This window comes from Neoarius graeffei, chromosome 12, assembly GCF_027579695.1.
Source record: "Neoarius graeffei isolate fNeoGra1 chromosome 12, fNeoGra1.pri, whole genome shotgun sequence".
Lineage (NCBI taxonomy): Eukaryota > Metazoa > Chordata > Actinopteri > Siluriformes > Ariidae > Neoarius > Neoarius graeffei.
Window position 1 is genome coordinate 81,574,736 of NC_083580.1, and position 117,189 is coordinate 81,691,924.

The 117,189-nt window shown below is 41.8% G+C and overlaps 3 protein-coding genes across 8 annotated transcripts; all 3 read left to right on the forward strand.

Annotated features, from left to right (window-relative positions):
- The first annotated feature begins 2,960 nt into the window (after positions 1–2,960).
- Positions 2,961–60,881, forward strand: lars1b (leucyl-tRNA synthetase 1b). The gene is made up of 32 exons (XM_060936534.1): positions 2,961–3,051; positions 3,947–4,062; positions 4,189–4,276; positions 4,391–4,471; positions 7,383–7,523; positions 18,279–18,440; positions 18,895–19,007; positions 19,095–19,158; positions 19,261–19,328; positions 19,947–20,172; positions 20,750–20,837; positions 30,986–31,062; positions 32,450–32,503; positions 34,352–34,492; positions 34,577–34,654; positions 36,283–36,368; positions 36,568–36,633; positions 44,972–45,054; positions 46,114–46,252; positions 46,450–46,662; positions 46,998–47,055; positions 47,947–48,010; positions 48,757–48,940; positions 49,059–49,149; positions 50,137–50,277; positions 52,102–52,242; positions 55,055–55,165; positions 55,368–55,478; positions 56,908–57,012; positions 57,238–57,333; positions 58,292–58,424; positions 59,680–60,881. The coding sequence occupies exons 1-32, from the start codon at positions 3,046–3,048 to the stop codon at positions 59,883–59,885; spliced, it is 3,531 nt and encodes a 1,176-aa protein (XP_060792517.1). The 5' UTR covers positions 2,961–3,045; the 3' UTR covers positions 59,886–60,881.
- A 1,407-nt stretch (positions 60,882–62,288) lies between these two features.
- plac8l1 (PLAC8 like 1) lies at positions 62,289–80,292 on the forward strand. Of its 6 annotated transcripts, none has more exons than XR_009655815.1 (4): positions 62,289–62,780; positions 63,927–64,063; positions 65,754–65,870; positions 66,004–67,118. XR_009655815.1 is itself a non-coding variant. In XM_060936537.1 (4 exons), the coding sequence occupies exons 1-3, from the start codon at positions 62,540–62,542 to the stop codon at positions 67,258–67,260; spliced, it is 510 nt and encodes a 169-aa protein (XP_060792520.1). In that variant the 5' UTR covers positions 62,289–62,539; the 3' UTR covers positions 67,261–67,270; positions 80,243–80,292. The 6 variants fall into 6 exon arrangements, 5 of the variants coding, with proteins under 5 accessions (XP_060792520.1, XP_060792519.1, XP_060792522.1 ...); XM_060936537.1 differs by lacking the exons at positions 65,754–65,870; positions 66,004–67,118 and adding exons at positions 67,129–67,270; positions 80,243–80,292; XM_060936536.1 differs by lacking the exons at positions 65,754–65,870; positions 66,004–67,118 and adding exons at positions 67,129–67,270; positions 73,597–73,661.
- LOC132895723 (glutaredoxin domain-containing cysteine-rich protein 2) lies at positions 76,531–86,202 on the forward strand. The gene is made up of 3 exons (XM_060936541.1): positions 76,531–78,275; positions 80,504–80,716; positions 85,538–86,202. Exons 1-3 carry the CDS (start codon positions 77,841–77,843, stop codon positions 85,706–85,708), a joined length of 819 nt encoding a protein of 272 aa, XP_060792524.1. The 5' UTR covers positions 76,531–77,840; the 3' UTR covers positions 85,709–86,202.
- Positions 86,203–117,189: the final 30,987 nt, after the last annotated feature.

Here is a 117,189-nt window from a genome sequence, read left to right on the forward strand (position 1 = left end):
GATAGTGTGTCAGCTATCAGTAGTCTTGGTAAGGGGTTGTCAAAGAGCCGGCAAGATTTGATCTATGAAGTCTCATCTCATCTCATTATCTGTAGCTGCTTTATCCTTCTACAGGGTCGCAGGCAAGCTGGATCCTATCCCAGCTGACTACAGGTGAAAGGCGGGGTTCACCCTGGACAAGTCGCCAGGTCATCACAGGGCTGACACATAGACACAGACAACCATTCACACTCACATTCACACCTACGCTCAATTTAGAGTCACCAGTTAACCTAACCTGCATGTCTTTGGACTGTGGGGGAAACCGGAGCACCCGGAGGAAACCCACGCGGACACGGGGAGAACATGCAAACTCCACACAGAAAGGCCCTCACCGGCCCCGGGGCTCGAACCCAGGACCTTCTTGCTGTGAGGCGACAGCGCTAACCACTACACCACCGTGCCGCCCCGATCTATGAAGTCCTGATGGAAATTAGGGATGCCAAGAGGAGGGGCGTGGAGGTGTCATTTTTATGGGTCCCGGCACATGTGGGCATTTCATTAAATGAAAAGGCTGATAAGTTGGCCAAGAAGGCAGCCAAAAAAGACACAATTGATGTCCACATACACCTATCTAAGTCAGAGGGTAAAAGCATTGTATGGCAAGAGATAATTTTGAGTTGGCAGTCACGTTGGGAGCAAGAACAGAAGGGCAGACACCTTTTTTTCACTTGCTAGTAGAGTAACAGACTCAGTTCAGGTTTACAAAAGAGAAGGAGGCAAACGGAAGGAGAATGTTATTATTTCTAGATTGAGAATTGGACACACATTTCTGAACAGTACCTTATTTATTTTGGGAAAACATCAGACTGGATTATGCACCAATTGTTCCTGCCAGGAAATGGAGACTGTACGTCATGTGTTACTCTCTTGTGGGAAATACGATTGCCAAAGGCAAGAACTGGTCAGACAGCTGATGGAGATTGGTCTGGAAGAGGTTTCTCTGAAAAGTGTGTTGGACATGGGGTCAAGTGGGAAGGGAAAAAGACCTTTTTTCCAGTTTTTAATGGACACTGGCCTATATGGTAGAATTTAGTGCGCTGCGTTTTTAGTTCAGTAGGTGGCAGCAATGCAACTTTTTAGGATGCCGGCTGCCTTAAAACGCCAAAGAAGAAGAAGAAGGCGCTCTATTACTACTGATGAGCGCACAGGGGCATACATTCTGGTTCAGATCTCATGAACAGTCAATCCTGCAAACACAATTATTCCCACCACTGAGCCCTTATGTCCCTCCCAAGTAAAAGCCTAAAATAAAACGAATTAGCTTCACCGTTTTGTGTTTGCTGATTTACTTAACATGCAACACCCACTTTTGGGAACTAATCCTCGGATCTTTGGTTGCTGTTCACAAATCTGCTATCAGGTGCATGTGAGAGCAAAGTGTGAACCTCAATACCCATCAAACACGTTGAGAATTAATTGAAAAACAATCAGGCTGCCACTTGTCGAGTCGAGTTTATTTGTATCGCGCTTTTAACAATAAACATTGTCGCAAAGCAGCTTTACAGAATTTGAACAACTTAAAACATTGAGCTAATTTTATCCCTAATCTATCCCCGATGAGCAAGCCTGTGGCGACGGTGGCAAGGAAAAACTCCCTCAGACGACATGAGGAAGAAACCTCAAGAGGAACCAGACTCAAAAGGGAACCCATCCTCATCTGGGCAACAACTGACAGCATGACATTAACAGTCCTAACATAAAGTCAGCTTCGTTGATGCTATAAACCCCCGAGCGCAAAACCGTTCACGACAACTGCAGTCCCAAAGTCAGCAAGTCAACTGCAGTCCCCAGCCACAAAAGCACCACTGCAAGAGTCCAGAGCGTCCTCCAGGCGCGACCCCCAACTGTCCACGTGGGGCCGTCCTCCACAAGAGCGATGTGATGAGACTCCAGCCAGACACAGGGCACCAGGATGGATCAGGCAGGTCCGAGGAGCAGAAGACGTTCAGCATCTCGATCTCAGGATTGACCTGTAACTCAGAGGGACAGATTGGGGGTTGTCACCCTGGACACAAACTTTTTGAATCACCTCTAGTAGGAGGTTACGGCCCATTAGAATTAAAACCTCACACCATTAGGCCAGCTTTTTCCCCACTGCAGCTTCTTCATCAATAAGGTCAGAGACCCCACTGACTCGAACCTCACACTGTGACATTAGTCTCTGAACTGCGATTTTGCATATTTCAAGGTTATGCCATACATCTCCATTCTGTGAACTTTTATTGCACATTCCAGCACACACTGTTTAGCTTGGTTATTGACTTCGCCCATTACAAATATTCTTTTCCTCTCACACACATTCATATCATATCTCTTCTCCATCTTCATCATGCGACCTGTTTTTACACATTCCGGGTCATACTGTACAGCTTGGACTTCAACAACTCATGCACGTTCCCCTTAAAAATGTTCACTTTTCAAATGTGTATATTTCAGATTCTTCTATGTCTTATTCTATGTATATAGCTACTTCTTGTCTTTGCCAAATTCTTCTGTTGTAACTGTTCAAGCACCAACCACCAAAGCAAATGTGTAGTATGTGAGAATGGACTCAGCAATAAACCTGAATCTGATTCTGAGGAGTAGTAAAATGATAACGCACAAAATAAATGGCAGTGCTAATTTAATAAATAATTGTTTGGAAACAGTCACATAAATTCAGTGTTTTATACACACTTTTATCATCAGCCTACACTATCGCCTCAGATAACTGAGCAATGAAAGGTTTTCAGTTCCACTGCTGCAGAAATCTCAGCTCAGATCCAGGCTCAGGGCGACCAGGGAGATCTCATTAATATTCATGAGAACGTACAACCTGATTGGCCGGTGAGAGCCATGGTAGGGCGTTCCTTGTTCACTGGCCAATCAGATCGCACTTACCTCATGAAAATTAATAAACCACCCAACAAAACGGAAATTTCGTCAGAAAAGTGCTGAGGACCCGGCGGCGTGTTTCTTCTTCTCTTTCCGGTTGTCTTTAAAGTTATTCTTAACTAACGGATAATGACGGTATGTTTCCTGTTTGGTGTGTTTGTGTGGTGTTTTGGAATAATACTTATTATTGACACGATGCTTGTTGGACTTGTGTGTAGCTAAAAGTAGAAGCTGTTAGTTAGCATACGAAACCGTGCTGTGCTATGCTAATGGTAGCGTTTCAAACAACAAATCACTCCCTATATAGTGCACTAGGTAGTGTCCGACACTGCCAATTCTTACACCCTAGGTAGTTCACTATAAACACTACAAGGCAGGCGTTTGGGATTCAGCCCAGGTTACAGTCAGCCATGAGAGTCTTTTTACCATAATTATGCTGTTGGAGATGTATTTCTAGTGTGCTAAGACTTATTTGCATATTTATTTCATAAATTAAGAAGGGTTTTAATAGAATGTGACTGTGTTTAATGTGAGTTAAATACCCGGATATGATTTTTAATAAGCCCAGGAGAAGATAAACAGCTGTAGAGTTTGCAAGTGGAGCGATATGACTATAAGTAATCACATCACGATACACGATATGTATCACGGTATATTGGTTTTGGAACACATTTCACAATGAAAGTATTATTAAAATATTATGTTATCTCAAAGTGTGTTGTGACCCAATTTATTATATTATATTATATTGGTCTATCACTCCCAGATGCTTAATCTGGTGTAGTTAATTATCAAACCTTCCTATTGCTGTGCACTTTGTTAAACAGTACCATAAAAATTGTGCTGTTTTGTTGACTTTGTTACTGTGACTTTTTATCATCAGAAGACGCTTCCAGCTTGTGTGTGGATGGATGGATGGATGGATGGGTCGTGTATTTTAGTTACTTTTTAATCAGAAAATACCTCAAGTAGCAAAATGTATAAAGAAGCATAGTGGGATTTATAGAAATTTTTCATTTGTTCTCCTTAGGAACGAAAAGGAACAGCAAAGCTCGACTTCTTGAGGAAGATCGAGACAGAAATCCAGAAGAAATGGGAAGATGAGAAAACGTTCGAGAGCGACGCGCCAGCAGTGGCGGAAGAGATGTGAGTTTGTGTTGAGACATCGTGTTACAAGTGGTGTAAAAATGACACTTGCGTGTGCACAAACTTTTGTTTGCATAGTGTGTGATGGTCTAATGTTCTAAAGTCCACTGGCTTTTTTCTTTACAGTAAGAACAAGTACTTTGTTACCTTTCCTTATCCGTACATGAACGGGAAACTGCATCTCGGTCACACGTTCTGTCTGTCAAAGTGTGAGGTATGTATCTCATCATATATCACATCTGATGTTTAAAGATGATTTGTGATGTACATCAGTGTACAGGAAGGAGTTTGTCTGACCTGTTAATTGTTAATTAAAGCGTCTCTTTAGTTTGCAGTGGGGTATCAGCGTTTAAAAGGACGGCACTGCCTTTTCCCCTTTGGATTACACTGTACTGGGATGCCTATTAAAGTAAGTAAAGATGGATAAATATTACATGCATATTTGTACATATATCCACTCACTGGCCACTTTAATAGGAACTTGTTGTTGATTCTAAGATCCCTGTTCTCGGCTGCAGGAGTGGAACCCAATGTGTTGTTCTGCTGTTGCATGCTGAGATGCTTTTCTGCTCACCACGGTTGTAAAGAGTGATTATATGAGTTACTATATCCTTCCTGGCAAAAAAAGCTTGAACCAATCTGTCCATTTCCCTCTGACCCTCTCTTATCAACAAGGCGTTTGTTTCCACCCACAGAACTGTTGCTCACTCACTCAGTGTTTTTTGTTTTCTGCACCATTCTGTGTAAACTCTAGAGCAGGGGTCACCGAACTTTTTTTCTCTGGGGGCCACATTGTCGTTCCTGACTGTGATGGGGGCCGAGGTCGGGTCAGCTATATCGCATAGAATTGTATGACCCAGACAAATATGACCACCAGCAGGCCTCATTGTGTAGTAGAGATTACTAGCCTGGCACGGCCATCCCCACTACTGTATCCCCACTACTGTATCCCCACTACTGTATCCCCACTACTGTATCCCCACTACTGTATCCCCACTACTGTATCCCCACTACTGTATCCCCACTACTGTATCCCCACTACTGTATCCCCACTACTGTATCCCCAACTACTGTATCCCCCACTACTATATCCCCCACTACTATATCCCCCACTACTGTATCCCCCACTACTGTATCCCCCACTACTATATCCCCACTACTATATCCCCACTACTATATCCACACTACTATATCCACACTACTATATCCACACTTGATTCCTGGCACATATTTGTTTATCTTTACTAGTGGTTTGCAAAAGTAGTAATCAAGTCTTCACACTTTGTTTTAATTTGAAATACCACTGATATGCCATTTATTTTCTAATAAAAATAATATCAAAGCTGTCAAGGTAAGAAACATCTGCCTATTTGAGGTGATTGACACTGGCAAAGGTGAGTGGAAAATTATAAATTGTAGGTAGGCCTGTTGATATTATTAATAATATAAATAATAATTGTATGCAGCACTTAATAAAGGTCAAATAAATAGGCCTATAAAATAAATACATTTTAAAAAACAGTGAAATTATAATATGAGCAATAGATCACAGCAGTTGTGCTGTGTCCTGCACGTCATTGCTCTCCTCCATGGCCAAAGCAAAAAACTCGAATTCTGACGCTTTCTCATTCAGCTGGTCATACACGTTGTCCCCCAAATCTTCGGTTCGCCTGGTCATAGCAGGTGCGGAGAGACTCACCGCGTTGAGCGCATCCTTCTTGTCGGGACACACCTCCTCGGCCACAGCAAGCACGCATACTTTAACAAAGTCCCCATCAGTAAACGGCTTTCCATGGGTAGCTAGTAGGTGAGCTACCTTATAGCTAGCTCGGACAGCAGCCTGGTTGATCTGGGTTTGGTGAAGGAATACATTCTGTTGTGCAGCCGGTCCGCATTTCATCCTCCGAATCCTGTCTTCTCTTGTTTGCCCTCGCAAACTAGCATACTCTTTGTGGCAGGTTTCATAGTGACGACGCAGATTATGTTCTTTGAAAACCGGCACACTTTCTTTACATACAAGACAAACTGCACGGTCGTTACACTGAACGAAAAAATAATCGGTGGTCCACTGTTCTTTAAAAACTCTGCACTCTGTCAGCTTTTCGCTGACCGCTAGCCATTTTGCTGTCCTGAACACTGACAGTTCTCTGCGCGTGCGCTGCCTGTCACTGCTTGATTGCGAGCATATGATGAAAATGTGGAAAATATGAATAGTTCATTTTATAACTAAATATCAATTTTAATTGATAAAATCAACAAAATACAAGATGCAGACATGTTATTATTTGCCAAAAAGCAATTTAAAAAAAAATAGGCCATGACCACTTTTGGGGATTGCCTCATAGGGCCGGTTCAAGTGATGGGGTGGCAGAGGGGCTGGGGGGCCGGTCAAAGGGGGGTGGCGGGCCGGATCTGGCCCGCGGGCCATAGTTTGGTGACCCCTGCTCTAGAGACTGTTGTGTGTGAAAACCCCAGGAGATCAGCAGCTTCTGAAATACTCAACCCAGCCCATCTGGCTCAAACCAACACTCATACCACAGTGAAAGGAAGAAAGTCACACTTTGATATCACAATTTTTCCCATTCTGATGTTTGAACATTGTGAACATTAACTGAAGCTCCTGATTTGTTTCTGCATGGTTTGATGCATCGTGCTGCTGTCGAGGGATCGGCTGATCACAGAAAACAGTGGGTGTTCCTAATAAAGTGGCTGGTGATTGTAGATCATGTTGATTTAATAAATCTCATCTCATTATCTGTAGCCGCTTTATCCTGTTCTACAGGGTCGCAGGCGAGCTGGATCCTATCCCAGCTGACTACGGGCGAAAGGCGGGGTTCACCCTGGACAAGTCGCCAGGTCATCACAGGGCTGACACATAGACACAGACAACCATTCACACTCACATTCACACCTACGCTCAATTTAGAGTCACCAGTTAACCTAACCTGCATGTCTTTGGACTGTGGGGGAAACCGGAGCACCCGGAGGAAACCCACGCGGACACGGGGAGAACATGCAAACTCCGCACAGAAAGGCCCTCGCCGGCCACGGGGCTCGAACCCGGACCTTCTTGCTGTAAGGCGATAGTGCTAACCACTACACCACCGTGCTGCCCTGATTTAATAAATGAACATTTGTAATCCGTTGTAGTGTAAGAGGAATAAAACACCTTAAGGATGTGCTGTTATAGGAGTAAAACCCACTTTGGGGTGGAAACAGTGACTCGGGCTGTATCACACCACCCTGGTGATGATTGATTTGATTGATTGATTATTTTCCTCCACCCTGCATTTTGTGTACACTGTGTTGTCTCTCTCTAGGCCTGTGCAGATAAGTTGAAGCGAGAGATGGAGCTCTACGGAAGTCCACCCCAGTTTCCTGATGAAGACGACGAGGAAGCAGAAGAGAAGCCAAAGACCGCTGATGAGATTATCATCAAAGACAAAGCCAAGGGGAAGAAGGTAAAAATTACACCGGAGGTTTTCATGAGTCACTATTTTAATTTTAAAACAATTTTTAAAAAAAATTTTTTTTACCTTTTTGCTCAATTCTATAGAAGAAAAGCAGTGAGTTGGAGTGTTTTCATGGATTATTTACAGTCTTTTCTCGATTTAGGAAAACTTTGACAAGCTGAAAAAAATAACAGAAAAAAACCACAAGCAGCATAAAGGAAGGGAAATTTTATGGTCAATAAAAGCAATACTAACTAATTAGATATTGGATTACAATTAGGGCTGGGTGACATGATAAATTTTACACTTTTTTTTTGTATATACACAGTCCCAGTCAAAAGTTTGGAAACGCCTTCAAATTCAATGTTTTTATTTTTAAATTTTTTTTTTCTACATTGTAAATTAATACTGAAGTCATCCAGACTATGCAGCAACACGTAAGGAATCATTTAGTAAACTTTAAAATGTTCATCAAACCAAAATATGTTTTAGATTTTAGATTCTTCAAAGTCCCACTGGTATCGCCACTGTCCCACTGGGATCGCCACCTTATCGTGGTGGGGCAGTTTGTGTGTCCCTGTGACCTCTAGAGCTATGCTGGCTGGAGTCTAGAACTCCTGGTAGGGTCACCCAAGCTGGACAGGTCGAAAGGTAGGGTCCAGACGAAGTGTGATCCCCTGGTCCTCCAGGTTGGGGGTTGGTGTTAGGAAGGGCATCCAGCTGTAAAAATCCTCGCTCCATTGAAAGCCATGGAAGTTCGAAGAAGTAGTGAAGAGAGTGGGACTCCTAGTGATAGGAGTGTCACTAACGGTAGGGTGGGTGTCGGACGTGGGCACCCCCAGATCGACATCAAGCAACCACGTCAAAAATTTCGTGTAGCATCTTTAAATGTTGGTACTATGAGAGGAAGGAGCAGTGAAGTGGTTGAGACCATCTCCAGAAGAAAGGTCGATCTCTGCTGTCTTCAAGAGACTAGATGGAGAGGAGGGTCAGCCCGTATGGTTAGTGGTAAGGACTCCAGACACAAGTTCTTCTGGGTCGGGAATGAAAAGGGGACAGGCGGCGTAGGAATACTTCTCGCGGAGAAGTGGGTAGAGAGCGTGCTGGATGTCAAGTGTATATCCGGTAGGTTATGTCTACTTAAGAACAACATTGGTGTGACCATTCTTACCATCTTCTCTATATATGCCCCGCAAGCAGGTCTAGACGACAGCACTAAAGATGCTTTCTATGATCTACTGCAGTTCTTTGTGTCAAAAGCAGGGGGTTCAGAGACCTTGCTCTTGTGTGGTGATTTCAATGGTCATATTGGAGAAACTGCTGCAGGCTATGAAGGTATTCATGGAGGGCTTGGCTTTGGTGATCGCGACCCTGAAGGTGAGAGGCTGCTAGAATTCTCCGTGGCCAATGATCTTGCTATTTGCAACTCTTTCTTCACAAAGAAAATGAACCATCTGGTCACCTATCAGTCTGGAGGCTAGGTTGCAGTCTAGTGTGGGGTCACCCTCTTTTTTTTTTTCCTCCTCTTTGGAGGTGTTCATCCCTCAGTTTGCTTTCCAAGCCTTCTCTCAGCCCGATTCCCTGGTCAGCACCGAGGTGCACATCATCGTTTAGTTGGTTCTGCACTTGGGTTCACTCCCCCAGTCTCAGTTCCTGGAGCAGTGGGTCGCACTCCTTTCTTTAGGAGCCATGACTGGGCTTCAAGTCTGCATCTGGACCAGTCCCCCATGACTTCATCCATTATTCCTCCTACTACAGTAGTTTAATGAGGTCATATCCTGTGGGTGTGGTCTTCAGCAGTCTGGAGGCTCGGGTTCTGACATGGTGGATTTACGAGTCGGATGTGAGACAGTTGATGCAGCGTGCGCACTTTAAAATCTCACGTGTGTTCTCCCCCCTGAGCCTGCTGTTAAACACGACCTGTATTTATATAAACCTCACTCGTTCATCACTAACCGATGTTAATAATTGAGGTTTTGTTGGTGTTCACTGTTTAATGTTGGGTTAAAATTCAATTTTATTGAGGTAGAATTTTTTTAGCTGATTATTTGAGCAGATTTACAGCGCAGCACCTTTACTGCGGTTTGTGTGAGTCGTTTACACCAACATTTATTCACTATGAGAGACACACAGACCATTTATGCAGCATTTTTCAATTTAATTAATTAATTTATTTATTTATTCCAAAAGTTTATTTCCAGTCGTGATGTGTTGATGTGACTGAGGGACGACCTGAAAGAGAAAAGCAGAGGAGACTTCTTTTTATATTAAAAAACAGTAATCATCAAACCTTTTATCCTGGTGTGTATAATATTCCCCTTACACTATTCTAGATCATATTATTGCATTCGAAAGTATTCGCTCCACATGTGCTTTCGTAGTGAGCTCCTGCGGTAATGAACAGGACCCATTCTGTAAGACGTTACAAATATGACTGTGACTCACGTTGAGGCTAGAACCTCCGTTTGTGTTCTGACTCAGCCAGGGCTTGAATGGAAGGCCGCTCCTGGTCTTCTGCTCTGTCTGACCGTAGCGAGACTGGCGCTTCTCTTTACTCTTCGACAGAGTCACGAACAACAACTTCCACCCCGACATCTTGCCGTTCATCTCCCTGATCGCTATCGTGGCTTCTGTCATGGTCTGGTACGTGACGTACCCAAACCCTCTGGAGCACCCATTCTCCATCACCACCTATAGGGGACAGCGAAGATACAGAAAGCAAAGAATAAGCATTACACGCACACTTGTGTTCATGTCAGGGTCCTGGTATTGCACCTCCCCATCGTCCATATGTATGTCTTTTGTGTTAAATGTAATTTCAGGCAGCAGCTCTACAAAATGCAGGATATAAAATAAACCGTGCACTACACACTTGTGTCCTTGTGCTGGAAGTGCACGTGGGTTTTGACGTCAGGGGAGGTGAACACAGGTTATTGGGAAAAGATGATATTGGGATTAGTCGCTGACCTTTGCATTGATGACGTTTCCAAACGGGAGGAATTCATTAAACAGTTGCCTGGAGTCCACGCTGGAATCAATGCCCTGTATGTACAGTTCGACTCCCTACAGAACAGAGGGCAAAGTCAGTATCCAGTGTGTTCATTAAACCAATCAAAAAGTGAAAAATGTGGACTCGGACACACCCCCATGCCCATATATGGACACAGAGGCATGTCCTCTCAGGGCTCTGATTTGCAGAAAGACCTGACTGCTGTACCTTGGTGTTCTTGCCGTTGGCGCTTGGGAGCTTGTTGGGGTTCTGGTCATCTTGTTTCTTTGGCTCCTTGAACTGTTCAGTCTTCTTTTTCTGCTCCCTGACAGCGATACCCTGCACCTTTTCCTTAACCTGCTCCTTTTCCTCCGGGATGATGTCCACCTGCCTGTCATCCTTCTTGAATTCCTCCAGCTGAGCATCAGCTTCATCTCATAGGTCTCCCCAAGGGAGTAATGTGGGAGTTGAGGGTCTGGATGGGAGTGGGTCAACATTGTCCATTATTTCTCCCCAACTGAGTGATGCAAGATTTGGGGGTAAGGACAGCTCAGAATCCTCAGCATCCAGCTTTTCTCCCCAAGGCAGTAATGTTGGAGTTGGGGATTTGGACTGTAGTGGGTCAACAACATCCATTGTTTCTCCCCAACTGAATGATGTAAGATTTGAGGACAGGGACAGCTCTGAGCCCTCAACGTCCATGTTTTCTCCCCAAGGGCGTAATGTGGGAGTTTGGGGGTCTGGATGGGAGTGGGTCAACAATGTCCATTATTTCTCCCCAACTGAGTGGTGATGTAAGGCTTGGAGATGTGGACCACTCAGAACCCTCAGTGTCCAGGTTTTCTCCACAAGGCAGTAATGTTGGAGTTGGGGGTCTGGACAGTAGTGGGTTGACAACATCCTTTATTTCTCCCAACTTCAGTGCAGTTGGACTTGGGGGGGGTCTGGCGGATGAAGGCTCCTCAATGCCCAGAATTTCTGGTGGTAGATTGGAGGTGGGTTGAGGCTCAGGCTCTGTCTCAGCTGGTGTTGATGGTTCTGGTGTCACATGTTGATCTGGACAAAATCCAGGACAAGGAGATAAAATGTAAGTTTAAGACTGAGAATATTACAGCATTAAAGAATGTGCAGAAGAATCGACAGTGGAAACTGAGATTTATTTTAATCTTGTTTACTGAATGTGAGCAAGTCAGTGGCATGAGCCTGAGGAGTGTTCATACAACTGTCGAACATGTCCACCTTCAGGTGGTGTCGCAGGAGACGTGGCGTTTCCTTCCAGAATCTCCTCCTGGACAGTTGGGACGTGGTGTTTGTTCATCCCCATCACTGAGGGTGGAGGGTAGTAGTAGTCGGTTGTCGGAACGGGGTGGGACAGGGGGTGGAAATGGGCTGGCATGATGGGGTAGGTCAGGGGGTAGAATTGCAGTGGTAGGATGGGGTAAAACGGGGGGTTGAGCTGAGGTGCCTGAGACTGGAACTGAAGAAAGAAAGAGTTGGATTTTAGAGAAACAAATTATTTCTTCAACAGCGAAGTACAAAAAGAAATGAACAGGTCCATACTGAGGCCTACTGATGGAAATGATTACATTTTTCTGAATAAACCGGTCTGGATATATTACTGATTGTACTGTATCTTCTGCTTCTGTGTTAAATCATAGTGTCCGAGGCTTTTAATTCCTTTGTATTAAGGTGGTCACCAACTGCAAGAATAGACTGCTTGTCTTGCTGAATATTACAACTCCAAAATCCCAGTGGTTCTGTCGTATGAACCCTGACAATTAAATTTACTCATCAACTTGGTCCTGTTCAGAAGCAGTGGCGTCGTTAGACCCTATCGCTCAGGGCTATAGCCCCGGGTATTTTCGCCCTCAAAAAAAGTGAGTGCTTATGAGAAAACAACTGACTGAAACCGATCAGAACTTGACTTGCAGCGTCCAAATACGGAGGGGCGACATAACTGAGCGCTGCACAGTGCACGTTCAAAATGCTGGTACCTGCCAACAGAAGAACATTTCAGAACTGGTCGAAAGACGACTTGATACCAATCCATTATTGTTGGATTTCTTTTTTTTTTTAAGATGAAAACAGATGGTAAGTCATCGAGCGTGGGTGTGTATAGACTGTTTCAACAGTGTAACCGATCGAGTTGTTGATGCACAAAACCGTGTAGCTGGTTCTGTTGAATTTACAGCGTCGGGTCTGTATGATTCAGTGAGCCAGGTGAGCTCAAAAGTTCGAGTGGGTTAACAATTATTTACAGCGGGGGTCTGTCTGCTCCGACTGAGTTTATTGAACAGGTTGATAACAATTTGTCTTCGTATAGACACCAATAGTTGCCCTGACATCATTTAATCCTATGTTTTAATGCTCCATTTTGCCTACGCAGAACCAGCCAGCCAACCGGCCTACAGCCAACCGGCCTACAGCCAGCCATATCAAATCAAATATACTTTATTGGTCCATAAATGTGGAAATTTTATCTTTGGCTCCACATGTAGTTGTTTAAAAAAAAAAAGTCACAGATAGGGATAAAATAGCTTTTTTGGTTTGATTTGTTTGTTGCTTGCCACACAATATTAAGGTCTGCATAAATGTGTTGTCCAGATACTACACATGAGCTGCTGCAGTCCACTGAGCCTGGATGTGTTGGAGAAAATGGTCTGTCTGTGTCTGTCCAAGACATACTTGGAAGACATGATTGTAGTCTTGTGAGATGGGATATCCTGTGGGATTTGGGATGTTGTAATACAGGGTTAGTCAAAATTAAGTTAACACTTAAATGGTAGAAACCAATCGGATCTGTAGTGGAAGCTCGCCAATGGCGTACTGCTGCACCATCTGTAAGTAGACGTCTGACATCACTGTTGGTTCAGAAAAGTAGGGCCCAATTCCGCCAGCAGCAGTCACGGCGCACCATGCATTCAGGAGAAAAATAATCCATTAGTGTTAATTTTGACTAACCCTGTATAATAACAGAGCTTAGAATTTGTATTTATGGTCCTAAAGGAGAGAGATGTGAGTAGAAATATAATTTCTTATTAAACTAATGATAAATTTTACTAATGTTTAATAGCCAATTGGCACATGCTTCAGTCTCCTGATGATGATAAGGAGACAGAAACTGAATTGAACTCCATAAAATGTAAAAAGAGCAGCCGTGCAGAAATCAGTAATAAAGATGTAATAACCTTTGAATGTGTGGGTAATGAGATTTCTTGTCAAGTTCGAGAACCTCGCCAGTCTCCCTTAAAAATACAAGCCCCAGGAAAGCCTGACTCAGCCCCTGGTCTTTTCAGTAGTGAGAAACAGCCTTGTTCAGAAGGGGATCTGGTTACAACTTACCATTTTCGGTAGAGGATGGTGTAAAGCGAGAGAAGTGAAGTTTGAAGAGAGAGATGTGAAGGTTGAAATGTGGAGTGGAGGGTGTGTCCTGTATGTCTCTCTCTTCAGGATTCTGTTCTGAAATTAGAATTTGAATTCCATATTTTCCCTCCTCCCACTTTACCTTCTCTGAGTGTGTTCCTTTAACACCCCGGTTGAAAACGGTGGCTCTGGCTTTGTCTCAATGCTTCGTTATTTAATCGGACAGAATCTACCTTGGTGGCTGTTCATGTAATTTAACAGGCAGTCCAAATGGAACCTTGTGTTTTTCTAGATGTGGGCGACCTGCTGAGATCAACTTCACTGCTTGACCTGTCGTCTAAAATTTAATAAAGATTTTGGAAAGACAAATCAATTATACTTGATTAAAAGAATGATTTCAGGTTATAAATATTTTTTTTTTTATTCTCAATGTAATTTAATATGTGACTAGAGGCTGCTGCTGATGTGACGTTGTCCTGAAGCAGGTCTCATTACATTGCAGGGGCTTCAAAAGAGTTGTCAAGTAAAATTAAACATCCTAATTACTACTGTTATTGTGGGCAACTGGGCTCACGCTAGCCGCTCGCACGTCCGCAAATTGCGAAGTTTCATTCCAATTTGCGAGAAGAAAATCATCTGTATTCGCATTTTATGCGAAAGTCATTTAAAGTTTAAGCAAAAGCCATCAAACAATTGCGATTTCTCAAGATGAACAGTACCTTTCGTGTCCATCTTTGATGTTTTGATTTATAACCAACGCCCCCGAGTTTCGAAGCTTCTTATTGGTTGACCGCAAATTACGTCTTCCAATAGCAGCGCATAGACACATAAACATAGACGCTGCCTTCTCTGTAGAATCATACGTCATCCTCGCCGCCATATTGGATGTGGTAAAGTGGAGATTCTTCAACCGTCTCTGGTATAGCGTCTAGACAGTAGCCGAGAATAAAGATGCCTCATTCATGTGCTGCGTTTAACTGTACCAACAGGTTTACCGTCCAAACGAGATCACATGGGATTACCTTTCACAGGCGAGACTGGAAAAAGACTTTTCAATACTGTTCCTTCAGTCTTCAGTTTCCCAGCTCATCTCCACCGGGGGGGTGTAGAGTTATAAGCAGTGAGAATTAGAGAATACAGTGCCACACTATGATGAACGTTTTTGAACGTATGATGAACGTTTTTAACCTTTCTGAATGTGAAGGAATCAGTGATGTATTTTGTTTTGGTATGACGTTAGAACCTGGCTGAACTCAGTTTGGCGGTCATTCAGAATATTGACTGGTATTTCGCACACTATTTATAACCATCACGTTAAAAGTTATGTGTTGTTTTGATGCCTGTTTGTTTCCCAAATATATACGTGTGTGTCTTAATGGGTGAATAAAAGGCACCGAGTTAAACATTATTGTAGAAAGGGGCTTTATGAAGTTCAGTACATTTACTTGCATTGGTTTACGGGGAAGATTTGCCACATCAAATACGGCGGACACTCTGACGTATCCCAGCAACGGCCACCAGCTCAATGCGGTGTCTGTTTATATGTCTATGTAGCATCGGACCTTACATATAAAATGATCAATTTCCGAGTTACGCTGATAATGTCGGCAATTCTCGCTCATTAGTGAACAAGATTATAGCGAGGTTTGTTTAAAATAAATTACCCGACTTTACGTATGACAAACTTATCTAAAAAGTGAGATAACATATTAGAATATTCTGTTAGCTTTCTCAGTTAGGGATAAAAACACGATATAACCATTCTAAAGACGTATTTTCTACATAATCTCAACCCTGACAGAACTTTGGAAGAACTCGCAGATGAACCAGGATATATCGACCAAGTGTACCTTGTTTTCAGAGTGTTTTGACGCACATGGTTCAAAGTTTTGACTGCAAGTGTTTCATTTGAGAAATTAATGGTGAATATCATTTATATTTGGGTTATGAGATTAATTTATAAGAAACAACCATTGATTTTAACTCCTTGAGCTCCCTTCATCCTACCCATAAAGACACCCCCCCTCCCCCTAAACACACACACACACACACACACACACACGGATCCCAATTATACACACACACACACACGGATCCCAATTATACACACACACACACACGGATCCCAATTATACACACACACACACACACACGGATCCCAATTATACACACACACACACACACGGATCCCAATTATACACACACACACACACACGGATCCCAATTATACATACACACATCTCAATAATGAAAACACACACACGCGAGGCAATACCAGTGGTTGAGATGTTAAAATAGAATTTTGAAAATAATAAAATAAAAAATTAATTTAGCAAGGACAGCCACTGATATTGGTCAAGTCAGACACTGATGTTGGCCAGGCCAACTTGGCCAGTTCAAATTTATACATGACCCATAGGTGTGATAAAAGCCACTCACCATGCAGTTATGTTACACAGCCAGCCAGCATACTACAGAGGGTGACTAAGGGCTAAAAGGTGCATAGATGGCAAACAATGCAAAGCACATCACACCAGATGTTAGATATAATTATAATGAAAAATATGGACTCCGTAAACCAGATTAAGCGGGTTAAATTAAACACACAATTTCATTACATATATACAGTTGATGAAATGATCAAAATAAGAGGATTCAAGAATAAATAAGCATGCTATGAACATAAATCAAGAACATGGAAAGACAAAGGCAGGAAACAAGCTTGCAAACACTACTGAAACACCAACAAACTACAATAACAATTCATTTTTCAATATTATGTCAGTGCAAGAAATATTTAGAAATATAACATATCTTGCTAAAAAAAATTACTTTGCTAAAAAGAAAATTGTTCTTTTAGCATTTCTTGCTAAGCAAAATTGCTAAAGAAAAATTTGAGTCTTTAGCACTTTTCGCTAAACAATTTGGGTCCTAGAGTGAGCACAGGGCAACTAAAACTCTCAGGACCCCTTTACCATGCCCTTGTTCTTCCTCATGCCATGAGACTGCGAGTAATGAGACCTCAGGGTTACTTTGGAGAACTGTTAAGCTTTTTTAATTTTTTAAATATGTGGAAGGGGGCAGCACGGTGGTGTAGTGGTTAGCACTGTCGCCTCACAGCAAGAAGGTCCGGGTTCGAGCCCCGGGGCCGGTGAGGGCCTTTCTGTGTGGAGTTTGCATGTTCTCCCCGTGTCCGCGTGGGTTTCCTCCGGGTGCTCCGGTTTCCCCCACAGTCCAAAGACATGCAGGTTAGGTTAACTGGTGACTCTAAATTGAGCGTAGGTGTGAATGTGAGTGTGAATGGTTGTCTGTGTCTATGTGTCAGCCCTGTGATGACCTGGCGACTTGTCCAGGGTGTATCCCGCCTTTCGCCCGTAGTCAGCTGGGATAGGCTCCAGCTCGCCTGCGACCCTGTAGAACAGGATAAAGCGGCTACAGATAATGAGATGAGAAATATGTGGAAGGTTTGTTGCCTCACTTTGCCTATTCTCTAGCGGAATTTGGGACTCGATCTTGTGACTTGGACTCGAGTCGCACTTCAGTCACACATGCAGTGACTTGAAACTGGACTTCAGAGTCGTCCTCAAAAGACTCGAGACTTGAGACGGACTCTATTTGGGACTCGTGAACAATCTCTTTTTATTTTTTGGTACGTAAACAGTAAGGAACTGTCTGGTGAGCTGAATGTCTTTCCTTCTCTTGCTATCATGCGTAACGTCACACATGCGCACGACCACAGATAACCAACAACATGTAAATTTATAATCTAATTATTTTTTCATGAGGAGTATGAGTACTGACTTTATGAGCACATTTTATGATGCATTTATTAGATAAGCACTTTTTATTTTGGTCAGAACTGAGATTCTGATGCATTTGAATGTAATACAGTATAGATGGAATAAATCATATGAAGTGATTCACGACTTGAGTCGTCATTTTATTTATTTATTTATTTATTTATTTATTTTACTCTTTATTATCCTCCTAACATTTTTAGGACGACACTATTTCTCCCTCACTTTTCAACCAATCATCACCAAATTTCACATGAAGACTGAATTAAGTTGCTATGACTTAGTGTTGATCCGGATCACCGAACCAGAACGATCCATGAAAAACAGCTTTTTTTTTTTTTTTTCCCCCCAATCACTCATAACTCTCAGTTTTCATTTTTTTTTCCAATCAGGTTTTTTTTTTTTTTTTATATTTTGTTCAGGGTGGCAGGGTGCAGTGTTTCCTCACTAAGCATCATTCTCTATCTCTTACAATTTCGGATCTAGGGTACGGTGACCAGACATCCCAGTTTGTAACAGCGCAAATTACTGTGACTTTCGTGACGGTCTCTATCATGATGATGATGTTTAGTAGTAGTCGTATTAATAGTGTTTTCATGTGCATTCTCTCATCAGAGCAAAGCAGCTGCTAAAGCCGGATCCTCCAAGTTCCAGTGGGACATCATGAAGTCTTTGGGCCTGAAGGATGAGGAGATCATCAAGTTTTCTAACGCTGAGCACTGGCTGGATTATTTTCCTCCACTGGCTGTGAAAGATCTGAAAAGGATGGGTGTGAAGGTAGACATGGAGCGAATGTTTGCACCACATATACAATTACAGTTTACTAAAAAAAAAATTACATAATAACGGGAAGCAGTAGATGCGATGTTAAAGTAAAAATACATTTAATATGCATTTGTATTCATGAACATTTATTATTTTGGATTTTTTTTTCCAGCAGCTCTAATGTCATGCTCTCAGTCTCAGGTCACGTTTCACTGAAATAACTTTTATGAATCATATATGATATTTTTCTCTCATCCCTCCGCCCTGTATACAGCGTGAAGGAAAGGAGTTTATAAAGACTCTTTTATTATAAACCGACCTGAGTTATGAGTGTATGTTACACGCAGGACGGGGCTTCAGAGATCTTGTGTTTTAAAAATGTTGGGGGGGGAAGCTGAATTTCAGGTGAAATACTTTAATTTTCAACAACAATAAAAAGCCAGCGCCTGATGCTGGTGTGTTTTAGGTGGACTGGCGTCGTTCCTTCATCACCACCGATGCCAACCCTTTCTACGATTCCTTTGTGCGATGGCAGTTTGTCACTCTGAGAGACAGGAAGAAGATCAAGTTTGGGAAGAGGTATGTATTTTTTTTTTTTTTTTAATCCTGTTTAAAGCTTGAGATGAAATACAAATAAAATAAAGTATCCTCCTTCTGTTTTTACAGGTATACAATTTACTCCCCGAAGGATGGACAGCCGTGTATGGACCACGACAGACAGACTGGAGAAGTGAGTCACGTTCACGCAACTAAAATCATTAACGATTAGTTTCAGGGATTGATGGTTGTCTGATTCTACTTATTTATTTAATTAACTTATTTTAAATTCCAGGGAGTTGGCCCTCAGGAGTACACTCTTATTAAAATGAAGATGGTTGAACCTTATCCACCAAAACTGAGGTACAGAGGGAACCATGTAGAAGAACAAGACTTTCAACTGATCCTTTTTTTTTTTTAAATAAATACTTTTGATTTTTATATCTGAATCATTATTATTTAAATTTACTGAAAATTCTTCACCCTGCTGTGCCTTCCCAACTTCTCATGACTTAATATATTTTTTTGCTCTTGGAGGCAGGCAGAAGCTGTTGGAAGATACAAAAACTGTGTTAAGTGATGATTTTAGGTATCTTTAAAAAAAAGATTGTGAAGTTCTTTAAGTGCAGTATGGAGGTAAAAAGCAGCTGGGATTATTCAGTGGACTCTGTACAGAAAATCGTCCCTCATCATGGTGATGGACAGGGTTGTGAAATGTTTATTTATTTATCTGTAGAGTTTTCCATTTGCCAGTTGATTGGCTGATGGATTAGTTTTGGACTACACGCCTTATTTTGTATCCATCAGAACGACTGATGGCTTTCAGAATTTTACGTTAGTGCTTTTAAAATTTGGTTAAAGACAGGGAATTCTCAGGTTAACACAACACTGGGAGGGGGGGGACTCTTATTCATGTCCTGCGATGTAACCTATGAAAGGTTTTTATCCTTAATGTTTTTTTTTTTTTTTTTCTCACTCCAGCACTCTGGAAGGGAAGAAGGTGTTCCTGGTGGCAGCCACGCTGAGGCCAGAGACAATGTTTGGTCAGACGAACTGCTGGATCAGACCTGATATGAAGTACGTGGCATTTGAGACGGTCAGCGGAGACGTTTTCATCAGCACGCAGAGAGCAGCCAGGAACATGTCCTACCAGGGCTTCACTAAGGAGAACGGAGTGGTTCCTGTTGTCACACAACTTCTTGGCCAGGTTTTTACACACACACACACACACACACACACACACACACACACACACACACACACACACAGTCAAATCACTCATAAATGTTGTGGATTTTTTATTTTTTTTAAATAAATATAAATATTTGTACTGCATAAAATTTTTCCCCCTGACGAAGACTCTGGATAGAGTTGAAAGCTTGGGTAAGCAAGCTTTTTATGCAGTACAAAGTTAAAAAAAAATAATTTATGATTTACTAAATTAGCTGCATAGATGAAACTTTTCAAAGTCATATCACTGATTGTGTGCCTGTCTGTCTCTAATGATCTCTCTTAGAAGATAAAAACATTTCAGGAAATAAACGAAGTGACAAACTGCACTACAGCTCAGGGGCATTAAACTTCTGCCTGGTATTTTAAGTAAATATTTCTGTGAATCACTGAATCTGTGGAGTCAATTCCACACACTGGATATGATTCATCGCACAGCAAGAAAAATGAACCAACTTTGTGTTTCATTTGGTCGATGTAAGAATTGTTGATTTTAAATAGTTTGTATTGACGCGTGCACTTCATAAATCCGTTCTACTGTGTTTTCTCCTCAGGACATTCTCGGCTGTGCCCTGAACGCTCCTCTCACCGCATACAAGACCATCTATGCTCTGCCGATGCTCACCATCAAGGAGGATAAAGGTACACATACTGAGGTCCACTAGCAAGACCTGTTTTAATTTTTTGCAGTGATGAGTTATATCAATTCTCTTCCAATAAGATTACATCATTAGTCTTAAAAAAAAAAATTCAAATAGATCAGCAAAATACAAATGCTTCCAGGTCTGCAAGATATCTACCGCTGTAGAACGTGTCCGGGCCTGATTCAGCATGCGACATGAGCACTACAGACGGTGTACGTTATTCTGAAATGATGTCGTAGAATCACACTGATGGTTTCGGACATTGCTGTAGAAAAATCAGTCATGATGCAGTAAAAGACTAATGCAAAAAAAATCTGCATAAATCACAGCACCTGCTGTCGGTAAAGACAGGAATGTGTTGTAGTGTGTAATGGATGTTAAGTCTGGCCAGATTGTGGGTGGTAAAAGAGAGCAACTGGACTTGCTTGAAGATTCTTGAAGACGTTTCACCTCTCATCCGAAAGGCTTCTTCAGTTCTGTCTGACTGGTAGGGAGCATCAGGTATTTATCCTCTCATGGATGAAAAGCTCATCTAAGGTGTCACTCAGTGCGTTTACATGCACGTCCAAATCGAGCTGCTGTCGGTAATCGAGCAAAGGGTCCCAGCAGGGGTGCCAGAGAAATCGAGGGTTATGTATATAACCGCGGTTCTATGAGTTTCGGATGACCGCCAGAGGCGGTGCTTTCAGCACATGGATATCCATCACACGAACGTGCAGGTCGAGTAATAGTAACAACAAAGTCACGTGTGACCTGGGTGACGTCACCCCGTGACCCCGGCATAAAAGACCGGTAAACCCAGGAAGTGACCTCTTGGCAAATCATCTCGTGTACACTCCGAGTGACTGCCAAGCTCTGGCGGTCATCCGAAACTCATAGAACCGCGGTTATATACATAACCCTCGTTCTATTTCGTTTCTACTGACCGCCAGAGGCGGTGCTTTCAGCACATGGATGACTAATACCAACCAGGTCATGAGGAGTGCCTACCCGTACCCAGTGCTGCTGCGACGGGCCTGGAATGACAGCCGTCACCACAGAATTATGTGGGACGACATTAAGACGGTAAAACCTGGTGAAGGTGCAGCTGGAAGCCCAGGAGGCTGCGCTGCATATGTCTGAAAGGGGCACGCCCTTCAGTGATGCCCATGAGGCTACCACGCCCCGTGCAGAGTGCGCCCTGGCAGCCGGAGGAATCGGGAAGCCACTGTGCCTGTAGGCATGTAATATGGCCTCGACTATCCACTTGGATAGCCTCTGCTTAGAGAGCGCCAGACCCCTCGACGGTCCTGTGTGGCACAGAAACAGGGCGTCACTCCTACGGAAGCCCTCTGTACGCGACACGTACACCCTGAGGGCGCGAACTGGGCACAAAAGTTCCGACCTCTCACCATGGCCCGCCTCGAACGCCGCAAGGCTAAGGGGCTGGTTGACGAAGGTAGCAGAGAGGGTCTTTGGGAGGAAGAGTGGTTAGGCCACAGGGTGACCCCACTGTCGCCGGAGTGCCACTGCAGGCACTCCCCACTGACTGACAGCGCGTGTAGTTCCCCGACGCGCCTCATCGATGTAATGGCCAGAAGAAAAGCAGTTTTCAGGAAGAGCCATGAAATGTCTGCCGTGAGCAGGGGCTCAGAACGGTGCGTCGCAGAGAGCCTGCAGCACCAATGAAGGTCCCATGTGGGTACCCGGCTCCGTCGGGGGGGTCTCAACCGGAGAGCACCCTTCAAGAAACGTGCCACCAAGGCGTGGGACCCCACGGTCCTTCCCCCAACTCTGGCATGCTGAGCAGAGATGGCAGCTGCATAGACCTTGATGGTGGCAGGGGTAAGACCCTTATCAAAGCAGAGACTGGCGGAACAGTCAAATGGTCGGCAGGGGGCAGCATGTAGGCTCCTCCTCCCGAGTTAAGCACCAGTTGGAGAAAAGCCTCCATCTGTTGGCATAGAGGGCATTGGTGGGGGGTGCCCGAGAGCTTGCAATGGTATTGACCACTGCCGGCTCACAAGGACCTCGCAGGGGGTCCGGCCCTTCAGCGGCCATACCCAGAGCTGCAGACGGGCTGGATCCGGGTGCCAGATCTGCCCTCCCAGCTGTGATAGCAGGTCAGTCCTCACTGGCAGGCACCAGGGGTCGCCGTTCAGAAGTTGCAGCAACTTGGGAACCACACTCTGCCCGGCCACCGGGGGGGGCGACAAGCAGCAGCCCGTGGTGGTCCATCGCAACCCTGTGTAGGGTTGGCACGATCAGCAGCAGAGGGGGGGAGGCATACAGCAGTTGCCTCGGCCAAGCATGCGCCAGCGCATCCTGGCCCAGGGGACTGGGGCCGTGGAGGCTGAACCACAGAGGGCAGTGTGTCGACTCCTGGCAGGCAAAGAGGTCCACCTCTGCCCTGCCAAAACGTTCCCAGATGGCGAGAACCACCGCTGGGTTGAGTCTCTATTCCCCGGGATCGGGGTCCTGGCGGGACAGCAGATCTGCTGCCCTGTTGGCAGTGCCTGGCAAGTACATGGCACACAGGCTCAAGAGATGTCGATGGCCCACCGCAGAAGTTGGCCAGCCACTTCCAAGCACTGGAGGGACTTTGTGCCTCCCTGGTGGTTGATGTGGTACACTACCGTAGCGTTGTCCGTCCGCACCAGAACGTGTCTGCCGGTCAGGCCTAGGAGGAAGTGCTGTAGGCCGAGGAACACAGCCCGTAGCTCCAGCACGTTGATGTGCTGCGCCCGTGCAGCACCGGGTGGAGGTGGAGACCGTTGAACCACCTCTGAAGCGGCATAAGTCCAGAAGTCCCAGCGGGACCAGAGAGGAGGCTGCCGTAAGCATGCCCAGCAGGCGCTGAAAGGTCTTCAGGGCGAGTGACCTACCCCGTCCGAAGCGGCCAAGCAGTAGGCGGATGTTGTGGATCCTGGTCTGGGAGGGAGTTACCATCAACGACCTCGAATCCAGGTGCATGCCCAAGAAAGTCGTCTCCCGGCTGGGCACCAGCGAGCTCTTCTTGTAATTCACCCTGAGCCCCAGCTCTACGACATGCGAGAGCACAGTCGCGATGTTGGTGCGGGCCTGAGCTGCTGACCGTGAACAGACAAGCCAGTCGTCCAGGTAGGGCAGGACACGCAAACCCCTTGCCTGAAGTAGTGCCGATGCCGCTGCCGCACATCCGGTGAACACACGGGGTGCCAGCGGTATCCCAAAGGGCAGAACATTGAACTCGAAAGCCTGGCCCTCGAAGGCAAACCGCAGGAACTGCCTGTGGTGTGGCACAATGGGAGCATGGAAGTAGGCGTCTTTCAGGTCGAAGGTGACAAACCAGTCGCCCGCCTGGATGTGGTGTAAGACATCCACTGTACGCAGCATGCGGAACCTCATGGTCCTCAAGTGGGAATTGAGGGACCTCAGGTCGAGGATCGGGCGGATACCGCCATCCTTCGGAACCAGAAAATACCTGGAGTAGAACCCACCTTGCTGTCTCTGCCTGTCGACGGGAGAGACTGCTCCTTTCTCCAGGAGGGTGGCGATTTCCTGCCGGGGGACGAGGGACTTCCCCGGATGGCTCACGGTGGTGTTTGACCCCATGAAACGTGGTGGACGGCGGCAGAACTGGATGCGGTAACCCTCGGTGAGGGTCACCAGCACCCAGGGGTCAACGCTCTCCAGCTTTGGAGCTGTTCGCTGGAAAAGCGGCCGACCGCCGGCGCGCTGATGTCAGCGCCGTCCAGAGCGCCCCCGTCGGTCACCATGGGGGCGACGAGGAGTGGACTGGGTGTAGGGGGCGGCACCGCGGGTCCGGGAGGTGGTGGGGTGGCGAAAGTCATCAACCCGTCTGGTCTCCTGGCGGGTGCGTGGCCGAGACAGAGTCGGTGTGGGCCCCCTGAAGGACTGGGCAGCATTGCCATGGTGGTGGGCCTGGCGGGGGCCAGCGAACTGCTGTTACGCCTAGATGACCTGGGCACTCCGATCCAGGGCTTGCTGAGTGGCTTCGCCAAACAGCTCCCCGGGGACAACAGGGAGAGAGTGCAGCACACGCCGGTCGGGCTCGGCCAGAGGGGACTGTGCCCGCCATATCTGCTGGCGGCCGAGGGTGAGATACGACATCAGCCGGCCCAGTTCCCGCGACGAGTAGGCAAAGGCCTGGAGCCGCGTCACACAGCTCCCGTGATGCCGCGCTCGTCCCCTCCAGCGTCTGGGGGTCCATGACACCTGGCTGGCAGAAGGGAACTTAAATAGGGCGAGAACGCTCCAAGTAAGTAGCCCAAAATAAACTATCAGGCGGAAATAAAAAATAAACGACCGGGCGAACACACCCGTGGTCGGGAATATTAACAAGGATGGCGCCGTGCGCTACAGAACTGATAAACAGCGGCGAGAAACACCGCTTTAATTTAAATGAATGAAGACCGCTTACCTGAGCGACAACAAACCGGCCTCCAGCAGCGAGGACACGCCTCGGAGGGCTAGTCAGCTAACTCCACCGAGCGAGAGCGCTCAGCTTAACGGAGTAACAAACAATACGAATATAACACACAAGACAGCCGGCCCGTGAGCAGGCCGGAGACAAGGCTACACAAAACAAGCGGTTGATAATATTAACAAGGATAGGCACTGTGCGCCACAGAACTGATAAACAGCGGTGAGAAACACCGCTTTAATTTAAATGAATGAAAGCCGCTTCTCAATGTTGGGCATCTGCAGGAGGCCATAGGTAGGGGTGTCCTGCATTGCCGCCAGGGCCCTGCAGCGGGAACACTGCCCCCTGTGGCGGAGGCTGAAGATTCGCCAGCAGGGCCTTCATCTCCTCCAGCTCGGTGGACATCACCTCCACCTTCTGAGCCAAATCGCCCGAGCGCTTCTTTTTCGCCTTAAAAGCGAAGACGTGTGGGGGAACCCACGGCGCTTGCTGGGCCCCGCTGCTGCAGCCGACACCGTGTCCTGTCCCCCCGAGGCCCGGGGGATGTCAGACGGAGAATCCAGCCGAGCCAGCCTGGCGGTCCGCGCAGCCACGCTCAGGCACATGCAGTCTGCGCAGGCCATGTCCGTCAGCCCCTGCCGCAGGTGATCAATACCCAGGCATGAGGGGCACTCGCGGTGGCCGTCCTCCGGTTCGAGGGGGACCGGCAGTTGGCGCAGCGAGAGAAGAGGTCCATGACGCCTGGCTGGCAGAAGGGAACTTAAAAAATAGGGCGAGAACACCCCAAGTAAGCAGCCCAAAATAAACAATCAGGCGGTAATGAAAAACGACCGGGCGAACACACCCGTGGTCGGGAATATTAACAAGGATAGGCGCCGTGCGTCACAGCACTGATAAGCAGCGGCGAGAAACACCGTTTTAATTTAGATGAATGAAAACCGCTTACCTGGGCGACAACAAGCCAGCCTCCAGCGGCGAGGACACCGCCCCGGAGGGCTAGTCAGCTAACTCCACCGAGCGAGAGCGCTCAGCTTAACGGAGTAACAATACGAATACAACACACAAGACCGCCGGCCTGTGAGCAGGCCGGAGACAAGGCTACACAAAATAAGGCGGTTAATAATATTAACAAAGATAGGCGCAGTGCGCCACAGAACTGATAAACAGCGGCGAGGAACACCGCTTTAAATTAAATAAATGAAAACCGCTTACCTGAATGAGGACAAGCCGGCCTCCAGCGGTGAGGACACCGCCCCGGAGGACTAATCAGCTAACTCCACCGAGCGAGAGCGCTCAGCTTAACGGAGTAACAAACAATACAACACAAGACCGCCGGCCTGTGAGCAGGCCGGAGACAAGGCTACACAAAATAAGGCGGTTAATAATATTAACAAAGATAGGCGCAGTGCGCCACAGAACTGATAAACAGCGGCGAGAACCACCGCTTTAAATTAAATGAATGAAAACCGCTTACCTGAATGAAGACAAGCCGGCCTCCAGCGGTGAGGACACCGCCCCGGAGGACTAATCAGCTAACTCCACCGAGCGAGAGCGCTCAGCTTAACGGAGTAACAAATCAATACGAATACAACACACAAGACAGCCGGCCTGTGAACAGGCCGGTGGCGAGGCTACACAAAACAAGGTGGTTAATAATATTAACAAGGATAGGCGCCGAGCGCCGCAGAACTGATAAACAGCGGCGAGAGGAACGCCGCTTTAATTTAAATAAATGAAACCCGCTTACCTGAAGCGAAAACAAGCCGGCCTCCAGCGGTGAGGACACCGCCCCGGAGGGCTAATCAGCTAACTCCACCGAGCGAGAGCGCTCAGCTTACGGAGTAATAAATCAATACGAATATAACGACAAGAAGAAAAGAGTTGGTGGACTTAGCGCAGTTTCTTGGAGGGTGCATAAGCACAGCCCCAACCCTACGGGTAACGAAACTACCACAGCGCTTTGTCCAAATTTCAACCCAACTCGCAACCTGCAAACGCGAGAAGATGTAAGAGGTCACTTCCTGGGTTTACCGGTCTTTTATGCCGGGGTCACGGGGTGACGTCACCCAGGTCACACGTGACTTTGTTGTTACTATTACTCGACCTGCACGTTCGTGTGATGGATATCCATGTGCTGAAAGCACCGCCTCTGGCGGTCAGTAGAAACGAAATAGAACCAACCCTACATGCACAAGTGAAATCAGGCTATTGTGCAAGGTGCATTGTGCACCCGAGCCACATGTGGCGCTACACGCCCCATCGTGTTGGTACACTTCCGGTTGTCGTCATGAAGAAGAGCTATAGTGTTGCCAGATACTGCTGACGTATTCCAGCCCAAAACATGTTCAAATCCGCTAAAATGCATTTAAAACCCCCAATCTGGCAACACTAGCAGTTCTGTGTTCAAGCTGTTCGGCTTGCTCTAACAGACTATGGCTACAAACTGTCCGGCACAGATCACTGTTTTGTAAGACAAATTATTTTGCACAATAATATTTTTCTAAAGTCCATTTTTTGCTTACAAAAAAATCAAAAAAATATTTTTTTTTTTGCTTACAATTTAACTTATGTCTTAATAAACACACAAAAAGTTCAATTGTTTTGCTTTTATTGACATTCTTCAGATGTTGGACGTGTGTGTGTGTATATATATATATATATACACACACAAATACAGTGACTTGTTTATGTACACAATTCACAGCTATGCAACAGATGTATTTGGTGATACAGTAAGTGAGCTAAATTTTAACAGTGCAAACAATGCCACAAAAAGAAAAGATTCATGCCGTTGTCATGATTCGTTGTCATGCCGACCGAGGCTGTTGTGTTTCGCTTGTGGTCTCGTCACTTCCGGAAGGGGCAGTGCTGAAGTAAGTAGATCGAATACGTAGCTCGATAGGGTTTACATGCACTAAGTAGCTCGGCTACAATCACATAATCTAGGTCGTGTAGCTCGATTCCGAGAAATCAAGTTCGGTTCAATTTCAGCCGAATTAAGGTGTATACATGGCATTTTGAACTTCGATTTCAGTCGAGCAGCGGCAGAAATTCGATTCTCTCTATGTGCATGTAAATGCACTGACTGAGTCATCCTGTTGGTGTGGGTCACTGGGGGCTGGATGTGAACGGCCTCGAAAGTCGTTAGGATGATCAATGGATTGCCCGTTAAGGTGATCAGTGGAATGCTGATTCTCTCTGTCCTCCTGTGAGCCACACACTACGTTTACATGCACATAGAGAGAATTTCTGCCGTTGCTCGACTGAAATCGAAGTTCAAAATGCCATGTATACACCTTAATTCGGCTGAAATTGAACCGAACTTGATTTCTCGGAATCGAGCTACACGACCTAGTTTATGCGATTTCTGCCGAGCTACATTGTGCATGTATACCCTATTGAGCTAGTTGTCGAGCTACTTCCGGAAGTGACGAGTGACGAGACCACAAGCGGGAAACACAACAGCCTCGGTCGGCATGACAACGGCATGAATCTTTTCTTTTTGTGGCATTGTTTGCACTGTTAAAATTTAGCTCACTTACTGTATCACCAAATACATCTGTACAGCTGTTGCATAGCTGTGAATTGTGTACATAAACAAGTCATTGTATGTGTGTGTGTGTGTGTGTGTGTGTGTGTATATAGATGTCCAACATCTGAAGAATGTCAATAAAAACAAAACAATTGATCTTTTTGTGTGTTTATTAAGACATAAGTTAAATTGTAAGCAAAAAAAAAAATTTTTGTAAGCAAAAAATGGACTTTAGAAAAATATTATTGTGCAAAATAAGTTGTCTTACAAAACAGTGGTCTGCGCCGGACAGTTTGTAGCCATAGTCTGTTAGAGCAAGCCTAACAGCTTGAACACAGAACTGCAGTGTTGCCAGATTGGGGGTTTTAAGTGCATTTTAGCGGATTTGAACATGTTTTGGGCTGGAAAACGTCAGCAGTATCTGGCAACACTATAGCTCTTCATGACGACAACCGGAAGTGTACCAACACGATGGGGCGTGTAGCGCCACGTGTGGCTCGGGTGCACAATGCACCTTGCACAATAGCCCGATTTCACTTGTGCATGTAGGATTGGATTTCTCTGGCACCCCTGCTGGGACCCTTTGCTCGATTACCAACAGCAGCTCGATTTGGACGTGCATGTAAACGTAGTGACTGAAAACAGCTGGGTTTTGGTGTGCATTTCAGTTGTCTGGGAAGTGTGCCAAGGACTGCATTGTAGGTGGCTGATAAATGATGTCTTAGACCCCCACCTCTGTTCAGTGATGGCTGTTCCAGGTTGACAAAAATGGCTTCTTTAACTCCTCGCTCATACATATGAGTTTTCAGTCAGTGCGTTTACATGCACATAGAGAAAATTGAATTTCTGCCGTTGCTCGACTGAAATCGAAGCTCTAAATGGCATGGAAACACCTTAGCTCGGCTGAAATTGAACCGAACTTGATTTCTCGCAATCAAGCTACACGACCTAGATTATGTGATTGTAGCCGAGCTACTTAGTGCATGTAAACCCTATCGAGCTACGTATTCGATCTACTTACTTCAGCACTGCCCCTCCCGGAAGTGACGAGACCACAAGCGGGAAACACAACAGCCTCGGTCGGCATGACACTTCACCTTAGCCGCCCACTTTATTAGGAACACTTCTGTTCGTACATACAAACTACAAACACTCTTTAGAGTTTATTTTATTTTTAAAAGGGACAGTGTACAAATTAAACATTATCCTTGTGGTAAGGACAGATGTCTGTACCAGGTTATAGCAGTACATGCTAATTTCCGCCTGTAGTCCCTTTGTTTATACTCTTGAATAGCTCTTCTTCGGGCGGCACGGTGGTGTAGTGGTTAGCGCTGTCGCCTCACAGCAAGAAGGTCCTGGGTTCGAGCCCCGTGGCCGGCGAGGGTCTTTCTGTGTGGAGTTTGCATGTTCTCCCCGTGTCCGCATGGGTTTCCTCCGGGTGCTCCGGTTTCCCCCACAGTCCAAAGACATGCAGGTTAGGTTAACTGGTGACTCTAAATTGAGCGTAGGTGTGAATGTGAGTGTGAATGGTTGTCTGTGTCTATGTGTCAGCCCTGTGATGACCTGGCGACTTGTCCAGGGTGTACCCCGCCTTTCGCCCGTAGTCAGCTGGGATAGGCTCCAGCTTGCCTGCGACCCTGTAGAAGGATAAAGCGGCTAGAGATAATGAGATGAGATGAATAGCTCTTCTTCATGACGACAACCGGAAGTGTACCAACACGATGGGGCGTGTAGCGCCACTTGTGGCTCGGGTGCACAATGTACCTCACACAATAGCTTGATTTCCTTGTGTGCATGTAGGATTGGATTTCTCTGGCACCCCTGCTGGGACCCTTAGCTCGATTACCGACAGCAGCTCGATTTGGATGTGCATGTAAACGCACTGTATGACACCTTAGATGAGCTTTTCATCCATGAGAGGATAAATACCTGATGCTCCCTACCAGTCAGACAGAACTGAAGAAGCCTTTCGGATGAGAGGTGAAACGTCTTCAAGAATCTTCAAGCAAGTCCAGTTGCTCTCTTTTACCACCCACAGTTTACCATGACCTGGATGACTGAGAATCTTCACAGACATGTCTGGCCAGATTCTCGTCCCTTCTGTTCTCACAAAATCAATGAGACTGAAATGTCAGTAAGTCTGATGAGAAGTCGTTCAGGATCGGTAGAATGAGTGTGCAGTGACTGATGTCTTGTTTTTTGAGTGTAGGTACAGGAGTAGTGACCAGTGTGCCGTCGGATGCTCCTGATGACATCGCTGCGCTGAGAGACATCAAAAAGAAAGCGGTGATTTTTTTTTATTTATTTATTTCCTTCCTTCCTTTCTGATTATCTTGTGAGAAATGAACTGTTTGTTAGAGGATGCTGATATTCAACCCAGGGCTTTGAACCGGTTCAAGGAACGAAAACGAAAACCGGGAACTTTTTCTATTTCACATGGAACAGAAACGAAACCAGAAACTTTATTATTTTTTATGTTCCGGAACAGAAACGCTTATTAAAATAATGGTAACCGGTTAATACCGGTTTTTATTTCGTTCCTCAAAGTTTCTGTAGCCTACAAATAGTCATTCTTCTCCTGCGCAAGTTTCTATGACCCGCTGGGGTTCACTTCCTGTGTGACGTTCGCTGACTGAATGGAGAGAGCGGGAAGGTGGACTACTAGTGAGTAAGTGCATTACTGAGTGTCTGAGCAAAGAAGAGCCTGAACGATGCAACCTCCCTATTGGCTGTTTGTAAAAATGTATCAATTGTTGCCCTTCCCACGGGAATCATCGCGGGCTCGAGAGACGAGACCTGACGAGTTAGTTCGTTGGTAGCAGAACAAAATGTCTGGACACAAATCGGATTTTCAGAAAAGGAAAGAAAATAAACGGAGGGTCGAAAATACAAAAAAGGAGGCAGAAAATGCAAAACGAGTTTTAAGGTAGGACAAATGGTTACTTTTCTGAGGCAGCCCGCCGTGGCTGCCTGCAGGCTTATTTATTATAGCCCATTTAGTTAAAATAGTTGATATAAAATGTTTATAGTTATAGTTATGTGATGGTTGTCCTGATTTAGACTGTTTTTTTTGGGGGGGGGTTGCGCGATGTTGCACCCGGGTCCAGATTAGGGCAGAACCGGCCCTGGCTACATTTCAGGTGTAGTTTGTTTTATGTATGTATGTACTTGCATAGATGTGTACTTGGTCTTCCAATATGGCGCCTAACAAAATCTCGCGGCGCGGTGACGTCATGCGGTAGCCCTCTATAGGGCCTGACTAGCCTTTGGTAACACACTAAACGAATTATCTTTCATTTTTGGCACTTTTTCTGTTTGTGTAGATGGGAAGACATACTGAGAATCCAAATCACCAACATTTGAAATAATAATTGTTTTGAATTATTTCTTGTCTTATTTAATGAAGGTTGTAATAGAATTAGCCTACATTTGGCTTAAGCTGGATGAGACAGAGACATAATTTTATAGCTATTTGTTAAACCGCTGACAGGGAACGTAATTAACCGTTCCGGGAACGAAATTTTTTTGTTCTAACCGGTTCGGGAACGTCTATTTAATGGTGGAACCCAAAACCGGAAACATTAAAATTCCGTTTCTGTTCGGAACGAACCAATAGGAAAAAAATTCCGGTTCAAAGCCCTGATTCAACCAAATGTCTGTGTTTACTCTCCAGGCTCTGAGAGAGAAGTATGGGATTGAAGATCACATGGTCCTTCCTTTTGAACCGGTAAGCAGCGTCGGGCAGCTCGAGTGTGAACCTGTGTGTGTGTTGGTTATTCCTGGTGTATATTCCTCTTTGGTGTGGTTCTTTATGCAGGTGAGAACCCACATGCAGAATAACTGGTCTGAGACCTTTTAATGGAACGCTAGTGTATGCAGAAGTGATTTGACTCTGATTTGACTCACTGAATCGAACATGCTGTGTGTTCTGGGTTGCTGCTGTTTTTCTGTAAATGTGAGCAGCTAAACTGAGCCAGAGCAGGAATGTGAAGTGTTCTGGAGATTTGGATCAACAAACGAAGATGGAGTATAAACGCTAGATGTGACACACGCAGTGGTGTGTTTTTTTTTTGTTTGTTTTTTTAACTAGTTATTTCTAATGTGATTAGTGTTTATTGCTCAGGCACACAGCAGCCGAAGGCAAGCACACTATTGTTCTTCTTAAGTTTACTTATTCCGACACATTTTTTGGATCCACTCCTCCTCCTAGGGCGTTCGAGATAGACACCGTTCCAACTCTGAGACGTCTGGCCCAAAGTGGTGTAGTGTGCTTGTGTACAGCTTTTGGATCAATGCGCCCGTTCTCTTGTTCTTGTTGTTTTTCTTTTGTTTTTTTTCCCCATAGAGAATGAATAGGGCTCATGAATTGAATCATCCTACTTGGACACGCTCCATCGCAGATGCACCAAACCTCATGTGATCCTTCAGGCCAACTCCCCCGACACATACATGCAATCGGTTCTGACCCGCACACGTATATATTTTTTCCTTTCTTTTTGCTCATCCCTTTTTCCTCCATAGGCTTGCATTGATTTTTGGCCCCATTCTAATGAATTGAGTTTTGCTCAGTAACACTTCACCACACATCCACCAAACTTCATACGGCACCTCAGGCCAAATCACCATCACACACATGATATCGGTTCTGACCCGCACTCGCCTTTCTCTCGCCTTTCATCCGTCCAGTTTTTCTCCGTTTTGCCGCTAATCAGTGGAAGCTCGACTGAGTCGTTCCTCCCTTCCCCCATAGGTGATGATGCGTTTGGCAAGGATCTGCTCATCTGAGACTTTGACAGCAAATCAACTTCAACTCAATGGCCACTTTATTAGGAATACTTACACGCGCACACGATAGCAATTAGCATATAAGCATTCACGTGGTACCATGCTAGCTGTTAGCATGTTACCCATTATGATATCAGGCCTGCTGTTAGCTTGCGAGTTGTTTGCATGTTCACTATTAGCATGTTATCATGAGAACTGTTAATATGTTAGGATTAGCATGGTAGCGTGCAGAGTTTGCATGCATGTTGTTAGCGAGTTCGCCTTAGCATGTTAGCTGTTAGCATGTCACTCTCAGTGTGTTAGCATGCTAAAAGTTAAAATACTAGCCATTAGCATGTTAGCCTGTTAGCATGATAGTTGTCAGCATATTAGCCTTAAAGTGTTAGAATTTTAACAAATATCATGTTAATCATTAGCATGTTAGAATGCTAGCTGTTAGCATGCTTGCTGTTAGCATGCTAGCTGTTCTGCTACAGCTCAGCAAGCACACTGCATTTTCTCTGCGGAAATGCAGTCTATTTATTTTATTTATTTAAATCTTTTAAAAACGCTCACTTCGTAGACATTTGTTCACTTTTTTCCATCATTGTTTTACTGACCATCAGCTCTACATGTCCTTCACACCTTTTTGGTTAGTTTATTAACCTGCAGTGAGGGAAAAACAACTAAACAGCAAACAAAAAAAACCCTGTTGTTTTATCTCTAATTTGGATTTGAGGACCAGACTGATCATTCTGAAGAGCATGTTTCGGTCCTGAGTAGTGCTGGAGAATGATGTTTGGTGTTCCAGGTTCCCATCATCGAGATCCCGGGCTACGGAAACCTTTCGGCTCCTGTGGTGTGTGACGAGCTGAAGATCCAAAGCCAGAACGATCGAGAGAAGCTGGCTGAGGCCAAAGAGAGAGTCTACCTCAAAGGCTTCTATGAAGGGGTGAGCGAGACCAGAACGTTGTGGGATTTGGGGGAAATTAAGTTGTTTTGTGTTGACTGTAATGTATTTTTATTGTTGTTGCAGGTGATGTTGGTTGACTGTTTTAAGGGGCAGAAAGTTCAGGATGTGAAGAAACCGATTCAGAAGATGATGGTGGACAAGGTGCTTTTTTTTCTCTCTCTCTCTCTCTCTCTCTCTCCCTCTCCCTCTCTCTCTCTCTCTCTCTCCCTGAGTACATCCACTGCTGTTTTTGTGGCTCACACCCCACTATGGTCCTTATGTTTAGCATCATGCAGTTTAAAGTAACATTTGATTTTATTTTCATTGTGAACTGATTGCATTAGTTTGGTCTTTTAGAGGTTTTCCTTCCCACTTTGTAGACCTCCAGAACTGTGCATTGCTCATACCGTAAAGTAACTTTCTCCAAATCAGCATGTTGATGGCAGTAAAATTCTCCTTATTCATACACTAGTGCTGTACGGGAGAAAGGCAGTGGGCTTTGTTCATCAGTCACTCGGTCTTTTAGGAACGTTGTGTAAATGTTTGTGTAAGCAGAACTAAAGTAAAAATGTTCTGCCGGATTTACAAAAGTTTCAGAAAAGCTGTTTGTACTCGTGTGTGTGTGTGTGTGTGTGTGTGTGTGACCACCATAAATTACAAAGCATGTTTCTGATGGCTGATTTGCATGTAGCGACGCCCACAAAACTCCATAAAAGGGAAAGTGCACAGAGGGTACAAAATGAGCGATCGGGGTAAAGGCTAAAAAACAAAAGTGGATGTTATTTTTACTCGTGTCTAAACCATTAAAAATATTTAATTATATAATAATAATAATAATAATAATAATAATAATGATGATGATAATAATGGATGACTTCGTGTTTGTACAGCTCCTGCTTCTCGTCACTTAAAAATGGCGATCTTTCGCGGTCTTGTTATTGTTGTTGGTTTTAACAACTCCACCCCTGCTGACGTAAGTGGTTCTTTCCTCTGGCCCAGCAGAGAGTTGGTGTTAGCCTGGAACCGGTTTTTCTGGCCCAGAGCCAGTTCTTTGTCAGTGGAAACAGAAAACCCGGTTCCAAACTAAGCACTGGCCCCGAACCAGCCCTGGAACTGCTTTGGTGGAAAAGGGGCATCAGTCCCAGATCTAGTGAACTAGCATGAGGTTGTTTTTGATTGAGACTCTAAAGATGTTCTAGAAGTCTCTCTGGATCAGGAGAGGATCCAGGATTTAAACTCTGTAAATGTAATAAACAGTTTAATCTCTACAGTATAATCCAGATATAGAAGTGCAGTAATCCATGCAGATTATATAATTTGATGTTGATCAGGTCTTTTAGTCAAGTTGGTCGTCTTGTGTGTAAATTTACACTCAGGAACATGAGTAGGATCAGAATGTTTGTTTTTCTGATCAGATTTTCACAAGAACCAAATTTCTAGTGTAAACGCTCATACATAGGATTCTCACACAATTCTGTTTGCATCCAGTGAAATAAACGAGACCCAGTGTCTGCGTGTCTCTGTACGGCGTCTCTGTGACAAAGTGCTGTGAAAACTCTCACCTGTAACTGGAGCACGTGTCTTGTTTTCTTCTTGGAACACATTTACCAAAACGTATGCGCAATTTGATTAAATGAATATCACAGGGAAGTCCGTGGTGTGAGTGATGTGTTTTCTTGGTCACATGTATCTTCTCTGAGGAACCATTTTACAGTAAAGAATTTGATTTGAGACTTTTATTTGTAGTTATTTGCAATAAAAACTTTTTATTTTATTGGAACTGTCCTCAGGGTGAAGCTTTAATTTACATGGAGCCTGAAAAGCAGGTGATCTCTCGCTCGGCTGATGAGTGTGTGGTGGCACTTTGTGATCAGTGGTGAGTGGATTTTAAATACAGATTTATGTTTTTATCAAAAAAGTACTCTCATTTAGCTCACAGACGCTCATTTACTTTTCTGAAAGTGTCACAATGTGGAAAGTTCACATTAAGTAAAGATTTAAAAATAGCCTTGATAAATATAACCGACATAACTCTCTTCTTCTCTCCTCACATGCTGATGTTTTACCTGCAACAGGTATCTGGATTACGGAGATGAGGAGTGGAAGCAGCAGACTGTATCTGCTCTGGAATCTCTGGAGACGTGAGTTCGTTTCAGACGACAAAAATCCACAACAAGACTGGCCTTTAAAAAATCATAATCTTTATCGATTTATTTATAATCGCACTTTGAGTGAAAACGTCAGCATGCTTTTATAAAAAGAATAAAAACAAGGCAATAAAACAATATGTATAAGGCTAGAAGAAACAAAAAAAAATAGCCTCAGTGAGGCTGTAGCTCATACCGGCCAGGACGCCCATAAAATCGTAAATGTGACAGGTGGCGCCACCGTCTTGACAAGTTTTATACACCCCCACCTGGGGAACGTTGTATGGGAGTTCGATCAAAATCCGATCAATCCTGCAGAAGGAGGAGTGGGTTTGTTTGTTTTGTTTGTTTATTTAACTTTTTTTTTGATAAATTTTGGACAGATGAGGACGACGGACGACCCGTGATCGCATAAACTCATCCAGTCTCCAAATGAGCTAAAAAAATGAATACAATAAAAGTGTAAAAATAAAACTAGAAAATGTATGGAGAATCACACTGGAGATAAATTGTTAGGTATTGTACATTTCACAATTCATAGAAACACTGCTTATTCAAAACCCTGGATCAGTAACGGTCAGTACCAGAGGGGGGGAAAGGGTGGATCAGATATACATAGAAAAAAAAGAATGCATTTGATCTGATGCTGTAACACGTGGAAAAGATTGGAATTGGAAATGATTTTTGTTCGCTCATCTGGCTACAGGCCAGGTCAGATGAATTTATGCAATCACAGGTCGTCCGTCTGTCCACAATTTGCAAAAATTGCTACTCCTCCTATAGAATTGATCAGATTTCGACTTCCGGTCAGAACACCGTCAAAATGGCCGCATAGCGAGGGAGCTCCCGGTTGAACCAGAACAATTAGAGAAATACCCCCATACAAACCAAACAAATCATTCCGCAAAAAGCGTAGAGAAGGGGGATAAAAAGCGATATCACCACCTTGAGCAGTAAACGTCGTCTGAAGACAGGTGGGAGAGGAAGCCGGAATGCAGCAACAAGTAGCAGCTAACAGGTTTGGCTAGCAAACAACGCGGTGCATTGTGGAGAAATGGCCGACTTGGATCTGATTCTGCAAGAACTAAGAGGGTTTCGCCAAGAAAACAAAGAACAATTAGAGACAATAAGAGAAGAAATTGTAAAGGCGAATACCAGGCTAGACGAGGCGGAAGGGTGAATTGAGAAAGCAGAAGAGAGGATTCAAAACACAGAAGACGTCATCACGGCTATGCTAAAGCTACACACTAAGCTGGAGGACAAGTTGCTGGATCCGGAAAGCCGCTCCAGGCATGAGAACATAAGGATCTATGGGGTGCCAGAGGGATCCGAGAAGGAATCAACCACGATGGTCTCATTCTCATTATCTCTAGCCGCTTTATCCTTCTACAGGGTCGCAGGCGAGCTGGAGCCTATCCCAGCTGACTACGGGCGAAAGGCGGGGTTCACCCTGGACAAGTCGCCAGGTCATCACAGGGCTGACACATAGACACAGACAACCATTCACACTCACATTCACACCTACGCTCAATTTAGAGTCACCAGTTAACCTAACCTGCATGTCTTTGGACTGTGGGGGAAACCGGAGCACCCGGAGGAAACCCACGCGGACACGGGGAGAACATGCAAACTCCGCACAGAAAGGCCTTCGCCGGCCCCGGGGCTCGAACCCAGGACCTTCTTGCTGTGAGGCGACAGCGCTAACCACTACACCACCGTGCCGCCCACGATGGTCTCATTTGTGGAAAATTTACTCCGTGAAGGTCTCGAGCTAACGCACGACATGCCCGACCTGCAGATTGAAAGGGCTCACCAGTCGCTGGGACCGCAGCCGCCGGGGGACGCGCTGCCATGCTCCATTGTAATCGAGTGTCTAAGCTTTAAAACAAAAGAGACATTACTCTGCAAGGCATGGCAGAAGAAGGGATTTACCTGGCAAGAAAACCGCATAAACCTGGATCCATGACTATCCACCTCTAATACTCAAGAAAAGAAGAGAATACACGGAGATCCGCAAAATGCTGAAGGAAAATAAAGTTCAGTTCCAGACCCTCTTCCCTGCCAGGCTACCAAAATCTACGAGACGGTAGAGGAGGCATCAGAGGACCTGCTGAGAAGAGGCTACTCCGTGACAACCACCACACCTCCGGAGACGCTCATGGAGCAGGTGCAGCGGCTGACCTGGAAGAGAGTGGACAGACGAGCAAAGAAGGGCACAGCCGAACGGGAGCAAAGCTACAAGGAGAAGCTCCGAACCTTCAGGAGACCATCATCGACCCCCTCCGGGACTTGAAGGTCTTAACCCACGCTCGAAGACGGCGGCGTGAATTGTGAAATCTCGTATAATGTACTGACTGTAATTAGTGGTGAAGATCCACTATATTGGTTTGCTCGGGGCAAATTTTTCCACTTTGGAGTTTTTTCGTCTTCTCTTTTTTTTTCCGACATGCGCCTGTGGCAGGTAAGGGCCTTTTCCTCCTGTCTGAGGAGGGAGACTGTTCCCTTCGAGCCGCCTCAGGAGGCTCAACAGGGTCGGATTATCAGACCCCTACATGGGGAGTCACATGGACAAATTGTGTTCAGTTTGATGTTGTTTAGAGCGTTAGTTGTTTTTTCCCTGCCGGTTCTCGCAGGGAGGGGGAAGCACACCGGGTTTTTGAGAGGGATGGAGGGGGAAATCACACAGATGCAAAACAGGGCTTTAAAAATAGCATCATTTAATATAAATGGAGTACTCAACCCAGTTAAAAGGGGGAAGATCTTGTCAAAATTAAAGATAAAATCCAAATAGCCCTCTTACAGGAGACGCACCTCAACGACTCCGAACATACTAAATTGAATAAATCAGGATTTAAACATGTTTACTTTTCTTCACATGGATCAGGGAGACGGAGAGGAGTGGCGATTCTGATATCCAGTGCGGTAAATTATGAACACATATCAGAACATAAGGATAAGGAAGGCAGATTTATTATGGTTACAGGGAAAATAGACGGTACTGTGATGAGTCTCCTTAACGTGTATGTGCCACCGGGCAGTGACTGGTCCTTTTATAAATATATGGTTGATTTAATGACAACAAAAAGTCAAGGGATTTTATTATGTGGCGGAGATTTTAACATCCGATTAAATCCCAGAATTGACTCATCAAATGGGAAATCTGATGCAAAAAACATTAGCAGACGATTAAATACTTGGATGCGTGAAGTGGGGATTGTGGACGCATGGAGAGAGAGAAACCCGACAAGCCGAGACTATTCACATTACTCGTGCGCTCACAATGTTTACTCACGCATCGACTACTTTATGCTTAAAGCCTCGGTCACAACCGGCCGTACGTGCTCCTACAGCCAGTCTACGTGCAAGAAACGCACGGAGGGCGTGTGTGTGACGTGCTGATTTTCGAGCCGTAGACTGGCCGCAGAGGTTCTTTGTCATGTCAAACAAACTCTACGGGCGATTACGTTTTTTTCAGGTTGCAAGACAAACTTGCAGCCAACGTGCGTCTTTCTCCACGAACAAAAAAAACGCAGCAATTTGGGAAACGCCAAAAATCGCACAGCCAAAAAAAATCGTACGTCCGGTTGTGACCTAGGCTTAAAAGAGATCTTTTCAGGGTGAGTAACTGTGAAATAGGACCTAGTACTATCTCAGATCACGGTCCCATCTATGTCAATCCATTTGAATAATAACAAGAAACCCACTCTCTGGAGACTGAACTCAAACATTCTGAATAACCCAGTTATTAAAGATAAATTGAAAAGCGAAATTGAATTGTATTTGGAAAGTAACGATAATGAAGAAGTGACCCCACCCATTCTCTGGGATGCATTAAAAGCAGTGTTGAGGGGTAAAATAATAGCCGCCATCTCATATGAGAAGAAAATTAGGGAGCAAAAACTAAAAAAATTAGAAGAGGACTTGAAGAGACTACAGAAAGAACACGCAAAGTCTCTCAAAGATGACGACAAATGTAAGATTAAAGAATTAAAAAAAAGAAATGGATGAAATACTCAAGAAATTCAGAAAAAGCTCCTTTTTACAAAGCAACAGTACTATGAGACCGGTGGGAAATCACTGAAACTTCTATCGTATAGGTTTAGAAAACAACAAGCAGATAGAACTATATATAAAATAAGAAACTCCGAAACGAATGTAGTAGAAACAAGTCCGGAGAAAATACAACAATGCTTCGAAAAGTACTATAAAATATTATATACACAACCACAGATATGTAACGACAACCAGATCGATGCCTTTCTGGTCCAGGTAAATTTTCCAAAGATCACTGAGGAACAAAATGGAAAATTAATGTCTAAAATAACAAAGGAAGAAATTCAAACAGCAATTAGGAGAATGAAGGGGGGGGGGTCTCCAGGGACAGATGGTTTTCCCACAGAATGGTACAAAACAATGCAAGATCAGCTAATTCCAACATTATTAAAAACATTCAACTGGATTATGGAGAACAAAAATATTCCCCCTCATGGAAGGAGACAATGATTTCGATCATACCTAAGGAAGGGAAAGACAAGTTGGAGTGTGGGAATTACCGTCCTGCAAGTCTTCTAAATAATGACTATAAACTATTCACCTCCATATTATCCAAACGAATAGAACTGATATTACCGGTATTAATACACAAGGACCAGACTGGCTTTATCAGACAAAGACAGACCCAAGATAACATCAGGAAAACACTGCACGTTATGAGAAGTCACACAGCGAAAACTGGACACACTGATCTTAAGTTTGGATGCTGAGAAAGCATTTGACTCAGTGAGGTGGTCATTCTTATATAAAGTACTTTCAGAATTTGGCTTCCATACAACTATAATTGACACGTTTGCAGCACTCTATAACAAACCAACAGCTAGAATCAAAATCAATGGAAACTTAACCAACTCATTCACTCTGGAAAGAGGAACGAGGCAGGGGTGTTGTGCGTCGCTGCTCCTCTTCGCCTTGTTTATAGAACCCATGAGTCAACTAATTAGGCAGAGGACTGATATAAAGTTTAGTTTCAATGGCATCTGGGGAGCAAAAACTGACCCTGTTCGCCGATGATTTATTGATCAGTACAACACAACCTACTCAGACACTCCCAAAACTGATGAAATTGCTAGAGGAATTTGGTTTAGTTTCTGGTTATAAAATTAATATTAATAAAACCCAAGCATTAACATTTATGCTGCATTCATGTGCTATGGGAAGATGATATTTTCCAGTTGGGAAGTGGTATTTACCAGTGTGTTGTGTTCACATGCTTTTGTTGTTGTTGACAAATTAAAGATGGTGGACCAGATTCAAGTTAGCAATAGTTAGTTAGCTATCGTTAGCAATAGTGTCTGCTCTGGATAGGTAAAAACAAACCGTAACAACACATTTTTAAAGGAAACGGATTTCTAACGTATTATATTACACTTGTTAATGACGCAACATTGCATAGACACCAAAAACTACCCACTAGTACTAGTAAAAAAAACTTTAGTAGCGTACAATGCTTAGCATTCAAGTGTCTTGTACCGCTCGCCGCCATGTTGAAAAGGTTAAAGTTCATCTCATCTCGGCAACTCGTGTAGCAAAATTTTCTACGAGTTGCCCAGTGGAAAATACCACAAGAGGGGGCGTTCATGTGTGCTTTCCATGTCGGCGTTTGGTATTTACCATAATTCCCATAGCACATGAACGCAGCATTAATTATGACCCTCCACCTTTAATTAAGACCATGTACAATTGGAAGTGGGATGCTGAGTCCATTAAATATTTGGGTGTCTCGTTACCTAGGGACTTCAAGAGACTGTATAGCATCAATTATGGCCCACTAAATTCAAAGATAAAAACTGATGTACAAAGATGGAACGTTATTCCCTTTTTAAGTTTAAACTCCCGGATAGATTTAATCAGGATGAATGTTCTTCCACGGATGTTGTACCTTTTTCAATGTTTACCAGTTAAAATACCATCTAAACAGTTCTTAGAGTGGGACAGATTAATAGTGAGATATCTGTGGTAAGGGAAAAAGGCCAGAATCAAATTTAAAACATTGCAATTAGGAAAAGAAAAGGGGGGGATAGGCCTTCCCTGCTTACAGGATTACTACCATGCAGCTCAGTTGAGGCCTTTAATCTGCCTGTGCTCGTCTACATCCACTGCAGCATGGAAGGAAATGGAAGGAACAACGATAAAGTGAATTCCAATAACAGCTTTATTAAGTGACAATAAACTACAAGAGGAACAGGAGATCCCAGAGGACTCCATAACAAGCAACTTCCTGAAGTCCTGGCAGGAAGTAGTCAAAATTTGCAGACTAAAAGACGCATCTAAGATTATGAGGTGGTGTGCCTATGATTCAGACTTTACGCCAAATAAAACTGACGGCAGGTTTAAGACATGGATCACAAAAGGTTTAACTACCCATTTATTCATTTGTCCACAAGGGGGCATTTCAGAGTTTGAGGCCCTACAGAAGGATCATGGTCTCGGGAGAGATGATTTTTTTTTTTTTTTTTTAAGGTACCTGCAAGTGAGACATTATTATAACAAAAATATTAGAGAGGCGTTAGAAAAAGAGGAGTCAGGGTTCATGGAGGTATTCTTATCAACTAAGTCCAGATCTTGCAACAAAATTATCTCCAAATTACATAATGCTATACAAATTATCCAAACAAGAGAATACAGAATACATAAAGAGGAAGTGGGAAACGGAAATAAGGATAATTACACAGGAGAGCTGGGAGAAAATATGTCAACTACAGTGGATCTCAACCGAGTCAAACACATGGCAGGAGTTCTGTTGGAAAAGTATAACAAGATTTTTCACCACACCCATTCAAAAACATCATCAAGGTAGCAGGGACGCTTGTTGGAGACTCTGTGGGTTTAATGGAGCCAACCACTTCCATATCTTTTGGGACTGCCAAGCAATAAAATCCTACTGGGAAGAGATCCGCAAACGTATATTAAAAATATATTTAATGTGAACATTCCATTAAAATGTGAAACGATGTTCTTGGGTGATGTATAATGTTTGAAACATGGAACATAAAAGACAAAAAACTGCTGACTATACTGTTGGCAGCTAGTAAGAAATGTGTCGCTAGGAAATGGTTAAAAGTCGAACCTCCCACCATCGATGAATGGGTTGAAATTGTTTGAGATTTATGTTATGGAAAGATTTATTTTTCCCTCAAAGTTGAGAGAATTTTTATAAGATCTGGACCAAGTGGACTGAATATGTAAAACCAATCAGATCTGATTTTATTTGACTATACTCATGCTTTGTGTGAACCTACTGTGTGTGTGTGTGTGTGTGTGTGTGTGTTGATTGTGTGAGTGGTGTATTGATTGCATGTAGAGGTGCGCTACCTGGTTCTGTTTGTGTTATTGCTTTCACCTGGAATGGTTTGGGTCCGTGGAAGAACGCTCCGGAGGGGCAGTATTTACATCACTGTGTCCTTGACAAACTGAGTTAATGCATGTGATGGAGATGTGCCTTTCTGAATAAAAAGAGAATTTAAAAAAAAAAAAAAAAGAATTGATCAGATTTCGATCAAGCCTGCATACAATGTTCCCCAGGTGGGTGTGTATAAAAGTTGTGAAGACAGTGGCGCGACCCATCACTTAGAATTTTATGGGTGTCTGAAAATGTTGTGACTCGTCATATTAAACGCTACTGATTGTAAACTGCTGGGATATTTTCACTGAAACTCACCCAGAAGACTCTTAAGACATATTCCAACAAGACTTGTTCACCAGGTGGCGCCACCTGCCATGGATGTGGCTACACAGGGGTCCTATGCAATTTCACAACGATAATCACTACTCCTCCAACAGGATTGATCGGATTTCAAACTCGCACACAACCGTGGCGGTCTGAGCTCCAGCTTCGCTGAGGCGATTTTATTGATTTTTAAAGTTTTTATTCATTTATTTTTGAACTGCAACTGATGACAGCTTAAACATTTCAAATATATATATTTTTTTATTATTCATAGTTTTATTATATTTGCAGTGGAAGAGAATTTTGTGTGAGTTTAACTGCCTTTTAAAAAAGGCAGCAGTTTTGTGGTGTTTTTATCTATTTAATCTTTTCCTTGTATTTAAGTGATTTTTAGTTAATAAATAAACATTAAAGCTTAGTCGTTTGTAAAGGAAAAAATATTGTCTGGGCTTCAGAATTTATTAAAACGTAGGTCACTTTTGTTTTTTAAAAATTCTGCAGCACTGTGTCACATCTTTACCAAAACCTGTCAGATTTCCTTTCACAGTACACCGACACACACTCATCATTATAATCACGTCACACCTCTGTTATTCTGCACTGCTTCAGATTTTGTGATGAAACCAGGAAGAACTTTGAGGCGACTCTGTCTTGGCTTCAAGAACACGCCTGCTCCAGAACTTACGGTTTAGGTAAACCTGGATCCTCTGCACATCTGTGTGTGAATCAGTGATCAAATTGATGTTATTAATCTGCCAAGCCATGCTCAGTGTCCAAAGGTTGTGTGTGTGTGTGTGTGTGTGTGTGTGTGTACGTACGTACTGGAACTACAAGGCTAAGCAGTGCTCAGGAACACTTTTTTTTATAGCTCCTAGTTTCGTCTCCTCGCGCACATCGAGCTGTTCTGTAATCTCTTGTATGCTTACTTGCATCATTTTTAATTCTGCACAACACCTTTTTTTTCTCTTTAAAGAATGACTGACTAAAAGCTGTAGCAACACTAAACACATTTTGAATTCAGAATTACCTTCTTCCAAAACAAAAATCATCAGACTTGTGTGAGACAGGAGTGTGATTTAGATATGTAGTTTACACACAACTGTAAAATTTGCTGAGGGGTGTCGTGATGTGACGATTCGGATCAGTGCGTCATTTTAAAAGGAAATTAATCCAGGAAACGTTCAAGTTGCCACGCTGCTTTTAAACTGTTGTGTAAATAATTTTAACAGGTTTGCGAAGCGATTTGCTTGTACTTTTAAACCTGTCCTTCTCTACGTCGTCATCAATCACAAATGAACAAAGTCAGGTTCGTATCCCTGAACTGGAGGATTCTGAATCGAATCGTATTGTAGATGATTCTGTGTCAAATCTCGAATTGTTGCTGTATGGATCACGATCTCTCGTATCCTGCGGAAGTCTGAGGTTTACACTCCTCCTGTTTGAGGACTGTTTTTCGCTTTGTTATTCTGGTACTAAACTAAAATATTCTCACACACCAAGTCTTGACTGAAGTACATTTGGAGGATGTTTTTACGCAAGACTTTTTAAAAAAAAAAAACCCAAAACTGCTTTCATCAGTCTGTGTTGTTGTTAACGCCTAGCATCCTCCTCATGTTCAGTTCTTTTCATAAACAATATTATTTCCTATTAATCCTGAACACTCTGCTCCTCTTCTCTTTGTGGTTCACCTGCAGATTTCCTCAAATGCGCAGGTGTTGATTTCTTTTTGTTTTGTTTCTTTCCCCCTGTAGGTACACGTCTGCCGTGGGACGAACAGTGGCTCATCGAGTCTCTGTCCGACTCCACCATCTACATGGCTTACTACGCTGTAGCCCACTTACTGCAGGGCGGAGTCCTCAATGGTCAGGGGCCCTCACCTCTGGGAATCCGGTACTGTGATTTCTGGAGAGTCTGTATTTATTTCTCTGAGCGTCCTGTGTCCTTCCTAGTGACCTCAGTGACTGTAAAATGACTTATTTAATTTTCGTTTCTTCCAATGTGTGTGATTTTAGGTGTATTTGGAAGACTAAGTGACACTAGATTGGATTAAGATTCCCCCAAAATTAAAGCAGTGTCTCATTTTCCAGACCAGATCAGATGACCAGAGAGGTGTGGGATTTCATCTTCTTCAAAACGGCTGCCTTTCCCAAGACGGACATCCCTCGGGAGCATCTGCAGAGGCTGAGGAGGGAGTTTGAGTACTGGTACCCTGTGGATGCCCGTGTCTCTGGAAAAGACCTGGTGCCGAACCATCTCTCCTACTACCTGTACAACCACGTGGCCATGTGGCCTGACGACAGGTGCGCACTGATTTACGAAGAAAGTATCGGAGTCCTACAGATTGAGCTTCTTCTCTTGGATCCTGTACATGAGATTTATCACAGGACTATTTTAGGGTTTAATTCCAGCTGTGAATTGTATACAGTATTACTGTAAATCTGTAAATGTGAGCTGGTTCATAATGATATCTCAGATTCTTGAGAAGGTTTGCACTAAATCTTGCAGTTTCACGTTGTTGTAATGCTTTTTAAAGCATCTTTAGGTTCATTCAACAGAGAAAATTCTTATTTTATATCTCCTAAGTTCTTCTAAGCTGTTAAACATTTTTCAAAGGCAGTGTTTTTTATTCCTGCAGTGGAAAGTGGCCCAGAGCGGTCCGTGCCAACGGACACCTGTTGTTAAATTCCGAGAAGGTGAGTGGACTGAAGTGTTGAGTCAAATTTAATTAGAATATATAGCTATAAGATCATGCTGTAGGTAGCAGATTGTACATCTCTACTGTACCATGATTAACATATTAATGTTTAATTTGTGTACAGAAATCTGATGCTCTGTATAAAGGAAATTACGATCCATATTAACACAATATGTAAGAAATATGACACTGCAGGCTGTGTGGTGATCTGAAAATAATCCCCTCATCACATCTGTAGTGTTTTATGCTGCTTATATTTCCACAGCAGCTCATACTAGTTCATTTATTAATGAACGACACATGATATTTTAATGGTTTTATAATTAGATTTAATGCTGTGGAACATCTGAGAGACGAGTCAGTTCCTGGTCTCACTTGTTACACTCAAAAAAAAAAAAAGGCAGCTTGTCATTTAAACCATAAATTACATGAAGCACTGACGCTGGAGACTCCTTCCACAAATGTGAAATAAATTTCTCCGAACAAAAAAAAAAAACCATCACCACATTTAAAGATTTCAAGTTTTTCTTTATTAAATACCGCCTTTTTCCCTCCCAATCAGTTGACTATTAGTCTTGGATTATATGGAATGTCTGGCCAGTGAGCTGTTGCTATAGAAACAATAACGAATTAGAATGAGTGCATTAACATGCTGTTATACGGCGTAACAATAACGCACACCTTCTGACCAATCAGATTTGAGAATTAAGCTCTGTTGTGGTTTAATCAACTGAATATAAGCTATAAATAAATGTTCATCTGAGGAACATTGTGTTAATCAGGATATTAGTATGTAGTGAAAAGTTTAGCAATTTTTTGTTTTTATAAAAGTGTAATTGCTGTTTAAATATATAATCAGCTGATTTTTTTTTTTCTTCTTCTTCGTTAGATGTCTAAATCCACAGGCAACTTTCTCACCCTGACTCAAGCGGTTGATAAGTTCTCTGCAGACGGTAAGTACTCTGAAACATCAGCCCTGATTCCATTCTTCCTGATGATGGCCTCGTTTTGTCTTCACTCCTCCAGAAAGACGGGGAGGTGCATCAGCACTTTACTTTTCCGATCTAAAATCTGTTCCTTTTCATGCGACCCATAAGACAAAGACAGAAGGGAAGTCCCCCCCCCCCCCCCCCCCAGTGTTGTTTTGTTTGTGATGTTTAGAGGCTGATGAACAGAATACGATTTCCCAAAGGAAGGAGAGCTGAAGATGGTCCATCTGGAGAGAACTACAGACGTCTGCGGAGTCCTCATTAGTGTGTGTGTGTGTGCGCACGTGTGCAGTGCTCTCATCTCTGTTCTGTTTTATATGATTCTAGTAATGTGAGCCTGCTTTTCTTGCTTGCTTTCCACAGTCTATAAAATATCAGGATGGTATTTTCCATCATTGGTGCTTTACAGTGAGCCGTAACACACACTTTCCTTACAAATTTACACCAGAAGTCCTGAAGAGCTCAGAAAACTAATCCTTATAGAAAACTTCACCGTATTGACAGTGTTTTATTTTGGTATCTGCTGTAGGAGTCCCTATAACACAGAAACGCTAGAACATTAATCTTGAACACCTTCTGATTTAAATTCAACCTCCTGTAGTGCAAAACATTTAATATGATAAATATTTAAAGGAAATTAAAATGGCAGTGATTCGATAAAGTAGATTAATCTCCAGGTGGTGTTATTCTTTCATTGCTTCCCTCGTCAGGTATGCGTTTGTCTCTCGCTGACGCCGGAGACACGGTGGAAGACGCTAACTTTGTCGAGACCATGGCCGACGCTGGCATTCTGCGTCTCTACACCTGGGTGGAATGGGTCAAAGAGATGATCTCCAACCAGAACGATCTGAGAACCGGGCCTGCCGACACGTTCAACGACCGAGTGTTTGCCAGGTAATGATCACTACACCTGTGGAACACTGCGCTTTGTTTTCTGGCTGTTATGAGGTCTGCTGTATCTGTTTCAGTGGTGAAAAATGACTCTTTTTCCGGATTGTTTCTGTGTTCACAGTGAAATGAACTCTGGGATTATTCGGACTGAGCAGCATTATGAGAGGATGATGTACAAGGAGGCACTGAAGACTGGCTTCTTTGAGTTCCAGGTTGTTATTGTTATTATTACTCTATTAGCTGAGTTCGTTTCAGTGTGTGAATGTTACTGGAGTGGTTTTGCTGCGTTTTCCACAGAATCTGAACATTTAGAAAAAATTAGTATTACAAGTAATTGTTATTTGAACAGGATGGAACTGAATTTATTTATTTTATGTAATCAGCCTTTTAAGGTATCATTTTTATTAATAATTAATACTTGGTTCCTGTATAATTTTCTACTTTTATTATGTTCACTACTTTCCATGTATTGGTTCACTAGCCGAGCACGTAGCATTCGGGCGTGGCTGTAGCATAGTTTCATATGGGGCGGGGTTGTTTTTTTGTCCCCCCCCCCCCCAAGCCTTGCCACCTCATTTGGGTGTGGCTGGGGCTTAATTTTTATTTATTTTCCCCCCTCAACATTTGTTATAGACCATGTTTTATTATGTATTTCGTATTTCACACATTTATATATTGACAACTTATTTCCTTTATTTTATTATCTTTCCTTACTTTATATTGTTATTGATTCATCCATTTTCTCTTTTGGTAGCCTTTATCTGAGGGAAGGGTTTGTTTGTTTTTTGTTTGTTTGTTTTATTTAATTCCCCCCCAGGCTCCCATCAGCACCTGTCATCTTTGCTTGCTTTGTTTGTTTTTGTTTGTTTATTTCTATTACTTCTTGTATAATTGTAATTTGTTATTCTGTGCTGTAGAATCATTACAGTATTTCTCATGATGAACTGGGGTCCAATCACGTTAAAATGCGTAACACTGGATTACCAGGGAATGTGTTGAGTCAGGGACATTTTTAATTTGATGTCATTTTGAATTTCTTATTTCAAGATACAAATAGAATACTTTTATGCCATTTTTCTGTTGCACAGGTACCACCATGAGCAATATTTTTATTCAAAGTAGAAAAATTATCTATCTGTCTATTATTTATTTATGAATAGCGTTTTTAGTTTAACTTTGACTCTGATTTCTCCTCCTAGGCAGTGAAGGATAAGTACCGGGAGCTGGCCATCGAGGGGATGCACAGAGATCTGGTGTTCCAGTTTATTGAGAAGCAGACCCTGCTGCTGGCTCCGATCTGCCCTCACCTGTGTGAGTACACCTGGGCCCTGCTCGGAAAGGTGAGCAGCAGTACACTTCACTTACAAATGTGATTTCACTTACAGATCTGATTTTAATTGTAGATTCATCAACATTTAACAGAATGATAAATTGAAATAATTATATTGTTTGTATAGGGAATAGTCCTGCCCTCACTGCTTTTCAGATCTATTCACTCATTCAGACTCGTTTTAACAGAACAGAGCAGGTTTGGGACCCAAACTTGGATCCTTTTAACTCCGCTGGAGACAGAATTCTAGTCACTTTTATGTATGAATCCCCCCCCGCCCCGATTTGATTGATTTATTCCGAACAGTAAAGAAGATATAAAAAAAAAAAATGCAATAATTAAAACATCGTCTCAAACAGAATAGCAAATCAAATTTAAATCAGAACATTTCCCCAGCAGTCTCTCATATGAGGCACGATCTAGTTTGAATTGAAAAGGAAGATTGTTAAAGTACTGATGTTAAATTGATGCCCCTGATGATCCACTGACACTGAGTGAGGGTCTTAAATCAAAACCTCAGATTTAGCAAAAGCTCAGCAGGAAACCTAAAAAAAAAACTAGAAAAGCACTCGGAGAGCGCAGACCTCCGCCAAGAATCCTTTAAAAAAAAATCCGGGATCCAGAAGGTGATCTGAATCACCGCCAAAATGTAATGGATTGTTACTTGTGCCAGGTCACACCTCTGGAAAAAATTTCAGAGGAATCCGTTCATAACTTTTTCTGTAATGTTGCTAAAGCTGGGCATACACTGTGTGTGATTTTTTTTTTTTTTTTTTTTCAATCGCGGTATTCAGCTGCTGCTCACACTGTACGAGTGAATCGCAGGGATAAACAGCATGCAGCTTACGATTCCTGTTCTCACACTATACGATCCGATGCTCGGATGCGATGCTTGGATGCGATGCTCAGGATTTCAAACAGGTTTGATTTTCATCCGATCGATCGGGAGGAGGTTGTGAGGTGTTAATCGCTTGTCGTTACCCCATGTATACTACACAATCCGAGACGCACGATTGAGCCAAAACTCGGCCCGATCTCCAAAATAGTCGCACGAGTGAAAATCGTGTCAAAATTGGGCCAAAAATCGCACAGTGTATGCCCAGCTCAACAGACAAACCAACAAACAAACAAACCAACGCTACCGAAAACACAACCTCCTTGGCGGAGGTAAAAATCACACTGCTACATGCAACGCTGCAGTTAAACACACTGATGGCACCATGAACCTGCCACACACCTACAGAGGAGACATGGCGTGATGATGGTGGTGGTGTTAACCAAAGTCGATGTCTGTCAGTGTGCAGCTAATAATAAAGTGATTCTGAACAATGAAGACATTTTATTTACGGTATTTACCCTCTCCTCTCGGAGCTCTCAGATCAACATGTCTAGACAGTTGAATATTTGCAAAGGCGTGTGCACATCTAGTGTTACAATAAATGTTTGATTCAGATGCGTAGCTGTGCTGTAATACAGATGCACTGTTGTGGGACTGGGACTGTTTTAGCAAAACGTGCGATCAACAAACACGCTGTGTTAAATCAGTGATTTGTGCGGAGGATTAATGCAGTACTAATTCACAAACACAATAAAGGCAGTTAAGAAATGTCTGAAATTATTGTTCCTTAAAGAGTCAAAACTAAGACGCATCAGCGCACGATAGAAATGAATCATTTTGGATCGGTGCTGAATCGATTCAGATCAGTAGTGAATCAAAGTGTATTGAATCGATATCATCTGGTATCGTATCGTCAACGCCGTATCGCAGTGTATATCGTATTGTCAGGAAGATTGATGTACTCCATTTATTTCCTCATCTGTTCTCTTTTCGCAGAGTGAATCGCTGATGAAGGCCAGCTGGCCAGCAGCCGGTCCAGTGGACGAGGTTCTGATCCGGTCCTCACAGTACCTGATGGAGACGGCCCATGACCTGCGGCTCCGCCTCAAAGCTTACATGCAGCCTGCCAAGAACAAGGTGTGTGAGAGATCTTTGCTAAGTGCTATCATTTTGCTTAAAATGGAACAGAATCTAAACCAACACAATTTCCATTTTTCGTGTGTGTGTGTGTGTGTGTGTAAAACTTGCTGAGCTCATTGTCTGTGTCTGAATTCACTAATTATTTTCCCCTGCATTAACTCTAATGTGCAGCCAAAATATTTTAAAATACTTTTAATATATTTGAGCTGGAGAGTGTGTGGATATTTTCATATCAAAAAATTAATGACCCTTGTCATGTACAAAACATTTCCAGACATAAATTTTCATTTTTATAATACAAGATCAACATGTATCATAAAATACAGATTGTCTGATTCTACAAACACACACTGACCTGAAAATACAGAATTACAGCATTGGGTCTGAATAACGAGTTCATGGTGATTTTACTTCGTGTACGAGTGTAAAAGTAATCATCATACTGTACAAATTAACTATGTTCTTACATTTTCACTGAAGAAAAGTACCAGGCAAGTTCTAACCTCATATCATAATGGTGCATAAAACCAAACTGACTCAGTAATTATATGCACATGTTATGAAAAAGAACAAATGGGTACCTTTCTTTACTCTCTCTTGTTTTTGTATCCTTCTTTTTGGAAAGTTCAGTACTTTCTGCTTATTTATTTCTCCTTATCGATAGATTTATTAGCAGTTCTTGTGTAAAAATGTGGCAATCAGATTAATTTCATGTGTGACGTTTTCAGTAATTATTAACTATTCAGACCCCATGTAATAGACCCACAAACGGGTAACTGGTTTGTAATGCGAAGGAAACGGGACTAAAATGAAGTGTATTGTGTATAGTAATTAAACCAGAACTTGCTCCTTTTCTGTATAATTATTTCGTTTATAATGGTTTTGAAATTTTCATTAGATTGTTTGTTTTTATTTAGATTTTCAGTTTTTTTTTTATTTCAATTTGATTTTAGTCAGCTTTGCAAGCACAAGTAGTTTTTATTTTTATTTTGAGGACTAGTTTTAGTGTAGTTTTTATTTAGTTTTTCAGGTGTTGCTCAGGAAGCATCTTAATCTTTGGAGTTTTCCAGCAGCCCGCATTACATCACTGCCGCCTTCTGGATCGAGTCTATTACTGTCTGGGGGGGGGAACAGAACAAAAATGAAAACTAAGCTGATTTTGCCTTCAGTTTAGTTTTAGTTTGTGTTGCATTGTTCATTGCAAGTTTGTTTGGTTTTTTTTGAAAACTTTTTTTATTTCCGTTCACAAATTTTTTTTTTTAACTGCTAGTTTTTGTTTACTGTATTAATGCTGGTGATGGCACCAAGTTCCATCATAGAACCCTGATCGTATTTACACAAGTTATTATATCCAATAAAGTGCTATAGTGCTTTATGTACTAGTAAACACTTTATTACATATCAGATAATTACAGGTTTTCCTGTTAAAGGAGAACTGAAGTCATTTTTAAACTTGCTTTATTTCTTAACGTGTTATTCAATTATGTTTTCGGTTTTAGTAACCTTATATCGTGACTTGTATTGGTAGCTAATTGCAATTAAATATTATACTTATCAGGCTGTTCGGTGTTTAGCCGTGTTGAATTTAGTTCGTTTGGTCCACGGCAGGCGTCGCTTATCCGCGCGATCTTCACGAGACTTGTGCGAGACTTCGAAACGTGAAGCATCAGCCAGGTGTCAGTGTCGCCATTTTGAAAACTGTTTTCCAAACGAAATATTACACAAAAACGAGTTTAAATGACGATTACTGCCTACTTTTTTTTCAAAATTTCCTGATTGCTATCAAAACAAACAAAACTTCCGGCTTGATTTACATCAGCATTCGAAAGAGGGCGCGCACGTCTTTTGACAACGTTGGCAGATGTTGGTCACTTTCCCTGTGTCCCAAATTGCTCCCTACTCACTATATAGGGCACTATATAGTGAGGACACCATTTTGTAGTGCTGTCCGAAACCTTAGTGAGGCTTATTTGCACCCTATATAGTGCACTCAGAGTATCCCACAATGCATCATGAAAAGTAGTGTACAACGACGGTCACTAACCAAAGCAATATATCCCATCATGCATTGCGGTCGCGCTGAAAAAAAATCTAATTAAAAGTCTGAAATGTGATTTAATAAAAGGCAGCGGCAAAGAAGAAAGGATTCAGCCTTGATTTAAAAGAACTGAAAGCTGCAGGTACTTTGTATTGATTAATGTGGGAAATGCGCTCAGTATAATATGGATTTATCACAAAAACACACACACGTATTTATTATTTTGAAACCCACCAGCCGACTGATCTGGCACGTTTTAATTGTGCAACAGTAATGACATAAATACCAGCGCGGCGGACTAGTGTTCGAAAGAGTTTTTTTTTTACAGTCCTCTATATAGTAGTTCCCTATATAGGGAGTAGTGAACGAGTGAGCGATTTCAGACACGGGTTTGATTTCCGCTGTACGTTTTACTTCCGTCCTATGATGTCTCGCACAGGTCTCAACGAATCTCGTTTACGCCCATTGCTTTGACATATGGACTGATATATTACAGAGCATATTTCAAACACTCATAACTTGCTATACGTAGCAGCGACAAAATGGTGATCAAAAATGCATTCCTATATTTAATAAAATGAGAAATAGAATTTTGATGATAAGTTTGCCTTCAGTTCCTCTTTAACTGCAAGCTAATTATCCCATACATATTTATTACTGTAGCTATGAAATATTTAGCTCATACTTGCCTATTAATTACTTACTGTACTGTGAAATAAAGTGCTACTGATGATGTACAGATTAATTTCATTGCACTTTTTATCTTCATAGAAAGGAGACAACAAACCCCCAGTAAAGCCTTCTCACTGCACGGTGTACGTGGCGAAGACTTACCCGCCCTGGCAGCACAGCGCCCTCTCTCTCCTGGCTAAACACTACAAGGTAAAGCTGAGAATGGTTTTAATCTCGGGTTTGTTCTGTAGATGTATGATGTGAAAGATCTCCTCCTGCTCAAACATATGTTCTGGTTCTAATAGTCCAGGACGTTTCCTGGTCAGAAAGAGCTCGGAGATGTGACGTAACACTGATTTACTCTCACTGTGTAGATGACCTGCGTCTAACTTCCTTCCTTTTTGGCTCTCAGAATAACAGTGGAACTCTTCCTGACAATAAGGTGATTGCGGTGGAGCTGGGCGCCATGCCGGAGCTGAAGAAGTACATGAAGCGGGTCATGCCGTTTGTGGCCACGATCAAGGTACTGACCTATAAAACGACCCGATGCTCCTCTGGAGAAGGAGAATAATTTTAACATGATCATCTAAAGTATCGAACGAGCCATCGCTGTTGGATTCTGATTGGTCAGAAGGTGTTGATTCATTTTCTGAAATGCATTGCAGGTTTGCTTTTAATTAATGCACTCGTTCTAATACGTTATTGTTTCTATAGCAACAGTTCATTCACGGGGACGTGTTCAACAAACAGATTATAATCATGGATAATTTTTGATATGGTCACGTTTTCTGAAAGGAGATGCTAATCTAGTGTTTATGGAAGGAGTCTCCAGTGTTGGTGCTAAAATTTTTACAAACCGTATCAGCGTTTGCACAAAAAAAAAGAATGTTGAATGAATAAATTAAAATTTTGTAATCATTGAGAAATTTGCTGTCATATAAGAGGAATAAAACACTCAGGGACATGTTACAGTAAAATAATCATCTTCAGGGTGGTAACTGTGCTTGATCATCCCGTCTTGATGCTGATTATTTTCTGATAACAGCACACCCCCAAAGTGTTTTCTTTTTTTATGTCTCCGCCACCTTAAGGTGCAGGAGGCGTTATGTTTTCGGGTTGTCCGTCTGTCCGTGTGTCCGTCCCAAAACCTTGTGAACACGATATCCCAAGGCTAATGAAAGGAATTTCACCAAACTTTCACCATTTGTGCGCTTTGGGACAAACATGAACTGATTAGATTTTGAGGTTAAAAGGTCACAAGTGAAGATTACTGTGAGGTCAAATGTCCGTCCCCAAACTTTGTGAACACCATATCTCAAAGACTACTGAAAGGAATTTCACCAAACTTTCACCATTTGTGCACTTTGGGACAAAGATGAAATGATTAGATTTTGGGATCAAAAGGTCTAAGGTCAAGGTCACTGTGAGGTCAAATGTCTGTCTGAAAACCTTGTGAACACTATCTCCAAGGCAAATGAAAGGAATTTCACCAAACTTTCACCATTTGATTTTGAGGTTAAAAGGTCACAGGTCAAGATTACTGTGAGGTCAAATGTCCATCCCCAAATCACAACTTTAAGGCGTGTAGTCTACCGGGCGGAGGCATCCCCATCGACGCCATTGGCGTCGAGTTCCATCTAGTTCCTTATTGTATCAGAAATGAACCTGAGAAGGGGCATGACCTGCTCAGTGTACACTTCTGTAATTCTTTATATCGTGAATGGAGTTTGTGTACAATTGGGTTAGTTAATATTATGAAGGAGGATAATTAATCAATTAATAACATCAATTAACAAGATGACGCCTTCTGATGAGTGGCCTGGAGTGTACATGGATATTAAGATGTTTACTCTGGGTTTATACATGGATTTAAAACTGTATGAACAGAGCACTGTGTTTGAAGCCTCTCTGAAGGTGTGTGTGTGTGCATGCGTGTGCGTGTGTGTGTGCAGGACAACCTGGAGAAGAAAGGGCCGCGGGTGCTGGATCTGGAGCTGGAGTTTGATGAGCGAGCAGTCCTGCTGGAGAACATTGTTTATCTCACTAAATCTCTGGAGGTAGGAAGCCGAACAGCTGTGTGTGAAATGTGATGAGTCGGAGTCTGGACTCGCCACGTGGCTCCTAAATCTTACAGCCTCGATCGTAACACACTGCTGAATCAGTTACAGACGATCTTTCATCTTGTGATAAATCGTATGCAGTTGTGAAAAAGAGGATGGTAGAATTAGCTGTGTGTTAAATCATGAGTTTTATGTTCCCTCTTTTTTTAAATCTCTCTCTAGCTGGATCAGATCGACGTCCTGTTTGCCTCCGAAGGGGACGATAAAGTGAAGGAGGACTGCTGTCCAGGAAAACCGTTCAGTGTGTTCAGATCAGAGGTAACGCGCATCATTTCACCAACACACTGTGCGGAGTTGTGAAGAAAAATAACAGAATTTGTCAGATTTAGATTTAATCATTTTTCAGTTATTGAATGAAGAAATTATCTTTGTATTCTGAAAGTAGCAGCAATGAAACCACAGGAATAAGAAACGTAGTTTGATCTGCAGGGTTCAGGCACTTCTCGCAAACAGCGCCCCCTAGTGGCCAGTTCTTTTCAAGTTTCATAAAGCAGTAGAGAGACCGGAGATGAACAGACTGCTCAGTTTGTGGGACGAGAGCTCGGTGGAAGCTGATTTGGGAAACAGCAACCAAGGGTTCGAAATTTTAAAAAGAAAAAAGGCTCCGCCTTCTTAGAATTGATTGACAGGTTTCAGTTGTATTGTAGAACATAATTGTTGAGGTTCTCCACAAATCCTCAGACAGTTCTGCAAAAAAAAAAGAGGAAAAAGTTTATCATATTATGCAAATTACCAAAAACTGTTTAAAAATGTTGGGAATTAGTGGGTGGGGCTTAATTCAGTTCAGCTTAATCCAAGGAATGGGGGGGATTTAGCTGTAGGATTTATGGGTCTCGAGATATGAGCCCTAATGTAAATACTTGTGCTATAGCGCCACCGTTAGGCAGTGTCGCTTGTTTGGGTAGGGGCTGCTACCTTTCGATCAAGTTTTATGTTTCTTACACTTTACAGTTCAGTCTGCTTCTGTTACAGGCCTGGACTACTACTACTACTACTACTACTAATAATAATAATAATAATAATAATACAGTTTCATGGGATCATATGTATTCTCTTTTGAGATGTATTAGGCATTATAACAGCTAAAAATAAAACAATTACTGTGTGAATTAAGAGAGAATTTATACAGCAAATGCTGAAATGGATAACAATTTAAAATCTTTGCAGATTAATGATTTAACCTGTTTGGGCTTTTTTTTTGGTTCCCTCGCTGTAGCCCGGAGTGTCAGTGTGTCTGCTGAACCCTCAGCTGTTCAACGGTCTTTTCTCCTCTCGGGTGGACATCCGGCAGGGAGACACCAGGGACAGCGTCACGCGCCGAATTTATAAAGCCAACAGAGGCATCAAAGGTAATCATTTTAAATGGTTTAAATCGTTATAATATTATGTTTGAAAGAACTAAATGAAATGAATAATCACAAATCAGATGTGTTTAAATGTTCTCTTAACTTCATTTTCATTCAGAGAAGTTATGATGTCGGGACCTGAACCCTGTTTGAAGAACTCAGTCTGATTTGAGGAATTTTGTTTGTGTGTGAAATTAAGTTTTCATTTATTTAAATGTTCATTTAAATTTAAACCAAACCTTATTCTTTCAAAACTTTTGTACTTTTATTTTAAAATTTTAACTTTAATTCAGTTAGTTTAAAAAAAAAAATCTAGTTAAGGATAATAGTTCAGATTTGGTTCAAATTTCCAGTTTCAAAAAAATTCCTGTCTTATAAAGATGCAGGTAAGTGACCATCACGACCTTTACAGGTTTTTACTGAATTCCACCTTCACCAGCGTTTCCCTTTAATGCTTCATGGCTGTTAATCAAATAAAATTAAGACACAGTAAATATATTTTATAGCGGTTTTATTTTGCAGAATGTTGTCTCAAAAAAACCTGTTTCAGAATTGATGCAGTTGGTTCTTAAACGTAACCGATTTAAAGGTGCAATAGTCGTTCATTTTTTTTTCCCCCCCTCCCCTTTTTGGTCTGAATACCCTGGAGAATATGTAGAACATGATGAAATGTAACTGTGTAAACCATGGCCTCAGTGCCAGTGTATTAAGTGGCTAAGAATTCCCGTTTGGAAAACAGACTTCCGGTCTGGAACGCTTGTGTTTTGGGCGTGCCTCCCGTCAGTCATTTTAAATCCACTGTATTATTTGATTAAGATAAATTGCCCCGAGGTGTGAAGGTGTGTGCATGATGCCCTGAGATGTTTTCTATCCAGGGTGTGTTTCCACCTTATGCCCAGTTTTCCAAGGATAGACTCCGGATTTCTTGCCACACTGACCAGGATGAAGCACAAACTCGACATGAGTGAATGTGGAACTGTAACAGTTTTTTGTGAAATTTGTTTAGATGTTATACGGTGTCTTCCTGAATGGATGAAAAAGTGTTGAATAGTGATTTTAAGAGCACTATAATTAGTGATGATGAACACTACTTTGAGCAGACGGTTCAGTGGATAATTGCTGAGTACGAACACGGTGATATAAAGACGCGCTTCCTGCTCAACGTTAATTACAAAACAGAAACGAGTCTCTCTCAGAGAACTTTCCTGTGTGTGTTTGATTTGATTGATTGAACCTCTTTTACCTTTTTCTCTTTCAGACTTGACCAAAGTGAAGTTGATGCGTTTTGAGGATCCGCTGCTCGGCCCTCGCAGAGTTCCCGTGTTGGGGAAGGAAGAGCAGGGCAAGCTGGCCATCTCAGACAGGTGTGTGTTCCACATCAACCTGGAGGAGAAGAAGGTGCATCTGAGTGACAACGGACTCACAGTGGACATCGGAGACACTCTCGTCTACTTGGTTGAGTGAACTCCGTGACTAGTTCAGAGGGGAAAAGACACCAGCTTCGTTTTCTACAGACCCTGAAATGGCTGCTGTCACATTAGCGAGTGACGGTGTAAGAGACTGACTTCACTGCAGAAATAACATCCAAGCGATGAAAATATCTTCAATATAGTCTCATTTTAACTAGAATTTCTCATTATAAGGTTAAAATAAACCAGATATAAGGTTAAATGTTGTTCTGTGGTGGATGATTTTTGATTTTGCTTCTTTCTAGAAATCACCGAAAATTAGCAACGTTTATCCAGCAATAAAACAAAACTGTCAAACGTGAAATGAGAAAAATGTTTAGAAATGGAATCAATAATCTTATATTTGGTTTATTGTACTAATCTTTCATTATGAAATGCCTGATATACATTCGACTTGACTATATTGAAGATATTTGACCTTTGCTAAGCCATATATATATATATATATATATATATATATATATATATATATATATATATATATATATTCTTCAGTACATTTTACTTCCTGGTTTGGAGGAATAATTGTTCAAAAGTGACCGGACTCGTCCAGCAGTAATGATGATGAATGTTCAGCTCCGCTCTCTGGTCTGGTTTGGGGTTGCGTTTAAATTATACTTTGGGAGGGAACTCTGATGGATTTTTCCTGCTTATGTAGTAATTATGATAATGAGAGAAATGTTAGAGATCTGTCTTGACACATCAACTTGGCATTGTTACTTTTCCAAGGTTCCTTTGTCACTGCACTGTACAGTACAGTGAAACTGAAGCAAGCAGTCCAGTCGGTGTATTCATAAAAACACTTAGTATTAAGGGGGAAAAAAAAACATTCAAGGAAAAAGGCACTTAAGTGCTGTATCTATCTTGTGTTTGTAAATCGGCAGTAAAAAAACATTTCCACCTTCAACTGTTACTGAGACCCAGGTGTGTTTTCTCTCTGTAATAAACTCTATCAGGGCAAAAGGATCCAAATAAACTTCTCCTTCGTAAATGTAGTACCTTTTGTGGTGATGTAAACCATTTGTGATGATGATGATTGAGGTGGTGTTTGATTTACCAGCTGACCCACAGTGATGAGGGGGATGAGAGCAGATCAATGTGCCTTCAGTGTTCAGATGGAGGAAATGAAGCAGGACATCAGTGTGGAGACGTGTTGGTGTTGATGTGATGACGTTTATTTATTTATTTATTTATTTATTATAATGAAACCAGAGCGTTACACACAGAGTAAAGTAATGACTGAATATCTGGTGCACAAATGTAGAACACTAGTTTCTCTGATAAGTGTTTGTAGTTTGTGTCTCATCTCATTATCTGTAGCCACGTTATCCTGTTCTACAGGGTCGCAGGCGAGCTGGAGCCTATCCCAGCTGACTACGGGCGAAAGGCGGGGTTCACCCTGGACAAGTCGCCAGGTCATCACAGGGCTGACACATAGACACAGACAACCATTCACACTCACATTCACACCTACGCTCAATTTAGAGTCACCAGTTAACCTAACCTGCATGTCTTTGGACTGTGGGGGAAACCGGAGCACCCGGAGGAAACCCACGCGGACACGGGGAGAACATACAAACTCCGCACAGAAAGGCCCTCGCCGGCCGCGGGGCTCGAACCCGGACCTTCTTGCTGTGAGGCAACAGTGCTAACCACTACACCACCGTGCCGCCCCTGAACATTAATATTAGGGGAAAAAATCTTCCATGGTGTTTTCTGGTGGAGTAAGGTGTGGTTAATTTGATGATTATTTAGGCCACAGGATGTCGTGAATGAGCTGACGTTAATTTGATTAACACTGTCCATACTGACTTGAAGATAACATTTTTTTTTTTTTCCCCCTTTCCTCCATCTGAATAAATCCAGGCTAACAAGTGTCTTTACATCAGCTACACTTAACTTCCGCTACCTGGCTATCAACAACGTGACGTCACGTCCTGGACACCATATTGGTTGCCCCGTGCAATAAAACTTGACCTGCTTTTGAACTTTTAAGCATTTAAAGCTACTTATGATCGCTAATCAGGCGGCTGCATTTGTGTGTGGTGTTATAATTAGGGCTTGTACTATCAATATTGATCATGTTTAAATGCTGTACAGGTCCCTTTAAAACAACCTCATTTACTGGACTTCTTCCTGTGGACTGATTTGCTTGGACATGTTGGAAGAGTCTATGAGCAGAGCCGTTTCCATAGCAACAGTCTGTAGAATACTGTAATTGACCAATCAGAATCGAGTATTCAACAAAGGCATGTAATAGTGTTTATTGTATGCCCCTGGTGTGTGTGTGTGTGTGTGTTTGGGCTTTTTGTTCATTTGTGTATCTTACTTTGTTTAGCAATTGTGAGCTGAATGAGTGGTGCATTCAATTGTTCCCTTACCGTGTGTGTGTGTGTGTGTGTGTGTATACGTACGTGCTACTCTGAGGATTTCTTATCTGTCCAGTGCAGCTTGTTGTTTGTGCCTCCCAGTCAGGCTGCTATCTGTATAATACTCTCATGTCACTGAAGTGAAGAACGTGCCCTGCTCTCGACTCAGGATCTGCTCAACACCATCACTGTGTTTGTTTAGATCAGGAACCATTTCTTGTGTCAAAAGAGAAGATAGTTTTCTTCCAATTTTCTCGAGTTCCGTGTGTTTATTTGAATCATGCAGCAGCTGCATCTGCTGAAGTCTGAGGGCCAAATTCTGTCTGATGGTTTTGGTCAACGAAGTGAGGAACTTCATGGCACACAAGCTGAGCGATGGACATCTTGGAGTGACGGGGCAGAACTTCCAGTACTGACTCAACCCGGTCTCGGGGTAACGACCACAACGGTGACCACCATCACGCAGACGGGGGGAGACTGGAGTACGGGGCTGTTTGATGTGTGTGACGACGTCGGCACCTGTAAGAGGAAATGAGCAGCTTGTTGTGAGGAAACTGTTACAGCATTAATGTTCCTGATGTAGAGGCACGTTTAGGAACAACCAGAGAAGAAGCAGCGTTTAAAAGCGTGACACTGTTTACAGGTTGTGATACTTGTGAAAGAGACAACTGTGATTTATTATAATTTACATTATTGTAATCTGACGTTTTCTATTCAGTAACTCGAAGACCAGGGCCTGTAAGAGCTCAGGAATAAATGGATTTAAAAAGGGAAACCCTGAGAATATTCAGTGTGTTAAAGTGTAAAGTATTGTTTATCATTACAGCAGCCTTTAAATACATTTTAGTTTTAAAAAATTTCTTCACTTGGGAAACCAAACACTAGGTGGCAGTAAACACGTAAAACTGCACCAGAAAATTGTTGAATTTGAAGAAGAAGAGGAGGAGCTCACCTGAATTTCACCTACTGGTCTACAATTATTATTACCTTCTGTCCATTTTACTTTTCATCCATCATTTTAAGCACGTTCTTTCTTTAATAATCCTCAGGTGGCTCTGCCTTTTGTTATTGGGCTCCTTTTGTTATTGGGCTCCATTTATTGAGCTGAATATGAACTAATTTATGCGTAAATCCTTCACATAAATCGATGTTTACACAAGAAATCTGTTAAATCTGTAAATTCAGAAAAGGCATTCGTAACCTACTTGTGTTTCCAAGTGCGTGTAAATTTACACAGAAGTCGTCTAACTGATATAAACCTCAAATTCATCGACTTCAGGTCATGTAATCTGCATGGATTAGTGCACTTTTATATCTGGATTATACTGTGAAGTTTAAACCGTGTTTTTTTTTTTTAATTACGTTTACAGATTTTAGCCGACGTCCTGATCCAGAGAGACTTGGAGCTTTAGAGTCTCGATCAGAAACCCATCCTCATGCTGAGAGAACCATCCAGAACTTTTAGTCAAAACCAATTGCTTTATTTTATTGGTATTAATTGAAGAGTATAAAACGTACACCCATAAATTAAGAGAAATAAAATTAATTGAGCAATAATAAAGGAAACTGGTGAATAAATGGAAATGTTTGTTTATTGAAGTAGGTATTTAAAAATGCTGTTTATTTGTTGCAAAATATTATGATGGTGTTTTCTCTCGTGTGTGTAGGTTTAGTCGGTGTGTGTATGCCGTGTTGTCTGGAGGTGAGTTTGGCTCATCAGTATGGAGAGTGTTTGTGTTTGCCTCTGCTACCTGCCTCCACTTTCGCGATGCGGGTCGCCATTCGAGAGCGTTTCAAAATCAGGGTGAGTGTTTTTAATGCTGAACAAATATACTGTACTGTCTGTTTCCACTGTGCTGAATTATAATACCGTGATTCAGACAGAATGCACAAGAAAGAGGAAAACTTGGAGCATTAAAACATCACACAAGGGTTAAACACCAAAACACAAGCAGTGATGCAACAGAACCATAAACTCTCTCCAATCTCAATCTCACTCACGAGGAAAGTTACTGAGGAGATTTCTGAGCGACACTCGGCTCATTAAACCTTTTACTCGGAGTCTCAGTACAGTTTTAGAGTCCTGAAAAATATTCTGAACATCAGTAAAGATGATTTCTTTCTTTAAAGGCCTTGTGTGAGCTACTGTAAATTTATCTACAAATATATTCATAATCTTTCCATAATTACACTTAAAGAAATGGTCATAAAACAACATCCATACATTTGTGAATCTGAAATAAATATCCACAGCGTGTTTCTCTTCTGGTTATATTTTCTTTTTTAGTCCCATTTAAACATTTCTGAGCTCCTGCTGTTCTCTTGATTATATGTAATCAACTGACCCATTAAAATAATTCTGAATACGTAGCATTTTCCCTAAACAGTGAAATTGTCCTGATCAGGCTTTAATGAAATGTTTGAAGTGTTTCTGGAAAGTGCTAGAAGGGCTTTTTATAGTCTGCTGTTCTCCTAATCATCATCTTAGTATTATAATTCTACAGTTAGGTCCATAAATATTTGGACAGAGGCAACATTTTTCTAATTTTGGTTCTGTACATTACCACAATGAATTTTGAACAAAACAATTCAGATGCAGTTGAAGTTCAGACTTTCAGCTTTAATTCAGTGGGTTGAACAAAATGATTGCATAAAAATGTGAGGAACTAAAACATTTTTTAAACACAATCCCTTCATTTCAGGGGCTCAAAAGTAATTGGACAAATTAAATAATTGTAAATAAAATGTTCATTTCTAATACTTGGTTGAAAACCCTTTGTTGGCAATGACTGCCTGAAGTCTTGAACTCATGGACATCACCAGACGCTGTGTTTCCTCCTTTTTAATGCTCTGCCAGGCCTTTACTGCAGCGGTTTTCAGTTGCTGTTTGTTTGTGGGCCTTTCTGTCTGAAGTTTAGTCTTTAACAAGTGAAATGCTGCTCAATTGGGTTGAGATCAGGTGACTGACTTGGCCATTCAAGAATATTCCACTTCTTTGCTTTAATAAACTCCTGGGTTGCTTTGGCTTTATGTTTTGGGTCATTGTCCATCTGTATTATGAAACGCCGACCGATCAGTTTGGCTGGATTTGGCTGGATTTGAGCACACAGTATGTCTCTGAATACCTCAGAATTCATCCGGCTGCTTCTGTCCTGTGTCACATCATCAATAAACACTAGTGACCCAGTGCCACTGGCAGACATGCATGCCCAAGCCATCACACTGCCTCCGCCGTGTTTTACAGATGATGTGGTATGCTTTGGATCATGAGCTGTACCACGCCTTCACCATACTTTTTTCTTTCCATCATTCTGGTAGAGGTTGATCTTGGTTTCATCTGTCCAATGGATGTTCTTCCAGAACTGTGCTGGCTTTTTTAGATGTTTTTTTAGCAAAGTCCAATCTAGCCTTTTTATTCTTGAGGCTTATGAGTGGCTTGCACCGTGCAGTGAACCCTCTGTATTTACTTTCATGCAGTCTTCTCTTTATGGTAGATTTGGATATTGATACGCCTACCTCCTGGAGAGTGTTGTTCACTTGGTTGGCTGTTGTGAAGGGGTTTCTCTTCACCATAGAAATTATTCTGCGATCATCCACCACTGTTGTCTTCTGTGAGTGTCCAGGTCTTTTTGCATTGATGAGTTCACCAGTGCTTTCTTTCTTTCTCAGGATGTACCAAACTGTAGATTTTGCAACTCCTAATATTGTAGCAATTTCTCAGATGGGTTTTTTCTGTTTTCGCAGCTTAAGGATGGCTTGTTTCACCTGCATGGAGAACTCCTTTGACCGCATGTTTTCTTCACAGCAAAATCTTCCAAATGCAAGCACCACACCTCAAATCAACTCCAGGCCTTTTATCTGCTTAATTGAGAATGACATCACGAAGGAATTGCCCACACCTGTCCATGAAATAGCCTTTGAGTCAATTGTCCAATTACTTTTGGTCCCTTTTTAAAAACAGGGTGGCACATGTTAAGGAGCTGAAACTCCTAAACCCTTCATCCAATTTTAATGTGGATTCCCTCAAATGAAAGCCGAAAGTCTGGACTTTGTCCATGTCCATTATATAACTATAACTTGAATGTTTCAGTAAACAGGTAAAAAAAAAAAAAAAATTTGTGTCAGTGTCCAAATATATACGGTATATGGTCCTAACTGTATACAGTATATAATCAGGTCCTCATTTAACTCCATATGTTAAAATAATTTAAATGCTAATCATCTCTTGTGAGTAACCAGGGATTTTTATGAAAGTCACTATTTGACAGGTGTAAGCTGATGTTCCGTTTATTTTTTTACATCTTTCCAGATGTTGCATGGTCGTGTTAGTGTGCTCACTGCCCCATGTAGCTCCAGAGTTATTGCTCCTAGTGGTCAAACATAGGAACTGCAACAAGCACTAATAAATAGAGACCCATTGGGGTGCAACTCACACTGCCCCACACTGCTCACTTTCTGAACATAGGGTTATGTTTTTTATGCAAGTTGGCTAGTTTATTTAAAAATCCTCAGAGGCCTCCAAGATCTGGAAGAAACCTCATATCAGGAAACACAGCAGCTGTATGAAACACAGTTAAAGATACTCTGTCTAAAAACAAGCCATTGAACTTTGCACTGGGTGACCTTTAGGTTTGTCGATTCTTGACTCCTGATTATAGGATTACTCTAAACATTTACTAGATTATAGCCTGGAGCAGAAGTCAAGTGTGACAGCATCTCAACTTCAGGTTGTTTGTTAGCTACAAACCCAAACTCGCAGACAAATGAAACTTGCTGTATAATAAATAACTATTTCTCGGTGTTATTTTTACAAGAAGACATAATAGTCCTGTTTTGTGTGTGTGTGTGTGTGTGTGTGCGCGCGCGCAGGGCAGTGTGTGTGAGGACTGGGTGACTGTTTACTGCTGCTATCCTCTCGCTGTGTGTCAGATGATGCGGGAAATGAAGAGGAGGCTAAAGAGACAGATGTACACCGTTACCACTACACTGGAGAGCTCCTGAGAGAGAGAGAGTGAGTGAGTGTGTGTGTGTGTGTGTGTGTGTTAGTTAATCCTGACACACTCAATTACCAGTTTTTAGATAATTAACATTAATTGCATTCAATTTAATTTTACTTCTTAACTCTCTTTTAACTCTAGACATTGTCCCAAAGCAGCTTTATCTGAAATCTGGATGTAGATTTGGGTCTTGCAGGAATAATAATAATAAACAGCTTAATATATGAACTTAAACTCTTGTCTTACACCAACAATTCAATTTTAAATGTATAAAATTGGCAAAGCCACCATTTCAGGAATTGTAAAATATTACCTTTTTGGTTTTGAGAGATCTTTACGGTAATGAAAGACTCCAGTGAGCCGTGGAAGTATTTCATTAGTACCTGTTTTATCTTTAGTGTACATGTTTTTATATATATAAAATATTGATTTTATTGCTTCTGCTAAAAAGCAGATTCTACAGTCCATAGTAACAAACTCTGTAGCTTTAATATTAGCTACTTCGTGTTTTTTTTAATTCACATTTAAAATATATTAATATATTGTTAAAGCAGCACAGTGTACTGATTTGATTGGACGCGTTGTTCAGAGTTTGTGATCAGAACGGTGTCCATAACAACTGTATTGACCAATCAGAATCGAGTATTCAACAAAGCTGTGTAATAATTTTGTGTAAAATCCTGATGATCTGTGTTGGATGAAATCTATCGTATTGCTTTAATGAAAGAAAAAAGACTTGAGGAATTTAATATGAAGGTGTGAACATGACCGCTATCGCACATTTACTGAAATTTAAATCGTGACCTTTGAGATATTGTGAAATCTTCAATACTGAATATTCAAGATATTAATCATTTGCATTATTTGTTTACAATTTTCTAGAACTCTAAAAGTTTCCAGTTTTAAATCAATTTCCAGGTTTTCTGATGGCCTCAGACTTTTGGACCCTGTCTGTGTCTCTGTCTGTCTGTCTGTCTGTCTGTCTGTCATCAGACAGAAATCAGAGGAAGCATTCAACAGTCACGCCACTTTTTTCTCGGAAGCAGTTTGCATCTCCCAGCTGAATTTTCTTTTGGTTTCTTTTTTTCAAAACAGTTCTGATAAAACACAAACTCAAGAAGATGCATGCTGTCATGTGATGCAATCATGATCCGCCCCCGCAAATTCTTGTAGAGGATGGGTTATTAATTAATTAATTAATTTATTAATTTATTTATTTTCCATGATATGTTTTGTACCCAGGTGTTAACCAGGCCAGATTAGACCCAGTGAATTTTTATTGGGGGAGTGATCTAGGGGTGGGGCAAAATACTAATTCACATCTGTAGAAATGGATTTATTTTATAATAAATCAAATATCCAGCACATGAGATAAAGGTTAGAAATATCCAGTGGATGGTCTGAGTGTGATCCCTATTGGACATAAAACACACACACACACACACACACACACACACACACGGGCTGCGTACCTAAACGTAACATCAGGTACCGGTACCTGAACAATTTGACAAATTAACATGTGTTCTTCTGAACAACTTCAATAATGACAGAAACATTAATAAACTGTTGACAGCTTGTCAGTATCTTTATTCAAAGAAAACCGAACATAACTAGGTTTCCTACCTCACTTCTCAGTCACCCTCTCAGACTCCCACTTAGTTAACTTGGGACAAAAAGTCATAAGTTGTCTCACAGCAAGACAACTTGCGTTCTGGCCCCCTGAAAGCTTTATGTGATCCCAGACCTTACTGGTCTTCCCACGTGGCATGGAAAAACAAATTCGCTCCGCGGCCTTTAACTTGGGCGGCAAAATTACACAAAGCAACAAAGGCCGCCAATGCCAGCAAAGGGAAAATGGCTAACCTGCTTTTGAGTCTTTTTGACCAATCAGCCAAGCTCTCACAATGTCTCGTGCGACTGTGGCGAGAGGATCTCAAATCAAAGATGGCTCTGATTTCAAGTTTCAGCGCGGCATTTTACGTCTTTTCCAGTGCTAAATTTTCATCATTATGGTAGGATTTATGCATCTTCAGTCACAAAATAAGCATATACTTGGTGTAAATTTATATCGGTACAGTACCGGTACTTCATGATCTGGTATTTTGGACCTGTACCGAATCGATTTTCACGGTACAGTACCGGTACACAGCCCTAACACACACACACAGTATCAGCATTTATTTATCATCTCGCAAGCTACACAAACGCACCACCAGGCTACATCTGATGTTAGTTTATCCAGAACTACAATATCATTAGATAACAACAAACTGAAAAACTCCAGCTATCTGAGTTTGTAGGAACGTAGCAGAAACTAACCAGTCACAGTGAGATTGAACAAGTTTCTCAGTTTTGCATCATATAACTGCACTGACATAATAATAATAATTAGTAAATACAAATAAGTTTGTCTCATGGGAGGAAACATTAAAATATCTCTGCTCTAATTCCTGTCACAGAAATAATGACTTTAGGATTTATTTGAGTGTTTTTTTGGTCGACAGAGATGCAGATTGCGCTGGTATTCATTCAGTTGATGTAATGCAGCGATCAGGATTCTCACAGTGCTCATTTAGAGTTTACAGAGGAACATGAGCTTGAGATAAAACAAGCGCAGCAGGAATCCGAGTGAGGATCTGAGAGTCTGTGGAGAAACAAAAAACCAGAAGGCCAGAGAGAAAGACAGAAAATTCCTGAAAGTCAGCAGGTATGAGCTCTGTGAAGAGAAACTCGGAGAGAGAGACATGAGGGAATCAATTACTTAGTGTTTGTGTTCCTAACTCTGCACTTACATGTGTCAGAGCTCATCACTCACTTTGAGGAAGATTCTCTCTCTCTCTCTCTCTCTCTCTCTCAGAGCTTTGTTCTCTTCTCCTGAGGTGTGTACAGGAAGCAGTGTGTCAGGGGTCCGTTTATTCCAGAAGTTCGAATTCTCACCTTTTCACATAAAATCCAACCTCATCACTTCAGTGTGATCAGTTGGACAGTACACTGCATTTTTAAACGAGATCAGGTCCTCTCTTCAGTAAGACAGCACTAATGAGTAATGTGTGGGTCTAAATCTGTCAAAGTTATTATTTTTAACCTGTTGTGATTTTTCTGCATTTGAAAAGGTGAACAGTGAGCCATAACTTTTTCATCTTAAAGATCTGTAATCATGAACACATCCAGGACCGAGCTATATATATAAAAATTATCATTTTAAAGCGTTGCTAAGGAAATCACTTCATGGCTGCTGTTTTAGAGAAACTGAGGAGGGCAAATGTTGCTTTTCCTTCAGCGTGACTGTTGTATGTTGTGTAACTCCTTACACCTTCAGTTCTATTTATAGTCCAGGTTATGAATGAATAGATTCAGCACCAAACTGAAGCTCTGTAAGGAACCTGCTCACACAGTTAAAGCAATATGTTGCAACACACACAGAAATTCATGGTATTATTCCTCAGAAAAAAGGCTCAAATAATCAACAAATGCTGCATCTTGTGCACGTTCATCAGTCAGGTGGTTATGGTTACTGCTGTAATCAGTAGTGGAATGTAACCAAGTACATTTACTCAAGTGCTGTACCTACACTCACCAGCCATTTTATTAGGAACACCCCTACATCCACCTGCTGTTTTCTGCAGTTCTGTAATCAGCCGATCCGTCCACAGCAGCACGATGCATCAAATCCCACAGATACAAATCAGGAGCTTCAGTTAATGTTCACAATGTTCAAACATCAAAACGGGAAAAATTGTGATCTCACAGTGTGACTTTCTTTCTTTCTCTCACTGTGGTCTGGGTGTTGGTTTGATCCAGATGGACTGGTTTGAGTATTTCAGAAGCTGCTGATCTCCTGGGGTTTTCACACACAACAGTCTCTAGAGTTTACACAGAATGGTGCAGAAAACAAAAAACGTCATCGAGTGAGTGAGCGACAGTTCTGTGGGTGGAAACAAACGCCTTGTTGATAAGAGAGGGTCAGAGGGGAATGGACAGATTGGTTCAAGCTTTTTTTCCCCCCAGGAAGGATATAATAACTCATATAATCACTCTTTACAACCGTGGTGAGCAGAAAAGCATCTCAGCATGAAACAGCAGAAGAACACATTGGGTTCCACTCCTGCAGCCAAGAACAGGGATCTTAGAATCAACAACAAGTTCCTATTAAAGTGGCCAGTGAGTGTGTGTGTGTGTGTGTGTGTGTATATATATATAAATTCAAGGTACTTTGAGTATTTCTATTTTATATGACTTCTACTCTGCTGTATCGGCGCAGTGAGGGGGAAGCCATGACCTAAAGGTTACAGAAGCAGCCTGAGGCCCGAAGGGTCACTGGTTTGATTCTCGGGACTGGCAGGACAATCCAAAAGTGCCCTTGAGCAAGGCGCCTAACCCCCAACTGCTCCCCAGGCCGTGTGTGTGAGAGAGATATCATTGTACATCATTCTGGATAAGCGCGTTTGCTAAATGCCTGTACTGTAATATCTCAGAGGCACATATTTTACTTTTTCCTCTACTGCATTTGTCTGTCAGCTTTAGTTATTAGTTACTTATAAGATTATAGTTTACTTATTTTTAATTTGAATGATTGAAGAATTAAATGTTCCTTTTATGGTTTGAGGAAATTGTCCAACTTCTTAAGCTCAATAAACTCTTTAAAAAATCATCTGGATTCACTGGAACTTCGTCACTAAAATGAAAACAGGGCCGAGTTTCTGTGGACTTTTTAGAGACGCAGGACAACGACATGACATACATATGATGATCTTCTAGAATATGATGCTTTGCTGTAGATTAAACTACACAGCAGTATATAAAGTAATTAAATTAGCTCAACCTTAAACAACTACAGCATTAAAATGCAACATAATCTATCCACATTCACTGGATATGAGCAATCGCGTGCTCTGATTGGCTACTCTACTACTAGGATATCAGCTCATATACTGTGAGTAGAGAAAAACAAAATGGCAGAGCGTGTTGCTGAACCAACCGAGGATGAAATAAAAACTTTACTCGAAAACAAAACGCCCCAAAAATACAAAAAAAACAAGAAAATATGGAATGAAAGTATTTGATAGTAAGAATGTATCGTTTTTATTTTTCAAGAATTATCGCATTTTTCACAAATCGTTCCTGTCATTTTGCCCGTTTGTTTACATTCTAAGCGGAAATGATTTTGTCGGACGTTTTGTATAAAGTTTTTATTTATTGAATTTGCAAAAAATAAAAATTCTCTGTTTCTCAAAATCCAGTGAATGTGGAGAGAATAAAACAGTTATTCCACTCAATCTCGTCGTACATGGATTATAGAGAACTCGGTGCTACGCGCCTCGTCGCCCATCGGCTCATGTACGACTCGATTTCGGGGAATAACTGTTAAATGCAGCAGTAATATTCATCCAAAAACGCGTATAACAGTAAAACACTGATGGGGGCCATTTTTCTGCAGAATGAGTTCTTTTACTTTTGATACCTGAAGTACATTTTGCTGATATTTTAACTTTTACTGAAACAGCCTGAGGTTTTGACTGCAGGACTTTTACTTGAACTTAAGTAAAGGAGTTACAGTTAAAGTTACAGATTACTCATGGGTTTATTAAGACGTGTCACCTGCAATGATTTTCATCACAATGATTCGTAAAAATATCTGAAACGGTACAAAAAGCTTCAAAAGCTCACTGCCGTGTTAAAGTTTGAGTTTAATTCCAGAATGAAAAGGGCTGGAGCTACTCTTAAACCTCATTATATGTTTTGTGGTGTGAAATATCCTCACACAGGTAATGTTCTGCACTAATCTAGAACAGTTTAAGAAAGTTTTGGCACCTTCTACTGAAAGCGAACCATAAGCGTGTGACATACTCGGCTCAATCTTCCACCATGTTCACGAGGATTTCTGAATTATTCACAGCATGATGTGTAAAAACGAGCTGTTTCCTCTCTGTTCATCTCCTCAGCTCTCTGAGCCCCGGCTCTGCTGGAGCTCTCAGTAACGCTGATTAATCCCAACACGGATCACAGTGTGAAGCTTTAATATTAAAACACCTATAACGTTATTAAAATCCCTTCACACTGAGGTGTTATCAGGGGCAGAAAGCAAACTCTGGGTGAGATGGGATTCAGATGTAAAAGGCATTAAAACACTATAAAGCATATAGCATTCTTCCTCACGTCTGGAAAAAGCAGATAACAGTGAAGGTTTTGAGATTTCAGCATCTTTTTTTTTTTTTTAAGCATCTCACATTACAATCAGGTGTGAATTCTACAGAATACAGACCCTAGACTTTTCTTTCAGAGCCATGGGGATATCCTTCTGGATTCATGTGCTGTTATCATTGTTCTATCCATGCAGATTGCTGCTATTTCTGTCCTCTCCCTGAGCAACAGTGATATGCAATCATAATTAATGACTCCAAGTGCTTTGCCTCAGCAGCGTTAAACCCTGAAGGTCCTGATGTGTCTGGGAAGAAATGGAAATACATCAACGACAAGACGGAACAAGGAGTGCAAAGTGAGGACGCTCGTTCCAACATGTTCTGAAACAAAGAATTTACACTTTATGGGATTTAATTTATCTTAGCAGACTTGAACTTAAAAAGGAGGACGGGAATTATCGTCTCAGACTGATCTTCTGGATTAGCTCCTGATTACTTGATGATCTCCTGTCAGTAATAACTGGAATAATATAAAATCCCTCAATTGATTTTGAATAATTTTTCACTTTCAGGTTGGATGTAATAAGTGTCATGTTGCTTAGGTCTTTATCATTTTAACTCTTGGACTTGTATGTATTCAAACTGATCCATATTCTATAAAGCACAGGATATTTTCATAAATGATAAAGAAATCATTTCCTAGACCTATCGCACTGGTATAGGGTATAGATTCTGGTATGTTAGTTGTCGTTTATGTGTTTTATGTAGAAAGTGTGTAAATGTCTGACCTTAGATAGCAAACACTTTCCTTAAAGCTGGCTGTCTGGCATTTTAGCTATCAAGGGTTATTTCAGGTTGCCAGTGCCCTCAGTCTATTTTATTGAAACTTGTTATGAAAAAATATCTATTCAAAAATGTAAATGGTGCTAATAAGGGGTAATAAAGATTGTTGTTGTCACTAAATAATGATCACTGTATTCCTACAACCACGAATAAAGGGAAAATGTTTCTCTAACCCCAGTCAAGATTTAGAAGCTCAAAACCCCTCACTAACAGAATAAATTGAGCCAAGATCCATTCAGTGTAATCTGATTTTTGGAGCTGACTCCCAACCCAATTTTCTGTCCAGTTCATCGCTCCAGTTCTCTCCAGATGCCACTGGGTTGAAACGTTCTGCAGCAATCTGTCATTGTAGGTTACTGCATCATATGAACAAAGTAGAAAGAACAGAAAATAAACTGAGTTTTAGTGTCAAATACTGTGAGTTGATCCACGCTGTCACTCTGCAAGTTAGCACCAGGGCACACGCTCTGGATACCCACGTTAGTGCCAAAAATGACAACTTATCATTTATCTGTCAGCAGATCTGCCAGTGTAGATACAGAACACTGTCAGTGTTGAATTACTTCCTGTTTATTCGAGTCCCCCAGAGTTCAACTAAACTCAAGTGAACTCTGGAAGTGTTAGAGATATATAATATTGTGTGTGTGTGTGTAAATTTTGTGCTGTATCCACAATCTGACGCACTTCTGTTCAGCTGAGACCTTCTCATCCTTTCATTACAGTATGACCAATCTGATCTGATTGTGTGTAATCTTTGTTCACCTTTTAAAGGGGACGTCACACATACGGCTCATGGGCCAGGACTGACCAGATATAGGTTCTCATCTGGCCACCAAATGAATTTATAATCAGCATTTTAAATTAAAATGGTCTCGTAGACTAGAATTTAACTGTAATATAAAAAAGCTAGTCTGTTATTCCACTAAGGAGCAAAATAGAGCAATAAAGAAGAAGGCAGCAGTTTATTTTTGTCACATGCACAGTGAAATTCCTCCTCTGCATGCACACACACACCCAGAGCAGTGGGCAGCTATGCTACAGCACCCAGGAGGTTCGGTGTCTTGCTCAAGGGCACTTCAGCCATGATCCAAAGGGAGGAGAGAGTGCTGTTCATTTACTCCCGGGAATCAAACTGGGGACTCCTTGGGCCCAAAGCTACTTCTCTAACCTTCAGACCATGGCTCAGTTCATGGGTTGAGGCAATTCTTTATTAGCAAGCTAAGAAAGTTTGGGGGCGGCACGGTGGTGTAGTGGTTAGCGCTGTCGCCTCACAGCAAGAAGGTCCTGGGTTCGAGCCCCGTGGCCGGCGAGGGCCTTTCTGTGCGGAGTTTGCATGTTCTCCCCGTGTCCGCGTGGGTTTCCTCCGGGTGCTCCGGTTTCCCCCACAGTCCAAAGACATGCAGGTTAGGTTAACTGGTGACTCTAAATTGAGCGTAGGTGTGAATGTGAGTGTGAATGGTTGTCTGTGTCTATGTGTCAGCCCTGTGATGACCTGGCGGCTTGTCCAGGGTGAACCCCGCCTTTCGCCCGTAGTCAGCTGGGATAGGCTCCAGCTCGCCTGCGACCCTGTAGAACAGGATAAAGCGGCTACAGATAATGAGATGAGAAGAAAGTTTGGTTAAGTTACGCTTTAACCATGGCTCTTTCCAAAATATCTAAATTAGGGGGTGAATGCTTTATACAAACACGATCTGTTTTACTTTGTAAATTATTTTGCAAGCGATATAGAGTTACTCTGAAATAAATATAGAGAAATGAACACTTTAATAGAAGTTGTTTGTGTTCAACTGTGTGCTAAACTGATTTATGTTGGACACGCCCACTCGAACTATTCCATTATCCTTTTTGGTGGCTGCTATCTTTAGTCAGCGATGTTCCACAGGAATAAAAATAAGAGGCCTATTAGAATTAATAATAATAATAATCTTGAGAGGGAATTAGTATTAAGTACTATTAGTACTCTTTGTTACAGAGAATGCAGTCAGATTGAGTTATTTTTAGAGCTTTAAGACCTGAAATAGAAAATACATTCTATTAAAGCTAGTTGGCCTTTCTATTTCATAAAATTGGTGAAATTTAGTTCCGTCTGAAATGTGGTGATTGTGATATCTGTTTATTTCTGTAATATCTCACAAAATATCAGGCCATTCTGTGGCTGGGAAGTTATTTAATTTGAGGGGATTAAAGCAAATAATGTGCATGAAATCGCTCGCTTGGCGCAGTCAAGCAGACAGAGGAAGTCTGTGTGCGCATGCGCAGGTTTACCTTCTTCTTCTTCTTTTGGGTTTTACAGCAGCTGGCATCCACAGTGTTGCATTACTGCCATCTACAGGTTTCCCTTTGAGCGTGCACTGACAGTTCCATCATTCTGTCAATAAACGAACAGCTGATCACACCGAGGTGCTCGCTGAGCGCCAATATTTATTAGTCTGGTCCTGCGTTTCCTTTCCTTCGTATATAACATAACGTTTTTTCTTCTCGCTTTCTGTTACTGTAGTCGCTCTTTCACGTTTCATTCGCACACTCACGTCCTCCATTTTTCTCTCCTGTTTCAAATTTGTATCCCACAATGCCTTGCGTGAACTGGGAAAGCCCACCACGTGATGCATGATGTAGTATCTTGAATTGGGTCATGGTGAAGCAGGAAAAAATAGCGGAGAATTTAGGGTCATGTGGCGCTCAACTCATTAATTATTCTATTTAAAAAAAAAACTAATAAAACTGGAAGTCTGTGATTCGAATTCAGTAGCTTTTGGTCACTAAACAAAAATAATTGGGTGTCGGGGAAAATTCTTTTTATGACCTACACTTGAAAAATCTGAAAGGCAGTGCAGCTTTATTGTTGAACAGTCAGCCAAATAAGCGCAATGATAACGAATGAATGGATGAAACTCCAGCACATAATTATTTCTATATTTACCAACACTTACTGACCATTAGCATTACAATATCTCTTTTGTCTTCTTCAAACATTTTTGTCCTGACATTATTGTGCAAACAAAAGAGTACAAGGCTACAGTATACCATGTAGTGCTGCTGATAACGTTTATTCTTTATACTCTTACACAGATGAGCTCATACTAAGATAAAGATAAGCATGTGTGGAGTTTAATAATCATTTATCCAGAAGTATCTGGAGGCTTGACGCGTCAAATGATCCTTTAACTGGGAAGCAAGAAAAACAATTTCACACATGACTGATTTCACAATAAAAGAGCACACACAAGAGAGACAACATAAATGTAATAAGAGTCAGTGGCAGAGATAATTACCAGATTGATGTTGGAATACATACAGACTAATGTGCTATTTGTTAGAATGAAAATGTGTGGATATATGAAGCATAAAATGGCTAAAAAGAAAGAAAAAATACTGTATTATAATTGCTGAGTAATTGAGTTTAGAAAGTGCTAAACTTCCCAACTGTCTAAAAACATAAGTTGTAGAAAAATGTGCTTGAATCCACAGTGCTGAAACATCCTCGCTGCAATACTTCGAGCATGATTATTTGATGAAAGGACACGGTCTCAGTTTCTGTCTCTGTTGTTCTGCACCTGACCTGACGTGCTCAATAATTCAGTAGGCCGGTGAAGAGCGAATGAGCCGTCTACACCATACAGGGAGGGAACGCCAATGGCAGGGGGTTTGCAGTCCTCAACTGTCAAACAAGGTGTATAACATCAAAAATACCCGCTTTGGAAACATGGAGGAGTGCTCGAAGAAGACGGGGCCGAGACACGAGGGTAAGCCGAGGAAGGTGAGGTTCAAACTGGCGTCATCGTACAGCGGACGTGTGCTGAAGCACGTGTATGAGGACGGCCAGGAACTGGATAGTCCTGAGGAGAAGTATCCTCACAGCTTCATCCACACAAAGATCCCTCAGCACCTGGATGTGGAGCAACTTTGTAGCTTTGAGGAGGTCCAGGATCAGGATGTAGAGCCTCCTACGGGTCTTATAGCCCAGCGCATCAACGTGTACCGAGCAGTGGGTGACTTCAGGCCTGTAACATCTAGTGAGCAACAAGGTGACAAAGTGAGTCCTGGTGACACAGAGTGTCCTTTTTAGACGTTATGGCATTTTATTAGTTGATTGAGTATTCGTGTGTGTGTGTGTAATACTATAATCTCAGCAACATAATCCTTAACACTTTCTTCCTCTACCTGTAGAGTTACATAATTGATGTTTCTCAGGATATACTGATATATTTTCCCTTAAAGCCAGTCTCTCTGTACACACAGCATCTCCAGCACGGCCTACAGCCCTTTAAACAGCTTTGTTTGTGAGTTTTACTTTTCTTTTCCACTTAATGTGTTCACAGTAGCAATCAAAACCTCAAATCATATTTATGATCACGAACCTGCAGATAAATATAAAAGATATAAGACGAGCTTTTGGGCTTTTCTTCTCTTTGACATCCCCGATTGTTCAAGACAAGTCAAATATATTAATATCTCGGAATAGTTTGCGATGACTGCTGAGATAATGGCTTTTGTATGTAATTGTGCTTGTGATTATTACAGTGTCAGTCATAAAGTTGTGCCGCAGCAGTTCTGTGGTGCGGAGCAAATCCAACTCATCGTGACAGACGTCCTTTGTCTCGTTTCTCTCAAAGAAGCTTTGTGCTTTATTCATGGCATTCAGTATTTATAGCAACAGATTCAAATGCAACCCCAAATCAGAAGTTGGAACAAAATGTTGAGTTGAAATTAAAACTGAAAACAACGATTTGTAAATAATCTTTGACTTGTATTGCACTCAAAACAATACAACAGCACATCATTTGATGTTTTACCTCATGAATTTTTATTGCTTTTCTTTCAAAATAAACACATTTCAAAAAAGTTGTTACAGTAAATCATTCCCCACTTTATAATGATGTGTATAACGTTCCCGTTCCTTCTCCCGACGCTTAAAAGCTGTTTATGGACTGAAGACTCCAAGTGATGAAGTGTTTCAGGTGTTATTTTTGTCCCGTTCTTCCTGTAAACAGGTTTTAAGGTGTGGAACAGTTCGGGGTCGTCACCGTCATATTTTTCATTTCTTAATTCTCCACACATTCTCTATTGGGGACAGAGGGGACACGCCCTCTTCTTCCACAGCCACACCTTTGTAATGTGAGCAGAATGTGGTTTTGCATCGTCTTGTTGAAATCTCCCTGGTAAAGACGTCGTCTTGAAGGCAGCAGATGTTGCTCCAAAATCTCAGTGCACTTTTCTGCATTAATGCTCCATCACAGAAGCGTAAGTTACCTTTACCAAGGGCACTGACCCAACGCCATACCATGACACACCCTGGCTTTTGGACTTGTTCCTGCTAACAGTCTGGATGGTCCTTTTCCTCTTTGGTCCGGAGCACACGGCGTCCATTTCTTCCAAAAAAGTCCTGGAATACTGATTCGTCTGACCACAATACCCATTCCCAGTGTGTGATGGTCCATCCCAGACGCCTCCGAGCCCAGAGAAGTCGACGGCGCTTCTGGACACAGTTAACATAAGGCTTCCTTTTTATACAGTGAAGTTTTAACTGGTGTTTGTGGATGCAACTCCGTATTGTAGCTTGATAAAGGTTTGCCAAAGTAATCCCGAGCCCATGTGGTTCTATCAGCTGTAGATGAACGACGGTTCTTGATGCAGTGAGGGATCGGCGATCACAGGGGTTCAGATTAGGCTTGAGCCCTTTACACACTGAAATTCCTCCAGATTCCTTGAATGGTTTAATGATATTCTGCACCGTAGAGGGTGAAATATCCAAATCCCTTCCTCTCTTTCTCTGAGGAACATTGTTTTTAAATATTTCAATAAGTATCTCATGTATTTGTTGGTAAACTGGAGATCCTCGGCCCGTCTTTACTCCTCAAACACTTGGCCTTTCCTGGAGACTGATTTTGTACCAAATCATGATTACAGTCACCTGTTTCAAATCACATCATTATTTAATTGTTTTATCTCATTACTCGCACTGAACTGCCCTGTTCCAGCTTTTTTTGGAATGTGTTGCAGGTCTGAAATGCAGGAATGGATGGATATTAACAAATGAAATGAAGATGACCAACAAAATGCAAGAAATACAAGTCAAAGTAAATTTAGAAATCACTGTTTTCCATTTGCATTTTACACACTGTCCCAGCTTTTTCTGATTTGGGGTTGTGTATTCAAAGACACTTGTGTAAATGTGCAATTGATTTTTTTTTTTTTTGGGGGGGGATACTGGTTTTTATTAATAATATGCTTTGTGTCTGTGTGTTTCCTGGATTCCTTCAGGCACCGGTTTTAGACTTCGAAAAGATCATCATCTACACCAGCAACCTGAAGATCATCCGATCTCCGAGTAAAAAAGCTGAGAGTGGTGTAGTCTACCATCACAGTCGAGGAGAACGACGAGAGGGTTCTCCAGGCCGGGAGTGCAGATCCAAAGGGAGACGCAGAACAAAAAGTGTCCGTAAGGAGGAACGATGTCCTGCTCCCAAGGAAGAGGTGATTTCTTCCCCCCCCCATTTTTTTCTTGATTCAGTTTTGTTCAAATCCCACCACCAGCCAGCTCTCTGCTTTCACAGGGCAACTATCAGCTACAATAATCTGCTCAGCTGCATCAGAGGGCAGAGTAACGCCCTCAGAGGAAAGAGCTGTCTGCCCTCTTCTGCATACACGAGTTCACAGATCATACATGATTGATTCATGTCACTGAGACGTTGACAGGGGATAGAGAGTTAGCCCCTCCCACTCAATCACTGCGACCAGTCATGTTCTCCATGGTAAAGTCAGGATCTGAACTCATGATTGAGTGAACGCTTTTCTGTTGTGCCACTTGGGAGCTGGGACTTGTTTTTATACAGTCACTGCAGGCACCTTTCATGAAAATAACAGAAAACAAATATATAACATGAATCACATACTGCATGAATGAGTGATATTTTGAGCCAAATCATTCAGGAGAAATGTAGTTTTACCTTATCGCCAAAGTATTACTGCAATATTTCCTGCGAAACACTGGTGTGAAAATGATCAGAAGCCTCTCCCTGAAATATCTCCAACAAGAGGAGACTCCTGTACAAAGATTTCTGTCCATTCCTCTTGCAGAAAATTTCACTGTCTTTTGATACACAGAGGTAGAAGATGTGTTCCCCAAAGCCTTAACCACTGAGGCGCCACAGACTCTGATTGTTATGCAGGAAGAAACTTTTATTGCCAAGTTAACCACATTTTGGTGTAAAAGATCCAGGTAGTGAGAAAAATTCATTAATCTATAAACCTTTACAACAGTCCCTGGAGCACCAGCTGGAAAATGGTGCCAAAGCATCAGTGATGCGCCACGACAACCATCGATTACACCGGTTTTAGATTGTTTGTTTTATTTGCGTTCAAAAAAGTCTTCTGTCCACAAATTCTAGTTAATAATAATAATAATAATAATAATAATAATAATAATAATAATAGCTTTATTCAACAGATTCCACGAGGTGATCCTTCTTCTATTGAACACTGTCCAAACATTCTACAACAAAATTACAAGCAATAGGAAACAGAAAAAAATGAAAATTAAATGATGCATACACAAAAATGATAATATCAACAGTAGAAAAGAAAAGATAGTAGTTGCAAACTAAAGGAATCATCAACTGCAAAACTTAAGAAACCATTAAAAAAACCCATGAAATTGCAATGTGGCAACTGTACAACACTGCTACTTTAAAAAACTTGCGAAATCATAAAGCTTAGCAAATAATAATTTACATAGGCAGCCTAAGATATTATACAACTTAAAAATTAACTTAGGAAATCATGATGATGTAATGATGCAACACATCCCCATAAAGAAAAATCATAAGACTGGAAGCTAAGGAAATCATGACATGGTAATTGTATAATGTTCCTTTAGAAAAATTTTCACTTCAGAGCAAACTCGATTAAAATTTGATATTTATTTAATATTATTAGGTAAAGTATTAAAAAGGTCTGATGAAATGTCCATCCATTATCTGTAGCTGCTTATCCTGTGCAGGGTCGCGGGCAAGCTGGAGCCTATCCCAGCTGACTACGGGCGAAAGGCGGGGTACACCCTGGACAAGTCGCCAGGTCATCACAGGGCTGACACATAGACACAGACAACCATTCACACTCACATTCACACCTACGCTCAATTTAGAGTCACCAGTTAACCTAACCTGCATGTCTTTGGACTGTGGGGGAAACCGGAGCACCCGGAGGAAACCCACGCGGACACGGGGAGAACATGCAAACTCCGCACAGAAAGGCCCTCGCCGGCCACGGGGCTCGAACCCAGGACCTTCTTGCTGTGAGGCGACAGCGCTAACCGCTACACCACCGTGCCGCCCTGATGAAATGTCTTGTAGTTATAATGTTTCAGTGTTAAGTTTTGTACCTGATCATGAAACCATGGATCTGGTGTCTAATAGCTCATTTTGAACCTTGATAATGGCGTCCACTCTGAAATTATAATTTTTGCCTCCCTCTGTCACCATCAGTCATTCCTGTCCATTCTCTTGAAAAGTGCATGTAATTTTATACATCAACAAACTGATTACTTGAGTCACCCAGATTCCTTCTTACTGTAAATGAAACAAAAATTTTTATTTTATAAAAAGTTTTTATTCTGATCTTTTCCTTAATCCTCTAACGAAATTTGAAGTTTAAGGCCCTGATCATACTATTGGTCCCACTCCAAAAAATGTCATGTCTAAACTCCTATTAGGTCGTGTTTGATATTTATCACCAAAAGCACGACATGTCAGAATAGTGTTCATATAGGATGAGCTTGGGTAGCATCATGATTTTTGTTCTGATCTCTTTCCAGGTGACCACAGTCACCCAAAACCTCCCATTTGGCCATAAGCCATGTTGCATGCAGATACAGGACCAGATAGGAACTGTTCATAGCGTTTGTGTGTTTGACATCGCCTCTAAATGTCTTGTTGGTTGGACTCCTAACTGTTGATAGTTTAAATGTGGAGTAAGATTCAAGATGCCTGTTGAATGTCAGTCTCACCAGATACAATATGAACCCATGGTTCTGTCTGTGACGTTTTCCGTAAACAACCTTAAGTTATTTCTAGTAGGCTGCTGCGTCCCAACAGGTAAGAACTGGAGTCATTTAAAAATGCTCTCTGATTTGGCCAAAGTTCATTCAACTATTTTCTGTAAACATTCATGTCACATACAGAATTTCAGTTGCCCCTGTAACCGGTGTTCCGATTCTGCTGAAATTTTCAAGTTTTGCGACAAAGAAAGTGTGTTTACCGTGCTTGAATCATTGACACGCCTAAGTAAAGTGAATTTTAGAAACATTGAGTTTACACCACCTTCTTACTTGAAGCAGAAGCGCCGTGTTGTTGCTTCATTCAGATGGTGGATAATGTGCACTCGGTCCCATGAAGCTCTCACTGCCTGTGATTTGTTAACTTTAGGGTATTAGAAAATCAAAAAGTAGCTTGAGTACTGGGTCCAGGCCCGCCGACAGGGGGGGACAAACGGGTATGTTGTCCCGGGCCCAGGAATGGGGGGGGCCCAGAACTGGGCTCTCATGAAGTTGCAATTAAATTATTTTATTTCATTTCAAAATATGTTGATTTGGGGGAGAAATGTGCTATATTTGCATTCAATAAATTATTTCTAGATCTTTTGCCTTTGTTGTCTTTGAAAAAGGCGTCAGTAACCCCCTACCACCCCTAATGCAAAAATGGACTCTTTGATTAAGGGGAAAAAAACGACATCGTTCGATCATAGCGCTTCGACAATCAGCGTGCGTGCCATTTGCCAACATGCACAAGTCAGGAGCACAGAAAAGAAAAGAAAAGAGAAAAAGAAAGGAAGAAACCAAGAGACTCAGGGGCTCACTGCATAAATATTTTAAAAAAGATTGGGATGATGCAGCAGGTACTAGCAAAGGCAGTGGGGCAGCTGAGCCAGGTAAGACACAGCCAACTTTTTCCCGCCCCGTAAAGTAACCCCAACCAAGGCACGCACGGCACGCAATTCATGTTACAAACAAGGGGAGAGCAAGTCACACTGAACACCATATCAAACGCACAGGGCACTGAATCATTTCATAACCACAACGGCTTAATAACATTGTGTTTCATATATCTGATTGAAGCTAAGAATATTCACATTAGCCCGCAATCATATCCCGCCGTTTCTCGAGCGCTGTGTTCTTCTCTGCTTTTCACACTGGACAGTACGCATGCGCGCACAACAAAAGTCCGGCGCATTGCATTTCACACCTGAATAGCTGCAGACTAAGGAAATGTTAAAATGTTAAAACTGTAAAAATGTTGAAATGCTAAAATGAAATGGTTGTTGACCGGTTGAATGGTTTTTGAATACCTGTCATTTAAGGGTTGGAGTGAGTAGAGACTGGGATAAGAGAGGTGGGTGGGTGTGTCGGTTGGCCCGGGGGGGCCATTCAGAGCATTTTGTCCCAGGCCCAGCCAAAGCTGTCAGCGACCCTGACTGGGTCCATACAAGGATGTTTCAGTTTTACCCCTTGAGCAGCATAATTGGTACCAATAGCACAACCAGGGCCTTTAGTTTCATTACGCTGTAGTTAAATACTACAGCTCCATGAATAATAAAACACGTTTACAGAAAATTCAACACTGACTCGGACTCAGGGAAAATTACTGGTCACTTATGAAACATGAACTGAAGCTGGATTTGTTTGAGGAGCGAGCAGATGTATGAGCCAAGATGGGATAAAATCTGTCCGTCATGAAATATTAGATTTCAAATTAATTTTCTAAAATTTTCAGGTCATTTCAAGTCACCTGGTCTCTATAAACTGAACTTTTATGGACATAGTGTTTACGTTTCTGTGAGTGTCTCTTCTTGCTCCAGTGAGCTCTCCTTCAGGAACCTAATTAGTAAAATAATGTTCAGAATATGTGACCCAATCCTAGCTGATTTCGGGTGAGAGGTGGGGTAAATCCTGGGGTAATACAGAGAGACGGACAGCCGTTCACACTCACGGACAATTTAAAGGAGCAAACTGACCAAATCTGTGTGTTTTTGTACTGTTGGAGGAAACCAGAGCACCTGGAGGAAACCCACCCAGGAACGAGGAGAACATGCAAACTCCACACAGAAAGACCCCAGCTGACCTAGAGGTTTGAACCCAGAACCTTCTTGCTGTGAGCTGACAGTGATAACCACTGCACCACTGTACTGCATATATAATATGTACAGAGGCGTGGAAATGTATAGCTATCACAGCCTTTCTATCATGTAGCTATACAGTAACTATTCTCTGTGCCGTTTCTATTTATTTCCTTCACCCTGCAGGAGACCGACGGCTGTGAGCAGTGCGGAGGTTCTGGTACCGCTCCGTGTTCCCTCTGCCATGGCAGTAAGCTGTCCATGTTGGCCAATCGCTTCAACGAGTCTATCCGCGAGTTACGCTGCCCCGCCTGCGATCCCCACGGCTTAGAGCCGTGTCAGTCATGTGTCCAGTAGACTTTTAGATACTGTGCAGTTCTACCAAACGCCCTGGACAGCTATAAACAAAACAGGTTTGGAAGCTGAATGTGCACTTCTGACCAGGAATCATATTTATAATGTTGGTAAGAGAGAAATGTGTAAGAATCCAGTACCATGATGGAGAAAACACTGAGGAGGGAAACGGATCTGAATCTGATGGTTATTTCCTGTTAGCATAAGTTTCTGTGTGTATAAGGAATTATTTAGTGCAGGATCAGTACATTTATCAACATTTTTTATATAAAATAAGCTTTCAAAATGTCCAGTGAAGTCTTAAAGTGGTATTTAAAATATTTAGAATACCTTTAAATAAAATATTTGTTTTGTTGTTCTGGTAGCATCTCCTGTCCCATGAGGTGATCGTTTCATGTATCAGGATGAAAAGATGAAAAGATGAACCTGACAAATAGTTTTTCAAATTATTGTTTTCTCATGGGATATGGACATGATCACATATTTGTTCAATAAATAAAACAGAATCAATTATGGTTGTGTTCTTTTCATATGACCACAGGGAGGGATGTTGTCTATTAAATGAAAAATTTCACCCTAGGAGAATTCGCACAGAGTTTTATTTTGAGATCTGACATCTCACAGTGTTTATTTGTGTTCATTTATGTCTATGGATTTTCATTAAACTTCAGCTTTTTGCTGTACAGTGGGAATTAGATTCACCGTGAAGAAGAGGAGCTCCAGCATCCTGTCAAGCAGGAGAGAGTTAAAGATTTGGAAAGCTTCATTTAACTGTCAAAAAAACAAAAACTCATCTAAAAAGTAGATAAGTCAGGAGTTTTTTCTTCTTCTTCTGCTTCTTCTTGTGGTTGTTCCCATTAGGGGTCTCCACAGCGGATAATGCCCTCCATCTCCTCCTGTCCTCCACATCTTCTTCTGTTGCACCAACCATCCTCATGTCCTTCTTTACCACATCCATAAATCTCATCTTCACTCGTTCTCTTTTCCTTCTTCCTGGCAACTCCATCTCCAGCATTCTTTTCCCAGATACAGTGCCTTGCAAAAGTATTCATTCCCCTTGGTGTTTGTCCTGTTTTGTTGCATTACAAGCTGGAATTAAAATGGATTTTTTAAGGGTTAGCACCATTTGATTTACACAACATGCCGACCACTTTAAAGGGCAGTTTTTTTAAATTGTGACACAAACAATAATTAAGATGAAAAAACAGAAATCTGGAGTGTGCATATGTATTGACCCCTTTTCGTATCTTCTTCTTCTTCTTTTGGCTGCTCCCGATTATCTTTCATCTCCATTGACCCCCTTTCGTATGAAACCCCTAAAAAAGAGCTGCTCCAACCAATTCACTTCATAAGTCACAGAATTAGTTGATTTAAGATCCACCTAATGGCACCTAAAGTCTAAATTCTGGAGGAAAACCTGTTTGAGTCAGCCAGAGGTTTGAGACTGGGACGAAGGTTCACGTTCCAGCAGGACAATGACCCGAAACATACTGCTAAAGCTACACTGGAGTGGTTTAAAGGGAAACATTTAAATGTCTTGGAATGGCCTAATCAAAGCCCAGACCTCAATCCAATTGAGAATCTGTGGCATAACTTGAAGATTGCTGTACACCAACGCAACCCATCTAACTTGAAGGAGTTGGAGCAGTTTTGCCTTGAGGAATGGGTAAAAATCCCAGTGGCTAGTTGTGCTAAGCTAATAGAGACACACCCCAAGAGACTTGCAGCTGTAATTATAGCAAAAGGTGGCTCTATAAAGTATTGACTTTGGGGGGTGAATACTTATGCACACTCCAGATTTCTGTTTTTTCATCTTAATTATTGTTTGTGTCACAATAAAAAAACCAACAATTTGCACCTTTAAAGTGGTCGGCATGTTTGTGTTTTGGAGGGTTGGCATCAAATGGCACTAACCCCCCAAAATCCATTTTAAATCCAGTTTGTAATGCAACAAAACAGGACAAACACCAAGGGGGATGAACACTTTTGCAAGACACTGTAAGTCCACTGATCAAGCCACTGATCCAGCACAAGCCAGTGCATTCTTAGTGCCAGTCCCAAGCCCGGATAAACGGTAAGGATTGTGTCAGGAAGGATATCCGGCATAAAACTCAAGCCAAATCATCTAAGTCATGAGTTTATTCCCTTTATTCCAGTGTAAGATCTGGAGCAGTCATTTGCAGCAACAGTTACGAGGATGAGGACAGTTTCATCGTGTTTCTAGTTTACTAACATTTTCAGGAATCACGCCCTGACCAACCTGTACACCTGAGACAGAGACCCACTGCTCTGTTTATTTCATATTTACTTTATTTATTCTTTCGTTTATATCCCTTAGTTTGGTTTGATTGCTGGCATTAATGTCCAAACTGAGCGTAGGAGTCTTTCAGCATGAACTTTATTCGTTTGTATATAGGTTAGTTCCGGTTCACTGATCTGGCCTGTTTCCTAAAAGCATCGCAGCACAAAGATCATCATTAAATGGTCGAGTGAGCAGCACAATGAACACTCTCTCTCCTAGTTAAGATGCTCTTAGCGTTAAGAGGCTTTTGGGAAACCCACCACTGATCTGATTGGTTGAACGATGTTCTGAGTGCGCTGATATTTCACATCACAGTTCTGGGGTGGTTCAGTGTGTGTGTATCACTCCACCCATCCACATAAAACTCCACTTCCTAGTTCAGAATGGTTACTATAGCTGAGTTAGCGATGATATCAGCAGACATGGCAAATGATTTGACTTTTCAGGAATATAAATTTAGCGGGGCGGCACGGTGGTGTAGTGGTTAGCGCTGTCGCCTCACAGCAAGAAGGTCCGGGTTCGAGCCCCGTGGCCGGCGAGGGCCTTTCTGTGCAGAGTTTGTATGTTCTCCCCGTGTCCGCGTGGGTTTCCTCCGGGTGCTCCGGTTTCCCCCGGGTGCTCCGGTTTCCCCCACAGTCCAAAGACATGCAGGTTAGGTTAACTGGTGACTCTAAATTGAGCGTAGGTGTGAATGTGAGTGTGAATGGTTGTCTGTGTCTATGTGTCAGCCCTGTGATGACCTGGCGACTTGTCCAGGGTGTACCCCGCCTTTCGCCCGTAATCAGCTGGGATAGACTCCAGCTTGCCTGCGACCCTGTAGAAGGATAAAGCGGCTAGAGATAATGAGATGAGATGAGATAAATTTAGCGTAAAATATGGAAGCTCGTCAGATGAAAAGGAAAAAGGGACACCAGTTTGACAGGAAGAACCTTTAACAGAAATGTATGAATCAGTGTGAGCTAGCCAGCGAGCCGACATGCTATAAAGTGGGTGTGGCTTCTTCAGGATCTATTTCCACTTGCACAGCAAAAAATAAAGAGAACATTTACCTGTATTGTGTCCAAAATCTCACTTACACAATATAGGATATTAATTTCTTGTTTACTGAAGTGTTGTGTAAAAGTAAAATCATTCTCGAAGTATTGCTGCTGTACTGAATATCAGCGTGGCTGGGATTAGCGACAGCGTCGTACCTACAACCGAATCACAGCTGTGCTGATATTCAGTACAGCACCATGACCTCCAGTGTGATGTGGATTAAATAGTCTTTAAAATCCAGATTTGTAGAATTGTGTATGTTTTGCTGAGTATTTTTTCCTTGTTAGAGGTTGAGAATATGGACAGTGTTTATATACAGGGCTTTATATTTATCCTCTGAATACGTTATTCAGTACAATGTGAAAAACTGTTACATCACATTCTGTCTTGTTGAATTTAAAAAGCCATTATAGCAAAATACAGTATTCATTCTTTGTTAAATAATCATTTCGAATGTTTGTTTAGCCTTAACGCACAACCTGCTGTATTTTTTTAAACATTTATTTCAGTTATTCAAACATTATTTCATATTTAATGCATTTTGTGTGAATTGCCTTTTGAGTCAGTGGAAGATACAGATACGGTATGAAATGTCTGTCTCTTAAAATTCCTTCAGACGACACTTAAAGAAGGAAAACCTTCAAATCTTTGATACTGATGTGTACCTGTATGAGGATACCACAGGAGAATTAATCTTAATGAGAGAGTTAATAATCAGCTCATCCTTTTACAAATAACAGCTAATTTTGGTTTGTTGTGAAACCTGTTAATAATAAGAATAAAAAAAACAAGCACAACAGAAAACAAAACTGCAGAAGACAACAAAGAAACTCAGGAACATATGAGATAATGTTTGAAAGCACAATCAGTAGCTTTCTATAAAATTTATTCACACATGCTTTCTCAACCCTGTGCTTTTTCATTGGCCGAGCTGTATTAGGGTGTGGCCTGGCTCTCATAGTTCATGGGAAAAGAATAGTGGGAGGAGTCAGTTTGGGGGGACAACAACAACAACAACAAAACAATAGACCCTTCCCACTGACGTCACTGGAAACCGGAAGTAAACAGACCCTGCGCCATATTGGAAGACCAACAAACTCGTGATTTTTGTTTATTTGGCCATAAACGTACAATAAAAAACGGTACAGGTGTGGCAGGGATGACACAAAAAAGCGTAAAAACTTGTTTCCATTGTGGTCCCTTAAATTAGGGGGAAATAACGGCAGCGCGCGGAATTTAAACCCACGAGGCACTTGATTCATCATAAACCTACAATGGTAAACTTTTGTGCTGTGTTAGGGTGTTCTAACAGCTGATGGGAAAGGTGAAAAGAAGTCGTTCTACAGAATACCAGCTGTGATTGAGACACAAGGGGAGCAAACTAAGGAGCTTTCTGCCAGGAGACAGAGAATAAGTGCATTACTGAGTGTCTCTGAGCAAAGGAGAGCCTGAACGTGGCATCCTCCCTATTGGCTGTTTATTGGCTGTTTGTAAAAATGTATCAATTGTTGCCCTTCATCGCGGACTCGAGAGACGAGACCTGACGAGTTAGTTCGTTGGTAGCAGAACAAAATGTCTGGACACAAATCGGGTTTTCAGAAAAGGAAAGAAAATAAACAGAGGGTCGAAAATACAAAAAAGGAGGCAGAAAAAGCAAAACGAGTTAAGGTAGGACAAATGGTTACTTTTGTGAGGCAGCCCGCCGTGGCTGCCTGCAGGCTTATTTATTATAGCCCATTTAGTTAAAATAGTTGATCTAAAATGTTTATAGTTATAGTTACAGTGGTGCTTGAAAGTTTGTGAACCCTTTAGAATTTTCTATATTTCTGCATAAATATGACCTAAAACATCATCAGATTTTCACACAAGTCCTAAAAGTAGATAAAGAGAACCCAGTTAAACAAATGAGACAAAAATATTATACTTGGTCATTTATTTATTGAGGAAAATGATCCAATATTACATATCTGTGAGTGGCAAAAGTATGTGAACCTTTGCTTTCAGTATCTGGTGTGACCCCCTTGTGCAGCAATAACTGCAACTAAACGTTTGCGGTAACTGTTGATCAGTCCTGCACACCGGCTTGGAGGAATTTTAGCCCGTTCCTCCGTACAGAACAGCTTCAACTCTGGGATGTTGGTGGGTTTCCTCACATGAACTGCTCGCTTCAGGTCCTTCCACAACATTTCCATTGGATTAAGGTCAGGACTTTGACTTGGCCATTCCAAAACATTCACTTTATTCTTCTTTAACTATTCTTTGGTAGAACGACTTGTGTGCTTAGGGTCGCTGTCTTGCTGCATGACCCACCTTCTCTTGAGATTCAGTTCATGGACAGATGTCCGGACATTTTCCTTTAGAATTTACTGGGATGATTCAAAATTCATTGTTCTATCAATGATGGCAAGCCATCCTGGCCCAAATGCAGCAAAACAGGCCCAAACCATGATACTACCACCACCATGTTTCACAGATGGGATAAGGTTCTTATGCTGGAATGCAGTGTTTTCCTTTCTCCAAACATAACACTTCTCATTTAAACCAAAAAGTTCTATTTTGGTCTCATCCATCCAAAAAACATTTTTCCAATAGCCTTCTGGCTTGTCCATGTGATCTTTAAAAACTGCAGATGAGCAGCAATGCTCTTTTTGGAGAGCAGTGGCTTTCTCCTTGCAACCCTGCCATGCACACCATTGTTGTTCAGTGTTCTCCTGATGGTGGACTCATAACCATTAACTTTAGCCAATATGAGAGAGGCCTTCAGTTGCTTAGAAGTTACCCTGGGGTCCTTTGCGACCTCACTGACTATTACACACCTTGCTCTTGGAGTGATCTTTGTTGGTCGACCACTCCTGGGGAGGGTAACAATGGTCTTAAATTTCTTCCATTTGTACACAATCTGTCTGACTGTGGATTGGTGGAGTCCAAACTCTTTAGAGATGGTTTGTAACCTTTTCCAGCCTGATGAGCATCAACAACGCTTTTTCTGAGGTCCCCAGAAATCTCCTTTGTTCGTGCCATGACACACTTTCCACAAACATGTATTGTGAAGATCAGACTTTGATAGATCCCTGTTCTTTAAATAAAACAGGGTGCCCACTCACACCTGATTGTCATCCCATTGATTGAAAACACCTGACTCTAATTTCACCTTCTAATTAACTGCTAATCCTAGAGGTTCACATACTTTTGCCACTCACAGATATGTAATATTGGATCATTTTCCTCAATAAATAAATGACCAAGTATAATATTTTTGTCTCATTTGTTTAACTGGGTTCTCTTTATCTACGTTTAGGACTTGTGTGAAAATCTGATGATGTTTAAGGTCATATTTATGCAGAAATATTAAAAATTCTAAAGGGTTCACAAACTTTCAAGCACCACTGTATGTGATGGTTGTCCTCAGTGTTCGAACTATGCCGATATTTTCGGGGGGTCCCTTTTTTTCCCTGGGGGGTGCTTGCGCTTGTCTCGGAGCGCGGATCTCCAAACACGAGAAGCCTATCTTATGCACATATCACGCGGACTCCACACCTCCACACACGCATCGCGTCTGAAGTCATAACTCATCAGGGGAAATCGTGTCCGCATTGGCATGTTCAAAAAACAACCTCGCGTCAACAATGATACCACACACAAGAACAAAAAAAACAGTCAGGCTACTCAACAACCAACCTGGCAGCAGCAGTCGTTGTCATATCGGTTTATTTTATCTTTGATGTAAACACAACACTTCGGATATGCAAATGCTTCCCGTTACACACGATTGCTATGTCAATAAACATCATTTTGCCAATATTTTAGAGACCCCCCAACATTTCCCAAATCATGTTTTCAAGGGATCTCATGTCTGTTTCAGGGGATCTCGGATCCCCCGAGTACCCCTGTAGTTCGAACACTGGTTGTCCTGATTTAGACTGGTGTGTTTTGTTTTGGGGTTTTTTTTGGGGGGGGGTGCGCGATGTTGCACCCGGGTCCAGATTAAGGCAGAACCGGCCCTGGCTACATTTCAGGTGTAGTTTGTTTTATGTATGTATGTACTTGCATAGATGTGTACTTGGTCTTTCAATATGGCGACTACCGAAATCTCGCGGCGCGGTGACGTCATGCGGGAACCCTCTATACTAGCTAATTTCCACCAAGTCAGGAGGAATGTATCTAAACATCATGTTCTGCTCTTTTACACTTAAAATGAGAGAAATTGAACAGAAGCAGAAAATGTGTGGATCACTGAATGCACTGAGAATCTACAGGAGCTGAAAGAGAATATCTGAACATTCCAGATCTTCTGATTCCAGGGAGCGCTGAGATGAATCCTGTTTTTATGACTGATTTTATTTTTTAATCTGCTCGGTTTGGATTCTGGTTTTGCAAACTGCATTTTTCTAACATCTGAGATTTAGAGGAATTTTGTTAAAAGTGAATGAAGATTGTCAGTTGGGTCAGAATTTGTAAAGTGGCTTTGGGTTGATTAAGGTTTCTCCTTTCAGATATATATTAAGAGGGAAAATATCAATCACAAGATATTATAGAAAGTGTGTTAAATAAATCCTGCCCTTTAGCTGCTTCATTAGAAACACTTAAAGCGAGACGACCTTTCAATTTCATAAAACCGGTGAAATTTAGTTCCGTCTGAAATGTGCTTATTGTGATATTTTTATTTCTGTAATATCTAAAATATAAATATCAGGCCATTCTGTGGCTGGGAAGTTATTTAATTTGAGGGGATTAAAGCAAATAATGTGCATGAAATCGCTCACTTGGCGCATTCAAGCAGACAGAGGAAGTCCGTGTGCGCATGCGCAGGTTTACCTTCTTCTTTTGGGTTTTACGGCAGCTGGCATCCACAGTGTTGCATTACTGCCATCTACAGGTTTCCCTTTGAGCATGCACTGACAGTTCCATCATTCTGTCGCTAAACGAACAGCTGATCACACCGAGGTGCTCGCTGAGCGCCCATATTTATTAGTTTGGTCCTGCATTTCCTTTCCTTCGTATATAACATAACATTTTTTCTTCTCGCTTTCTTTCTGTTATTGTAGTTGCTTTTTCATGTTTCATTCTCATACTCACGTCCTCCATTTTTCTCTCCTGTTTCAAATTTGTATCCCACAATGCCTTGCGTGAACTGGGAAAGCCCACCACATGATGCGTGATGTAGTATCTTGAATTGGGTCATGGTGAAGCAGGAAAAAATAGCGGAGAATTTTGGGCCACACGGAGATAAACTCATTAATTGTTCAATTTTTTTTTAAAACTGGAAGTCTGTGATTCGAATTCAGTAGCTTTCGGTCACTAAACAAAAATAATTTATTGTCTGGGAAAATTCTTTTTATGACCTACACTTGAAAAATCTGAAAGGCAGTCTATCTTTAAAGCTTTTATATAGTTTAAAAACTTGCATTTTAGTTTCTCTGAAAAGACCCCCATATGATTGATGGAGGCGGCACGGTGGTGTAGTGGTTAGCGCTGTTGCCTCACAGCAAGACGGTCTGGGTTCGAGCCCCGTGGCCGGCGAGGGCCTTTCTGTGCGGAGTTTGCATGTTCTCCCCGTGTCCGCGTGGGTTTCCTCCGGGTGCTCCGGTTTCCCCCACAGTCCAAAGACATGCAGGTTAGGTTAACTGGTGACTCTAAATTGAGCGTAGGTGTGAATGTGAGTGTGAATGGTTGTCTGTGTCTATGTGTCAGCCCTGTGATGACCTGGCGACTTGTCCAGGGTGAACCCCGCCTTTCACCCGTAGTCAGCTGGGATAGGATCCAGCTCGCCTGCGACCCTGTAGAACAGGATAAAGCGGCTACAGATAATGAGATGAGATGATTGATGGAGTGATTTATAGTTTATAAAAATACTAACCTCATTCTAAAACCATCCATTTCTTCAGAAACAAAACTTGGAATGCAGATGAGCAACGCTGTGTTTATTAACTTCTCTTTCATGATGGATGTGAAACACTCTGAGTAATCTATCCTGCTGTCACTTCATGTTAATCACCATTGGTTTATTGCACTGTCTGGACTAATTACCATCAATTAATCCCCGTAATCAAAATAACACTTAATATCAAATATATTTGTCTTCAATTAAACCATCTCGATTAACATGAACATGAACATCTCCAGTGTGTGAGAGCCGTCTTCACTGCAGTTTGTGTCTAACAGCAGGAGTTAATGAAACGGTTCCCACAGGCAGCAGTGAAAACATTCAAGACAGAAAAAAAAATCACAAGAACAATTCGCTCTGTAACAACACACAGGACACACATAAATAATCCAACACACGTTATGATCGATCTGGGGGCTAAATAACACATGCACACAATTTCATTTTTGGCGGTATTTTGAAGATAATGTCACACCTGTGCAGCATTTATGGCACTAATAAAGAAACAGACTTCCTTGTTTTCGTATCATGTGATTATTTTATATAAGATATACTTTAATGATCCTTTGCAGGAAATTAGATGTGGATTTCATCTGTACCAGATTTCTATAAAAGTAAACAAATAGCTGATTTTTTTAAAATCCAGCTATATTACAGACAAGTCCCATAAATGCTATCATCTTTAAAGGGTCTTTATAATGAAAATAAAACGATTGGTTTTATTTGCATGATTATATCATGTGCACGGGAGATGGAAGAAGGTCACAGAGGCTACCAAATTACCAGCTTTTGATAACGGGACGTTTATATACTCTCTGTAATCTTCTTTAAAGAAATGAACTGTGTTTCACCTACAGACCTGTCGCTCAGTCGGTGTTTTTTGTTTTTTGCACCATGCTGTACAGACTGTTGTGTGTGAAAATCTCAGGAGATCATCAGTTTCTGAAAAACTCAAACCAATATCCAGGCCACGGTTAAAGTCACAGAGAGCTCATTTTTTTCTTCATTCTGATGTTTGAAGTGAACATCAACTGAAGATCTTGATTTTTATCTGCAGAATTTTATACCGTGCACTGCTGACATGTGATTGGCTGATTAGAGAACTGCATTAATGTCTCAGCTGTTCCTATTAAAATGGGAGGTAAGTGTATGTTTAGTATTTATATACTGTGGGTTTTTTGGGGGGCTGGTTTTCTCCTCCCCGCTGTGGTTTTGGTTCAGGGAGCTGATCTGGTGTTTGCTACCAATCTTCATACAAGTGGAAATTGTGAAACTGTCTCAATGCACGTTTGCTAATCATCGTTTCCTGAAATCACTCTGAGCTGAGAAACTGTGGAAGCTTAAAATTGTTATATTTTGAAGGACACAGTGATGCTCTACATTTTGTTCTTTGCATGTTGATTGAAAGACGAAGAGTTCTGATGAAACTAAACAGTGCCACCAGAAACTCAGGAACCACAGCCCATTACAGTAAAACTAAAGTCCTGACCACCAAAGTGCTGCATCTCTGCACAAGAACATGGTGAGAACACTGAAACCCTCAACGCCGGCCCTGTTTACTGCGGTCAGTATTTGTGTTCTTGTGACTGTAGTTAGAATGAAACATTGAAGTTAAGCTTTTTGGGCATGAATTAATGTTGCATGGGTGTGGCAGCAAGGGCGTGGTCAAGCGTCAGCTGTGGACAGTGAGGAGTCTAGTTGAACCAGCAGGTAACATGATGAGTTACACCTGTGTCTAATTACTGGCTGAAAAAAAATGTGAATGGCTATAAAAAGTGAAGGTGAGAACAAAGTGTACCTTGAATTGTTGCACCTGTCTCCAGTTCCTCATTGTCCAAATATAAAAAGTTGTTCCAATAGGATTCAAACTTCACTCTTATAGTATAACGCCATGCACAAACACACTCCCTGCTGCCCATCTGCACCATTTTGAAGCAAACTGAAAGAGATGAATAATAAAAATGCCTCAAAGGGGCAAATCGCTGTTCTGTTTCAGAGCTGAACAGAGAGAGATTGTGTCTCTCCTGGATTTCTGCAGGCGTCCATTCCTTTCTTTGTCTTTGCTGATTGCTGCACAGCTTCATGCTGTTCAAGAAATAAAGCTGGAACTGATTTTAAAGTAATTCTCAAGCTATGTTTGGTGCTTCAAACACTGATTTGTATTTGAGTTTAAACCAGAAGTGCCACTATGCCCTGGAAATACTTGGGAGGGGCAACAACCCACATACACACACAAAAAACAATGCTATTGTGAAAAATGAGTCCATGTTCATTTACAAATTCTAACAGCGAATAGAATTTTGCAGAACGTACACTAACTGTATTCAGCTCGTCCATGCACTGTGGAACTTTCTGGAAAGCTTTCCTTTTAATGTGACTGATTTAAGCTAAACAGAAACACAACAGTCTTTCCCAAATGCTATTCATAGCTTACAACAATAGATCTATCTATCTACAGTGGTGCTTGAAAGTTTGTGAACCCTTTAGAATTTTCTATATTTCTGCATAAATATGACCTAAAACATCATCAGATTTTCACACAAGTCCTAAAAGTAGATAAAGAGAACCCAGTTAAACAAATGAGACAAAAATATTATACTTGCTCATTTATTTATTGAGGAAAATGATCCAATATTACATATCTGTGAGTGGCAAAAGTATGTGAACCTCTAGGATTAGCAGTTAATTTGAAGGTGAAATTAGAGTCAGATGTTTTCAATCAATGGGATGACAATCAGGTGTGAGTGGGCACCCTGTTTTATTTAAAGAACAGGGATCGATCAAAGTCTGATCTTCACAACACATGTTTGTGGAAATGTATCATGGCACGAACAAAGGATATTTCTGAAAACCTTAGAAAAAGCGTTGTTGATGCTCATCAGGCTGGAAAAGGTTACAAAACCATCTCTAAAGAGTTTGGACTCCACCAATCCACAGTCAGACAGATTGTGTACAAATGGAGGAAATTCAAGACCATTGTTACCCTCCCCAGGAGTGGTCGACCAACAAAGATCACTCCAAGAGCAAGGTGTGTAATAGTCAGCAAGGTCATAAAGGACCCCAGGGTAACTTCTAAGCAACTGAAGGCCTCTCTCACATTGGCTAATGTTCATGAGTCCACCATCAGGAGAACACTGAACAACAATGGTGTGCATGGCAGGGTTGCATGAAGGAAGCCACTGCTCTCCAAAAGAACATTGCTGCTTGTCTGCAGTTTGCTAAATATCACGTGGACAAGCCAGAAGGCTATTATTTTAAAAATTAATTAAATTATGTTTATGGGAAAACCCCAGGAGGGATTCATTCACAGAGCATCATCTGTATATGCTTTGTGGAGCATCATTTCTAAAAATTAATCAGAAATAAAACATTTTTTTAGACTACTTTCAAATCTTTTTGTGCATTTTATTGAGTTGCAGCTGTAGTGGGAATTTTGCTGAGACTTGGCAACCCACCCTTTCAAACTCCACATGAAAATAAAAATCTATATCTTTTGTGTATTTTTTTCATATGCAGTCTCAACATTAATCTTTCTCACAAGCCTTCTTTAAAAAATGATTTGTGCTCCTTTTATTCCTATCTGGATCTGTATTTGTTTTTAGAACTCATTATCTGTTTAACCTGAATAATGTATTTTTATTGGTTCTGTATAAAGCAGCCTCTCATCTTCTGTTCTAGAAAAAGAAATCTAAATAAAGGCTGTTGAAGAACAAACAAAAGAAATCTTGGATGTAAAACACTCAAAGTCTGATCTAAACAAATCAGGCTCCTGTGCAGTAATAAATGAATAAGATGGAAACCCCAGGTGGCCAGATTCCACCCCGTCAGCTCACTACTCCTCAAAACCATAATTAACTCTCAGGAGGATGGGCTTAAGTGTGATACCAACGAATATTTATTTGGCAAATGGTTCTGTGCTAACTACGCTGAAACCGTTAGGTTGAAATTAAGCACATTATGAGGTGTTACAGGGGAATCGGAACTGCTTCAGGGCAATTCATTAATTTTCATGTTTTGAGACCGTCTGAGTTCCACACACCTGCTTTCAGCTGATGTTATTTGACCTGAGAAGAACAGTTCATACATACTTTACTGCTGTGTTCATCTTTGTGACTCAGCTTGTGTTGAATATGTAATGAATAAACCACAGCGGGGTGTGCTGTTATAGGAAAATAATCAACTATGGGTGGTGTGATGCTGATATCATCCTGGAATAAATGAGGATATGAGCGTTCACAAAGTTCCTGTGAATTAATTGTTACTATAGATATGATATTAGGATGAGTGGAAATTTATACACCTGTAATTCACCTTGGAGCCGAGAACGCGACATGTTGGGACGCAAACACTGACAAATACAAAGACACAAATACTCTAATATTGTTGTTTTAAAGTTTGAAACTAAAACGTAACACTGGTCAAAATGCTTTTTTTTGGGGGGAGGGGGATCATTCGGGTGTGCCAGCTGCAGACATACCCACCCACACCCTGACACGCCCACTCATACTCTAGAACACTCTGGGACACCCCATCAAACCTTACTACACCCCTTCACACCCTACCACACTCCTGGCAGCTTCGGTGATGAGATCTGGCTCGTAGAAGTGAGCAGATGGTAAGTTGTGATTTTTATTTTGTGGTTTTGATGGAGCCATGAAGAAGGAAAGAATAAATCAGAAGAATTGTCAGTGATTACAGTGAAGTGCAGTTGGAATGGAGATAAATTGGACTCATTACCTGCACTTGTTCAGCATGTTCTTTCTTTCTGACCTTGATGTCACAGATTTATAAAATTCTCCTGTGAGAGGACTGATCAGATCCCGTTCCCTGATTTTAAGCAATTTATTTCAGATTACTCCTTTAACAAGCTCATAACACCAGCAGGGCTTTATGGTAAAATTCACTTTCTGGAAATTTGTCAGAAAAATTGGTAGATAATTATTTGGTTCCAAGGAGAGAGAGAGAGAGAGTGTGTGTGTGTGTGTGTGTGTGTGTGTGTGTGTGTGTGATGAAACTAAAATAATCTTGAGAAGAATAAACCTACAGTGCCTTGCAAAAGTATTTACCCCCCTTGGTGTTTGTCCTGTTTTGTCGCATTACAGCTGGAATTAAAATGGATGTTTGGAGGGTTAGCACCATTTGATTTACACAACACGCCGACCACTTTAAAGGTGCACATTTTTTTTTATTGTGCCACAAACAATAATTAAGATGAAAAAACAGAAATCTGGAGTGTGCATAAGTATTCACCCCCTTTCATATGAAACCCCTAAATAAGAGCTGCTCCAACCAATTCACTTCATAAATCACATAATTACTATAGTTGATTAAGATCCACCTGTGTGCAATCAAAGTGTCACATGATGTCTGTATAAATCACCCTGTTCTGGAAGGACCCTGACTCTGCAACACTACTCAGCAAGCAACATGAAAACCAAGGAGCCTCCAAACAGGTCAGAGACAAAGTTGTGGAGAAGTATAAATCAGGGTTGGGTTATAAAAATTATCCCAAACTTTGAATATCCCACAGAGCTCCATTAAATCCATTACAGCAAAATGGAAAGAATATGGCACCACGACAAACCTGGCAAGAGAAGGCCCCGCCCACCAAAACTCACAGACCGGGCAAGGAGGGCATTAATCAGAGATGCAACAAAGACACCAAAGAGAACACTGAAGGAGCTGCACAGATCCACAGTGGAGATGGGAGCATCTGTCCATAGGACCACTTTAAGCCGTACACTCCACAGAGTGGGCGGGGCTTTATGGAAGAGTGGCCAGCAAAAAGTAATTGCTTAAAAAAAAATCACGTTTGGAGTTTGCCCAACAGCATGTGGCAGACTCCCCAAACACATGGAAGAAGATTCTCTGGTCAAATGAGACAAAAATTGAATTTTTTGGCCATCATGGGAAATGCCATGTGTGGTGCAAACCCAACACTCTGAGAACACCATCCCTACAGTGAAGCATGGTGGTGGCAGCATCATGCTGTGGGGATGTTTTTCATCTGCAGGAACAAGAAAGCTGGTCAGGACTGAAGGAAAGATGGATGGCACTAAATGCAGGGCAATTCTGGAGGAAAACCTCTTTGAGTCAGCCAGAGGTTTGAGACTGGGACGAAGGTTCACATTCCAGCAGGACAATGACCCTAAATATACTGCTAAAGCTACACTGGAGTTTTTTTAAAAGGAAACATTTAAATGTCTTGGAATGGCCTAATCAAAGCCCAGACCTCAATCCAATTGAGAATCTGTGGCATAACTTGAAGATTGCTGTACACCAACGCAACCCATCTAACTTGGAAGGAATTGGAGCAGTTTTGCCTTGAGGAATGGGCAAAAATCCCAGTGGCTAGATATGCTAAGCTGATAGAGACACACCCCAAGAGACTTGCATTGTAGCAAAAGGTGGTTCTATAAAGTATTGACTTTGGGGGGTGAATAATTATGCACACTCCAGATTTTTGTTTTTTCATCTTAATTATTGTTTGTGTCACAATAAAAAAAACCCAATTTGCACCTTTAAAGTGGTCGGCATGTTGTGTAAATCAAATGGTGCTAACCCTCCAAAAATCAATTTTGATTGCAGCTCATAATGCGACAAAACAGGACAAACACCAAGGGAGATGAATACTTTTGCAAGGCACTGTACATCTAGTATACGGAAAAAGTATAGTTCTGATGAAAAAGGGAAATATTTTTAAAGTGAAATTATTATTGTTTGTACAGAGACACACATCAACATGGTATAACGTTCTAGAAATTTTGGCATTCTGCAACATCTCATCTCATCTCATTATCTGTAACCGCTTTATCCTGTTCTACAGGGTCGCAGGCGAGCTGGATCCTATCCCAGCTGACTACGGGCGAAAGGCGGGGTTCACCCTGGACAAGTCGCCAGGTCATCACAGGGCTGACACATAGACACAGACAACCATTCACACTCACATTCACACCTACGCTCAATTTAGAGTCACCAGTTAACCTAACCTGCATGTCTTTGGACTGTGGGGGAAACCAGAGCACCCGGAGGAAACCCGCGCGGACACGGGGAGAACATGCAAACTCCACACAGAAAGGCCCTCGCCGGCCACGGGGCTCGAACCCGGACCTTCTTGCTGTGAAGCGACAGCGCTAACCACTACACCACCGTGCCGCCATTCTGCAACATTAACCTGTTTAATCCCATGGCACGGTGGTGTAGTGGTTAGCACTGTCACCTCACAGCAAGAAGGTTCTGGGTTTGAGCCCAGTGGCTGATGGGGGCCTTTCTGTGTGGAGTTTGCATGTTCTCCCCGTGTCTGTGTGGGTTTCCTCTGGGTGCTCCAGTTTCTCCCACAGTCCAAACACATGCGGTTTGGTTAACATGGGGCAGCCGTGGGCTGAGATTGGGCTGAAGTGTCCTTAAGTAAGGCACCTAACCCCCAACTGCTCCCCGGGTGCTGTAGCATAGCTGCCCACCGCTCTGGGTGTATGTGCATGTGTGTGTTCACTGCTTCAGATGGGTTAAATGCAGAGGGGGAATTTCACCATGTGCTTAAAGGAGATACGCAGACCCTTTATTTTTAAATAAATTTCTGAGTGGATAGTGTCTCCATCCTTGGCTCTTGCATGCTGCATAAATGGGAATAAAAAATATATATACAGTGGTGCTTGAAAGTTTGTGAACCCTTTAGAATTTTCTATATTTCTGCATAAATATGACCTAAAACATCATCAGATTTTCACACAAGTCCTAAAAGTAGATAAAGAGAACCCAGTTAAACAAATGAGACAAAATATTATACTTGGTTATTTATGTATTGAGGAAAATGATCCAATATTACATATCTGTGAGTGGCAAAAGTATGTGAAGCTCTAGGATTAGCAGTTAATTTGAAGGTGAAATTAGAATCAGGTGTTTTCAATCAATGGGATGACAATCAGGTGCGAGTGGGCACCCTGTTTTATTTAAAGAACAGGGATCTATCAAAGTCTGATCTTCACAACACATGTTTGTGGAAGTGTATCATGGCACGAACAAAGGAGATTTCTGAGGACCTCAGAAAAAGCGTTGTTGATGCTCATCAGGCTGGAAAAGGTTACAAAACCATCTCTAAAGAGTTTGGACTCCACCAATCCACAGTCAGACAGACTGTGTACAAATGGAGGAAATTCAAGACCATTGTTACCCTCCCCAGGAGTGGTCCACCAACAAAGATCACTCCAAGAGCAAGGCGTGTAATAGTCGGCGAGGTCACAAAGGACCCCAGGGTAACTTCTAAGCAACTGAAGGCCTCTCTCACATTGGCTAATGTTACTGTTCATGAGCCCACCATCAAGAGAACACTGAACAACAATGGTGTGCATGGCAGGGTTGCAAGGAGAAAGCCACTGCTGTCCAAAAAGAACATTGCTGCTCGTCTGCAGTTTGCTAAAGATCACGTGGACAAGCCAGAAGGCTACTGGAAAAATGTTTTGTGGATGGATGAGACTAAAATAGAATTTTTGGTTTAAATGAGAAGCGTGATGTTTGGAGAAGGGAAAACACTGCATTCCAGCATAAGAACCTTATTCCATCTGTGAAACATGGTGGTGGTAGTATCATGGTTTGGGCCTGTTTTGCTGCATCTGGGCCAGGATGGCTTGCCATCATTGATGGAACAATGAATTCTGAATTATACCAGCGAATTCTAAAGGAAAATGTCAGGACATCTGTCCATGAACTGAATCTCAAGAGAAGGTGGGTCATGCAGCAAGACAACAACCCTAAGCACACAAGTCGTTCTACCAAAGAATGGTTAAGAAGAATAAAGTTAATGTTTTGGAATGGCCAAGTCAAAGTCCTGACCTTAATCCAATGGAAATGTTGTGGAAGGACCTGAAGCGAGCAGTTCATGTGAGGAAACCCACCAACATCCCAGAGTTGAAGCTGTTCTGTACGGAGGAATGGGCTAAAATTCCTCCAAGCCGGTGTGCAGGACTGATCAACAGTTACTGCAAACGTTTAGTTGCAGTTATTGCTGCACAAGGGGGTCACACCAGATACTGAAAGCAAAGGTTCACATACTTTTGCCACTCACAGATATGTAATATTAGATCATTTTCCACAATAAATAAATGACTAAGTATAATATTTTTGTCTCATTTGTTTAACTGGGTTCTCTTTATCTACTTTTAGGACTTGTGTGAAAATCTGATGATGTTTTAGGTCATATTTATGCAGAAATATAGAAAATTCTAACGGGTTCACAAACTTTCAAGCACCACTGTATTTTTGAGAGTTAAAATCGACCGCTAAGTTGTGATTGGCGCTGCCCCGCTGAGCCAGCCAGCCCTGAGTGCATGACGTCACAGTGGGAACCGGTTTTAAGGCCGAGGCCTTTTACAGCTATAGACCAAAGTCAAATAAATAAAGATTTATGGTGAAAGTAAGAAATAGCGTTACCGACTCGCTCAACTAAGACTGATTTGACTTCATTGATTGTGGGTTGACTCTCATTAAAACAGGATGGGTGCTATAACTTATGCAACATACATGTACATGCGTGCATTTTCACTGATAAAATGTAAAAGGCTCATTAAATAATCAAATGAACTGAGACAATCACATTCTGAAGCAAATTAAATAATCTTATACCGCTAACTTAAACACACAATACAAGTTACATGGATTAATCTAAATACAGGTAAACAATGTGTTTTTTTTTATCCAAATGAGAGTCGGAGCTTACCCATCTGTGTTCTCGCTTCTTGAAGGCCGATCTTGTGGCTGATTGTTTTTGAAACTTATCTTTGTTCAGTTCTCCATTCATTCACTTCTTCCACGTAAGGACGAGATGGCAGTGATATCCAGTTTAGAAATCAGACGGCTGCTCCACTCGTTCACTTTTCTTCGTACTGTGTATTCCGCCATTACTGTTGAGCTCAGGCAATTACTAAAACCCGGGACGGAACGGGATGTCACCGGTTTTAGCAACAACCACAGGGAGGTCACTGTCCGAGTGATATGTCTCATCCCGTTCTGTCCCGGGTTTTAGCAACAACCCTCAGCTCACTTCGGGAGGACTGGTGCAACTGAACTCACTTTCCTTAAAAAAAAAAGAAATAAATAAAATAAATACTTTCCTTTTCTTGTAGTTTTCTTTTCCTTTAATTGTTGGTACTGCACCCTCTTTCAATCCGGGCTTATAGCCAACGCTCCTCAACAGATCAGAGGTCTCGTATGAGTCTTCAGTAAAATGTGCAGAGCAGAGGAGAGACCACTTCGTAGGCGTCCAATGTGCCCGTGAACTTCTTGCAAAACGCATCCAAATCTTTGCACTTTGAACATTCTTGGACCGTGAACGCAGCGTAAATCCAGCTTCTGTCGTGTTGCTGCACCGGCCAGCAACACATCTACGTGGCATGGCGATAAATTAGCTCAAAATGGAGGATCGGAGTTGCAGTCAGCTCTGTGTTTTAGTATAGTGAAAATGGCGATGAGACCGATAGACTTCCTGCTGTGACGTTACGGACGTCAAGGTCATTCACTCAGACCGCTACCTATATAAATCACTTTAATCGTAAAAATTACTATATTAGATTTATTGTTAATGCTTAAAACTATTCCTGTGCCATTCTTAAGGTCTCAAGGTATTTATAAATGAAAGTGAGGCCATGGTTCTGCGTATACTGTATGCTATAAGTCTGTGCTCGAGTGTACATGTGATAAATAAAAGCTTCTTGTCTAAATTTTTCCTTGCAATTCAAGCACATGCATTTTTCTCCTTAGACCTCCTTAACACACAATCTTTATGCTCTTTTTGAGTTTATGTTGATTAAGTTAATGAAATATTAAATTGTATACTTGGTTGGAAACCGCACAGTCAGAATTCATACAAGTTCATCAGTTAGCTCTACAACTCCGATTCCAAAAAAGTTGGGACAAAGTACAAATTGTAAATAAAAATGGAATGCAATAATTTACAAATCTCAAAAACTGATATTGTATTCACAATAGAACATAGACAACATATCAAATGTCGAAAGTGAGACATTTTGAAATTTCATGCCAAATATTGGCTCATTTGAAATTTCATGACAGCAACACATCTCAAAAAAGTTGGGACAGGGGCAATAAGAGGCTGGAAAAGTTAAAGGTACAAAAAAGGAACAGCTGGAGGACCAAATTGCAACTCATTAGGTCAATTGGCAATAGGTCATTAACATGACTGGGTATAAAAAGAGCATCTTGGAGTGGCAGCGGCTCTCAGAAGTAAAGATGGGAAGAGGATCACCAATCCCCCTAATTCTGCGCCGACAAATAGTGGAGCAATATCAGAAAGGAGTTCGACAGTGTAAAATTGCAAAGAGTTTGAACATATCATCATCTACAGTGCATAATATCATCAAAAGATTCAGAGAACCTGGAAGAATCTCTGTGCGTAAGGGTCAAGGCCGGAAAACCATACTGGGTGCCCGTGATCTTCGGGCCCTTAGTTGGCACTGCATCACATACAGGCATGCTTCTGTATTGGAAATCACAAAATGGGCTCAGGAATATTTCCAGAGAACATTATCTGTGAACACAATTCACCGTGCCATCCGCCGTTGCCAGCTAAAACTCTATAGTTCAAAGAAGAAGCCGTAGCTAAACATGATCCAGAAGCGCAGACGTCTTCTCTGGGCCAAGGCTCATTTAAAATGGACTGTGGCAAAGTGGAAAACTGTTCTGTGGTCAGACAAATCAAAATTTGAAGTTCTTTATGGAAATCAGGGACGCCGTGTCATTCGGACTAAAGAGGAGAAGGACGACCCGAGTTGTTATCAGCGCTCAGTTCAGAAGCCTGCATCTCTGATGGTATGGGGTTGCATTAGTGCGTGTGGCATGGGCAGCTTACACATCTGGAAAGACACCATCAATGCTGAAAGGTATATCCAGGTTCTAGAGCAGCATATGCTCCCATCCAGACGACGTCTCTTTCAGGGAAGACCTTGCATTTTCCCACATGACAATACCAAACCACATACTGCATCAATTACAGCATCATGGCTGCGTAGAAGAAGGGTCCGGGTACTGAACTGGCCAGCCTGCAGTCCAGATCTTTCACCCATAGAAAACATTTGGCGCATCATAAAACGGAAGATACGACAAAAAAGACCTAAGACAGTTGAGCAACTAGAATCCTACATTAGACAAGAATGGGTTAACATTCCTATCCCTAAACTTGAGCAACTTGTCTCCTCAGTCCCCAGACGTTTACAGACTGTTGTAAAGAGAAAAGGGGATGTCTCACAGTGGGAAACATGGCCTTGTCCCAACTTTTTTGAGATGTGTTGTTGTCATGAAATTTAAAATCACCTAATTTTTCTCTTTAAATGATACATTTTCTCAGTTTAAACATTTGATATGTCATCTATGTTCTATTCTGAATAAAATATGGAATTTTGAAACTTCCACATCATTGCATTCTGTTTTTATTTACACTTTGTACTTTGTCCCAACTTTTTTGGAATCGGGGTTGTATTTACACATCTCATCTCATTATCTCTAGCCGCTTTATCCTGTTCTACAGGGTCGCAGGCGAGCTGGAGCCTATCCCAGCTGACTACGGGCGAAAGGCGGGGTTCACCCTGGACAAGTTGCCAGGTCATCACAGGGCTGACACATAGACACAGACAACCATTCACACTCACATTCACACCTACGCTCAATTTAGAGTCACCAGTTAACCTAACCTGCATGTCTTTGGACTGTGGGGGAAACCGGAGCACCCGGAGGAAACCCACGCGGACACGGGGAGAACATGCAAACTCCGCACAGAAAGGCCCTCGCCGGCCCCGGGGCTCGAACCCGGACCTTCTTGCTGTGAGGCGACAGCGCTAACCACTACACCACCGTGCCACCCTACTTTTTTAAGTTAAAACAACAAATTTTTTACAGTGAATTTACTTCATAACTTTATTACTATTCATGTAACTTACAATAATGCAAACACTGCTGTTGGTAAACTCCTCTGAGCCAGACTTGTTCATTTAGGATGAACAGAAGCCATGCAAATGCTTGAAGAACTCAATATGGAGAGGTTCATCACACTTCTCATGTATATACAGTGCACGTGTTTCACCATCTGCGTCTGTGGAAACATTTCCCTGTGCTCACAGGCCAGCGAGATTTTCCATCACCTCTTGAATCCTGAATGAAAGTCGTTGCAATTGAAGATGATCTGCTGCGGCTAAGAGAAGGAGACCCAAGGACACATCGCTGAAAGGCCTGGAGGTCATAGATCATATTCACTGCCAGTGACATCTCTGAAGAACAACCAGCTATTCACCACCACACTGTGAAGGCACCAAGAACAGACTGGTCACCACCATCACCACCACCACCATTTATTTGACCTTATTGTCGCTCTGTAGCTGGACACCTGAACATCATGCAGATCCACACCCCCATGTTTTGGTTGTATGTGAGCATACACATATACTCTGGAATATTTCTCATCAGCTTTTTCCTCTTTGTTCCACCTGTTTACAGGCACCTCAGAATACTTTTCAGCAGCACTGGTTGCCATGGTTACAACATTACTTTCCTTTCAGTGTACCAGAATCTTTTCAGAGCTTCCGCAAGTTTTTTTTTTTAATTCTTCATATCTGTGATAGGGACATCATGCAGGAGGCACAGTCTCAGAGTGCCAAGACATCCATGGCCTCATTCTGTCATTTCATCGAGAAGGCTAAATGAGGTGAATGGAACTTCTGCTTGTTCAGCTGGACCAAGGACTGAACTTGATCCCTGTCCAGACCAGTTTCAGGGAGGTGTGTGGAGCAGTAGGGAAACAGTAGGGCTCCATATGAGTCCTGTACACTGTAGATGATGTAAGGGTCCATAATTTATACCCAAACCCGGATTGGTTTGCCCCGATGATTTGCTTGCAAGCACATTTGCTCTAATAAGGTACCATGCTTTCATCAATTGATAACCCTTTTCAGCATGGCATCATTTTGTAAGACTCATTCAGAGCAATGAAGGTGGGCCGTACTTTGTAGAAAGGGTCGTCTGTTGCCTTTGAGTTATCCACCAGCTGGACTGAGGCCATTGTCTCATCAAAGTGATTCCTTCTCATTCTCATCGCATTTGAAATGGTTTCATTGTAGATATCAGGGTCATATGATCACGGCACAGTTCTGTAACCAGATGTGAGAGGAACCTCATAGACAGTCAGCAACTTGTCCATCCTTGTTCAGATCAAGTATCTCCCCTTTGGTTTGCAATGAATAGGTGTTTAACGTCTCAACGGTGAGGTCCCTCAGAGTAGGAGGGTACATCATCAGGAACAAATCCACTGTATCAGGTTTAGTTTGCTTTATGCGCTCTGCTACAGATGGACCATAGGTCAGGAAATCTGGACTCTTGGATGTGGATGGTCATTTTGCGCTTTTAAAAACCATGTTCCTCTTTGAGTATTTTGAAGAGATTTTTTTCTGTGGTGCTGTGGGGTCTCGTTTTCCTCAGGGCTCAGGGTATCTCCCTTTTTTTTTTGGCTGGACATGGAGTTGCCGAGACTTGTCAAGATATAGCAGTGGTGTGGAGTATAGGAGTGGGAGGTGGGGGGTGTTTTGGAGCACACTGATTGGTTCTGACGAGCTCATCCTACATATAGCTCATCTCTGCATCGCCATTCAATAATTTATCTGGCAAATGGCCCGTTTCACCCTGGTACTCCTCTCAGCTCCATCACCATCACAGCTACTTTCAACAGCCTCATTTTCAATCAAAGGAACGATGGTGATCCTGCACACAGTGCTTTTAGGTGTGTGTGTGTGGGGGGGGGGAAGTAGTGTGTGTGTGTGTGTGTGTGTGTGTGTGTGTGTGTGTGTGTGTGTGTGTGAGATGTAAGTCTAGGAGGTTCAATATATCTGATAGTTTAAATCTATTAAAAAAACCAACCAAACAAATGATAACGAGGATGAACAGCCAAAACTTGTTTTCAATTGACACAATGATGACATAAACAAATTTACACTTCTTATGATGAACGTGTGTGTATATATGCATATAATATGAGTATAATTCTCAAAATATATCAATAGTAGACCCTTTAAAGAATATATGTACCAAATATGATAGTCCTGTCTGTTAATTAAGGTGCTTTACAACTACAAACATACTTCCTTTTGTAGAAGTCTGAGGTTAAATGTAATTATAAATGGATAAAAGTGCGATGTGTTGTTCGTTAATAAATCAAACATAAATGTCGATGGCAAATTGCTGTGGGATAAGAGGAATAAAACAACTGGGGGGGTGTACTGTTATATCCAATCAACTTCATGTCAAACCATATGACACCACCTCCGTGTTGGTTATTTTCATATCACTGCACAACCCCCTCTTTCAACACCATTACACTGCTGTTTCATCAATCTATCAGGAAAATCAATTACACTGGTTTTAAATGCTTTAACTGCTTGAGTCTGTCTTCCAGTCCGAGTGCATCCATTTGCATGAACTCATCCAAGGTCGGATTGTTCCACCTCTTACTGTTTTGTGCCAAATTCTTCCCTTGTTTCTCAATCTTTGACGCAACACAAGCAGACAAATTAATGCATCGCCTCCAGTGAAAAGCTTCCCATTTATTTTTAATCAGTTTCTCTCTCCAGTACAGTAATCATGAGCCACTGTGATGACTCTCTCTCTCTCTCTCTCTCTCTCTCTCTCTCTCTCTCTCTCTCTCTCTCTCTCGATGATCCTGGCTTGCTGGTATGAATTGGAGTTCAGCCCAGTGGTCTGTTAATTGCCATTTCCTCCATCTCAGGCTTCCTGATGTGTGTTAAAGATAAGTGCCTCCTGCGCTCCATGGCTCTGAGTGGACCAGCTGGTTATCAGAGTGCAGGATCAGCGTGTCGTATGGCTGCTGGCTGAAATGATGAAAGGATTCTGTGTGTTTTGTAATGCTTCGAGCAAATTATAATCATGAGTGATGATCAAATGAAATGAAGAAAATGATTGTTGCTCCTAATGTAGGCAAGCTAAAGAATTATGCAGTAACTGTTCACGGTTAACATTTTAGTATTACATACTATATTGAATCATCCAATTACACATTAAAGAGATTTATACATTAGCCATAAGTAGATAAAAGCAGAGGGATAATCCACAAGCATGGTGTGAATAAACATGAGCACACAGTCGCACCAGTCGAACATTGTGAACAAGCTCACCTTCATCCGACACTTTTGTAAAGTCACCGACTTCTACATGCTTTGATGAGTTGTTTTTCGCAATACCCAGGTCCGACAGTACATCAATAATATGTAGAATAATTTATTCTGCTTTTCATATGAGAAAAAAAAAACATTAAGAAGCATAAATGAGACCAGACTGCTCTGCATTAAATATCTACAGAGTTCAGTGTCAACACCAGCAGGTTCTTTATTTAGATTAGACGAATTCTTTAACCTCGATTATGTCTTCATTCAATTCTACATGTTCTGTACATGATGCTTGATGATTTCCAGTGTATTTGTTATGTAGTAATAATTATTATGTAATATTTAAATAGTACTCCCTGGCGTTAAGTGGTATATCAGATATATTCCATTCAGCTAGCATAATACTGAACGAGTCGAAGAGGAGTAGCTGAATGGAATATATCTGATAGACCATGAAAGAAAAGCCAGCCATTATTTTTATTATTATACATACACATTCCTTTCGGGTGTTCAACGCATCTTTCTCTTTCAAAATTCTTTCAAAATCTTCTGTATTTAATGAAGCAAACCCAGCGGCCATGTTTGTTTACAAATTGTCACAGTCGCTCGCTAGCGCGGAAGTTTTATGTCTCCGACGTGTGACGTCATGTTGTCTTGACAACCGTGCAATATCGTAAACCATATTCAACGCTCATTCTCCATTGGGTAGAATGATGTAATACATGTAGGATAAGCGATATGCTAACAATATTGCATGCTATCAAGCCAAATGAGCGAAACCCGCTAAAAGGGAATAGAACACGTTTTTATTCCATCGAAAAAGTGTCCTGTATGGATAATAATTACTTATATGATATAAAACTGTAAGTGTGAGTAATAAACAGCTGCCATGTGATCAGTTCTGCATTTAGCATTTTAACTTCTCCATCCATGACATCCTGACTCCATTTCCATCATCCAAATTAGACAAGCAGAAAGAGCAGCCATCACCTGAACACAACTGATTCTCTCTGTCACCGTCAGCAGTCTCTAACCTCCGAGGACTATTTTCTATTTATACAGCCTGAGCACAGGAGAGATAAGAGTGTTAGAGAGATGCTCACGGCCCAACCGGGCTCCAGACGATCCAGCTGGTGGGACAAACATCATCCCTCTTGAGGTCCTTGAGTTCAGCTTCAACAGTTCAGTACAAACAGATCAGGGCTTTTATTTCTTCTACCTTCCCGAAACACTGCATACTGCATAACAATCCACCTCATGGAGAGGAGAGAGATGGAGCCGAGGCCAAAAGGGAAACGTAACTGGAAAAGTTTTAACTCGCGGAACAAGGTGCATAATGAGTTGGTCCAAACAATCCTTTAAAAAAAAAAAAAGAAAATACAGATTTTATATATGTACCACTGGCTGTAATGTTTTCAAGAGTAAGCTAAAAACAGTCTTTTTCCGGCAAGCATTTGGATGAATGAACTCTTTTTTTTAAATGTAGGTATATTTACTTTTATACATTATTATTAGTTATATTTACTAAGTTGTTTTAGTTGTTAGGTGCTTTTGAAAACTGTACAGTTGAATTAGTGTGGTATTTAAAAAAATTATTATGTGTTTGCGTTTATATTTGCTAGGGCTAGTTAACCAACAGCAGACATGTTGGTTTGCTTTTTTATTCTTTCTTTTAGCACAGAGGTCACACCTGTGTCATGAGGTTGTGTGATCTTATTTCCCAAAAAAATTACATTTTAACATCAGTATAGTTGATGGACCATGCAGAAATGGAGAAATAATGAAATAATGTTTGTTTTTGGCTGTGAAACTGTAGACAGGATAGCGTTTTATTTCCTATTTCTTGGAATAGCTTTGGAATTTATTGTCCTATAAACAAACAGGGTGGAAAAACATCATAATAATTTTCATAATTTTCTAAATTGTGTGTTATTGTGTTATCCAGTGTGTTGATATTGTAAAAAGCTTAAGTGAAAGAGTTTTCAGGTGATATTAGCCCGATTGTGCTGGAATATAAAGGTATCAGTCAATTGAATTTTTAAAGGCAAAATAGCTTCAGACCCCCAAAGTGTTAATGCTGGAATATCTGCAGTTTAAACTGGGCAGAAAGACCCGAAGTGTCACAGAGCTTCTTCTAGGGAACATCTCCAGACTGGAGAGTTCGGGGTGTCGGCTGCTGGGTGTTCGTATTCCCACGGCACCAATTAACCACCATCACCAGGTCATTAACCACCGTCAGTAGCAGCCATTTTGAAATGAAAAAAAAAAACCAGATGATGGTCAGTGATTGCTGCAAATACAGTAACAGGTATCCAAATGGCATTTTTTGGCCTAATTATGAACAAACTCATAGATCTGCATTACAGCAGAGTGAATCCTGCTGTAAAATAATAATCTAAGATTCAGCTTTTGCCATTGTCAGTCTTTAGGTTCGTAAAGTTCTCCCAATATTCTCACAGCACTGAACAAACTGAATTAATCCATTTACCCCCAAGGTCCTTTTTATTCACTACTAAATTAATCTTGTGACATGAAATCTAACACCGGAAACCAGAAAGCAATTATTTGTTCCCCTGCTGTGGAGTCGAGATGTCCGTTGACTAAAATGGAGATTTATTTGACTCATTCGGCTGTCGGAGCGACAGAACTGCTTCATTTCTCTTCAGATGTGTTAAGTGGCTGTTAGACACCTTCAGTTAAACAGGACTGCAGATCTGAGGTGACGACCGATCCAAAAGGTGTTGGAATGTTAAAAAGCAAAGGGGTTCTATAAATTTGGGGTGTTGGCTCGCTGACGTTTTTGGTCTTTTTGAAATGGTAATGTGGGAAAATGTCTTTTCAGCAACATTTTTTTGTTTTTTTACAAATGTATTTTTTCCCTAAATGTTTTTGTAGATATTGTGTGACAGCAGATGGGAAACAAAGAATAGTCTTGTCTGAATCAGTTATTTTAAAATGGACATCAGTACCTTTTACCTGCTTGTTAAGCCGTGATGTAACGATGGTATTAACGGGGCCGAGCCTCGTCTTCAGCATGCGCGGTGCTGTCACTCACTGTTTGAAAAGATCTGAGTTCAAAAAGCTATGCAATTACCATGAAGGAAAACTCTTACTCGCTTTTAGTCCTTATAAAATGTATGTAATATCTATAAAAATAAAGTTCAAATCGAAGAACAAAGAGGTGAGAGGGTGGGACAAACAGTGGTGAGCAGTGATTGGTTGTAGGTGGGACCATGGCCATCAGTGATTGGTTATGGGCGGGACCATAGTGATTAGTTATTGGTTGTGGGTGGGACCCTGGCCATCAGTGAGTGGTCATAGGCGGGACCATGGTGATCAGTTACTGGTTGTAGGCAGGACCATGGTGATCAGTGATTGGTCGTGGGCAGGACCATGGGGATCAGTGAGTGGTTGTGGGCGGGACCATGGTGATCAGTGATTGGTCATGGGCAGGATCATGGGGATCAGTGAGTGGTTGTGGGCGGGACCATGGTGATCAGTTACTGGTTGTAGGCAGGACCATGGTGATCAGTGATTGGTCGTGGGCAGGACCATGGGGATCAGTGAGTGGTCGTGGGCAGGACCATGGGGATCAGTGAGTGGTTGTGGGCGGGACCATGGTGATCAGTTACTGGTTGTAGGCAGGACCCTGGTGATCAGTGATTGGTCGTGGGCAGGACCATGGGGATCAGTGAGTGGTTGTGGGCGGGACCATGGTGATCAGTGAGTGGTTGTTGGCGGGACCATGGTGATCAGTTACTGGTTGTAGGCAGGAGCATGGTGATCAGTGATTGGTCGTGGGCAGGACCATGGGGATCAGTGAGTGGTTGTGGGCGGGACCATGGTGATCAGTGAGTGGTTGTTGGCGGGACCATGGTGATCAGTTACTGGTTGTAGGCAGGACCATGGTGATCAGTTACTGGTTGTAGGCAGGAGCATGGGGATCAGTGAGTGGTTGTGGGCGGGACCATGGTGATCAGTGAGTGGTTGTGGGCGGGACCATGGTGATCAGTGATTGGTTGTGGGTGAGACCATGGTGATCAGTGATTGGTTGCAAGTGCGTCATGTATTACACTGGGAATCGAGTGAACCTGCTTTATAAATATGTATAACAGCGGCTGTGATGTGAGCAGGAAAGTCATATTGAGTTCATGACAAATTAATTAAGTTGTTAGATTTAAAAAAAAGTGATAGTCATTAGAGCTGAAAAATCACCAACTCTAGCAACAAAGTCTTTGCGTTATCAACACTGAAGGGGGGTCTGGCCCCAGAAATGGCTGCTGAATTAAAAATGGTTTTTTTTAACATTTCAACCCTGAGTTTCTGTTTCTAGTTGAGAGTACGCTGTGTGTCAGGAGTGTATCATTCTTCCAAAGGTCTTATGTTCTAACCCTAAACCTAACCCCTCCCCCAACCCCACAACAGTCAGTATTGCATTCAGTGAATACAGAACTCAGGAACAGAGGAATGAACCATGTGTGTGTGTGTGTGTGTGTGTGTGTGTGTGCCACTTATGACTGGAGCGTTTTTTTCTTTTTTCGTGTATTTTTTTATTTTTACAAGCAATCGGTGCAATTATAATGTGTTTCAGTTGCTGATATTTTAACTTCAAAGACTCATTAACGATGTCACAATTTATGTAGTTACCTTGATAACCATGAACTCACTAATTGCAGTCTAATAACTTGCATTCAAATGAATTCAGCTGTTTTCTATACAGCAGGTGTGTTTCCTGTCTCTGTTTTCACAGTGTGCAGTACGAACATACAACTAATAACATTTAACTTTATTAGCTAATTAAGCTTCAATTAGCATTTGTTGCAGTTCACATGTTTGACCACTAGGTGAAATAATAACTAAATGGAGCAATGAGCATGCCACACCACGATCTAGAAAGGCTAGCAAATCAATAGAACATTGCTTTTGACTTAACTTCTGACTCACAATTTAATTAAAAAAATATATATATATAAAACTCATTTTTAAAACTTGTATATGGTATAACACCGTTTATAATTCCAAATATTACTGCTGCTGGAATTCTGTTCATAATGTGAGTTGTGTTACTTGTCTGTGGCCCGAGGCTGTGAGGAGAACATTTACTGTAGTGTCTCTGATGTGACCAGCATGTAAAAATCCTCTTCCAACCAGACTTTTTTTTTAAATGTAGACTTTTCCTTTTGATTAAAAAAAAAGCTCTTTGAGAAAATCCTGTTTTATTTTATTCACTACACTTCAAATCTGTCATCATCCATCTCTAGGGATTTATCTAACAGACAGATAAGATGCTTTTCCCATCTGCACGGTTTGGAAATGGAGCATGGCCAATCTTCTGATTCCTCCGTAAGCAGCGTCGTGCATCCTGCTAAAAATATATCAGCTGCATTTTGGTGTTCTTATCGCTTTAATCCTGAGAGCAGCATGTTCATTCCTGGAGAGATGATGTGAGGAAAAGAGAGAAAGGGAGAGACTCCAAACAGCAACCACTCGTAGGTTACTGAGTCCAGCTCCAACTCCAAATGTGCCTCAGAGATCCGATCTGGAAAAGCATCAAAATGGTCTTTCTCTGAGATGAAGATTTAATCCTTTTTTTGCTGTTGTTCTGAAAGATAAATTATATAGATGTGGACATGTATAAACCTCTAACATGTAGCGAAATGATCTTTTCACAATCAAGGTCATCACTGAAATGTCATCTCAAGATCGTAGGTGTGGGATCTCACTCCTCAAGGATATTTAAACATGAACTAATCTGTTAGAAAGATGGAACACCGATTACGGCATCACCAGATATTCGATATTTTTTCCCATGTCTCATTTTCAGAAGTAAGATTCAGTAAGATTCACTGTGCGATTCACGGTAAACAACATCACAGAACATTTAAATTAACAACCAACTTCTCGGATCCAAATCCGAACTTCCACAGTGTATTTATTCAGTACTTTATTTTTATACATGAATACAATTTCAAATCCCTTATATTTGTTACTAAAGATCTTTCAGATCATATGCTTCTGTTCTTTATCATATAACAACATACATCTGTGATAAAACAGTAGTAGATGCAATCCACGCTTTGTGCTTATC

Coding starts and splice junctions, on each gene's coding strand:
- lars1b (XM_060936534.1), top strand. Junction 32,504..34,351: donor TGGTCCTTCCTTTTGAACCG/GTAAGCAGCGTC, acceptor TTGGTGTTCCAG/GTTCCCATCATCGAGATCCC. Junction 55,166..55,367: donor TCCTGGCTAAACACTACAAG/GTAAAGCTGAGA, acceptor TTTGGCTCTCAG/AATAACAGTGGAACTCTTCC.
- plac8l1 (XM_060936537.1), top strand. CDS start 62,540: ATGCAGCAGCTGCATCTGCTGAAGTCTGAGGGCCAAATTCTGTCTGAT. Junction 62,781..63,926: donor GTGTGACGACGTCGGCACCT/GTAAGAGGAAAT, acceptor TCGTGTGTGTAG/GTTTAGTCGGTGTGTGTATG. Junction 64,064..67,128: donor GAGAGCGTTTCAAAATCAGG/GTGAGTGTTTTT, acceptor GCGCGCGCGCAG/GGCAGTGTGTGTGAGGACTG.
- LOC132895723 (XM_060936541.1), top strand. CDS start 77,841: ATGAGCCGTCTACACCATACAGGGAGGGAACGCCAATGGCAGGGGGTT. Junction 78,276..80,503: donor GTGAGCAACAAGGTGACAAA/GTGAGTCCTGGT, acceptor GGATTCCTTCAG/GCACCGGTTTTAGACTTCGA. Junction 80,717..85,537: donor GTCCTGCTCCCAAGGAAGAG/GTGATTTCTTCC, acceptor TTCACCCTGCAG/GAGACCGACGGCTGTGAGCA.